Below are 122253 nucleotides of genomic sequence, written 5' to 3'. Positions count from 1 at the left end.
TGTGTTCAATACTGTTAGTCCTTTCAAAAATAAAAGATGTATAAAAGACAACACTTAACACAAAATTTGAATTAACTTTATTTTCCCTACAGTCAACAACTTCTCTGCATTGAATTTTAAAGCAACAAAGTAAAATAAAATCCTCCAAATGACAAGGTATCAGAAATCCAGATTTAGTTACACTTTGTGAAAAGGTTCAACCATTTTATTGGTATGTAAAAGAACCATCATCTGGGTCAAAAATGTATTCTATAAATCAAAGAATAGTCTACACTTTGGAAAAGAAAATCAGCAGTAACATTCTCAATGAATATTGTAAATTACACTTTTCTTCATAAAAGTTACATACTATTCTGCACTTTTCCACCAAAAGCAGTGGTGTAAATTATGCTTGTTTATATAAAAAAAAGATATCCTGTGGCAGGAAAAACCCTTTCTCTTTCACTTTTACTAAACAGGAGAAAATTTTCAAGTCTATATAAAGTTGCCTATGAGACGGCAAGTGAACATGTTCAATCTCCATTTATATTTTAGTGCATTTTTTTGGACAATTGTCACATTTTTAATAAAAGTAAGAAAATGCATATAGCATTAAAGAGTGTTTCATCAAATGCTTAAGGGATTAACAAAATATGGAGCAGAGGACAAAATCACTGTGATGGATGAAACTGTTATAAAAATGAGAGAAATCCAGGCGAACTTTACAAATCCTTTGTCATTTTGAAGAATCACACAAAATGAACTCTGGCTGCCTGTCTACTTTAAGGGTTTCTTCCTTAATCTTCTGCATGTAAACAAAGTGCTAACCTCAGGACTAAGATACCAAACCCCATCCTGGTAATAAGCAACGTTCGGTGCGGTTGCCATGATTTCCAAAGGATATAAATTTAGCCCTTGAATGAACAATGTATGAGATCTGCTCTGTAAGTACCTGGTGAAAACAACTGCTAACAGCAGCAATAATGTTTCAACATAAAAAAAAACTATTTGAATCGATTAGTTAGAGGTCCATCTTTGAAACAGCAGCTTCTTCTCAGAGCAAACAGTAAGCAATAGAAAACGTACATTTGATGAAACATTCTTTGCACTGGAGAAACATGAAAATAAATATAGTTCAAGGAAGTATCATTATTTTTCTAATACCTCTTTCTCAGACCGTACTAGTTTACTGGTTCAAGAAGCTTGCATCACATTTTGTCATTCATATTTTACATATTGCTATCTGGGTAATTCAAATAAAATGCAGGTCTTGTAAAAGAATAAAAACATTGACAAGTATGCATGTGCCAGGGACCAAATTAGAGGGTTCTTTGGTGCGATTAGTCCAAATTCTCAGATTTGAAGGATAACATGTACCAGTAAAAAAAAAAAGTCTGCTGTTAGACATTTACAGCAGTGCTCTGTCTTGCTTCACATTACAAATCAAAAACAGCTGTTCTCAGTAAGCCAATTTTATTTTTTAAATCAGGCAGTGCCAGAAAGTTCTGTACATTAACCTGGACCAGTGATGGTTCCAGTGATGGTTCTGTATACCCTCCGTCGCTGTGAAACATGACATGAGCTGAAGGCAAAGACCGGTTCTCACAAGGACATCTGCTTCAAGTTAGGAACCAGAACAGTATATTTAAACAGTCTTCTTAGATATTTTCTTGCCTTTCTTAAAAACTAGTTTATTTTTAATGTAGCCACGCTTCCTTTTCGCAGTCTAAAAAGAAAACAGAACACATGGTGTTAGTGCAGGTTTCCTACGGATTAAAACTACAGATACACACATGGTTTACTGCAGAGTGATGAAGACTGTCTTAATAATCCCTCAGATCTTCCTAGGGCTGGACTCTGAAACAGCACCACGAACTGCTCTATGCCAAGGATGCCGAGATCCAAGATGAACTGGACTAGGTCCTCACCTTTAAGATGAAGGACAACCACAGCAGTCCTCAAACGCCTGTCATACATTCCTCACCATCAAGTGAATGGATTCCCACCTCCCCTCTCAACCACTGAACGCTTAGGTGTAATAATTACTCACATTTCCAGGCATGATAGAATATATAACTAGACTAAGGATTCAGAAAATGTTAATGGTGCTCCTAGTTTAGTTTCCAAGAATTAGCTGTGTCAGAAATACAAATTAACTTAGTAACTTTTGGAGCCCCTATTTTCTTATCTGTAAAAAATGAGGATGATTATACCTATCTACAAAAATAAAGAGAAATAAAGTTACTTGGCACATTCTCCAATTTAGGTAGGAAAATAAGCACTTAAATATTAAAACAAAACCCAAACACCAAGAAAAAAACCCGTAACATTTCTTGAGCATCACAGATCTTTAAAAAACTAAGACATTTTTCATTTTTCTTAACACTTCAGGATTCCACTTAAAATACTGTCAACTGATGTCTGTGGTATAAGAAATAAATTACTACAAATGTGGTCGTAGAAATTACTGCAAAAATGTTTGCTATTTTAGAGTCCCACAAAGATAAATCAATATAGGACATGGGTCTGACAATCTGACATATTCATAGATCCTGAAAAAAAGCAAATTTCTTGGAAATTAGTTCTTTAAGGCATCAGTCAAAGCACTGGGTTAGCAGCAGGTGAGGACTCAAGAGATTGACCCCTCAATTCAATTCTCACATTTAAATACAACTTTTGGAGGAGGTTTCAGAAACTCTGGCAAATGCTATGTCGTGTACATATATATTATGATGTTCAGTTTAAAACAATTTATAATTTTTTTCTAACAGCGACAAAAATACAAGGCAGAATGCAATCCTTCTTAAGGTCACAAAAATTAGCTACTGCTAACTTGCCCACAATATATGTTACCTTATTATTAACTTATTTTATTAGGGCAAAAAGTAAAGAATTTCAGAGGGCACAATTTGTAAAAATTCAAACCAGGCCAAGGAGTTGGTTTCTTTATCATCACCACCTACATTATTTCTAACTTGAAACCTTTTCTATGAGATCCTGTAAAATGCCCCAGGTCTCTGCACGTATGTATCTAGGTCCTCAGGGTGTTTCTCTCTAGGAGCAGGTGAGCCATGCAGCCCTGGACTACAATTCCCAGTGCCTCAGCCATGTCAGCTTGGCAGTGGCAGGAAGTGGCTGCTGTACTCACTCACACCCCCTTCAACCCCCGAAATAAAAACCAGGTTGGAGAGAGGAAAGCAAAACAAATAAAAAGTATTCCTGCTAGTACAAAACTGAGTATAAAGCCATGGAAACCAGAAATACTAGATCCATGTTGTTGGCTAATAGAATATGTTTTTGGCATACAAGACAGATGGATTTTTATTTATCCATTCACTTATTTGGGGGAAATGATGAGAAGACAAAGAGGTCAGATTAAGAGACTTCACTATCAACAGTTATACAGCAAGTTCAATGCCTTGTTTTTCAAAACTGGGCTGAGATGTCTTAGGAGTGACTGCCTTCAGACTGGCAGCATTTGTTCTGACTTCTGCACCGATGTGACTCGCCAGTTTCTTCTACCACGTGCCTATGAGACACCAGATCACTTGATATGACTGACACAGTGAGTGCCAACTCTTTGTGACTTATTTAAATACGTTAGTCTAGATATGGTAACCTATTCCTGGCACAGAAAGTATTCAGTTAAAGTTTCTATTTACATACCATACAGTTAATATTCAGCACTTTATAGTACAAATTGAAATAATCTGTATCCTGAATATATTTGAAGTATATTTTAAGTAATACAAAGGGATAAGACAATTCCTTCAATGATTTAAAATAACTGATCTGAGCAATGTAAACCTAAGTATCTTTCAAGACTTAAGACTGAGATCAGTCTAATAACAATTAGTATTATATGGGTAGTACCTTAAAATACAATCTTAATATTTCTTCTGACTGCTCATTATTTTCCATCTCCCACAGAGGGCAAACCATATAAATACTCATTTTTCAGTAGCTTTTATAGCAAAGATTAGATCTATTTGGCTTAACTGAGCCATAATGACCTCCAACAGAAGACTTCATATCTTATTAAATATTTATTACAAAAGGACTACAATAGTCTCATCATCATAATTCTACCTACAAGCTTTGTCATGACAATTACATTTAAAAATAATTATCTTAAGATAAATGATTTTTTTAAATTCAAGACTCAAACCAACTCAAGTTTATTTTTTATTCAATGAATAATACAGTAACATCGTACTGAGAACGGAACATGAAAATGCTACATAAATTTGCTTTGACCAAAAGATGATGAACGAATCACAACTGTTATTACTTGTTTGGCATTTTTACTTTCACAAAGGTTCAGAAGCCACAGACACATCTCACTTTACAAACAAGTCTTAATAATGGGAGTGGCACAAGCTAAAGCCAGAACGCCTCTGGAAAATCTCAGCTTGGTTCACTGATAACCACTCTTCCCTATTGAGAACTATCCAGAACAGTTGCTGCTTGGGGTACCTGAAGTGCTCAGTTTGCAAGGATTGCCCTCAGCAGGCTGGCTTTATATCTCCTTTGTATATAAGCCTTCGTCTTTATTCATCTGGCAAATGAAAATTTATTCGCAATTTTCAGTAATTATTTATCAGTCAAACCAACCAATCTTTGAGTTACCCTTTTTTTTCTCTTCTTTTTAAATTTTATTTATTTTTTATACAGCAGGTTCTTATTAGTTATCCCTTTTATACATACTAGTGTATATATGGAGTTACCCTTTCATAAACATGACTTCATGTGGCACCCACCTTCTTTGACAAATACTTCTGTTTTGGGAAAATGTTGGTTACTCGAGGTTTGTGGTCTAGTGTCACCCTGTTATCGGGTGCTTTCACTTTATATATCCTTACAAGCCAGTGCTCTGATGTAAAGGCCTCCTCCAAATGCTTGAATTTAATGTCCTTGTTTCCAATCTCAGCATTACGTGTTCGATCAAAACCTGGGGGTGTACGGAAATCCAGCTGCAAAAGTGACATTAGTATTGGATGTTAACCATATTGGAAAGCTTGCAATATTAGAAGGTAGTAAATGTTAGCAGCAGAGTAAAACTTTCTCCTTTTAAACTAGGAAAACACAATCAGAGCAATATATTGTAACAGTTCTTGTATGTTGCTAACCAGATAGGAAGAAATCTGCAAGAGAGAAACTAAATACATCAGAATTAGAGTTTCACTGAACCCTTAAAGTGGATGAACAGCCCGCAGGCATAAAAAAACCAAAATAGCAAAATGAAATCCATTAAAGCCCTTCTTATAGGTATTCAGAAAAAACACACAGAAGGCCTTGCTTTTCTGCCCCAGGGCCTTGCACTATACCATCTACTCTTTCAACCTCAAAGTTCTTCATTCAGTGATTTTGCATGGCTGGTCCCTTTCTATCCTTTGGTCTCAGCCCAAATACCATCCCTTCAGGAAAATATTTTCTTGAGATTGATGGTTGAGAAGTCTCCTCCATTGATTCCTTATTCTTTTACTCTATAGTGTTTGTTGCTAAAGGTTTTATTTATTTTTAAAATTACTTATATCCTCCAACAGGATGTAAGCTGCATGATGACTTTACCTTATTCAGTGTGGCTCTATCTCACCAGTATTACTTGTTAAATCAATGCACAAGTAAAGCAGTGATGCTAACAATCCTGAAATTGGGAACTACAAAGGAAGTCAGACAAGCCAAACCATGGGAAGATTAACCAAGAATGAAAGGAGGAAAAAATGGGGGGACGCAAGAAGATTTTAAGAAATTCTCAGACTAAGTTTATGTTGCCACACAGAACTTAAATGAATTCAACTTAAAAATAAAACCCAAAACCAAATCTCCTCCAGTGCGAGAATAACTTGTTATTGCACATCTATACAAGAGCAAAGTTATATACTTCACGTCTTAAACATATTATTCTTGAGTAGGGAAAGGCATCAAAATGAATGCATGCTAGACGCACAGCTTAGAGCTCTTGATAAACGTGACAGAAAAAAAAAGTCCTTCAATGCTCTCATTAGTGAACAGAGAAACTAATCTTTCAACCATTTTCTGAGGTAGCTAATTATTATGGCGTAAGTTGCTTCTTCTTAGCATGAGTTTAGAGACCAGGCAGTGGCCTTCAAAGAAAACACAAACAAAAACCTAAATCTGGTAGTAAAATTTTTGTCTGTTTTTTCAGAGCCACCTGTAGAGTAATTCCAAGCGAATAATGCTGAAACATTATCTTGACCCCTGGTATTTGTATAAAATTAAACAAGCAATTTTTCCTCTGCCACTGATGTAACCTTAGTATGAAGGTGTAACTTGGTGTGACAGTCATGCAATCTGAGAGCTATGAAGAACCACAGAAGCCATCAGTCCAACCCCATTATATACAGACAAGGAAAAAAACAAGTCCAGAGAGAATGTGACTTGTCCAAGGGTTACGTGACCTGACAGAGCCAGATCTGGAACCCAGGTGTTGTGACAGTCCGTTATCTGTTCTTTTTGCCACGATGCCTCTTTGCCTATTCACTCATTTTTGTCGACTCTTAATCTTTTGTACCATATCATTCCAATTTTCTGGGAAAACTCTGACCCAGAGAGTCCTAGCTCTCTGTGGTAATGGAGAACAGGGAAACAGTGAATATGTGAAGTGACTAAATAATTCATCTCTTTAATTTCAGGCTTTCCCCCACCAGGCAGTGAAGTTAAACTACTTAAGATCACACTGTTTCCCAGCTGGAAGACCTCTCCCCGGTCTTCCAAAAGCATGAAGTCAAAAAGTGAGATGGCAAGCAAAGAATGGATTTGAGCCTATGTTAATTAACAATTTTGGAAAGAAATCTTCGATCTAAAAAATCTTTCCTCATTTTTTACATACAAGTTTCAGAAATTAAATTTAATAGAGAAAAGAATCTTTAGATGAGCACATTTTTCTTTACAGCACAACCAAAACATCATTATCCTGTTTTTTAGAGTCAAACAAGGCTACTTAATATTCCTTTGAATAAAGATTATAGAAAAATTGATGTAACTAACCTGCATTTCTCCAAATCTGTAGTATGACATTTTATACATAAGGCAATTCAACAAAGTAGGGGATCCTGCTTTGTCTACACGGAATTCTCCTTGTGGGGTGAAATAGTCACTTTCCTACAGGAAAGAATGCAGAAGTTTGTGTCAGTTTAATATAACCAATTCAAAGCTACAGGTTCCCCTTTTCATTTCCCCATAAGAACTAACTTTTGAGGTATCTTCATAAAGCCATATTTAGTTACATCTCAAAAAAACATAGTATCAGAAGATGAATTTATAAATTTAATGTCATCTCTTAAAAAACCCACAAAACTATCATGGGTGTTTTTTAAAGCTCAGTATAGAAATCATTTATAGAAAATAAACAAGAGCATCCAAGAAAACATAGAGAAAAAGAACAATAGTCTGTTAGAGTGAGGGAGGGCAATTATTAATTAATTCTACCAGATTTTAAACCATGTTATAATAAAACCTCAATAATTTAAGAAAAAAAAAAAGGTACCAATACCATGATTTAGTATCAGGTAGGCCAACTAAATTTGTTCTTTATTTTTCCATATGAACTTTTAAAATCAGTTCTTTAGTTGAGAGGGGAATGTTTAGAAAACTTCTGTAGGAATTTTTCTTGGGAGCTCATCAAATTTATGAATTAACCTCTAAGAGGGCTAATCTGACACTATCGATAGAAATTCCTCATCTAGGAATTTATCCTACAGAGATACTTATATGTGGGCAAAATGATGAGTGTAGAAAGTTATTTATCGCACCACTGTTTATGAGATTAAAAAACTGGAATCAACCTAAATGTCCATTAACAGGGCAGGTTAAATAAATCATGGTGCACACACACAATGGAAGACACTATGCAGATATAAAAAAAAAAGGAACGAAGGATCCCCATAAGATCTCCACAATATATTGTGAAGTAAAAAAAGCAAGAACAAGGTGTATATTTTGCTACTAGTTATCTGCTTCAATAAGAATCATAAGAAAATAGTAAGAGACTACCATGGACTTTTTTCTTTTCCTTTTCTTGGGGTGGGGGTGTAAACTTTTACTGTATATCTCTTTATATTTTATTTTTTGAACCATGTGAATGTGTAAATTACCTATTCACAAAGCATAGGAATTTAGGATTTTCCTCTATATAAATGGTTCAAAGCATATATCTGGATCTACCACGTCACAGTTTTAACACTGCTAAAGCAAATGCACAAATGAAAATTACATACTAGGAGGATTAAATTAAGACCAATTTAACACAAGGTAATACTGTTTATTAATTGTAGTTAAGGGGAAATGTCACAGCATTTACATTTAAACAGGAAATCTGGGGCTTTACTCGACTTCATCCCTGTCACATAAAACACATTCATACATTTTCCCAAAAGGTTCTTTTATTCTGGATCAGCAGTGAATCTTACTCTCATCTTTTGTGCCTTCACCACGTAAACCACAACACTGGGTGCCCAACCTCTCTGAGCTCACAGCTGAGTGGGAGAGATACAACAGAATCTACCTACAAACCAGGCTGGATGTGATCTGATGATGCACCAGAGAAGGGCTTCTGGAGAGGGGACAAATCTGTGGTAGGGAATGTACTCCAAGGAGAAAAGAGTATAAACACGTGTGTCAGATGAGCCAAGGAAAGAAACCACGAGGCAAGTTTCATGGGCTAGAGTAGATCGACAGAGTGGAAAAAGGTGACAGAAGGACAAGAGGCCAGCAAAGGAAAGTGAAGTATTAAGGGGTTGCATTCTGAGCTAAAGCGTTTGGACTTCATACCACTGCTTCCTTATTTCAATCATCATTATGATTATTTCAAACCAGCCACTAGGCTGAGGCTTCATCTATGTTACTATAAATTCTCATAACAGCACTACAAATGAATTATTCCTGGCATCTGTTAGTGATCAACTGAAACAGCCGTAATCACCATGATAACACTAGAACCTAGAACAAGACCTAGTGCTCGAAGCATATAATGCTGACTGGCTGAAAAACAACTTGCCCATAGCACCAAGTTGACAGTGGCAGGGTTTAGTTCCAACTCATGCCTGTCTGGTTTCAAGGCCCCTTTCCTTAAACTAATGAAGGCTTTAAAAAAAAAAAAAAAGCTGGAAAGTTACATGATCAATGTCATGTTAGATTGGGAGAGGGAACAAGAATAAGGCAAAGATAGCAATTTCAAGGCTACTGTCCTATTTCAGGTTTATGAGCATAGGGGTCAATGCCAGAGTGGAAGCAATGAAAATGGAAGGAAAGGGCAGAAGTGACAGGCTGTAAGGAGTAAAAGCAAGAATTTTGACACGGGATTGCTTTGTAGGGGAGAACGGAAGTACCAGGTATGAGTTTCCAAAGTTTTAAACCTGGGAAAATGCTTATGGTATCTTTAATAAACAGTAAAGTCAGACTGAAGAACTAATTTGGGGGATAGGATAATGAAAACAAACACAATGCAATTAGCGAGGTAAGAGGGCTACTGGGAGCTGTCTTTCACACACCGAGAACGACCTAGTTTCTTACCCGAATGTCTTTTGGATGTTCCCCTTCAGCTATCCTAACCATCCAGAGAAATTTGTTGATATCATCACCAGAATAGCCAATAACCCCTCCAAAAATAACCAAAACATAATCTACATCCAGACTCCTCATGATTTTATAGGCTGCTGTTTCATTTGAAGACATGGCTTTTCCCACCTACAGAATAAAAAAGGAGAATGTGTGTACTTAGTCCCAAAATACACTAAAAATAAAAATGAACGCACATTTTTACTTTAAGATGGAATGCATCTCAAGAGTTTGATTTACATGGAATTCCTTTTATAGAAATGATTTGCTATGAATTCAACAGATTTACTGAGATTTATAAGCACCTCACTTGCTACAACCAATTATAGCAGAAATGTCAAAATCAGAAATACATGCTCTAATATTCTGCTAATAATTAGGTCTCATGAAATTAACATTTTAATATGAAAGCAGGCAAGCTTAAAAGAAATAGAACTTCTCATAACCTCAGGCCAAGGATGACCATCCATCTAGCTAGCACAAATATATTCTTTTCTTCAGTTAACTAAACATCTAATGATTAGCTACAACACTAATACAAAGAGAACTCATTTGGCTAACGCCCAGTTATCTATTTAAAATCTTTAAAGAACAGAGAGGTGATAACTTTAATTAACGTAAATTAGTTATTTAATAGCTAGAGCAAACATAATTTGCATGCCCATAAAACACAGTGCATTTGTTTTACATATTTGCAAATACTTTTCTTAACTTATGAAATGGAAAATACAAGACAAATATAATATTTTAAGTTTCAGATTTTGCCTAATTCTCCAGCAAACAGCCTAGAATTCTGAATGATACTTAAATTCTATTCTTAAAAACAAAATAAGTAAGCATACCTTGAACTCACTTTATTGAATAAATATGTAGAGAAGTATGTTCAAAATTCAGCAAGCAAAGAGTACTTTCACCCACATTTTTCCTACTTAATCACAAGTGAAGTCTGATTGCTAAGTAGTGAATAAAGGTTTGTAACTTTTGATCTTTTGTTGATCAAATTCTTACCAGTGCTATGTGGCTGTTATTCCAGGTGTTATTATCCACCAAAGTAGTTCTATTAGCCATCCCAGCTATTTGATAGCCATAATCCCACCAAGACATCACTCGGGCATGTTCATCTGTATTTTGCCTCAGCCAAAAGTAAGCTTCTCTAAAATCATCTAAGATATTCCTGGTGCTGAAAACAATCACAATATTCTTTTAAATGATCTCTTAGAAGTGTGAAGATGGTAACTTAAAACGTTGAGGTGCCAGGCCACTAAGTAATTTCACATTTTAAGGATGGTAGTTAAAAGCCTCCATGGTAGGGAGAAAAAAAAAAAAAAAAAAATCAGTGAAGAGCTAGACTAGTGCTTCTTAGACTTTAATATGCATACAAACCACCAGGCCATCTTGTAAAAAAGCAAATTCTGGTTTAGTAGTTCTGGGGTGGAGCCTGATACTGGGCAAGTCTAATGAGCACCCAAGTGAAGCAGAAGCTGGGGTGGGAATGTGGGGTTGCAGTACATAAACCAGCTGTTCTTAAACTGTAGCTGCATCAGAATCACCAGGGGGGCTTATTAAACCACGATCGCTGAGTCTCACCCCCAGGTTTCTCATTCTACACACTGAGGTGGGGTCAAGAATTCAGATTTCTAAAGGATTTCCTGGTAATGATGATGCTCTGTGTCCAAGCACGACCCTTTGAGAAAGACTAATGTGTATGTTATATATGCAAAGATATTTTGGAAAAGAGCAGGAAATACAATGATTATTACCTACTTCTACCAAAGGGGACGGGCAGGGGAAAGGTCACAGGAAAAGCACAGCAGATTCAAATGCAGAGCCTCACAAACATCTTTGAATTCTCTCTTTTGAGGCAGAAAAAAAGGGTAGGCATCAAATCCTTTTGCAGTCAAGCTGTCTTCTTACCCGTCATGATTGTAAGAGGCCAGGACCACACTTGGGCTGGAGTAGGCGTTGCTTGTGACCCAGGTACAGTGGACTGCAAACATCATCAACAGCATCAGCATCAACATGGTAACAATGCTTTTTATATTGGGACCTAATCCCTCTTCAGTTTTTTCTTGTTCAGTTACATGCTTCCTCACTTTACCTGCCTGAAAATGCAAAAAAACTGATGAGACAAATTCATCATTTGACTTGCTTTCATTAAGACACTCAAAAGGGAGAAGCTGGGAGAATGTTATCTATCATTTTAATTCTTTCAGAAGGAAAATGTATAACCATCAGGAATTCTCGTGTGGGTCATATAACATTTTCTAAAAATTATCAAGGTGGATTCTAAAGTCAAATGTGAATAAGAAGGCTTCCTGGAACTAAACCCAATCCAGGAGCAGGTTGCAGAGCAAAAAAACCTCCAGTAAGAAGCTGCTTTCAAACTCAACTGTCCTTATGTTTTATGTAAATACAAAGGGGATAACCAAATGGTCTCATGCTGGCCACCTTTTCTTATAAAAAATCTGAATTCCTCACCCTGAAAACAGCAATGTTCAGCTATAATCCAGAATTATCAGAATCAGTTTTCTAATTTCCAAACCCCAAACCAACAGACTTGTTAAAATCAAGATTACATTTTTGAAAACAAAACAAAAACCTCACCGAACAGAGAACAGAACAGAGTCAGAGGTTCTAAATTGCAAGGCTAGTTATTAAGAAACCACAAAACAAAACATAACAAACACAAAAGCAGGTATGTGCCTTATTAGCACTAATCTGTATGAATAATATTGGACCTATCATAGTAAAGAAAGAAAATTTCAAAATTAATACGTATACTGCGAAGCTTCATTGCTTATTGCTACTTAAAAATCTAGTTAATAAAGTTTACTATGTCATCCAAGACAAGTGCTCTGATTCTAAGTCTTTTCCACACTTGCACCAAATATAATCCTGCTCTGTTAGCTGAGAAGTTAAAAGTGAATTACATTATTATATGGGCCAGCCACCTAGTGCTAACGAACTGGAGACTTTTTTTTTAAGGCACTTATTCCCCTCGTGAATCACTATTCAGTCAACCAAATATTTTAAAAGTTTACAGTGAATATGGACCTCAAGGATAAGCACTTTGCACATGGTTTCAGAAGGATTTATAGCGCTAAATTTTATGTAATTTAGTAGAGCACCAGCTTTCTGAGTGAAAAGACCAACCAGGATTCAAAATTTGAGGCAAGCAGTAAAGACCAACTAGAAATGTCATAGTTTGCCTAAATTCTTATTTAATCACACTTCATAATATATATATAAGTTCTTACTGTGGTGGAAAAATAAAACACATAAAATTTTTAAAGGCCTTACTTTAGATTTCCCACCTTATCATACAAATTTCCTGGGTTTCTCTTGTCATCCTCATCACTGCTGTCCTCCACAGGTGGGTTTTCCCTTTTCATGTCATCCCCCAAATAATGCTCAAAAACATTTGAGAATGCAATTGCAGACAGCATACAGACGACTGGAGTCAAGGTCAACATCAGCCGCACCATCACGCCAGCAAAGTAGACAGCACTGATGGCATACAGAGCAACTGCAAAGACAAGTTCTCTTGTAACACTTCAGAAGAGAAAAGGGTTCCAGGAGACTCCACTGACTATTTAAAACTATTTAAAACAAAATCTAAAAACAGACAAACATCTCATAAAAGGGCTAATTGTATGTATGTATGTATGTATGTATGTATGTATGTATTTATTTATTTAAAAGAGGAACGTCTTAAAAAAAATAAATTTATTTATTTTGTTTTTGGCTGTGTTGGGTCTTTGTTGTTGCACGCAGGCTTTCTCTAGTTGTGGCGAACCGGGGCTACTCTTTGTTGCAGTGCACGGGCTTCTCACTGCGGTGGCTTCTCTTGCTGCGGAGCACAGGCTCTAGGTGCGTGGGCTTCAGTAGTTGTGGCTCACGGGCTCTAGAGTACAGGCTCAGTAGTTGTGGAGCATGGGCTTAGTTGCTCCGTGGCATGTGGGATCTTCCTGGACCATGGCTCAAACCCGTGTCCCCTGCATTGGCAGGCGGATTCTTAACCACTGCGCCATCAGGGAAGCCCTAATTGTTTTTAAATTGATAATGCTAACCAATTTAAAAGTCATATTTAGAAATTATAACTAGTGTTGACCAAATGAACACTGCATATCAACAGTTTAGAGACGCATATCATGATTCAAGTTTAATTATAGCTACTATGGGGAATGAGACAATTCATTATTTGTCAGCAGCATCACATATTAGAAAAATATGTAACTGACAGATGAAAACATGTTTGGTGAATTGTATTATTAGGCACAGTAAGTTTATAGAATCAAAGTCTATGAAAAGTCTGTGCCAGTATCTGGCATAAAGCCTGCTTTAAAGTAAGAATGGGATGAGAAGAATACAATTTATTACCAAAGGAGGAACTTATAAAGTTATTGCCAAGAAACTTAAAAAAAAAAAAAAAAAATTGGAAGCAATTTCCAGTAGTCAAAGCTTTCCAGGTAATGTGCTCCCCACAAGGAAAGGCTCTATCATTTCTGTCTAGAAGCTATATGACTTTACAAAGTTATTGAGTCATTTGAGTGCCTATCTCATTTGAAGCTAATTCACATTTTTTTTCTTTACTAAAAAATACATTTATTATACCATATTGTTTATCTCAATGGATTTTTATATATGCACACACCTATGTAATTACCACCCATATCGAAATACAGAACATTTGTATACCTCCTCAGGAGAATCCCTCATGCCTCTTCCCAGTCAATAACTGCTCCCCTCACCACCCCCCCCCAAAAAGGTAATCACTATTTGGACTTCTAAAGCAATAATTTAGTTTTCCTTATTCTTAAACTTCATAGTGATGAAATTATATAAAAATGTTCTCTTTTGTACTGGTTTCTTTTAATTACCCATGCTATTCTTTTATTAATTGTTGTGTTGTATTCTACTGTACAAATACATAAAAATCTCTTTATCCTACTGCTGATAACCTTTGGAATGTTTCTAATTCGGGGCTATTATGGATAAAGTTGCTATGTATACTCTTAAACATGTCCTTTATGGGACACATGCACTCCCTTCTCTTGGGTATATACCTAGGATTGGGACTGCTAAGTCATGAGTGGGCAATATGTCTAAGCTAAAATCTTTTTGAATGATGCAATATTAACATGGCCTTATCCAGAGTCCACTGACCTACAGAAACCAGAAAAGAAGGAGTGTCATCCTTTGGTTAGAACCTATGCAGATGCTATTTTATCTCTCCTGACTTCACTCTGGAACAGTAACTTCTGAGTGTCTCTCATGGTCCAGGACCCATACTTGCACAAACTATTTGCTTGTGTGACCCTGTGCATATTATAAAGCTTTTTCAGTTTCAGGTTTTATCAAATGCAAAACAGCCATGGCATACTTCTTGTGATGACTGAATTACATAAAAGTGTTTGGTATCTGTTTATTTTGTCCATTTATATTTTGAATGTCAGATCCTAAACACTGGCTTTAAAATAGTTTGTATATCTAAGTCTTGTAAGTTGGAAATTATACAAATCTATCAGTCAAGAGGGTGTTTACTTAAAGGTGATTCTTATTCCATTACAAAATGTACTTTTGCACTGAAATTTGGATCATGGATGCCCCTGCAAACTTCTTTCTACTTAATTGGATTTAACTGAGAAAATAAAGTCAAGTCTATTCTGTCAACAGTTATAATTTCCAATTTTCAGCCACAGACTATAATTGCACTAACCTCTCAGAAAACAATAAATTGAATGAAAAATTTATACACTAGTCCAAAATGAAAAGTTAATAATTAGAGTATATATAATGCAAATTCACTGAATTTTTCTTGGTTAAGCACTTATGCAAAGTAAGAGAGGAAAGTTTATTTTAAATATGCATAGAGTCAAGCAAGGAAAAACAAAACTTTAAAGTGCAGTGATAATCTCAACAAAAATAAAGTATTTATTAAAAATCTCTTACCAAATACTCTTTCATCGTTGATATTTTTAATGCAGAACCATAGGCCTGCTGGGAAGGTACACACAAGAATATGTAGATCAAAGAAGAAAGATACCCAAGTTGTAGGTTGATGCTCAGACACTGATGCAATAATTGGAATGTGTATTTTTGCATACCTGGTATTAAAAAAAGTTAACATTATTTAAAAGTAAATGATAAAACAGGAGTTCCTTTTAGATGAATAAACTTTCTCTGATTGTAGATATGGTTCCTATCCCTACCTCTTCTTGCTTAAAACTATATTCCAATGTAACCAGCTAGAGTGGAAATAAATCTGATACACACTGGTAAAACCAAAACCAGTATGCCCCTCCTAAAATCAGAATTATCTAAGACCAGTTATAAAAGTGTTGGCTCTGACTTCTAACACAAAAATCTTTGCTCAAATAGGAATTTGTTTTGCAGTTTTAACTTAGTACTTTTCTAAGTTTGCATCAACGAGTTTCACTATCTTCTGGACTTATTACTAGCAGAAATACCTTATCCAATAAGATATCATATTGCCACAAAACCTTTCTTAACAAGGAGATGGCACAGAGGCTGGTGAGGGAAATGGAAAAGACAGGACAAATTTTCCCTGTAATTCCAAAGTGGTCAGTTAAAGTCTGAAAGCAAGAATAAGTATGACTAACAAAAATTTAACCTAGGATTTTAACCTAATCAGAATAACTAACTTCTACAACTGGGGTTTTCCCTCAAACTCTGGTGATGCAAAAGCTGATCTCTGGAAGTTTGTGTCTGTTAGCTTCAGCCATTCATACATAATTTGCTTATGCCCTTTAATTAGTCATGGGCAGGAGCCCTTTTGGTATCACACCAAAGGGCAGGCCTGTTCAATAAATTGTGGTAGGTTTTTTATTGGGCCACATGGGGAGTAACAAAAAAGACGGCATAGCAGAATCAAGGGAGAGAAGTAAATTATCACCAAGAGATATTTTCTTATCCTTAGGAAAACATTTCTTGAGATAAAAAATTATTCAGCTAATTTAAAACAAACTTTTTTACTAACTCTTTTTATAATAGCACTCTTAAAAAGCACAACAAATATTCTCTAGTATATTTGATAGGTTAAAAAATATCAAGAAACTTAGATAATGTGGTATTAAAAAGAAAGTTAAATTTTTCTTCATATCTACGGCATATAGATGCTATAACATAGCATCTATCCTTAATGATTAAAAATTAAATATTACTAACAGATGGAAACTTTGAATACATTGGTAAAAACAAAAATCAATTACTAAAATGGCACACATTACCTGAAATGTATTAACAAATAAAACTAAAATAAGGAGTTGCCCATGAACAGAAATGTGACTTACATATCACACTAAAGGTGAATTCCAAACAGGTATTATAACAGACAAAATACAACATTTACTAAACTAGTACATGCTAGATACTTTAGAAATGTTGCCCAGGTATTGACAGAGATACTAACAATAAAGAACAGATGACAAAAGGGAAATAACATGAGGGCAAATAACTTATATGCACTTACCCAGTATCCCACAATGAGTAAAACCTGCCACTCCATGGTGCAATGTAACCTTGGAAGGAAAAATGTAGAGGAAATTAATCTGCCTTTTCACTGTTTTTATGTTTATTGATTATTATGGATTAATTTAAGCTAATATGAAAAGAATTCTTGTTTTTAAAAAAATAGGTGACAATGTATTTCACACAGCTGGCAGTCAGATAAAATAAGGTTAGGGATCAAATAAAAAAAATATCCACGGACATTACATTTCCAGAGAAATACAACAAGTTGATAGATAAAATTGTAGAATGTTTTCCAATTCTCTCTTAAACCTCTAGTTGACTAGTAAAATAAAGCTAAGATATTAAGATAGCATTGGATAATTTTAAAAAGTGAGAGGTGTCCAGTATGCCAAATTTAGATAAATTACAAAGATGATTTTAATTTTTAAAAAAATTTCTTTCTTTTAAATTTATTTTTGGCTGCGTTGGATCTTCATTGCTGCGCATGGGCTTTCTCTAGTTGCATTGAGCGGGGGCTACTCCTCGTTGCGGTACACAGGCTTCTCATTGCGGTGGCTTCTCTTGTTGCGGAGCATGGGCTCTAGGCGCAAGGGCTTCAGTAGTTGTGCCTCACAGGCTCCAGAGTGCAGGCTCAGTAGTTGTGGCACACGGGCTTAGTTGCTCCGCGGCATGTGGGATCTTCGTGGACCAGGGCTCGAACTCGTGGCCCCTGCATTGGCAGGTGTACTCCCAACCACTGTGCCACCAGGGAAGTCCACAAAGATGATTTTAAACATTCGTGCCTTTTATTCCTGTCAATTAATTCTTCATGATTTTATGACGTAGGCTGGTACATTAATTTGGCATACCTTCAGAAAGAATTTGACCTGTTTCTAGGGACTAGTAAAGTCAGGATTAGAAAGTAACTCGGAATCCAGAAGCAGACTGAAACTGATTTGGTTGACTGTTTAAAAGCAGGAGATAGAGTATATGTACACAAGGGAGGGTAAACCTGCACTGTTAACACCGGAAGCTTTGAATTTTATACATTTTGGGCCTATTCATCCATCAAGAGAAGGATGCTTGAAAGTGGATTTATCAGAACCTGAAGCAGCAAAATTAAGATACTGTTAAAAAAAAAAAAATCAAAATTTGTAGTGCTATTCATATTTAAACCTCTGACTATTATTTTCATACAGTTTGTAAAGAAACCACAATATTTAACCTACTAGGATAAATGGAACATGTACAAAATTTGAAAAAGAATTACCTTTTGCAATAACCTAGAGACAAGATTCATATCCTACAGGGGATGACACCTACCTGTATAAGTCAAATAGATGACACTAAGGAACACAGCACCTGCAGCTAGTGATACACCCAAAAAGAACAGGGTCTGGAACTCTTGTTTTGTTAATCGGTCTCTCAGATACTGCAAGAAAGCATAAGCTTGCAGCAATGCAAAGACACCTAATTAAAGAAAAGGTTCATATAAGTAATCAACAAAGCATTTTTACCAAGGACATTTACAAACGTTAATTTGGAAGACCTTCTTACAATACCTTGTACCATTCATATCAAAGACTAGTCATTTGATCTGACATTACTTTTGTCAAATGACAGTTAACCAATTAATACATCCAAAAAATTCTGTTACATATTTTTTTCAAAATGATCAGACTCCCCATACACGGACCAGGCAAGAAAAATCTCATTTCAATAACTGAAGCCTATCCAGCACATTAAATTCCACCCTTTGTCCCATATTTTAGCAACATGTTTTCTAGGAAAAAAAGAAAAAAAATAAAGAAACGTCATTAAAACAATAATTCTCAGATTTACTGAAGGATACAAATGACCTGGATCAGGAGAATCCTGATATATGGTTACTGTTTATAGTTGGGTGGGAGGTAGAGATGGTTCAAGATTCTTACTGAGAATCTGATGATAAAAGCTATGGAACATCGTCTCAGAAAGTTAAATATACTGATATTTAGAAAATGCTACAAACAAAATAACTACCCACAGACTTCCTATGGATCATGCACCTTGTGATAAAGTTTTATTCACAGATCTCCCATTGTATATTGTTATTTGTGACCGAGATTAATGGTGGCAAAATGCTCTGCTTTAGGGAGAGGAATTATATTACCTTATAATCAATATGAAAGCCATTAATTCCAGTTAGTAGATACGGATAAAATATTTTAGTGAGATGTACGGAACATAAAAATGAAATGTTCCATCTAAATTTGGTAAAATGAAAACTCAGTGATACAGTAACTCAGTGTACAGATACCCTATTTAATTTATACAAAGCAAATGTTATTTAGTGTTTGCAAAAAAGGATGTTTTGCTTTTTCAAAACAGTCACAGCTGGCAAGATAGGCACTTTCAGGCACACAATATCAGAAAGTCTCCATAAACTCTATGATATTCATATTTTATAGCAGTGATGTTTTAGAACCAATATGATGAAAATTAAAAACAACTACAAAACCCCAAAAGAACCCTTCATTCCACTGAAGATCGGCCAGTCATACCTTCACAGATTCTTTAGAAGAAAGAAAAATATTTTTCATACCTGCAGCTGCCATGTGTTCACTTGTTCTGATTGGCTGGAATCCCACAAAGGGTATCTGCATGGATAATATTAAGCCCACAATATAGAAAGTGCTATATGCTATAAAGACAAAATAGGAAACAAGGATAATTTACTACTACCAATAGTACTTCAAACATAAATATATACAGAACTCATACATTTTTAACAAAGTTTTAACTGAACTTATTTTAAGAATAGAATACTGAAGTGACTATTCTATTTGATACATATTTGATGCTTAATCATACATTATAAATCGTGAAATTCTTTCTGCCATTTTAAAAAATATTATTTTAAGGAGACTGGTGCTGTTTTACTCTCCTGAAAATGGAATCAAGTTTTTTTTCAATCTATCATTAATAATCAATGACATAACCCAAGAAGCTATGTAATATATAAGTAAACACTATTCCTATTGGCATTAACCCAAAGTATGCATGACCAAATGAATACTTATCATCATCATATATGAATAGCTGCTATTGTCTCAAAAGGTTTTAAGTATTCACACCCTACTTATAGTCTCCTAATACTTTTGTACAGTACTTAACCAGTTTAAAAAAAAAAATCTTACGTCCATCCGCTAAGTTTTCTGTGATTAAAGAACAAAAGAACTAAGTACACAGAAGTCAAGCCATAAAACAGACTAGTTACTGAATTTATTAGGATCTAATAAAGGAAACTTATTTGCTCTTGGCACTGAATATACTATGTAGTATTCTTGGCTTATATCAACCTAAGTGTATAGGTAAATTGGGGAGGGGCTACAATTTGTATTACAGACTTATTTTTGCATTTCGGTGTTCACAGATCACTACCAGACAAGCTGATTACAGCGAAAGTATTTGGAATCACTGTAATTAAAAATTATTTAGAAATGAAGTTAAAACTCATGTAAAATAAGTTAATGTGAAGATTATTCCATTTATAAAGCTTATTCACATACTTTATGAAGTATAGTCAATATTTAGTTGTTGGCAAATAAAGTACTCTATTAGAAAAAAAAGACTGCAAGAGAACTGTTACAGCAGGCATATCTGTATGCTACACATTGTACAGCACAGCATATGCTTCCCTTCACTCAACTCAGCTAAGAAAGAATGCTTATTTGGGGCTTCCCTGGTGGCGCAGTAGTGGAGAGTCTGCCTGCCAATGCAGGGGACACGGGTTCGAGACCTGGTCTGGGAAGATCCCACATGCCGTGGAGCAACTGGGCCTGTGAGCCATAACTACTGAGCCTACGCACCGTGATGAAGAGTGGCCCCCGCTTGCCACAACTAGAGAAAGCCCTCGCACAGAAACGAAGACGCAACACCAACAAAAAAATAAATTAAATAAATAAATAAATAAATAAATAAAAATACCCTACAACTAACTTAAAGAACTATTTAAAAAAAATGCTTATTTGCTTTTAAAAGAAACCCATTTATAGAAGGTAAATTATGTGTTAATGGTTCAAATGTTAAGTTGTCTTCCAAGCTGTCTGATGAGAGATGACTAGTGTTAGAAAAAGGATAAGAAGCTTAAGTAAATGTAATAGGAAGGACCAATGTATAAAGTTTCTGATGACCTCAAGCTAATAGAGAACCAGCTGTCTAGAGGACGCTGCAGAAGTAACCCATCCAACAATGTACTTTCCAGACATATTAGTGTTAGAATACAATTACCCTCAATAAGACAGTGGAACACAAATGCAATGAGTTAAGTAAATATAAATAAGAATTTCTATGTCACATATATTTGAACTGTCAACCAATTTGGTTGATGGGTTATCTAATAACAGTATGTTTCTTTAACAAATCAGTCTGTGTAGACACCCAGACGAAGAGTCACAGAGGCAGAATTAGAAAAAAAAATGGGAACAAGGTCATTGTGTGACCTTGAACAACTACTTAAAAACAAAAGTTTGTTTCCTCGCAACAGAATGAGGAGTTTGGACAAGATTTGTAGATCCCTCCCCTCTTCCGCCCCAATAATAATAAGCTAAGATTCTATGATCAACAGGCCTTTTAGACACCTAGAGCTGAGAAATTAAACCCTGGAGAAATATTGAACACACAAAGCACAATTAGAGGGACTTCCCTGGTGGCGCAGTGGTTGAGAATCTGCCTGCCAATGCAGGGGATACGGGTTCAAGCCCTGGTCTGGGAAGATCCCACATGCCATGGATCAACTAAGGCCGTGAGCTACAACTACTGAACCTGTGCTCTAGAGCCCGCGAGCCACAACTACTGAGCCAGTGTGCCACAACTACTGAAGCCCACGCGCCTAGAGCCCGTGCTCCACGACAAGATAAGCCACCACAATCAGAAGCCTGCGCACCACAACAAAGAGTAGCCCCCGCTCACCTCAACTAGAGAAAGCTCGCGCGCAGCAATGAAGACCCAACGCAGCCAAAAATTAAAAAAAAAAAAAAAGGCACAATTAGAAAGGCCAAGCCTGAGAAAACCTTATGTCATTTATGTGTATTAATTATAGTTAAGTCTACTTACATTCTCTGAGGCTGGATTTCTCTTTCTTATAAACACAAATGAACACTGAATATTATATAACACTGCCACAGAATTTGGATTAGATATGACAAATGGTATACACTGAACAAAAAAGTAAAGTCTTTTAAAAAAAAACTGAGGTCAAATTCACATATAATCATTTTGAAGTGAACAATTCAGGGGCATTTAGTATATTCTCAATGTTGTACAACCACCAAACCTCTCTAGTCTCAAAACATTTTCATCATCCCAAAAGAAAACCTCATACTCACCCCATCCCCTCTATCCCAGGGCAAGGCAAACACAAATCTGCATCTGTTTCCATGGATTACTGGTTTGTTCTTTTTTGTTTGTTTCGTTTGTTCTTAATTGTAAAGGTAATGTATTGTTTAGAAAAAAAAAAAAAAAAAACAGTAAAAAGTGAAAGTCTCTAGCCCATTTACTTCCCTTTAAGCCACATTTTCCAGAAATAATCACTAGAAGGCATGGTCGGCACACATATACATGATGGGTACACACATCATACTGTCTCTTCAAATGGGACTATACTGTGCTTGGTAATATAAAAATTTCAGTGATCACTTGCCTGGAAACTATCAATGAAGTTTTCTCTCAGGGATTTGCTCAAGTTCATTTCCAGGCATATCCAAAAAGAGAAGACTAAACCTGGTAATATTCTCATTTCAGCAGTTTTATGCAACTTCACAGAGGCAATTATTGTCATTAGTGAAGAAGAAAACATTTTATAAAAAAGTAGGTGCACTAGGGCTTCCTTGGTGGCACAGTGGTTAAGAATCCGCCTGCCAGTGCAGGAGATACGGGTTCGAGCCCTGGTCCAGGAAGATCCCACATGCCGCGGAGCAACTAAGCCCGTGCGCCGCAACTACTGAGCCTGTACTCTAGAGTCCGTGAGCCACAACTACTGAAGCCCACACGCCTAGAGCCCATGCTCTGCAACAAGAGAAGCCACCGCAATGAGAAGCCCGCACACTGCCACAAAGAGTAGCCCCCGCTCGCCGCAACAAAAGAAAGCCCACGCACAGCAACAAAGACCCAACGCAGCCAAAAATAAATAAATAAAATAAATTAAAAAAAAAAAAAAAGTAGGTGCACTGGAGTTCAAGTTAATAAAAAGATGGAGATGAGTTCAAGAAAAAGAAATTCAATCTCGGCAAACATAAAAAAGGCGAGGTGGGACTTTAATTTGTAAACATTACTTTGTAAATATAGGTTAATGTCAAATAAATCTGAACTAACAGAAACAGACAAGTTCTAAACAATATTTTTCCTATAAATATTCCTCTATCCAAATTAACCTCATTTATACCTACTTACATGCACCAATGATACAAAGCTGATAAATGTGCTATATGCAATAATCCAAAGATAACCATTTCCTTTTCAGAGAACTGGATTCATGTCTTCCCTATTTTTATCTTTTTTGGATCATTGATACTGAGATGTTTACATAGGGGGATATATGTTCTACTTCACAGCACTCTTTAACACACCAATATTTCCATTGTTAAAGAAATGACAGGCCCCAAGTCACCTGGGCTAAAATCAAAACTTAATTCATAACCTTAATTGCAGTCACAACCCTCCCCAGGAATGCAATCCTAACTGGTCAGTGTGGAATTTTCTGGTCAGCACCAATGAGGTAATTCTTTCTAAACCGCCCTCACCAAAGAAAGATGAGGTAATTTGACACACAGACCCTTCCCTCCCCAATAGGTAGGTTACCTAAGCCTGAAAGGCATTTCTGTTTGTGAATTTCCTTGTCTTGCCTATAAAAATCTTTCCCTTTCTGAGGCTCTTTGGAGCTCCTTTCTACTTGGCTAGATGTGATGCCGCTCAACTTATGAATCATTCATAAAGCCAATTAAATACTTAAAATTTACTCAGTTGAATTTTGTTTTTTTAACACTATTAAATTCAGGATTGCCTGCCAAGTAATATAAAATGTCACAAGCTCATCTTGCTTTTAATACTGCCCTTCTTCTTGAACCTGTAAAATTAGATATACATCTCCATACCTCAATTTAAATCCCATTTACAAACCCATGTTTTAAAACAAAGAAAATAAGAATTAGATATACTTGAGTATTAAGAAATAGTGAAGTAACTTTCAATTCTTAAAAATAAACACAATCTCCACTGCAAAATGAAAACAAGTTTTTCTCCATTCTTTATACCAGAGCATCAAACAGTGTGTTTAAAACTTATCTCTTTAATTAATTCATTCAAATATTAAGTTTATGTCTATCATGGTCAAGACTTTCTAAAAATACAAAATCTTATTAAGATCAATCCTATCCTCTAAGAGTTAGATATCTAATTGGGGAAATCAGAGATGTACACAAATAACCACAATACAATGAAGCAAGTACATGTGACATTAGTGGAAAAAACCCTGGCTCTATAAAAACTTAGAGGGAGAGAGCTCCTCTTCTTGACATGGGCATTGAAGAGGCAGTTGACAACACCTGTACCATTCTCTAATGTTCTCAAAAGACCTCAACAACACAAACACATGGCAATCATTCTCCACCAATTCTTCCTCCGGACTCTTTATGAAATTTGACCAAACTACTATCTACATCTATCACAACCTTCTATCCATCCATCTTAACCTACTTTTCTTACCCTTTAAACCAGACGAATAAAGCTTTCCATCAAAGTAGTAAGCTCTAAGAAAACGCACAAGACCAATAATGTAGTAAATCATTTATTACATCACGACAATGTTCATCACAGTGCCATCCTGTGGAAGTACAGTTACTGGCCTTCACTACTGCAGACCATAGAGTGTGTCAGAATTCCCCCCAAATTACCATTAGGAAGATACATACGAAGTCTGTTATTCTGTTTGGTTATTTTTAACCAAAGAAAATCTCTTTGGTTTGGGACAAATAGTAATCTTCTGAAACAGAACCTAAACATCTTTTCACTCTTAAAGTACTTTATTTGTTTTGGGACATCCCTGGTGGTGCAGAGGTTAAGAATCCCCCTGCCTATGCAGAGGGCATGGGTTTGAACCCTGGTCCGGAAAGATCCCACATGCGGAGCAACTAAGCCTGTGTGCCACAACTACTGAGCCTGTGCTCTAGAGCCTGCCAGCCACAACTACTGAGCCCGCGCACCACAACTACTGAACACAGCACACCTAGAGCCCGTGCTCCACAAGAGAAGCCACTGCAATGAGAAGCCCACACACCGCAATGAAGAGTAGCCCCCGCTCGACGCAACTACAGAAAGCCTGTGCACAGCAACGAAGACCCAACGCAACCAAAATTAAAAAAATAAATAAATAAATAAATTCTTAAAAAGTACTTTATTTTTTTTTAATCCAAGGGTATGGGGTGGGACCAGATTGATACAGAGAAGAAACAAACCACTGTCCTTGACTTAAGGTGTACAAATGAATTGTTCTATAAAATAAAAGGCACTGAAAGGCCTGATTCGAGTTCCAAAAGAATGTCAAGTTTTCAAGAAGCTCCTGCTGTTCCCCAAACTAACCTTTAAGTACCTGCCTAAACAACTTACATTGACAGTACCCTTCATGCTTTTAAAGTACTGCTATACTTCCTTTTACTTAAATAAAGTTAGAAAAGGTTTTGTGAATATTATATTCCTGTTAACTTTGATCCACCATTAAATCACCTTACCATTTCTGAGTTGTTTTATCTCCTGGGTGATGATGGAAAGGTCTAGCAAAATATTCCTTTGCCATCCCCTGTCTCTCTCAACCAAAATAGTACTAACCAAAAGAAACACAGTGAGGAAATACTTTAAAATTCAACCAATTTTGCTTTATTATTAACAAATATGATTAAAGGCTTGTAAGACTGTTGAAGCTTTTGACTAATAAAGATACTTTATTACTGCTTGATTACTTGACTACTGTGAATGCTGGTAAATAAGCAGGGTGAAAAATGGTAAGAAACATATGAAATTGAAGCTCATAAGATTGCCCCCCCGCCCCCCAAAAACTAAAAATAAAAAAAACCCTCCACGGATTCTTCTCGACCAGCAGAGAGAAATACAATGACTAACTTAACAGATACACATGATGAGAAAAATAATTTTTCTTTTTCCAGGATGCTGTTCATTGCAAACTATGTAGAGAATGAGTCTTGTAAACTATTATTTTATAAGCTCTATTTGTAAAAGCAGCAAGAAGCGACTTGTTCAAAACACCTGAGTGGAGAGACAATCACAACTTTTAAAAATAGCAAATATACTTTGTACTGATACCTAAAATGAAATCAAGGATAGTACAGCAGAAAAAAAAACAAAGAAATATAATTTGAAAGTATAAGATGATGTTCCTTGGGAACTTCTAGAGCTAAATATAAACAAGGAGGGTGGGGTGGAGAATTTGAACACCATGAAATTATCTAAGACTTTGCTAATCTAACTTCATACACATCCATAACATCCCTAACCCATTTTATTTTTGTTCCCTCTGAAAAGCTCTTCTAATATTCTTATACTCTCAAGAGCCAACCAAAGCAGTGTTAACTGTATGCTTTTCTAAAGTGACCAGAGAAATCCTATTCATCAAATACAAGGTCTTTTCTCAACTCTCATCCTACTTGATCTTAGTGCTAACACTTAAGAGGACTTGGTCACTGTTCATGCTTTAAACTTTTAAGTAGAAAATACTCCCATTTGACCTCCTTAACAATGTATTTATCTGGCTACTTCTAACTCTTCCTTTAGTTCTTCCTCTTCCTGATTCAGGGGCATTTCACAAAAGTCTATCCTTCAATCTTCTCCCTAACTCTGTTCTCCTGACCATTACATTTTCAGGACCCCAATTTTTTAAATTAAACAAAGAAATTCTTAGTTCCTCCCCATAACCATTTAACTTAAAATGTTTTTCCTTGTATAGTTCCAAAACAAAAAGCCGAGAGTTATTGTTTAATCTGTCATCTTCTTTTCTGTATTCCAATGATTGTTTACAGTGTTTTCAGGGTAAAGAGATTTATCATAGGTTGATATATTTCCCCAGTAAGGTATTTATTTATATGGCAGGCACACAGTTACAGTGATTTTTTTGCATTACGGGCTATGGAGCCAAAATATCTAAGTTCAGGCTTCAGCGCCATTACTAGCTACATGATTTTGAGCAAATTATGTCTTCTCTTGTTTCCTCATCTGTAAAATGAGGATAGTAATAGTACCTATCCTCACAGTGTGGTTATGAAGACTAAATGAGTTAAATACATGTGAAGAAATTAGGACAGTTTGTGCTATGTAACAAGAACTTGATACATACAGATGTACTATTTCAGTGGTGATTGTTATAAAGTATGCTGAAATGGTAAATATAATTAATATACTCTAACTTTTTAAAATTGATATAATTTGTACTAAAAAAAAAAAACCTATCCTTTTAAAATGCACCATTGAGTGGTTTTTATTATATTCACAAAGCTGTGTAACTATCACCACTGTCTAATTCCAGAACATTTGCTCACCCCCAAAAGAAACCCCCTACCCATTAGCAGTCACTCCTCTACTCCCCAGACCCCTGGCAACCACTAAATCAACTTCCTGTCTCTAATCTGCTTGCTGTCTTTATGGATTTGCCTGCACTGGACACTTCATACAAAAAGAATCCTACAGTATATGGCCTTTTGTGCCTGGCTTATTTTACTTAGCACAATGTTTTCAAGGCTCATGATGTAGCATGTTATCAGTACTTTATTCCTTTTCATTGCCAAATAATATTCCATTGCATGGATGTACCACACTTTATCCATTCATCAGTTGATGGACATTGGTTTGTCTTCACTTTTTGGCTATCACGAATAATCAATGCTGCTATGAATGTTACAGTACAAGTTTTCGTGTAAATATATATTTTCTTTTTTCTTTTTTTTTTTAGTTGTGGCCCACTGGCTTAGTTGCTCCATGGCACATAGGATCTTCCCGGACCAGGGATCGAACCCATGTCCCCTGCATTGGCAGGCGAATTCTTAACCACTACGTCACCAGGGAAGTCCCAGAATCGTAGTCTCCCTTTTAATATACCTTAATCCCAAAGAATCCACGGAAAATTGTTACAGAAAATAAGACAATAAAATATTGTAAGGACTATAACAGAAGCATATAGTACACAGTTCACAGAGATACATCCTAAGCAGTTACAAAGTAAATATATATTTTCAATTCTCTTAGGTATATACCTAGGAGTAGAATTGTGGGTCACACGGTAACTCTATGATTAAATTTTTGAGAAACTGCCAAACTACTGTTTTTTAATCAAGTAAATAAGATTTATATCTTTTTGTTACTGTTTTCCAACATTATTATAATGGAATTATATTATTTTACTAAGACACTGGTTTCAGATCATAACTTCTCTGTGATTAATTCAACCCAAAGAAGTTCTGTCTCTCTCATAGAAAATGCGCTCTAAGATTTGAGACATCATCTATTACTAAGCATCTTATTCAAAAGATTTGTTTTAAAACCTGTAGAGCAAATTAAAATTGTGTAGAGAAAATACTCAGTCTCTACTAGGGTCCGAATGTTTGTTTCTCCCCAGAATTCAATGCTGAAAACCTAATGCCCATGGAAATGGTATTAGGAGGTAGCCTTTGGGAGGTGATTAGGTAATGAGGGCTCCAAGGGAGCAGTACCCTTTTAAAAGAGGCCCCAGAGAGCTTGCTCATTCCTTCTATCAGGTGGGGACAAAGAAGGTACCAGCTGTGGAACAGGAAAACAGCCCTCACAAGAATGTGAGCATTCTGGTGCCTTGATTTTGGATTTTCTGGCCTCCAAAACTGAGAAATAAATTTCTATTGTTTATAAACTACTCAGTCTCTGGTATTTTGTTATAGCAGCTAGAATGGACTAAGACAGTCCGTTGTATATTATACAGAAAGAGCTTTCAAAAGTTTATTAAACTGTTAAGGATCCTTAATCTCTTACAGTGAGTAAGCTGAATTTGAACAAAGTGTATATGTGAATGATAGAAATGCCCATTCCCCCGAATTAAAAAAAAAGGTTGACAAATATTAAATCTAGACTGATTTCGACAAAAACTCATTAAGGGAAAGTTGATAACAACATACTTAGTAAAAATGCCTGACCCTCCTTATTAATACAAAAAGCAAAATAAATCTAAAATTATTTTTACCTCCTCATGAATACTACTAACCTAACAGAAATGTCTGTTCAATGAAAAGAACGTATATGAAACACCTCTTAGAAGTTGACAGCTATCAGAAGTCAAATCACTTACCTATGTAGACTCTTTTGCTGTATCTCTGCATTAGTAACAACACAAATACATGCAGTGGAATAAGGTTGATAATAAACACATAACCACCCCAAGCAGAGACCTATGAGTAAAGAAATGCTAAGTTAAATAATTTATATACTTGCTTTTAAAAATAGATAAGTTTTGTGACGACATGTCATGACAGTCTAAACATATAATAAGCAAATATAAACACTAGGATTTTTAGCAATTTTGAGATGCTTAAAAATGGATTTGTAACCTACAAATAACCTATATTCTTTATTTTTATTGATAAGTAACAACACAATACCATAAATCCAATACACTTTTATATATTCACTGGAGAAATGGTCAAATTAAATTAAACTTATAAGAACACTGAGAACAATATAATTTGTGAATTGGCAATAAAAAGACTGTCATGGAGATAGACTTTTAGAATATAGATCATAAATTTTTAAAAGAAAAAAAACCCTTTTACTCCCTCCATTTTTGATGATAAATACATTGCAAGAAACTTCACTAAGAATAAGAACAATGGATGTTAGCATTAGTCAACAACTAAAAGGAATACTCAGATGATCTGGATGTGCTTTGTGATCCTCAAGACAAAAGGTGCTACCTTGGGTATAAATTTCTTCCTACCAATGGATACAAATCAAGATCCCAGTTTAATGTTTAGCCTGTAGCACAAAATTAGAATAATTCTATTTACCAGACAATTGAGTATGTTATGTTCTGGTCTAAATCAATAAAGATTCTAAAGATTATGTTTATTCCAAACCAATACAATTTATTAAGTACATTCAGTAATAGGCAATAAGGTCAGTCAAGATCAAAGTTCTTGCATGTTCTCTAATAACTAAAAGCTTAAAAGAACCATTTGTACCAACAGTCACCTTAGGAGACTATATGTTAACATACATGTTCTAACAATGCTGCCCTTGTCTAAAATATATAAAAACAATTTAAAAGAAATGGCCTTCAGTTTACAATTCATATAAGAACACCAGTTTACTGCTACAGTCATATGCTATTTTTCACCAAAGACAACATTACTCTGGTTGAGTTCCAGTTCTAACTGAAGGACTTCTGGTTATTTCCAAAATTTCAGTCTAAACTTGAAAGAGAATGGGTTTGCTATTATTGAGTACAACTGCACAGAATGTGTCCTAACCTTTAACCACTTTAAAACGGGCATGGATAATATGGAAGCACAAATTCCATGACATTTGTTTAAGAAACAAAAAAAAGTTACTTAAGATTATTATTAATTTTCAGCATAAGACTACTATATAGGCTGTGGTGTGGAAAAGAACGGCAGGAGATTAAAGAGGTAATACTGAACCCCAATCTTAAGTAATCTGTTGAAAAAAATTATGTTAAGTAGTTTACAGGTTAACCTAGAGAATGTGACCATTATTTAGGAAAAGTTGTACATTTGAAAGAAAAGTTTTTGTTTCACTTGCTGCAAGTATTACGGTTGAGGGGTTGAGTATTAGCCCTCCCCACTAAAGTAAAAGTCCATACCAGGCCCTGAAGGTGGGAGTAGGAAAGAGAGTGGTAGTAAGGAAAGAGAATACATTAAACAAAAGATCTTAAAGACTGCAGGAGAAACGAAGTGGAGAAGTAGCCCTGGCTGAGAGGGGAATGATGAAGAGGAGGCACTGATCCAGCTGCCAAAGACTTGTTTGCCCTCATGTAGTTTGAAACATGAAATCTTACCATATAGAAATATGACAAGCAGCAGCACATCGTCCAAAAAACTGACCCAGTTTTTACAGATTTTACCTAAAAAACAAACAAGCAACTGATATAATAAAGTTTATAAATGTTCCTGCTGAATGAAAAAAGGTTAAATGTTTAGTAAACCTGTATTACAAAAAGCAAAGATTATTTTTTAAAAAGAGTAATGAGGTTATACAGATACTTGGATCCACTTAATATATATTACATTTATAACACTGGACAGTAGTCATACATTTTAGGAATAGCTTTGATTTTTTTTTTTTTTTTAGTTATATAGTTTTTAGTAAAAAGAATCATCTTAAAAGGAACTTCTATTTTTCCATTTGTTATATTTTCTATCTTAAAATGATTAATATCAACAAATTAAGATTTTTAACTAAAGAATAAATTTGTTCAGTAAGTCTACATTTTTATATGGTAGGTTTGCTTAGACATAACACCTTAATCTGTACTTTTTCTTCATCTGAATGTGATCATCTATATCTCACATATAATTATGAGCATCCATTTTTGAAAACTTATCATTATCTAGAAATTTTCAGATACCACAATCATATCTTCAATAAATTTATATTCTTAAAATTTCTAGAAGGCCTAATGATATGTCAGTAAAATTCTCAATTACTCTGAACTGGAAAGACAATGTGCAATAAATGAAGGTTCAAAAAGTTGACATATCTCTATTGTCTTAAAAAAACTAATCAAAGAGTTTACATGCTCATTTGAAAAATCAAAATATATTAGCACCTTCAGAAAACAGAATTTAAAATTTTAGAAACATAAGCTCTAAATACTTATGCCAAGAGCAAAGGGTCATCTTTAAGATGAATTGAGTAAGAAATGATAGACGTAAGTCCCATTATAAGTAATTCTGTATTAAACATTATAGGTAATTCTGTATTAAAAGAGTTATCTCCATGTTCAAATTTAACAGTATGCTTTCTATAGAGCTTATTTCAAGGAATTCTTCACTTTCAAAATGGGCTTCTATTTCTGTTAGTACATTAAAACAAACTACAAGTGACGTCCAATCTTTGGGGAAATTGTAAAACAAACAAAAACAAAACAAAAAAAAGGAAGGGAGGGAGAGAGGAAGAAAAGAGAAAACACTCTTAGTTTTACAGCACTTAGAGCTGTATGAGACTTCTAACAGACTATGAAACACTGTTTTGAATTCAATGTTACAGTGCACATGTGTGACAAAATACACTCCAATCTCCTCCCCCAAACCATGCCAAATTTGACAAGGTTTACCTTTGGACAGGGTCAAATAACAAGGTGGGTCCTATTCTAAAACGTGAATAGGGGAGGGAGTATATTAAAATATTGAAAAATTTAAAAGTGAGAAAATTACAACCCTGGAATTTGTGTTATAACTTTATTCATAAACTAAAAGCCACTGAATTGTATACTTTAAAAGGGTAAATTTTATGGTATGCAAATATTATTTCTAAAAAAAATCTGTGCAGTGCAGCTAAAACAGCACTTAGAGGGAAACTTATACCTTTAAGTGCTTGTATTAGAAGAGATGATCTCAAATGACTAATTTATAATCTAGAAAAATTAAAGCCAAAACTGAGAAATAAAATAATGAAAAGAGATAACCATGTACATGCATCAGAAGACTTCATATTAAGATAACAATTCTCCCCAAACTATCTATAGATTTAATGTACTCCCAATAAAAGCAGAAATCTCAACTCATTTGGGTAGATGTTGATAAGCCAATTTAAAATTTATATGAAGCAAAGGACTAGGAACAGCCAAAATAATTATGAAAAAGAGGAACAAAGTTAAATCACTCACGCTACCTGATTTCAAGACAACACGGTGTAGGATAGATATATAGAGATCTCAATAAAACAGAAGAATCCCAAAATAGACTGACGTGTATACAGTCAACCTATTCTGACAAGGCTATCAAAGTAAGTAATTCAGTGGAGAAAGGAGAGTCTTTTCAACAATGATGTTCGAATGATGGGTATCAATATCCTCCCCAAAGAGAACCTCAGCCCTTTTCTTGCACCACAGACCATAATCAACTTGAAACAGATAACAGATCTTAATGTAAAACCTAAAACTATTGAGTTTCTAGAAGTAAAAACATGAGAAAATGTTTGTAACTTTGGGGTAGGCTAAGATTTCTTAGATGACACACCAAAAGCAAGATCCATAAAAAAGAAAATGATAAAGTGGACTTGATCAAAATTAAAAATTTCTACTTAGAAAGATATGTTAAAAAAATAAAGACAAGCCACATACTGGGAAAAAATGTTTGCAAAACACACATCTATCTGATAAAGGACTTATTTCCAGAATACATAAAGAACTCTTACAACTCAGTAATAAAAAGTCAAACAGCCCAACCAAAACATAGGCAAAAGATATGAACAGACATTTCACCAAAGAAGAAAAGGAATGGGAAATAAGTACATGAAAAGATAATATTAGTCATTGGGGAAAAGCAAGTTAAAACCATGGGATACCACTACAAAACTGTTAAATCTGAACAAACTATGTACTGGTGATGCAAACAAAATAAATGCAACTCTTCATACTCTGATGAAGGGAATGCAAAATGATAGTCACTTGCAAAAACCACTTGGCAGCTTTTTATAAAATTAAACATGTAGTTATTTTACAAACCAGCAATCCCACACCTAGGCATTTATTCAAGAGAAATACTAATTTATTCCATATGAAGACCTGTATGCAAATATTTATAGCCTCTTTATTCATAATTACTAAAAGCTGGAAAACAAAATAAATTATAGCACATCCATACAACAGAATACTACTCAGCAATAAAATGTAACAAACTACTAAAACATGCAACAACATAGATGACTCTCAGAAGTATTATGCTACATGAAGTAAGTCAGACACAAAGGACCACCCCATACTATCTGCTTCTATAACATGGCATTCTGGAAAAGAAACTCCCAGAGACATACAGACAGAAATCAGATCTGTGGTTGCAAGTAATACGGGTTAAGGAGAGGATTGATTACAAAGGCACAGGAGGAAACTTAAAAAAAAACCCAAAACCCCACAACTATAGGAGGCAATATGGTAATAAGTATTATTCTAAGTACTATTCTATCGCACTAGCTCTGTTTTTGGTGACAGTAACAACAGAAGTAATAACAAACATGTACTCATCACTTTCTGTGTTCCTACAATGTTCTATACCTTTACATGCATTAACTTATTTAAACCATATGAGGTAGGTACTATTATTACTTCCATTTTATAGTTGATGAAATAGATATTCGGGAGGTTTAAACAACCCCAAGTGATAGAACTGGAATTCAAACAAACAGGAAGATGATCCAAGAAAAACAAAACAGTGAAACAAACAAATATTTGAAACTATAATCAAAGACAACTTTCCAGAAATAAAAATTATCAATATACATGTTGAAAGGGGTCATCATTACCAGAAGTGTCAACTTTGGGACATATACTAGGAAATTTATTAGACTTCAATGCTATAGAGAAAAAACTAATTATTACTTCAGGAAAAAAAGATCATGTTTGTTATGAAACACATAAAATTAGGTTCTTGACAATAACAAAGCAAAATGATAATAGTACAACAATTCCAAGAAATTCAAGTAAAGAACAAATGACCTAGACCTTTCCATCTAGCCAAACTCTCATATATGACACAATAAAAAAAGAGATTTAAACATGCTAGGACTTGAGGAATATGATACTCATGGGCCTTCCCTGAGGAGTCCAATTAGAGGAATACCTTCATCCAACTGAAAGATATCATGTATAAAAAATGTATAAATAACATTAATATACAAAATACTATGTACTAGTATATAGTATAAAATATATTACATACTTAATAACATGTATTACATGTTAATATATAACAAAAGCCATACATGAAAAACCCACAGCAAACATATTCAATGGTGAAAGACTGAAGTTTTTCCTCTATGATCAGGAACAAGACAAGGATGCCTACTTTCACCACCTCTATTCAACATAGTACTTGAAGCTCTAGCCAGAGCAATTAGGCAAGAAAAACAAATAAAAGGCATCCAAATTGGAAAGGAAGACATAACATCACCCCTGTTCACAGATATGATCTCATAGGGAGAAAGCTCTAGATTCCACATACACAAAAAACTGTTAGAGCTAATAAATGAACTCAGCAAAATAGCAAGATAGAAAATCAACACACAGAAATCAGTTGCATTTCTATACTCTAACAATGAACAATGCAAAAAGGAAATTACAAAAAAATTTCCAATAGCATCAAAAAGAATAAAATACAAGTTAACTAATGAAGTAAAAGACTTGTATGATGAAAACTATAAAACACTGTTTAAAGAAAACATAAATAAATGGAAACATCCCATGGTCATTCATAGACTGGAGGATGACAATACTACCCAAAGTGATCTACAGAGTCAATGCAATCCATATCAAAATCCAATGATTTTTTTTCTTTGCAGAAGTAAAAAACCCACCCTAAAATTCATATGGAATCTCAAGGGACCCCTAATAGCCAAAAGAATCCCGAAAAGAACAATGAAGACAGAGGACAAACATTTCTTGATTTTAAAACTTACTACAAAGCTAAAGTAATCAAACAGTGTGGTGCTGGCATAAAGACATACATATAATACATACAGACCAATGGAACAAAATAAAGAACCCAGAAATAAACCTTTGCATATATGGTCAAATGATTTTCAATAAGGGTGCCAAGTCCTCTCAATGGGGAAAGGACAGTCCCTTCAGCAAACAGTGCTGGGGAAACTAGATATCAATGTGCAAAATAATGAAGTTGGACCCTTACCTAACAGCATATACAAAAACTAACTCAAATACACCTAAATGTTAGACCTAAAACTATAAAACTCTTAGAAGAAAACACAGGGCAAAAGCTTCATGCCATTAGATTTGGCAATGATCTCTTGGATATGACACCAAAGGCACAGCAATAAAAGAAAAAATAGACAAATTGGACTTCATGAAAAATTAAAAATTTTGTGACTCAAAGACAATATTAACAGAGTGAAAAAGGCAATCCATAGAATGGGAGAAAACATTTGCAAATCATGTATCTTATAAAGGATTACTATTGAGAATATATTGAGAACTCCTAAAACTCATCAACCAAAAACCAAAATATCCAATTCAAAACTGGGCAAGGGACTTGAGTAAACATTTCTCCAAAGATATACAAATGGCCATTAACCACATGAAAAGATGCTCAACCTCACTGATCACTAGAGAAATGCAAATCAAAACTACAATGAGCTATCACCTCAAACCTGTTAAGACGGCTTACTATCCAAAACAAACAAACAAACAAAAAAGTGTTGATGTGGATGTGAAGAAATTAGAACCCTTGTGTACTGCTAATAGGAATGTAAAATAGTACAGCTGCTACAGAAAACAATATGGTGGTTCCTCAAAAAATTGAAAATAGAATTACCACATGATCTGGCAATTTCACTTCTGGGTATATACCCCAAAGAATTGAAAGCAAGGTCTTTAAGAGATATCTGTATACCTATGTTCATAGCAACATACTCATAATAGCTAAAGCATGGAAGCAACCAAAGTGTCCATCAACAAATGAATGGGTAAACAAAAGGTGGTATATAAATACAATGGAACATTATTTCAGCCTTAAAAAAGGAAGGAAATTCTGACATATGCCACAGCATGGATGAACCTTGAGGACATTACTCTAAGTGAAATAAGCCAGTCACAAAAAGACAAAAACTGTATGATTCCACTTACATGAAATACTTAGGAGAGCTGTCAAAATCACAGAGACAGAAAGTAGAATGGTGGTTGTCAGGGGCTGGGGAAAGTTAAAATGGGGGATTATTGTTTAATGGATATAGTTTCAAGTTTTACAAGATGAAAAACTATGGTGATGGATGGTGGTGGTGATTGCACAACATTATGATCTATTTAACACCACTGGACTCTACACTTAACAAATAGTTAAGATGGTAAATTTTATGTTACATGTATTTTATCACAATTAAAAAAACACAAAAAAAAACAAAAGCAACAACCATGAGATACCACTTCATACCAACAGGCAAATAAAACAAAAAAACTAGAAAAAAAACAAGTATTGGCGAGGATTAGGAGAAATTAAAACCCTCATACATTGCCAGTGGAAATGTAAAATGGGGAAACCACTGTGGGAAACAGTCTGGCAGTTCCTCAAAAAGTTAATCACAAAGTTATCATGTCAACCAATAATTCCACTCTTAGGTATATATGGAAGAGAAATGAAAATACATGTCCCCATAAAAACTTGTACACAAATGTCATTAGCAGCATTATTCATAATAGTCAATGTCATCAACTAATGGTGGATTTAAAAAATGTGGTATTATCCATACAATGGATTATTCAGCCATAAAAAGGAAGTACTGATACATGTCAAAAATATGAATGATTATGCTAAGGGAATGAAGCCATACATAAAAGGTCACATTTTTTAATGTGGGTTTTATTTACATGAAATGTCCAGAATAGGTAAGTCTTCAAACAGAAATTAAATTAATGGAGGAAAGGCAGAATTGGGAGGTACAAGGTTTCTTTAGGGGGTGATAAAATGTTCTGTAGGTACACAGAGGATACTAAAAACCACTGAACTGTACGTTTTAAAATGGCTGAAATAGTGAATTTATGTTACATGAATTTGGCTCAATTTCTTAAAGTGAAATTTTAAAAAATGTTGAAAGGTAATTAACATGCCAGTTAAGGCACTCCTGCAATGATTCAGACTCATGCTATGTTAAAAGAATATAAAGAATAAAAAAACTATATAAACAATACCACTTTTGCATTTCATAAAAGCATACAAAGTTTAAAAAATATGACAAAATGCAAATGTAGTAACACCTGGGTGATGGCTTCTTTACATTAGTTTTCTGTTTCTAAATTTCCAACATACAGAATATATTATTTTAAAAATTTATTACAAAATGTTTCAAACATATAGAAGAGTAGAGAATAATAGCCATCCAGACTTCCAAATGCAAATACATCATATATTTGCTTTGGATGATTTTATTTAAAAAAATTTTTTTTTTTTTACGACAGAGTTGAACCTCCCTTCATACTTTCTTCCTCAATATCACCCACCCATACTCAGGAGTAACCACTATCATAAAGTTGGTATATATATGGATAAATGCCATATTTTTATACTTTCATTATAAATAGGTATAAACAAACAGTACACAATATGGTTTGTACTATTTAAAATTACTGTATGTATTCTACCTCAACTTATTTTTCCATTTGGCATTATACTGTCAAGCTCCATCCATTCATATGTATTGTCAAGATATATACTTAATATGTAATTTAAATTCTATTAGTTAAAAGACCTCAAAAGGATGTTCCAAATTTTAAGGTTTTTTCTCAGTTGTTTTTAAACATTTTTTGGTGAATACAGCAGCATCAGCAGCACCCTGCTGCTTGTCATCATCTTCATCACCATGGGTGCTTTTCTTTCTTCTCTCTTAAACTCAAGATCAAGCAACTGTCTATGCTGATTGACTGCAACAATTCTCCTCTGAAATTCCTTGCCAAAGCAAAAATATCCACAAGCTAAGGAGCTTTAAAAGATGTAAAATATAAAAGAGAAAAATAATGCTACCATTCACCTAGCTACCTAAAAATATGTAAGAGTATTCATATGTAAAAGTTTGGAGCAATTTCCAACATTGAAAAAGTATGAACATAGGTTAAAATAATAAAGAAGAAAACAATTAAATATATGCAAGGTTTAACTTGAAGCTAGTACTAAGGAGCATCCTTTTCCTTGCAGGAAAAACATTAAGTTTAGATAGCTTAGCAATAAATAGACTTCTGGTTTCTGGTTCTACACGTAAGGAATTGGATGTCACCACTCAGTCCTAACAAGTAAGAAGCTGAACAGACTGAAATATCAACAAGTCTCCTGGATCTGTGAGTGAGGGAAAGACACAGGACAAACTGCTGCTCTCAACAATGGAGAGACACACATGCAGGAATCAATACTGCAAATAACTGGGGGCAGGGAAGTGGGTAGGGAAACCTAAGTCTCAGTGTGGAGACTTAAAAACTCCAGGGTGGACTCAGTCATATGGTGGTCCCCACAATTATGCTGGATTTGCCTTGAGGATCTTAACCAGGTTCTCACAATAAATATATGGAAAAACAAAATCCCCTTGTTGCTTCTGGCACAGGGAGGGGAACAGGAAACATTTTGAAAAATGCAAAGGCATTCTGTTCTTAACAAGGCCTGTCCTCAGAAGAAACTATTAACCAGAGCCTGACTTGCTGGGGTGTTATCAGAGCCTAACTGACCTGGGGAAGGGAAATACATAACTCCAGTCAGCTCTAGCCATCCTTTCCCACCTAAGTGGGGAGAGAAAAAAAAGAAACAATTGTAAAGTTCACAGTCCAACTTACTAAAAGACTTAGACCTAATCATAGGACTATACCTTACCTCCTGATTACTAAAGGCTTATTCACAGCAATTCCTTTTACCAAGTGTATCATGTCTGGCTATGAAGAAAATATTGCAAGGCATACCAAAAGGCAAAAAAACACAATTTAAAGAGACAGAGGAAGCATCAGAACCAGATATGGCAAGGATTCTGAAAGTATCAGACCAGGAATTTAAAACTATGATTAATATGCTAGGAGTTCCAATGGATAAAGGAGATAGCATGCAAGAATAAATGGGCAATGTAAGCAGAGAGCTGGAAATCCTAAGAACCAAAAACAAAACAAAACAAAACACAAAACAAAAAAAAGAGGCTACAGATGAAATGAAGGATGCCTATGCTGAGTTTATGAATAGACTGGCCATGGCTGAGGAAAGCATCTCTGAATTAGAGGCTATATCAATAGAAACCTCCAAAACTGAAAAGAACAAAGACCAGAAAAAAAATAAAACAGAATATCCAAGGACTGTGGAACAACAACAAAAGGTGTAATATACATGTAATAGAAATACCAGAAGGAGAGGAGAAAAAGGAACAGAATATTTGAAATGATAATGACTGATAATTTTCCCAATAAAGTCAGCCATCAAACTACAGATCCAGAAAGCTCAAACACTAAGCAACAAATGCCAAAATAACCAACCACAACCAGGCACACCTTTTTCAAACTACAGAAAACCAAAAATAAAGAAAATCCTGAAAGAAGCCAGAGCAAAAGACACCTTGCCTATAGAAGGACAAGGATAAGGATTACATGACTTCTACTCAGAAATCATACAAGCAAGACAAGAACAGAGTGAAATATTTAAAGTACTGAGAGAAAAAAACCACCAATCTAGAATTTTGTGCCCTGTGAAATTATCCTTCAAAGTTAAAGGAGAAATAAAGACTTTCTCAGACAAACAAAAATTGAGGGAATTTGTTGACAGATTTGCCTTACAATAAATGCTAAAAGTTCTTTAACAAGAAGGAAAATAACATAGATCAGGATCTTAGATCTACATGAAGAAAGGAAGAGCATCAAAGATGAAGTAAAGGTAAATTAAAAACTTTTATTTTTCTTATTCTTAATTGATCTAACAGATAAGTCTGTTGAAAATAATAATACCAACAATGTATTCTATTATGTATGCTCATATAAAAGTGAAGAGTGAGTTATGATACAAGGGAAAAGAGGGAGGAATTAGGATTATTTTGTTATTATAAGGTACTCACTGCCTATAAAGTGATACAGGCAGACCTCAGAGATATTGTGGGTTTGGTTCCAGACCACTACAATAAAGTGAATATTGCAGTAAAGCAAGTCACACGAATTTGTTTCCCAGGGCATATAAAAGCTATGTTTACACTAAATTGTAGTCTATTAAGAGTACATTATGGGGCTTCCCTGGTGGCGCAGTGGTTGAGAATCCACCTGCCAATGCAGGGGACACGGGTTCGAGCCCTGGTCCAGGAAGATCCCACATGCTGCAGAGCAACTAAGCCCGTGTGCCACAACTACTGGAGCCCACGCACCTAGAGCCCATGCTCCGCAACGAGAGAAGCCACCGCAATAAGCCCGCGCACCACAACAAAGAGTAGCCCCCACACGCTGCAACTAGAGGAAGCCCGCATGCAGCAACAAAGATCCAACGCAGCCAAAAGTAAATAAATAAATAAATCAAATAAATTTAAAACAAGAGTACATTATGCTTTAAAAAACCAACACATATACTTTAATTAAAGAGTACTTCATTGCTAAAAAATGCTAACCATCATCTGGGCCTTTAGTGAGTTGTAATCTTTTTGCAATAGTAACATCAAAGATCTCTGATCACAGATCACCGTAACAAATATAATAATGAAAAAGTTTGAAATATTTTGAGAAATACCAAAATGTGACAGAGACACAAAGTGAGAAAATACTGTTGGATAAATGGCACTGACAGACTTGTTTGATGCAGGGTTGCCACAAACCTTCAATTTCTAAAAATGCAGTATCTGTGAAGTGCAATAAAATGAGATATGCCTGTATAGTATTCTTTGAAAGTGAACTTGGATTAGCTGTAAATGTATGTTGCAAACTCTATGGCAACTGCTAAAAACAGTTTTAAAACAAGCATAACTAATAGGCCAGAAAGAGAGAAAATTGAACATATAAAATGCTCAGTTAAAACGACAAAAGGTAGAAAAAGAGTAGAGAACAAAAATAAAACAAAGAACTAAAGAGTTCCAACTAGAAGACAGTAACATACATGGTAAATATTAATCCAACTAATAATAATCATTTGAATGCCAATGGTCTAAATGCACAAATTAAAAGAACAAATTGTCAGGGTGGATCAAAATCCAAGACCCAACTATATGTTGTCTACAAGAAACCCACTTTAAATATAAAGATATATATAGTTCTAAAATAAATAGATGGCAAAAAATATACCATGCTAACACTAATCAAAAGAATGCAAGAGCAGCAATTTAATCTCAGACAGAGCCAACCTCAAAGCAAAGAAGTGATCAGAGATAAACAAGGGCATTACACAGTGACAAAAGGATTAATTCTCAAAGACTACATAATCCTTAAAGTGCATGTGCCTAACAACAAAGTGTCAAACTACATGAGGAAAAACTGACAGAGCCAGGAGGGTAAATGGATGAATCCACTACCATAAATGGAGACTTAAAACCCACCCTCAGATGGATGAATCCAGCAGGTAGAAAATCAGTAAGATTTTCATGATTTAAGAAAATCATGAAACTCAACACCACCACCAATCAACTGGATATTGGATGTAATGGACATCTAAACTCGATTTCATCCAAGGACAGCAGAATACATATTCTTCTCAAGCCTACATGGAACATTCACCAAGGTAAACCACATCTGGGCCATGAAACACATCTTAACAAATTTGAAAGAATAAAAATCATGTAAGGTGTTGCTCTCAGCCCACAATGGAATTAAACTAAAAATCAGTAACAGAAAATTAACTGGAAAATCTCAAAATAAATGGGGATTAAACAACATACCTTTAAACAAATATATGGGTCAAATAAAAAATCTCGAGAAAAATTTTAAAATATTGTTAACTAAATAAAAATGAAAACAACTTACCAAAATTTGTGGGATGTAGAGAAAGCAGTGCTCATAGGGAAATTTACAGCATTGAATGTATATAACAGAAAAGATAGATCTAAGACAATTATCTAAGTTTCCACCTTAGGAAACTAGAAAAAGAAGGGCAATTTAAATCCAAAGGAAGCAGAAGAAAAGAAATAAGAATCAGAGCAGAAATCAATGAAATTGAAAACAGGAAATTTATAGAGAAAAATCAATGAAATCACAACCTGGTTCTTTGAAAGATGAACAAAAATCAACATGCCTCTAAGCCAGGCTAAGAAAAAAGGAAGACACAAATACTAATATTGGAAATAAAAGAAGGACCATCACTACAGATCCCATGGACATGTATTAAAAGGATAATAAAGGAATACAATGAACAACTCTATGTGCACAAACTTGATAACCTAAATGAAATGGACCAATTCTGTGAAAGAAATCTCCCAAAACTCAAACAAGAAGAAATAGACAATCTGAATAGGGCTCTGTCTATTAAAGAAATGGAATCAATCAATAATTAATAACCTTCCAAAACAGAAAGCACCAGGCCAAGGTGGGTTCACTCGTGAATTCTACCAAACATTAAAAAAAAAAAAAGACAGCAATACTCTACAACCTCTTTCAGCAAACAGAAGTAGAGGGAACACTTCCTAACTCATTCTACAAGGCCAGCATTGTCCTAACGCCAAAATCAAAGACATTACAAGAAAAGAAAACTATAGACCACGATCTCTCTCATTAACATGGATGCAAAAATCCTCAACAAGACATTAAGAAATCAAGTCTAACAACGTATTATAAGAATTATATATCAATATCATGACCAAGTGAGATTTATTCCAGGTATGACATAGCGACTCAACATTTGAAAATCAATTAATGTAATTCATGACATCAAAAAGTCAAAAGAAAAAGATCATGTAACTACAGTTGACCCTTGAACAAGGCAGGGGTTGGGGCAGTGACCCCCTCATCCCCACTTGGTATCAAAAATCCACATGTAACTTGACAGTAGGCCCTACATAATCTGTGGTTCCATATCTATGGATTCAACCAACCTTGCATCATGTAGTACTGTAGTATGTATTTACTGAAAAACAAACTTGTGTATAAGTGGACCTGCAGAGTTCAAACCCGTGTTGTTCAAGGGTTAACTGTGTATCAAAAGATAGAGAAAAAGCATTTGACAAAATCCAACATCCATTCATGATAAAATCTCTCAGCAAACTATTGACACAAATAGAGTGGAACTTCTTCAACTTGATAAATATTACCTACAAGGCAAGGATGTCTCCTCTCACTACTCCTTTTCAACATCATACTGGAATTAGTAGCTAATACAGTAACACAAGAAAAGGAAATAGAAGGTATACAGATTGGCAAGGAAGAAATAACTTGGCAACAGTAAAATAATACAAGTTTCACAAACAGAATTCAACATCCTAAGCCACTGAACCACATTTCATTTTCCTAAGTATTTGACTCCTCTCTCCCCTACAAAAGAAACAAAATCAAGAGCTTAATTTTTTGATAGCCTCTTTATTGCAGCTATGACTTACTTGTTACAAACAGTAACAGACTTCTCTGTATACAACTATAATTGATAAAAGACAAATGCTGCACAACAGCATTTCAGCAGAAAGTTCATGGGTATTAACGATAACAAAACATTAAGTGTTACTTACCCACAAGTAATATGTGAACTGAAGTGCAAAAATAGCAATGCCTTCATTATCAAAGGATCCAGCTACTGACCGAGAAATGTAACCTGGTACAATAGCAATAAAACAAGCAGCTAAAAGTCCTGCTCCTTGGTTCCAAAGTTCTCTGGTAAGCAGGAAAGTAGATATAGATGTAAGGCCGCTAAAAGTTGGTGCAAGGAACACACATACATCTCTTATGTGAACTGTTATGTTCAGTGTATTTAAAATCCAATGGATAAGGCCAGCTGTTATCATCAACCCTGGGTAAACCTAGGAAGAAAAAAAAAGGACAATTTAATTACATATAAAATGAGGTAGCTGAAAACACTAACGTAAGCTTCTTTCTTTATTATTATTTATTGTTTATAGTAAGTTTGAGAATAAGCTCTTACAATAGTTTGCCTTCACACATTACAAAATTAAATGTTCTTGTGGATTAGATACAAATAAAAATCTGATATTCAGATACATACTTAAGCAAAAGAAGAAAGATCATACTGAATGAATGATTAAGAGTGAAGAGGCTTAACAATGAAAAACTAGGTAACTTTCTTATTGATCCCACTAACTCTATCTTTTCACTATAAAACAGGGTCCTAATCTAACATATCCTTAAGTTTGGAGTTTTAACGTGCTCCAACATTGCCTATACTTGTGTTCAAGGGACTGAGAAAAGGACGGAAGATGAAAGAAAGTTATGTGCAATATTATTTAAGTGGTATTTATAAATGATTTTTCCCTTCTTTCAAAGTCAAGATTTGGAAAGTAAACAATTTTAGCTAGGAAAAGAAGGACTAGTTAGTTGGTGAATTCAGATATAATATTTTCGGACTCCTGGAAGATTAGACCTTTTTACACTTCTTAAAATATTTAAGGATAGAAAGGAAATAATAAACTAGAATAGGCCAGTTAACAGTTATATTCTTCACCCTCCCTCTAAAAGAGAACATGAAACATTAAGAGGATTCAAAGAACAAGAAATAGGACATTAATTCTGAGCTATTCTTCAGTGATTAAAATGTGTATTTATATTACCATCCTTATCTAAATCCTAAAAGATTTTTCTTTCTCCATCACTGAAACTACAAAGAATGTTATAAATTTCCTTTCCTAGCTATCCTATTTAAACTTGCAAGCTCCCATGGTCTTTAACCCAACTCCCTTGCTTTTTTCTCCATAGCACTTATCACCGTTTCACATACTATTTATTTTACTTATTTATTGTCTGTTAACTAAACACCCTCACAAGAATATAAGCTCCAGAATAGCAAGAAAAATTTCCCCAGCATCCAGAGAACGATGATTGGCACAAAATGAATGCTCGATAGAATGTACAGAAGGAGAATGGGATAATGGAAGGGGGAAAAAGTATGGCAATCAGCACCATTCTTAAAAATCAAAATTTTGTTCCATTTCATATATGATACCAGGCCTCAGTGTATGATTTTGTTAGTAATATTCAAAGAAAATGGAAATGAATTTGAAAATACTCTAAATTTGGCAGACTGAACTGACATAAGAAATACAGCCAAAATACGTAGACGTACTAGATGAAAGGACCAAAAAACTCTAAACAAACAAATAAAACCTCCCAACAACAAAAAAGGCATATTTAAGCTCAAAAGGAAGGGAACCCTCCAGGTTCCAAACATAAAGAAGAAATTCAAAGTAGGTACTGATGCCGAGGGAATCTAAAAAGAGAAAAAACAAAAACAAAGCAGGCTTGATATATAGGTACTCGCGGTTGGGGGGTAGTTACCACTCACCACAGGGATCAAAGAAAAGGCCTAATTCCCAGCACAAAGCCAGGGCCCGTTTATGAAACTAGACTAGACAAATTCTACCCATCCATCAAGGGAAACAGTAAGGAACTCTTGCCTTACTTCCAAAGCTCTGAATAGAAACAAAACAAGAAATAAGAAACTCATTCATCACATGGGTGAATATGGGTTCCACATTTATAACAACATCATATATAAAAAACCTCAAGCTGAGAAATAACCTCTAAAAACTGTCCTAAAAGCAGTAAGACCTCTAAGGGCTCCAACAAAGGCAAGTGAGAAAGATTATTATAAGGATGGTCCCAAATACCAAGACACCAGGAGTCTCAGAAAACAAGCCTTCATTGAGGGTGAATTCAAGATAAAAATTTATAAACACACCAGGAAACAAACTATAGTAATCAAAGACTAGTACAATGAAGTAATGATAGCATTCACCCCACAAGAAGTACAGATACAGCCATCTACCACATCTCTCACCATTCAATACCTTTCTAATTCACCCTAATTCATGACTATTGTCCTGTATCTTTATCTCTGTTTACATCAAAGATAAGAAGATGCCCCAGATTATAAACACAACATCTGACTACCACGGAGAACATATTCCTTCCAAATACAGAGGGAACATTTATAAAAGTTGGCTATATCTTGGGCCACAAATCATGCCTCAATAAATTTCAAAGGATTAAAATTACAGGATTTGTTCTTTAACCATAATATATTGGAAGTATAAAGCAAAAAAAAGATAACTAGGAAATTCTATTATGTTTAAAAGTTAAATACAAGTAACCCATGAATCAGGGCAAATTATAGTGGAAATTAAAATACACTTTGACCTGAACAATAATAAAAATACTACATATCAAAACTTATGCAATGTAGTTAAAAGTGATTATTGGGAAATTTATACCTTCAAAATGAATACATTAATAACAAAGAAATGTTGAAAATTACTGATCAAACTGTATCAGGAAGACAGACAAAAACATCAAAACAAACTCAAGAAAGTGGGAGGAAGGAAATAAATGGAAATTAACACAAGAGAAGGCAAATATTTAATAATCAACAAAGTCAAAGTTTCTTTGGGTTAAGTAATCTACTAAAATTGATAAACCTCTGACAAAACTGATCCAGAAAAAAATACTACACATGTATATTGCCCAAATAGGTGTCTTGTCTTTCATTTTCTCTTCAGCATTCTCCTTACATCCCAAATCCTAAAAATATTTTCTCTTATATCATCTTCTGGACATTATAATTCCCCACGAACTATGATCAATACTCAATTACCTCGAGTAATTGGGACCTGGAAAATTAGAATTATCTGATTCTTCTACATTTCTATTTCCTTCCCCAAATTTTTTTTCAATAAAGTTGTTATAGAACAAAACAAATACATACAAATAACCTGAACTTAAGGGTGTGACAAGAGATCCACTTGTCAGAAATAGTGGCTAGTATGAGGTAACCCAAAAACAGGTTGGGGGGTGAGAGTGGGAAGAAGAGGATCAAGAAAAGAGATTTAGCAAGTTAAGTACTAATCAGCCACAGAAAAATGTGTTAGTTAACTATACAAAGCTTTCAAGAATTGCCACCACCTTAGGGCTTCCCTGGTGGCGCAGTGGTTGAGAATCTGCCTGCCAATGCAGGGAACACGGGTTTGAGCCCTGGTCTGGGAAGATCCCACATGCCGCGGAGCAACTAGGCCCGTGAGCCACAACTGCTGAGCCTGCGCGTCTGGAGCCTGTGCTCCACAACAAGAGAGGCCGTGATAATGAGAGGCCCGCGCACCACGATGAAGAGTGGCCCCGCTTGCCGCAACAGGAGAAAGCCCTCGCACAGAAACGAAGACCCAACACAGCCAAAAATAAATAAATAAATAAATAAATTAATTAATTAAAATAAAATCAACTGTATTTCTATATGTTAGCAATGAACATGTGGAATTTTAAAATACAACACACCTTATTATTGCTCAGAAATATTTAAAATACTTAAAAATACAAAAAAAAAAAAACTGCCACCACCTTAGTGATTAATATTTACTCAAATAACTGTAAAATTTTAAGATTAACATAAATAACTGCAAATATACTTACAGTACCACCGACTATTCTTCCTAGTGGATACCATGCTCTTTCATCAAACCAATTTAAAAATTCATAGAACCCATGAGATGCAAGATGATGTGTTGATCTATAATTAAACCTAGAGAAAGCAGGAAAAAAAGAAACGTTATAAAACTTTACTAGAAAGAAATAGCTCTCTTTCTAATATTATACTTTATATTTAACTCTTTATATATAGCTCTGTGGCTACATAAATACATCTTTTATAACAATTTTCCTTAAACCTAAGTAACACATTATTTTCCTCTAAATATAACTAAAAACAAAGTCCCTCCCTCCCCCCCAAAAAAACAACTCTACCAAACTAGTAATGCTCAAATTAACATTTGGCCATTGCCTGGGGTACAGATGGTAGACAGCTATGCATCTGAATTTTAAAAAAGTGAGGGTACATACAATTTACCAAATGGTCAAAGAAGTCAATGACTCTCAAAAGATTAAAAACCACTGACAGAAAATAGCATCAAAATGAAGGATGCACATTCAACATAATTGCCTCCAATCTATAACCCTAAAAATTATAGAAATAAAGAATAAGTTATAATAGCACTAAAATCATGGGAGATGAACTGTAACAGCACTTTAAAACAAGAACATGACCTTAACGAATGAGAAATTTCATCAATGAAAGACAAAAAACCAAATGAGAAGAAATGTGATGGAAGAAGCCATAGCCCAAACTGCAACCAGAAGTAAACTGCAAACCATGGTATGTGTGTGTGTGTTGGCGGGGTGGGGGAATGGGAGGAGTTTCCAGGATGTTCCATGTTTAGTATAAAGTTGCTATGGGGCAGGGGGGCAAGAGAAAATCCTGCAGCAATCCTCAGGGTAATGAGCATTAGGAACAGCCAGGCAGGTGGATCCCCTTGCCCTACCACTGCCAAGCAAGGAAGTGGGCCTCAAAGGTATCTGCAATACATGTAGACAAGTGATTCAAAAAGTGGAATAGTGCTTGACAGAAAGAAGATGAATAGGAAATCCTCATATCCAAATTCAGCTTGATATATCCTTCCCAATAGCAAGCCATGACTCTCCCTCCCATAATCACCAGATACAAACACTGTAGTATTTGTAGACAGACTTGATCAAATACAAAAATAAGCACACATCCAAAAACCAAACATTTAAGAAAAGTAGACAATATGAAATCTAAGCATCGAAATCAATGAGTGGAAGAACTAATACCATAGAAAACAGAAATAGGAATATCTTCAGAAATAAGACAAGCCACAGCAGCCTGAAAGGAAGCATATCCTAGAGGTTAAGACTACGAGTGTTAGAATCATACTGCCTGGGTTTGAATATCTTAGTTCCATACTTATTTGCTATGTGACCTTGGCTGGGCAAACAACTTATGGTCTCTCTGTGCTCTAGTTTCTTCATCTGTGAAAAAGGGATAACAATAGTACCTATGTCAATAAGGTGGCTATGATAAGTAAACAATATAATGTCTCTAAAGCACTCAGAGGCTACCGCTACTATTACTGTGAAATAAAGATCTATGATAAAAGCACTATTTAAGTTTTTGAATGTCAAATGACTGTTAAGATAAACAAAATAAAGGATGGGTTAAATAGTAAAAAGGTCAAAGATGCAAAGCAAAGTAGTAACAAGACAGAAAGTATTCTGAGGGGTGGCATTAGAAAGATGGCACAATAGGAGATACCAGCCTTCATACCCCCAACAAAAAATAAGAAATAGACAGCTATCCGTGAAGGAAAATATCCCCAGGAGGCTCATGCAGAACTGAGATCCTACAGCAGCACAGTGAAGCAAAAAATGGAGAGCAACCACGCAGAAGGATCACTAGGGAGACAGGCTTAGCTGAGACATCTAGAGACAGCCAGGAACAAAGAAAGGTAGAGGCTATCAGTATCAGCCATGTGGTAGGACCACTGCAGTGCCCAGTGTGGTCTGCTCTGTGGAGGACCTAGGCAGGCTCTTCAACTGAGGACAACAGCACCCATGACAGCTTTCACAAAGGAGGACCCCATAAGTATTCATCAGGACAAACTCCAGTGGCCTGCTCTGCAGAGGACAACAGCAGCTTTCACCAAAAGCCATCACTGCCACAGGGCCCCTGGAGAGGGAGACACTGCTGTGTCCTCAGCAAGAAAGAGCTACTGCTGCGCTGCCCCAGGACCAGGGCTGCCACAACCCCCTAATCCCACAAATGCTCTGGACTCCAGAACCACTGCTGCTCTGTAAGTGCTTACACTTCAGACTCCAGCTCTGCAGCTGCTTTGTGTGTGCCTGAGCTCCAGACCCTAGCTAGCTCCATGGCTACTCCATGGGCACTCATCAGTACTACCATGATTAAGAGGACACCTGTGAGTTGGACCTGGTGCCAAGAGAGATCCCCTTGGCCACAACAACTCCCTGTGGGAGAAAAAGAGACCAGAAGGTCCCCAACAGCCCTTACCAGCCCCATGGACACTTGCTGCCTTGGCCATTGAGCACCCTTGCAATCTTCACTAACACTGACCTCAGCTGTTGGAGCTGCACAAAGACTACACCCCTGGATCTTCCCCAGAGTAAGAACTGCCACAGCCTATTCAGCTGGCACCCTCACACTTACCCACAGGTAAAGGTCTTTCCCGACCAAAACCACTCCATCAAATGGGCAGGCATAAATGCAAGGCTACAACAAAAGTGAAAAAAATCAAGGAAACATGACACCACCAAAGGAACACGATTATTTTCTAGTAACTGACCACAAAGAAACAGATCTCTGAATTGCTTGACAAAGATTTCAAAGTAATTGTTTTAAGGAAGCTCAGTAAGCTACAAGAGAACCCAGAAAGACTACTCAACAAATCAGGAAAACAATACATGATCAAAATAAGAAGTCCAAAAGAGAAACAGAAATTATAAAAAAAAAAAACCAAAGAGAATACTGGAGCTGATAAATACAATGAATAAAATGAAAAAAAAAAATGCAGCAGAGAATATCAACAGCAGACATGAACAAGCAGAAGAAAGAATCTGAGAACTAGAAGAGAGGTTACTTGAAATTATCAGGGCAGAGGGAAAAAAAAAAAGTGAAAAATAGCCTACATTAACTATGCATCAAGGGTAATGATGGCTGCATTATGAGAGTTCTAGAAGGAGAGAAAGGGGTAGAAAGCTTATTTACATAAATAATGGCTAAAAACTTTCCAAATCTGGGGAGAGAAATTGACGGTCATCCAGGCATGTGATGTTCATAGGTACCAATACATATTCAACCCATACAGGACTCCACTGAGAGACATTATAATAAAACTGTCAAAAATCAAAGACAAAGAGAGAATTTTGAAAGCAAGAGTAAAAAACTTACACATGGGACCCACATAAGGCTATCAGCAGATTTCTCAGCAGAAACCTTGCACCAGAATAGTGTATATATAGTCAAAGTGCTTGAAGAAAAAAACTGCCAACCAAGAATATTCAGCAAAGCTGTCCTTCATAAAGACGTTCCCAAACAAACAAAAAACCAAAAAAAAAACAAACACTGAAGGAGTTCATCACTACCACACCTGCCTTATAAGAAATGCTAAAGGGAGTTCTTCAAGCTAGCATGAAAGGGCAATAATTCGTAACATAAAAACATATAACAGTATAAAACTCACTAGTAAGATAAGTATGTAATCAAATTCAGAAGATTCTTACTATTGTAATGGTGTATAAATCACTTAACTAGTATAAAGGTTAAAAGACAAAAATAAAAATATCTATAGCTACAATAATTTGTTAAACACACAACATAAAAAGATTATGACATCTATAACATAATTGAAGGGGGGGTGTAAAAGAATAGAGATTTTGCATGCAACTGAATCAAATTATTAGCTTAAAGTTGACTGTTATAATCATAAAATGTTTTATGTAAACCTCACGGTAGCCACAAAGCAAAAACCTATAGTAGATATAAAAAGATAAAGAGAAAAGAATCAAAGAATACTGCTAAGGAAAACTATCAAATCACAAAGAAAGACAGCACAAGAAGAAAGGAACAAAGGAACTAGAAAACAATTAACAAGATGGCAGTCATTAAGTCTTTATCAGTAATCACTCTGAATGTAAATGGATTAAATTCTCCAATCAAAAGACGTAGAGTGGGTAAATATATTAAAAACACAAGACTCAAACATATGCTAACAGAAACTCACTTCAGCTTTAAGGATACACATAGGCTGAAAGTGGAGAGATGGAAAAAAAATTCTATGCAAACATAAAGCAGAAGAGAGCAAGAATGGCTATACTTTTATCCAACAAAATAAACTCTAAATGAAAAATTGTAACAGAGACAAAAGGTCATTCATTATAGAATGATAAATGGATCAACTGATCAAGAGTATATAACAATTGAAATAGACAGCAATGCAATAATAGTAGCGGGCTTTAATACCCTACTTTCAGTGAATAGATCAGAAAGAGAGAGTATGAATAAGTAAATATTGGACTTGAACTACGCTTTAAACCAAATGGATCTAACAGAGAACATTCCATCTAACAGCAGAGCACACATTCTTCTTAAGTACATACAGAATATTCTCCAGGATAGATCACATATTAGGTCACAAAACAAGTCTTAACAAACTTAAGACAGAAAATTATACCAAATATCTTTTCTGACCATAATGATATAAAATTAGAAATGAGTAAGAAAGCTAGAAAATTCACAAATATGTGGAAATTGAACCGTATTCTCCTGAACAATCAATGGGTCAAAGAAATAAAAAGGAAAAATTTAAAGTATCTTGAGATAAACACAAATGGAAACACAACATACCAAAATGCAGCAAAAGCAATCTAAGACAGAAGTTTACAGCAATAAACACTGGCACTAATAAAAAACAGACCTCAAATAAACAGCCTAACTTTATACCTCAAGGAACTAGAAAAAGAATAAATTATGCCCCAAAAACAGAAAGAAGGAAATAACAAAAATCAGAGCAGAAATAAAGACTAGAAAAAGAGAAGAAAAAAAAAATGAACAGTTTTGTTCAACTTTTTTTTAAAAAAGATAAGCAAAATTGACAAACCTTTAGCTAGACTAAGAAAAAAAAAAGACAAAATCAGAAATGAAAGAGGAAACGTTACAACTAATACCACAGACACAAAAAGGATCATACGAGATTATCATGAACAATTATACACCTACAAATTGGATAACCCAGAAGAAATGGACAGTCTTAGAAACATACAACTTACAACAAAGACTGAACCAGGAAGAAATTTAAAAATCTGAACAGATCAATAACGAGTAAGGTGATTGTTGGGGGGTTTTGATCACTGATTCAAAGAAAAGCCTAGGACCAGATGGCTTCACGGGTGAATTCTACCAAACATTTAAAGAAGAATGAATGCAAATCCTTCTCAAACTCTTCCAAAAAATTAAAGAAGAAACCCTTCCAAAATCATTTTACAAGGCCAGCATTACGCTGATACCCAAGTCAGACAAGGACACAACAAGAAAACGACAGGCCAGGGTCCCTGATGAACAAAGATGCAAAAATCCTCAAGAAAATACCAGCAAATTGAATTCAACAGCACATTAAAAGGATCATACACCATAATTAACTGGAACTTATCCCTGAGTCAAGGATGGTTCACCATACGAAAATTAATAAATGTGATACCAAATTAACAGAATGAAGGATAAAAATCATATGATCATCTCAACAGAGGCAGAAAGGGCCTCTGACAAAATTCAACATCCTTTCATGACAAAAACTAAAATAATTAGGTATAGAAGAAATGTACCTCAAAATAATAAAGGCCGGAGATGACAAGCCCATAGCTAGCATCATACTCAATGGTGAAAAGTTGAAAGCTTTTCCCCTAAGATCAGGAACAAAACAAGAATGCCCACTCTCACTCTTTTTTTCAACACAGTCCTAGCCTAAGCAATTAGACAAGAAAAAGAAATAAAAGGCTTCCAAATTGGGAAGGAAAAATTTAAGTTGTCTGTTTGCAGATAACATGATCTTATATACAGAAAACTCGGAAGGCTTCACCAAGGATACAAGATCAACATTTAAAAAATCAATTGCATTTCTATACACTAACTATGAATTATCTGATAGAGAAATTAAGAAAGCAATCCTGGGTTCTCCCACCGCCCCCACTGCGGGTCCCAGCAGCTAAGGCGGCGGGAGGAGCGGCAGCGGCCAGGCAGCCCAGCTTTGCAAAGGCTCTCGGCGTGCTGCGGCCTGCAGGAACCTGGCACATGCCCGCTCCACCGCCACGATGCCCAAGAGGAAGGTCAGCTCCGCTGAGGGGGTGGTGAAGGAGGAGCCCAAGAGGAGATCGGAAAGGTTGTCAGCTAAACTGGCTCCCGCAAAAGTGGAAATGAAGCCAAAAAAGGCGGCAGGAAAGGATACATCTTCAGACAAAAAGTGCAAACAAAAGGGAAAAAGGGGAGCAAAGGCAAAACAGGCTAAAGTGGCTAACCAAGAGACTAAAGAAGACTTACATGCAGAAAATGGAGAAACCAAAAACGAGAAGAGCCCAGCTTCTGATGAAGCAGGAGAGAAAGAAGCCAAGTCTGATTAATATCACACCCCTGGTCCTATCAGTGGTCCCTGTCTCCCTTCTTGTACAATCCAGAGGAATACTGTTATCAACTATTTTGTAAATGCAAGTTTTTTAGTAGCTCTAGAAACATTTTTAAAAAGGAGGGAATCCCACCTCATGCCATTTTTAAAGTGTAAATGCTTTTTTTTAAGAGGTGAAATCATTTGCTGGTTGTTTATTTTTTGGTAGAACCAGAAAATACTGGGATATTAAATATGTGAGGCTTTGATTGTCTTGGGTGTCAGCTTAACATTCCACAGATGGAGGGTAGCTTTTATATCTTATAATATGAAGCATACTAAATGGCAGTTTGGAGTCAGCTGTGTATTTAATGTCTTAAACACTAAATTACTTCTCCTCCCATGTTGTTTTTGGTATAATTGTTTCCTAAAGCAAACCACTTTACCTTGGTCTTGGCTCTCCTGGGCAGAATTTTGTGCACTATGTAACATCTTTGGTCGTGGTAGTCCAGTTCTTCTAGTAACTGTTAATGTGCTGTGAATGACTGACAATTTGAGTATGTAGTGTATATGATATTAAATTGTGAATTAGTGGGACTTACGATGTAACAGCATATCAATATTTGAAGATATTGGTACTTGATATATTGTGAAGGAAAATTTGCCTCCAAATTTTAAGGTGGAAAGTCACTGGAATAACTGTTCAGAAAAGAATCACAACTACATGATTTTTTAGATTTTTGGTACGTATGTTGAGAATTGTGTACAAATTGAAATGTCTATGTATTGATCCTCAAAACAACCAATAAAATTTCAATTATGAAAGACTTTCTTGAAGCACATAAAAAAAAAAAGCAATCCCACTTACAACAGTATAAAAATCAATAAAATATTTAACAAGAAGATGAAAGACCTGTACACTGAAAACTATAATACACTGATGAAAGAAGACACAAATAAATGGGAAAATATTATGTGCTCACGGATTGGAAGAATTATCAATAGTATTGTTAAAATGTCCATATAACCCAAAGCAATCTACAAATTCAGTGCAATCCCTATAAAAATTCCAATAGCATTTTTCACAGAAATAGAAAAATAACCCAAAATGTGCATGGAACCCCCAAAGACACTGAATAGCCAAAGCAGTCTTGAGAAAGAACAACAAAACTGGAAGTATCACACTCCCTGATTTCAAACTATGTTACAAAGCTATAGTAACAAAACAGTATGGTACTGGCATAAAAAAAGACACACAGACCTTTGGAACAGAACACAGAGCCCAGAAATAAACCCACACTTTCACAGTCAACTAATCTTTGACAAGGGCACCAAGAACAAACAATGAAGAAAGAATAGTATCTTCAAATAAATGGTATTGGAAAACTGGATGTTATTAATATATGCAAAAGAATGAAACTGGACCCTTATCTTACACAATACACAAAAATCAACTTGAAATGGATTACTGACTTCAATGTAAGATCTGAAACCATAAAACCCCTAGAGGAAAACAGAAAAAAATCTCCTTGACATGGGCCTTGGCAATGATTTTTGGGCATACAATGCCAAAAACACAGGCAACAAAAGCAAAAATGAACAACTGGGACTATATCAAGCTAAAAGGCTGTGCATAGCAAAGGAAAGAATAAACAATATGAAAAGGCAACCTATGGAATGAGAGAAAATGTTTGCAAACCATATATCTAATAAGGGGTTAATATCTAAAACACATAAGGAACTCATACCTCTCAATAGCAAAAAAAAAAAAACCCAAAAAAACAAAAACCCACAAAAAATCTGATTAAGAAATGGTCAAAGAAATCAAAGAACCTGAAAAGACATTTTCCCAGAGATATACAAATAGCCAGTTAAGTATATGAAAGGTGCTCAATATCAGAAAATGCAACTGAAAACCACAATGAGAAACACCCTCACATCTGTTAGCGTGGCTACTATCAAAAAGAAAAGAGGTAACAAATGCTGTCAAGGATGTGAAAAAAGGGAACCCTTGGTATACTGTTGGTGGGGATGTAAATTCATACAGCCATTATGGAAAATAGTGTGGAGATTCCTTAAAATTTTTTAAAGTAGAACTATCATGTGATCCAGAAATCCTATTTCTGGGTATAGAGTAGACCCTTGAACAATGTGGGGGTTAGGGGCATCAAGCCTCTGTAGTTGAAAATCTGCATATAACTTACAGTGAGTTCTCCATATACTTGGTTCCTCCACATCTGCAGTTCCTCTGCATCTGCAGATTCAACCAACTGCAGGTTGTATTTATCAGTGACAAACATCCACATATAAGTAGACCCATGTAGTTCAAACCTGCACTGCTCAAGGGTCAACTGTATATGCAAAGGAAACAAAATCAGTATATAGAAGAGATATCAGCACTTCCATGTTCACTGCAGCATTATTCATAATAGCCAAGACAGGGACTTCCCTGGTAGTCCAGTGGTAAAGAATACGCCTTCCAATGCAGGGGACATGGGTTGGATCCCTGGTCGGGGAACTAAGATCCCACATGCTGCGGGGCAACTAAGCCTGCGCGCCACAACTAATGAGCCTGCGCGCCTCAACTAGAGAGCCTGCATGCCACAAACTACAGAGCCCACGCACAACTAGAGAGAAGCCCACGTGCTGCAACAAAGAGCCTGGGCGTGCAACGAAAGATCCTGCATACCGCAACAAAGATCCCGTGTGCCACAACTAAGACCCGACATAGCCAAAAATTAAAATAAATACATACATAGTAGCCAAGATATGTAAACAACCTAAGTGTCTGTTGATAGATGAATGGATAAAAAAAATGTCATTATACATTTATATAATGGAATACTATTCTGCCACAAAAAGGAAGGAAATCTTGCCATTGGCAATTTGTGACAACATGTATGAACCTGGAAGGCATTTATGCTAAGTGAAATAAGCCAGACAGAGAAAGAAAAATACTGTATGGTATCACTTATATGTGAACTCTTTTTTTTAAAAAAAGTTTAACTCAGAAAGAGAATAGAATGGTGACTGCCAGAGGATGGGGGATGGGACAAATGGGGAGAGGTAGGTCAAAGGGTACAAACTTCAGTTATAACATGAATAAGTTCTAAGGCTCTAATGTATGACAAGGTGACTGTAGTTAGTAATACGTACTGTATTGTATACTTGAAATTTGCTAAGAGGAGATGAGATCTTAAGAGCTCTCACCAAAAGAAAAACAAAAAAAAAGAAGGGAAGGAAGAAAGAAAGAAACTATGTGAGGTGACGGATGTGTTATGATTGTAGTAATGATTTCACAATGTCTATGTATATCTCAAATCATCATGCAGTACACATTAAATACACACAACTTTGTCAATTATATCTCAATAAAGCTGAAAAAAAGTATTACGAAAAAATTAAGAAATCTAAAGGTAAATCCAGTTTTTACATTTAATCTTAAAAGAATCATCATTATGCCCCACAGATGATTAGGAAAAAACACAAAAAACTTCATACACCTCTCAATAAATTTCAAAACACTAAGGATAAAGTGCAACTTAAAATCATTCATAGAAAATAAACAGATTTTCTCCAAAGGAATATATCAGTCAATTGGAATCACTGAATGCTATAAAGGCAATGGAATAATATACCCAAAATTCTGACTAAGGAAAAAGGATTTTAAACTCAGAACTTAAAACAACATTTGTTTTCCAGAAACAATTCTGGAAATCTAAGCTAGTGCTAGAAATGCTACACACCCTCTAAAAGAAAGTACCAGAGCTAATTTTAAAAGCGAAACCTCCAAATGCTAGAAACAAAGTATTTATTGTACTTAAAGGTGGGACCATGGGAAGACTATCCCTTCAGAGATGAAAAACAATTTATCCACCAGCATGGAAGTGGCTAAATTTTTCTCCTCCCAAGGGAAGAAAGGCTCCCATAAAAAAGGTAAAGTCTTCACCTTTGTACCACGCATGTTAGTCTAAATTTACAAGGGATCTCCAAATCAAGAAGTTAACACTGAAACCAAGGTCCAAAAACTTGGATGAACAGTAAAAGCAAAAACCAAAAGTAACTTGAGACTCAAATGAGCTCATAAAGGACAGTTACAAACTATAGGAGGTAGAGGAGCACCATTAGGAAGTACACAACAGGAAAAGTAAGTAACATCCCCAAAACCTGTGAAAATAGTTCAATGACAAAAGGCCTAGTATTTTAACAAGAATCAGGATTTTAAATTTTAAACGCAATTTTTCACTTAAAAAAAATGGACTCCAAGAGATTAATATGTTCTTAAAACTAAGAAACATGGGGTTCCAACTTCATAATCAAAATTGTTCTGAGTGGTATTTTTAACTTTCCATTTTGCATAATTCTTGGCCTCTCCCTCTCTGTTCAATCATTCTCTTCCTTGGCTTTTATAACTACAATAGTCTCCTATTTTTTTACCCCACATCTCCAACCCTCTTCTCTGCTTTCTGTACAGGCAGCCTCCTCTACCCAAGATCCTCTCATTAACTGTAACTCTCCCCCAAGAGATGTCAGTCATACCTGGGTCTTCAATTATTATCAGTATTCCCACAATTTGCCAATGTTATCTCCCTGTCTACATTTTTTTTCCCTTGAATGTCACAAAGGCATCTCAAACTCAACATCCAACTAAACTCATGATCGGACACCACCTATCCACCCCCAAAACAAATACATACACTGTGTCTGCTTTTAGTATTTTCTATCTAATTACCACCCAAATTGAAAAAGCCAAAAATCTAGGTGTCATCCTGGAGAGCTCCTTCCCTCTCACATCCTATACACAAATCATAACCAAGTTATTTTACTACTTAAATATCCTTGAAATTTGTCCACTCTTTCCTACTCTGATACTAGCACTGTAATCCAAGCTATCATTTTTTAACCAGACTACTGCAGTAGCCCCTAACTCATCCCCCTACATCCATTTTGCCCATGTCCTAATTCTCCAATCTGTATACTGTTTCTCAACAAAGAACATCTTTTCAAAATGCAAATGTGATCATATTGCAACCCTCTGCTGAACTATTCAAGGGCTTCATCTCTTAAAATTAAAAGGAAGGAAACTTCACTTAACATAATCAAAGCCACACACACTCTAGCTCTTACATAACTCTAGCCTCATCTCACACCTTACTATCTCCCTACTTTCCATATACCCATCCTTCAGTCCTCCAGACTCACCTTATCCCCTCCGACCTCAGGAACTTCAGACTGCCAGTTCCTTCCCCCTGGATCACTGCTATCTCCCCTCTTAGCCTAAATAACTAATTCTTCAAACTTCAGCACATTTCTAAGGGATGCTGTTGACAGGAAAGGTTCAATGTACTTTTTTCTTCTAGCACTTGCCACAGGTGCAATTTCACATTAGTTTACTTGATTAATATTTACTACACGAGATAAATACTCCCACGAGGAAACCACATGTCTCCAACACCTCGCATAGCACCTGGTACATAGCAGTCCTCAAATATTTGTTGAATGAATAACTGATTTCATAAATATGTTTTTAAATGGAGATGAAATACACTCCAGATAGCTTCCCAGATAGCTACCTAACGTCAATTTTAAATGGTATCCCCAAAGTTAAAGACTAAAACCAATTTAACTATACTTCCTGAGATCTAAGCCTGAAGGCAAAATTAAAGTGTTAAAACAAACAAGCAAGCTCATTAAGATTCTACTGAAAACCTAGTCAAAGTATCTAAAAACTAAACATAAATGGATGTAGAATGTGTTTAGTCCTATTTTATCCCCAGAATCAAGTCAATCCTGGTATGCAAGGCTCCCACAACTCCCTTAACTCTTTTTTTTTTTTTTTGGCCGCGCCATGCAGCTTGTGGGATCTGAGTTCCCCGACCAGGGATCGAAGCCGTGCCCCCCTGCACTGGAAGCACGGAGTCTTAACCACTGGACTGCCAGGGAAGTCCCAACTCACTCTTACAAACCCATTTTCTTTGATTTTCAGTTAACTTCTTCCTGTCTGATTTGCCGTTCATTTTTCTATCCTATTTTCTGGCCCAGTTTCCAACCCAGCACTGTGAACAGTTTACTGAATGCCCTTATGGGTTTCCCTTCTTATCGCCTGGAAGTGAAATAACAGGACTTTAGTAAAGGGCAGCACACTCTTATTTCACTGAGCACTCTGAAGGTAGTAGTAGTCACTATCTTCCTCTTAGGCCCGTAACACAGTACCTCCCCCCTATTCTCCCCCCATACAACACACCACTACTACTAAACTAATCAGCCCTGTCTGATAGCTAAATGAACTGACTATAGAGATAAATAAAAGGTGGACACCCTACCCAAGAGTTCTTGTTGCTTAGTAACATTAACAACATTTAGGATTATCAAACAATTTTTGCCAACAATGGTAATTTGCATTTCTATGATGCCTTGTGAGGTTAACACTTTTCATGTATTTAATGGTCATTAAATTTCCTCTGAAGTATGTATTGAAGTACTCTGCACATTTTTTGTAGTTAATTTGACTAAGTTCTTCATATTGTTCTTTTGTCGGTTATGTGAGTTGTAAACTGCTCTCATTCATAGCTCTTCACTCATGATGGTATTTTTTAAAGAACAGAAATTCTTGACATAAAACCTAATTTATCAATTTTTTTTTGCTGTGAGTTAGTGCTTTTTTTCTGGTTAAAAAAGTCTTTTACTGTCCCAAGGTCATAAAGATATTTTCTTTTTCATGATAATTTAGTTTAAACTTCCTTATTTAGGTATTTAATATACCTGGAATCAATTATTTTATATGGTGAGAAATATTTATATATTTTTATTTCCCCTGTATAAATAATTGTTCCCACATCATTTACTGAAAAATTATCTTTTCTCCATTGCTGTACAGTTCTACCTCTATCATACACTAAGAGTTCATTAATGTGCAGATCTGTTTCTGGACTCTATTCTGCTCAAGTGGTCTTTGTGTCTATCCTTGCACCAATAATATGCAAACTTTATAACTAGAGCTTTAAATAAAATCTTGACATCTGGCAGAACATTCTAAAACTGTGCCTTGTATTTTGTCCTTTTGCATCTCCACATGAATTTTAAAATAAGCTGTCAATTCCACCAAAAAATCCATGTGGGGTTTTGACTAAAAGTCCATTAACTCCACATGTTGATTCGGGGAGAATTAATATCTTTACAATACTGACTCATCTAATCCATAAATAGAGTTTATCTCCTTCGTATAGGTCTTCTTTAATGTCTCGTCAGAAAATGAATAATTTCAACCTTAGAGATCTTACACATCTTTGCTTAGATTTATTCTTATTTTTAATAGTATTTTCACTTATTTTTTAAAAATCCTGTTTGACATATTGACAGTTCTCTCTTTTTTAACATCTTTATTGGAGTATAACTGCTTTACAATGTTGTGCTAGTTTCTGCTGTATAACAAAGTGAATCAGCTATATGTATACATATATCCCCATATCCCCTCCCTCTTGCGTCTCCCTCCCACCCTCCCTATCGCACCCCTCTAGGTGGTCACAAAGCACGGAGCTGATCTCCCTGTGTTATGCGGCTGCTTCCCACTAGCTCCTATTTTACATTTGGTAGTGTATATATGTCCATGCCACTCTCTCACTTCTTCCCAGCTTACCCTTCCCACTCCTCGCGTCCTCAAGTCCATTCTCTACATCTGCGTCTTTATTCCTGTCCTGCCCCTAGGTTCTTCAGAACCATTTTTTTCTTTAGATTCCATATATATGTGTTAGCATATTGTATTTGTTTTTCTTTTTCTGACTTACTTCACTCTGTATGACAGACTCTAGGTCCATCCACCTCACTACAACTCAATTTCATTTCTTTTTATGGCTGAGTAATATTCCATTGTATATATGTGCCACATCTTCTTTATCCATTCATCCGTCGATGGACACTTAGGTTGCTTCCATGTCCTGGCTATTGTAAATAGAGCTGCAATGAACATTGTGGTACATGACTCTTTTTGAGTTATGGTTTTCTCAGGGTATATGCCCAGTAGTGGGATTGCCGGGTCATATGGTAGTTCTATTTTTAGTTTTTTAAGGAACCTCCATACTGTTCTCCATAGTGGCTGTATCAATTTACATTCCCACCAACAGTGCAAGAGGGTTCCCTTTTCCCCACACCCTCTCCAGCATTTATTGTTTGCAGATTTTTTGATGCTGGCCATTCTGACCGGTGTGAGGTGATACCTCATTATAGTTTTGATTTGCATTTCTCTAATGATTAGTGATGTTGAGCATGCTTTCCTGTGTTTGTTGGCAATCTTTGACAGGTATCTCTTGATATTTTTACATTGACTTTATAACCAGAAACCTTGCAAATGCTTATTAATTCTAATAATTTACCACTAGATTCCTTCAGACTTTAAATTTGAAAATCAATAAACATCCCTGTGACTATGTTAAAATGAGAGAGATGTCTCAAAGACTACTTGACAAACTTCCAAGTTTTTAAAGCCCTGTTATCAGAGGTTAATGTTTTGTTCCCACATCATTCTATCCCATTACCTATCCCTTATAATTGCCAATCTTTTCAATTATACAGAAAATACAGATAAATATTAACTTCAAAGTAAAGACATTTAACTGAAATACTTAATTAAGATATATAATATGAAATTCCAAAAATGGAATAAGCTACTGCACTTCAAACTTTAAAGGCTTGGAACCTTTATTCAAACAAAATCTTCATAAAAAAATAAAGGAAAAATAAAAGTATTTTTTAAAATAGAAATTTAAGCCTAAATTTATAACATTTATTAATAAATCAATCAGTAAGAACAATTAGGTTCTTTCAGTAAACACAGAATCTTAAACTCGAGGTTATATTTCATAGTTGCAAAGATGCTAAACATCATCTAATTTATTTTGATATTTTGTTTTGGTTCACAAAATTGTAAAATATTTGACTCAGAAGTAACCGTCAAACAGTAATCATTTTTTAAAGTTTTCCTTGCTGTTAAAGATATTATTCAATTAAATGATGCAGAAGTTTGTTTAGAGCCTAATAGAAAATTTTAGTAATGCTTGTATTTCTCATTGTGTGTATATAAACACACATATATAAATTACACCAGAAGCACCCAAATCTAAATTTGTAACACTGTGTTGCAGATTCACTTGTTACTACAAGTATACTATAAGTATAGTCTGGTTATTTACTTTTATGTGAATTCCCAGGAAACCTCAGTTGAAGTATTAAACACCCAATCCAAACTGATTCAGACATTTTCCCAAAGAAAACCAAATACCAACAGGTACATGAAAAGGTGCTCAACATCCTAATCACCAAGGAAATGCAAAGAGGTTATCATCTCACACCTGTCAGAAAGGCTATTACCAAAAAGACAAGTATTGGCAAGGATGTAGAAAAAAGGGAACCCTTGCACACTGTTCGTGGGAATGTAAATTTATGCAGCCACTATGGAAAACAACATGGAGGTTCCTCAAAAAAATTAAAAATAGTATAACCATATGACCCAGCAATTTTACTTCCAGGCATTAATCCAAAGGCATTAATCCAAATCACTATCCTGAATAGGTATCTGTACTTCCATGTTTGTTGCAGCATAGCCAAGACATGGAAACAAACTAAGTGTCCATTGACAAATGAATAGATAAAAGAAAATGTGGGGTGTACACACACACACACACACACACACACACACACTCTCTCTCTCTCTCTCTCTCAGGAATATTATTCAACCATAAAAAAGAAGGAATTCTGCCATTTGTAACAACAAGCATGGACTTTAAGGGCATTATGCTAAGTGAAATAAGTCAGAGAGAAAGACAAATACTAGACGATCTCATTTACGTGGAGTCTAAAAAAACCCCCCAAAACCAAAACAAACCAAAAAACCTAAACAACTCAGATACAGAGAACAGACTGCTGGTTGTCAGAGGTGGGGTTGCAGGGGTGGGGGAAATGGGTGAAGGTGGTCAAAGGGTTCAAACTTCCACTTATAAGATAAGTAAGTCGTAGGGATGCAATATACAACATGGTGACTACAGTTAACGATACTGTATTGTACATTTGAAAGTTGTTTAGATCTTAAAAGTTCTCATCACAAGGGAAAAAAAAGGTGTGGTAATGAATGTTAATTAATTAAACTTATTGTGGTAATCATTTCACAATATATACATATATGAAATCATTATGTTTTACACCTAAAATTAATACATTGGTATATGGTAATCATTTCTCAATTGAAAAAAACAAAAGAACCCGGGGCAGGCGGGGAAGTTAATAACCAGGGGAAAAAACAAAACAAAACAAAAACCAATCCAAAACAAATATAAAAGGCATTTAGATTAATCATACAATTACTCTTTTCCATTACAGTAAATAACCAAAAAAAGAATTGTATCTATTAATCTTTTGTTTCACCTTCTTATTGAGCAATTTTAGCATGGTCTTTCTTAGCTCTTTGTTACATCTACACAGAAACCCACCACAGCCGTGCATTTTATTCTCCTTTCTTCCTGAGATCCCCTCAAACCTGAAATTCATTCTTGAAGCCTTCTCTAATACTCCATCCTCCCCTCCCCAGTCCACTTGAATTTGTGCTTTGAAAACATCACGTTGGAACCTCTATTCTAATTTACCTGACAGTGGAATATTTTTTTCTTAGTGACTTTTGTATCCTTGAAGGTATCATATAGTTCCTGGCACTTCACTTATGAGGGTCAATTAATTCTTTCTGGCATACTAGTAATGAGTAGTAACACTGACTTAAATTTTGGCTTCTATTTCTTTCTTCATTAAATGCAAGCAATTGTGTGCACAAAAGCTGTCTTCAACTTTAGCATGTCCAATTTACATATTTAAAAAATTTAAATAGCTGGGGAGGATGTTATAGATGAAACAAGATGGACCATAAATTGAAAACTGTTGAAGCTGGGTGATGTATACACATTCGGAGATTCATTACAGTATTAACTCTACTTTTGCTTATGTTAGAAATTTTCCACGATACTGCACGTGTGTATGTGTGTGTGTATATAGAGTTTACATATACATGCATACATACCTATATATGCAATTATAATACTTATATATACATAGATAATCTACATAATTATATATATGAGTAATACATATTGTTAAAAATTAATAAACTTCAATTAAATAGAGTTGGGAGACCAGAAAGGGGAGCTCTCATGCCCTGCAAGGACGGCAGAGCCCAACAGGAGGAAGAAAGGTTCCTCTTCTTCCCTGGCAAGGACTCAGCAGCCAATGAAAAGCCATAGACTCAGTTTAGCCCCTCCAACTTCCTTTTCCTCTCTATAAAATGGCATGCTGGGACTTGCACATGGCCTGCTGTGGTTGCAGATTCTGAATTGCAATTCTCTGCTGATCCCAAATAAACCCATTTTTGCTGAAGAAATATCTGGCAGTCTATTTGTTTCAAGTCAATTATATGTAAACTTTATTACGGAAAATTTCACACACACACACACACACACACACACTCATACAATTTACAGTTTTCCTCAAGTAAAACTAGGTGAATTGACTGAGAAATGATGTATTAAAGGTTAGGAGACATCAAAATAAAACTGAAATAAAAGAGAAACACAAGTGGTAAAATAATATCTAACTCAGTCTGAGAAAACTACCAGATTTTACATATACTTTTATTAATATTGTCAGAACAACTTTTGGTATTTTAAATTCAATAAAATGATTTGTTTTGAAACAAGTGTGAAAAAAAGATGCTAATTATTGAATACTCTGTATAGTAGATACATGTGGTTCATTGTGGTCTTCTCTACTTTTGGTTTATTTATTTTTCATAAAAGTTTTAAAAAAAATAAATGAACGCCTTCCCCCAAATTCTCTCAACCCAATTTCTAGAGCCAACCTGAAATTCCAATAGTGTGTGGAAGAATGACTTATTAAGCAGACAAAATAATTCTCACATGAACTTTTTCATTCTAAAAGGGGCATATAAATAATTTTACTGCTTTCCAGTAACAAGCAAACCGCTTCAAGATGTAAGGAGAAACTGGGGATCACAGGAAAATGTGAGTTTTAAATCTGATAAACAGCCATATTACAAATTAAAAGAGGTCTTAGAGACCCACCTTTACAAAGAAGCTAAGATATATAAGTTTAGTTTTCTTCTGCAATGTATATTCCTAAGACCTCCGTGTGCTTTGGCTATTCAAAGACACCGCCATTTTATAATGGCCTTTCCCGATATCTATAAGAGACAAATGAAAAGTAACAAGATAGGAGTAAAACGCTTGCTTCTGAAAGCCACACACTTGTTTGTTTTTAATCCTTATAAATTCCGTAGTATTAATTCTTCTTCATCCCAAGAAACCCTTCAAAAGCTAAGAAAAGTCTATGTGCTTGAAACAACCTCTTAAAGTAGCAAGATGAGATTAAATTATGGAAGCCCATTTATGGAAAAATGGTTATACCTCTTGGGTTCTAGTAGAGATTAGCACAATACTTGAATTCAGAACATTACAGCTTAAATAGAACTTTACAAATTGGTTTACGGCTTATTCAACATATACCATATTGTTTCCTTAGGAAAACAAACACTCAGTACCAACCCATTTGTAAACCAGGCCTGCCCTTCTGAACAAGGAGGGAAAGTGCTGCCTCTGCATTTTCCTTCTACTGATCTTGTTGGAGACCTGACCACTTCATACATTTCGATTTAGGTTTGTTATTTCACCTTATGTTATACTGAAACACTTAATGTACACTCAAAAACAATAACGAAATCTCACGATTATGTACTGAAGCAAAATACCACAATATACCCTTAATCTTAAAGGTTAAAAAAATTTTATACTTCAGCTCTAAAGTTAACGAAAGGCTTTTCTATCTTCAAGAGGAAACTTCTGAGGTGGGAAAGGGTTTTGTATGTTTAATTAACATTTCCAGTTCTCTATAACAATATGGCACTGTATCAGAAAAAATATTAATTGGAAGATGTCTAAGAATAAGTAGAATAGTATACTCTTAGCCTTAAAGCTATGACCAACCTGAAGTCATCTAAGACCCCTGTGACTAGCTTTTGTAACAGAATATATGGTACGTGTAGAATATGAGCTAGAAAAGCTGAGAAATAAAGGTCTCAATTTATAGCTAAGAAGTAAAGATAGAGAAAGTTCCAGCCTAAAGAAATGGGCTAAGGCAGTGCTAAAAGTAAAACACAAGCAAGTCTCCCAAGGGCCAGTTCTGTCCTCCTTTTCCGTAAACCATTACTTCTCTAAAACTATCTACCAAATGCATATAAATATAATTAAACCTTTAACTAAAGTTTGCTAATTGACATTTTCCAGGGCCTATGTCATTGCTTTTTTGTAAGACTGGCATCAAAATGACTGTCTCAAAATAAGTGCTTGCTGTAATAATCCCTATTCTTTTCACTTCTATATTAAATTCTTATACAGATTCAAGATTAACACACTTTTAGATGAACACAGTAGAAACCTCAGAAATTTAGAAACCAGGCTTTACAGAAATAGATTCAAATTAGGAAGTAACCGAGAAACAATAGAAAAAGACTGCTTTTGGCAATGAAAGAGCAAGATAAACACAGAGGGGATGGGAGACAAACATGTCCCACACCCCACAAATGTTCAGTGCACAAATCTAATTTCCATAAGACAACACAAGTCTAGTTTAGCTTAGCCTTTGCAAATAAAATCTATAAAGCAGAAGAATAAATCAGAAACAATGGACGAAACAAACAAAGGAAAGGCAAGCAGCTTTGCTCCATGATGGTGATAAAGAACAGCAAATATAAGTAGCAAAGAAGGGAAGGAGAGGAAAGAGATAGGGCAAAAGGGGAGAGAGGAAGTAGAGCTCTGTATCAAGTACTACCACATCTCAACATTCCCCTTAAGGTCAAAGCCTTGAATCATCCCACTATTTTAATTTGCTTTGTGGTGAAATACCAGGTTAACTGAAGTTTCATGCAAAAATAAGGATATGTGAGGGCTCATAGTTGTCTCCTATGAATAGAGAACCTATGTCAATTTGACAGCACGTCTTTCAAAGCCTCCCCAAAATTCTTGTCTGTCAAGACATTATAATATGTGCCTCTAAGGATAGCTATTCTACATTGAACATTAGTATGGTTTTCATTTTTAAAAGGTAATAATCATTTACCATTTAAAAAAAAAAAATTCTAAGCAACTAATGTGTCCCAGGTTTCCATTCAGCACTAGAAAGAGAGCAGTGAAAAAGACAGGCAAAGTCACTCTCTCATGGAGCTTAAGTACAATAAACACAAACCAGATAATTATAGGTTGAAGCAACAGCTTTGGAAGACACTAAAGGGATGGGATAAAAGAGTGAAATAGGAAGAAGGGGAGGAAGGGGTAAAGATGGCTTTAAGCAAGGTATAAATGAAGTCTTCTAACATTTGTGAGACCTTAAGGATGGGAGCAGCCAACCATTCCAAGAGGTGGGGAGAGCTGTCCCTAGGTAAAGAAACTAGCAGTGCAAAGACCTTGAGATAGGAGAGGTTAGCATGTTTAAGGAGAGAAAGGGGTCCAACAGGGGGAGTAGTAAAGAGATGCATTTTTAGCACTATTTATTTAAATACAATTATTCTTTTTTAAAAACATTTATTTATTTCTTTTCAGCTGCGTTGGGTCTTCGTTGCTGCACGCGGGCTTTCTCTAGTTGCAGCGAGCGGGGGCTACTCTTCGTTGTGGTGCGCAGGCTTCTCATTGCAGTGGCTTCTCTTGTTGTGGAGCACGGGCTCTAGGCGCATGGGCTTCAGTTGTTGTGGCACATGGGCTTAGCTGCTCCGCAGCATATGGGATCTTCCCGGACCAGGGCTCGAACCCGTGTGCCCTGCAATGGCAGGCGGATTCTTAACCACTGCGCCACCAGGGAAGCCCATAAGTACAATTATTCTTTAAAAAAATTGTTAACAGTTGTCAGGTACTGTGATAAGAATAGTTGTTATTTAATCATCACAAAAAAAAGAAACCTTTGAGGTAGGATACTATGCCCAATCTATCAGACTAAAGCACAGAGATGTTAAATACTTATCCAAAGTCATACAGCCATTAAGTAGTCAAGATGGGATTTGAACCAAGCAGCTCTGACTCTAGTGCCCACATTCCTGAGCATGATCACAAGATGATTCCAAACAGCAAGAGAGTAATAAATGCCAGTAATAATTTGCATCACCTTCCGGGCACTGTGAACCTTAAAAGTGGATCTTAAATCATTCCCTGTACCTCAGATTCCAAAGAACTCCTCTCATACTACCTTTCTGACAGGAGTGGGGTATACATTTTGAAGCGAGTAGAGCATATACTTTTGAAGGGAAGAGGATACCATCCCATTTAATCCACACTTACCTGTATATTAGGCTCTTGTGTAAATTCTCATTTGAAGAAAGGGTTCAAGAGCTAAAACAAGTGTTTAAAAAACACTGGCATATGTTTAAAATTATATAAGCAAAACCATTAGCATAGTTCTCTTAAGATGTTTTAAGATGCAACTTTGAACCTTGAAGCTTTTGCTTTCTTAAGTTACTTTGGAAACAAAAGGACAGAGAAGTCCAATATACCTCTGACTATATCATTTCAGATTTCAACTCTGTGGTACAGATATTACCTTTTAAACAACCATAGCCCGAATAGTCACTACCTTGAATGTTGCAATCATTCTGCCAGAGAAGAGAATTTTGGAGGTTTAAGCACAACGAATTTTCAGGTGGAAAGAAATACACATCATTTACACTCTTGATTCATTGGCTAATACTAGTCACGTGGCCCCACCCATGCGCTGAGAAAAGAGGGAAACCAGATACTGGTGAATAGCACTATCAGCTACCATATATGTCATGCTATTTTGTAGATGCAGCAAAATTCATTAGTCTATATAGTATGATCGTATTTATGCCAAAAACCTAAAGGTTATGTGTGCATGTACGCTTACATAAATTTCAAAAACTGTGTATCCTTTGAAGAAATCCTAGCAGAATATATAACAAGCGGTTAATAGATTATGCCTCATTCTTTGATTTTTTAAACAATGAGCAATTTTTAACAAAAAAAGAAGAAAAAGCAAAACCAAAAAGGCTAGGCAAAGAAAAAAAAAATCATACCCAGAAAACTTCATTAAGTACTGCATGACCAAAAATAACAACCATCACTACTACCTTCAAGCTTCACACATAATCTATAAAATGCTTTTTTACCAAATCCTCCAACAACTATTAACTATTACTCTCACAAAGGAAATACAAAGCAAGTGGTCCCCATCTCTGCCTCATATTTCTCCCCTTCTTGGCACCTTTCTCATATTTCATATATTAACCAATTCAACCACCACTGTCAAGCTCCAGATAACCACTCTTACCAGTAAGCTAAAATTTCTAATCTTTACTCCCTCAAAGTTTATTTCTCATCTTATAAAGGTATGTGTAAACCTGGGTAAACTTCCTTTTCAAAAAAGACTTGAAATCCCTCCTTCCACTTCTACCCAGTACAGGTTTGCTTTACCCAAACCAGTCTTCCCATCATAGACAAGCTTGCCACATAAATGTTAAAGAACTATTTTGGGAGAATGTCTCATGATAACATGACATTGATGTCTGTTATCATTTACATATTCAATGTCTCAGAAAGGAGAAAGGATGGGAAAAAAGTTTTTCTCACGCAGAAATTTTCCTTCATGCTTTTAAAACTCTGTTTACAAAGTATAAAGAGGGAACTAGGAATTTCTATTTGATCTTAAAAGGCCAGTTCACTTTTATAGTATACCTGTTATACATGGATCAAAAATATATCTGATAGAAAACAAAGTCTCAGTTCTCATGAAAAGAATGCAAGACAGACTTGTTAATAGGTTGCATCTATTGTCCATTATTGCAGCATCTTTCAAGAGATGTATACAACTTTCAGTATTAATTATCACCACAATCATCTATCAGTATTTTGATTTGAACAAATTACTTATGACACTTAAAGTGTAACAATTTATTTTGAATATCTTCCTCTTTCTCCTGTTATGAAGTATTTTCTAATTCCACAGGACTTTCAAATATAGTTGTTTCTCTTCCTTTAATGAATTTAAAAATCACAATTTACTCTTTATCCCATTTTTTCCTTAAATCTTTAAATAGTCTGGTTACTGACAAGTGAGAAAATTATTCATATAACCATTTCAAAAATGAAGTCTATGAGACTTATTTAGTCTGTCTTAAGAAGTCATTCTCCCTCTCTTCCTGAGGAAAAAATGTCCAAAATGTGTAGGGGTGGGTAATTTTAGCTCCTTTTGACTTTCACTCTTAGATTATTCAAGTAATATATTACACTACCGAAAAGTAGGGTCTCTACCCTAAATGAAACAAGGGAAGCTCACCTTCTCCATTACATACTTCTAATACTTAACTACTTCAATTAGTCTCTTTTCTCTCTTGCATTAGTCTAGGTCGTCTATAAGAGAAAAAGACTTTTCCTGTTTCCTCAAATACAGTAGTAAAAACTGTAATATGAAAACGTAAGAAAAGCACTGTCTTCTAAAAAAGATATTGGCTTTATGGAAAAGATCTATTTTTCTAACTTCAGAGTTCTACATTGCTTCCTAAAGAACCCTGTTTAACTATCATCAGCTTTATTAGAGTAAGAAAATCTATGCTAAGCTATGTAGAAGCTTGATCTGTCCTAAGGGAGACCATCTGTACACCAAAATTCCAAATGAGACACCCCTCACCAAAGGCAAGCATCTCAAGGTTTATACTGTAATTTCTGTCCCTGAAACTGACCTCTGTCCATTTTTTTTTCCCCTTCTCATTTATACTGACTTTTCTGCTCTATTTCATGCTTTAGAATTAGTAGGATAGTGTTAATAAAAATTTTTAGACTTACCCTCACAAATATCTCAGGATATGTATTAGTTCTTTCAAGATAAATTTGCTACATTCAATCTGTTTAGATTATGATCCAACAAATAAATTCCTGAAAACTCAAATTCTCAGAAAGAATCACGGAGTTTCCTCTGTGACATCTCCATGACAGATACCTGATTTGCTCTCTTTGAGAGAAAGGACAGTATCTCCACATGAACATTGTGAATTGTGCTGTGCCTTCATTTGGAAACCTAGAGATTTTTATACCTCAGGGCAACATATAGGGACAGGTGAGTGGTATGCTTTCCTTTTGTAAAATGGGAGATGCATGACTGTGCAATTAGAGATGGGGAAAGAGAGTCAGTATGATGCCTGGACCTCAGTTTTAAGAAAAAGTACATAAAGAAGCTAAGAACCTGACAACTGATTCTCTTCCAAGTGCCCATTTCCCTAAGTCCCTTAGATGAAAAAAATTTTTTGTGTACCATATACATTTGATTTTCTTGGTCACTATGCTCCAAAGATTGATGTCAAGAGTCTGACTGATGCCAGACTCTTTTCACTGCTACCTCTCCTCTTTCCCTCATCCATTCCCTGAACTTTGACTACCATGGATTATTCCTAAGTACACAATTCCTTTTTCTAAATTCTAAATCCTCATATTGAACAGCCCACCAGAATAGCTGCTGAGATGTCTTCATGGGCACATCATACTCAACATACCTAAAACTGAACTCATTTTTACTCTGCTCTCCACTAGTAAAGTTGCTCGCTATCTTAAAAATTTTACCAATATCACAGAGAATCATCTTAGACTACTCACTCCCTAAACCCAGCTCCTAAAATTTCCCAATAAGAAGTCCTTTTCATATTCTATCTAGACTATTTCACTTGTCTCTTTACTGACTTCTTACCACCTCCCAATCCATCCTCCACACAATTCTCTCTTAAATGAACTATTAACCATACTAATCCTTCACTGTTTCCCAAAATCTATAGGACAAAGTCCTGATGTTTTTGAGACTCCCTTCCCTATCCCCACCCTGAAATGTCTCCTCCTTACTTCTTTTTCACCTCATATATTCCAAACTTTTTTTCCTTAAATATATACTATTCATGCTTTTTCATACTTCTATACCTTTGCACAAGCTGTTCTTGTTTCCTGAAGAGCAAATCCTCTTCCATATCCTCCCACACTTACCCTTCAGGACCTAACTCAAAAGACACTTCCTCCTAAGCCTTAACTATCCTTTTCAGCTAAGGGCTGGCACTCCCTCCGTTATGCCTCTACTGGATATTGCACTTTGCATTTTACCTCTCTCCAACCAACATACTAAATAGCATAAATTTACCTATTAGGCTCCATCGTAAGTGAATAGTAACAAAATTAACAAACAGTGAACATTTAATAAGTGCTTATTATGAATTATATACTGTTCTAAGTACTTTTATTTGTATTAGTTCATTTTATCTTTATGGTAACTTATTGAGACAGGTACTATTGTCATCCCCAATTTATAGACGAGAAATCAACTGCAAAGAGGTTAACTTTGCTGAAAGTCACTCAACTAATGAATAGCAAAGCCAGGCGTCACACAATTTGGTCTCTAGGCAAAGATGAATGAATAGATCTTCCTACCCCTACCACCAAGCACCCAGCATATAGTAAGTTCAATAAATGTTAAAGCACCTCTGAACATTTTATATATGATCCAATTTTAAAACATTTTCCCACGAATGTCCCCTGGGTAAGGTGATTTAATGCTAGTGTGAAGTTATGAGTTTTGTAAAATGTTTTAACTCCCACTCCAAGGTAAACTATTCTTTCTATAGAAATATACCATTCAGGTAGAAGGAAATAAAAATACTGTAACTGGTTTAATCAAATTTTCATTGTGTGAACACTCCATAGTCAATGCTATTTCGGTCCCTCTTCATGTTCTGGCCTCTAAAGTCTTTCATCCATCCTTTGTATCACCCACAAAACCATTCAGTATTATATACAGAAATGAAAAACATCTGCTACAGACAAATTAACTTCTGCTCCACTTATTTTTTAAATTCATCTGAATAAGGGTTTAACTCCCACAATTACCAATCTCCATACTTGATCTGGCCCTATCCTATCCCTATTTACATTATATCCTTTCTCATTATATCCTGGCCATAGGGGCCTTATTTTCCTTCAGCATGCCAAATTTGTTCTTGCTTGGAGAGATGGTCTTAATTCAGATCTTCACAGGGCTAGCTAACTCCTTGTCATCCTGGTCTTAGCTCAAATATCACCTCAAAAGGGCCTCATTCACTTCCCTCTCTAAAGTGACAGGCCCACAGCCACATCCCGGACACTAGCTAGCATGTTACTTTATTTTTTCTTTTTATTTGTTTACATTTTGCTTGCCAGAAAATAAGCTCCATTACAACAGAGACCCCATATATATTCCAAACACTTGGTACAGTGCCTGGCACATATTCAATAGTTATCACACAGTAAATATTTGTTAGGTAATTTGAACATTGAAGGTACCATTTAGTACTAAAAGCATTTGCTCCACTATAATTCAGATATGCAATCAAAGCCTATGGGGGGAGGGGGGGAAAATCAATGCTTTCCCAAGTTCTAAGATCTGTAAGACACCTTAACTTATCACCATTTTGTTCCACAAAAATATATAATAAAATAAAAGTAACATAGAAAGATAAAAGACAAGGGAAATATAGATTAAAAAATTCAAGACTAGGTACAAACATACCAAAATGTAAGTCATAAGGGCCTACAAGTTCAACTTTAAATCTGACTTCATTTCCCAGCAGTCAAAGCCAAATAGGATAGACCTAGAGTCTGTCATAGAGTGAAGTAAGTCAGAAAGAGAAAAACAAATACCGTATGCTAACACATATATATGGAATCTAAGAAAAAAAAAAAAAAAGTTCATGAAGAACCTAGGGGTAAGACGGGAATAAAGACACAGACCTACTAGAGAATGGACTTGAGGATATGGGGAGGGGGAAGGGTAAGCTGGGACAAAGTGAGAGAGTGGCATGGACATATATACACTACCAAATGTAAAATAGATAGCTAGTGGGAAGCAGCCACATAGCACAGGGAGATCAGCTCTGTGCTTTGTGACCACTTAGAGGGGTGGGATAGGGAGGGTGGGAGGGAGGGAGACGCAAGAGGGAAGAGATATGGGAACATATGTATAACTGATTCACTTTGTTATAAAGCAGAAACTAACACACCATTGTAAAGCAATTATACTCCAATAAAGATGTTAAAAAATAAATAAATAAAACATCCTAAAAAAAAAGCCAAATAGGAGAGGCATGAGTAACATAACTCTCAACAGAAAGGATAAAAAATGTCATTTCCTCAATCAAATTAAATTTTGATCGAACGTATATCAATATGACAATGTTTTTGAACTAAAATAGAATACAGATATCAAAATGCAGTAACTCTAACATGAATTTTCTTAAAATATGAAGCTTATCCTAATTAATTTTTTGCAAGAATCATGCTATTTTATCTTTTTATAGGTTATTATAGCTAGGTACCACCTCAAGGATAAGAGTAACAAGATTAGAAACAGGAGAGTCAGGACAGAATAAATTAACAAGTGACAGAATATGCATGTAGCCACAGATTTAGATTTTGACATTCCTGAACATCTTGCCAAGAAGTATATATTTTCCTGCAAAAAACTGGTGTTATAATTGAGAACAAGCATTTCTGACCAGAGATTCCCTAACAAAAATCAGGTTTACTAATGGAAGTATTTCTTTTTCATCATTCTTACACCTATATCTGGGATGGTTTAGAATGCAGAAGCAAAGAGGACAGTCTGTGGAACCCAGTAATTATGACTTAGTTGTGCAACCAAAAAGGTAAGAAAAACAGTAAAAACAATGAAGAAATGAAGGGAACCACTAGACATATAAAATATTACATTTTCACAGTGTTCAGTACAGGTGAACACTCAATACAGAGTAATTTCTTGCCAACTTAGAGCTGGTTATGTTTCTGAAAAGTTGGCAAAACCATCAGCTGGCAATGAAAAATAACCTCATAAAAAAAGGAGGGAAAGGCGGGGTTTTTAATCTTTCTGGATGAGAGCCTCTGAGAATCTGATGAAAATATGGATTCTCTCACCAGAAGAATGTGCATAAAAATTCTGCAGAATTTTGAATTTATTTTTAGAAGACCCCCAACATATAAGTCACAATAGAAAGGCATTTCTTTCCAGCACTGAAAAACCTACTCTGAATTATCTTCTTCAAGAGTTCAGAAAAACTACACCTGTGATCTACCAGTTTCGGGAAATCGAGAGTACACTTATTTTTCAAGTTTCTGACTCAGCCATTAAATCGTTTAAAATTTACTGTTATTTTCATCAGGGAAAAAAATAACACCACGACCACAAGGGATAGCACCAGTTAGGCAAAGGGCTATGTAACCACCTGGTTCTTTTTCAAATTACTGTGGTGCTTAAGGGCTTTTTGTATCAAAACAGTAAAACAATAGTGTCTCCATTCTTTGCTTCATCTCAAAAAATTAAAGAGAGGTGGCAGAAAGAGGAGAAAAAAGAATAAATATTTAGTTTTCATTTGTTTAAGAGAAATATAATAAACTTCACATTTACAAAAAAGATCTGATTTTTAAATTTTGGTATATAAATAAAGCACTGTGCTATCTCAAACTGTGGTTGGCAAAGATATAGTTGGAGCGAGATTACTCCACCAACACTTAAAACAGATGTCTTTTGTGCATCCTAGAAAAGAAAAAACTAGAAGCTACATAAAGAAAAAACACTGATTACAAGATTCTGAAATAATACAAACATTTTTCTGGAAAATTGCAACCATGAAACGTGGATACCAACTTATGAATAAACTATAGTTCACAAATAACTTTTCACTCAGAGCCAATAAGCCTGGGCATTATGCATACAAGTACACAATTCTAACTAAGAACCAGAGGCAAATTTGGTCCCTGACCTCAGGAAGCTGACAATCTTTGACAATCTTACAGGAGGGATAGTCAACAAGCAAATACAATCAGAGAAAAGAACACATAGGATACTAAAGGACATCTGACATTTTTTTCATTTTTAAAATCTGAAGTATAATTTAATGCATTAAAATACACTGATGTTATGTTTGATTCAATGAGTTCTGACAATTTTATAATCTCATCAACCATAACTATCACCCAAAACCATCACTGCAGAAAGTTCCCACAGCACCTTTAAAGTCATTTCCCCCTCCCACTTTCTGAGTTCTTTCATCACAGATTAATTTTGCTTGTTCTCAGATTTCATACAAATGGATATTTTATTTTCTATAGGTGTCTGGCTTCTTCCACTCAACATAATGTTTCTTATATTTATTCTTGTAGCAGCAGTTTGTTCCTTTTTTCTTGCTGAGTGGTATTCCATTTTATGAATACTACAACTCATTCTCCTATTGAAGAACACATGGGTTGTTGCCATTTGAGGCAATAATTAATAAGGCTATAACATAGTTTTCATAATGCTAATAGAAAATAAAGCTAGATCAAGTTTTGTGATGGCAAGAATATACTAAAAGGAGAGAGAGAAAAGCAACCTAGGAAGAATATTTTAAAATGCTGAGTAAGACCTAAAGAGATACTTGGTGTTTCATTAAGTCTATTAGATGCTCTTGTGGTATGCACCTTCACAGCATTTGTCATTCTTAACTGTTTCAAATCTGTCTCCCCCACTAGACTAGAATCACGTCTATCTGGGTTCACACCATTGTATCCACAGCACCTGGCAAATAGGTAACATTCAGAGATGGGAAAGGTTCTTATTAAGGGTATTTGTATTCGTTTTCTATGGCTGTGTAACAAATTACAACAAACTCGATGGCTTAAAACAACATATATCATTATCTCATGGTTTCAGGGGTCAAGAGTCCAGGCACAGCTTAACTGGATCCCCTGCTTAGTGTCTCACAAGGCTGCAATCAAGGGGTTACCAGGGTTGGACTCTCATTTGGACTCAATTAGGGAAAGAATTCACTTCCAAGCTCACTTAGATTGCTGGCAGAATTCATTTCCTTGAGGACCCTGGTTTCTTGCTGGCAGTTCTTTGGAGCCTCATAAGGGTCTGTCTGCAGTTCCTTGCCACATGGACTTCTCCAATATGGCTGCTTAGTACTGCATAATGCCAACAAGGAGAGTCTCTGGTGTGAGTCCAGTAGTAAGACAAAAATCTTATATAACGTTAACATAATCATGGAAGCTACATCCCAACCACCCTAGACTCTGTCCACCACTCTATTCTTCAAAGACTATCAATAGATAAGCTCTTTCAAAAATAATTCATTCTGTGAAAAGATTCACAGTCAATTATAATTCTAAGAGTTTTTTTTTTGCAAAGTGTAGCATAAGATTTTACAAAATTGGCTGGGTTAACACGTATTCACCTTGTAAACGAGAAGGCAACCAGTGCCACCAACAGAAATGATCAATTATGGATGCCAAATGTAAGCGTAAGAGAATCGAGAAATAAAGAAAAGGAACAGAATTTCACAGAGATAATAAAAGTGAAAACCAAAGTGTTAGAACACCAATGATTACATCCAGGATTAAAGGTTTTCTGTTCCTTCTCTTTTCCTTTACCTTGTCTAAGAACTTTCAGGCTACACAAGGTACCAGATCTACATAAATCCCACTAGTTAGGAGACTACATATATACCCAAAATTCACACTAAAGGGAATAGAAAACAACCAAGGCAAGGGAAAAGTACAAAGCAGCAGCTCAAGCTGGTATTTCAATCTACCTTTTATTATTCCTGCCATCTAGTGGCAGGATCAAAAACAAAAGCATGCCACAATGACGTGCTAATAAATAAGTACATGAGAGGAAAAAACCCGAATTTATTAACAGTATTAAAATGAACAATCTAAATCCAATCCTACCATGTGATACATATAAACACTGTTTATATAATCATATTAAACACAGCCAATTTTATAACAAACTATGGAAACTCATATGTGAGGATATATTCAAGCCTAATACAATTATAAAGATTCATATCAATATTTAAGCAACAGCACAACAATAAAATTTCAAAGGATTACTAATGATACAGAATAAAGAAGTCATTTTTTACTATTTTATTATTACTAGGTCAATTCTGAAGTTTGAAAAGACCCACAAATGCAGACTGACCACTACCACACCATCAAATCATGACTCATTTATGTAAAAGCAGTTGCTACTGGGTTGTAAGACAACTCTCACTAACCTCCCTGGCTCTTACAGCTGATGGGTGGGTCATTTTGACTCGAGGTCTTCCATAAGCAGAGAGCATGCTGTATGTATCAGATGGACAAACTACCTGCTTCTCTACTCCTGAGCAACACATGGAAAAAAAACAAGGGTTGTTCAAAAGCTGGAAATGTCCTGCAGAACTTCTCTGTACCATCCCACTTAAGGTGAAATGCATTACAAATCAAAAAGATATCAGATCTCACAAGAACACACAGAGCAAAACTACTTTCAAACACATATCTATATTTTAGTTCTCTCTCAACTTCTGCCTTAATTGGCAATGACAGCTATCAGTTTTCTTAAGTATCCATTTGAAAAAGGAGTATGTTGTGCTTTATAAAGGACACTTAAACCAAAAAAAAGGAAACAATGATGAGAAGCTGGCACCAAAAAATTATATCAAAGTAAGTATCTTAATGCTATTTAAAAAATCTAAAAAAAAATTTCCAGGGTCACATATAAAAGAGTGTATTTGATAAATTAAAATTATCCAATGATATTTTTTGCTCAGTTAAATGCAATACAGACTGAAATCTAAAAAACCTACACAAGAGAGGCAGATGCACATGCCTTCGTGTATTCTTTTTCCCTATAAAGCGCACGTGTGCACACACACACACGTGTATGTGTAATACATATTTTAGTCAGGCACACATTCATATATAATTGCAACAAGATCTCCAACAAATGTTATATATATAAACATGTTGATTTACATTTATTTATTGTTATTAGATACTATCTAACATTGCCATTATATAATTATTATGTAATATACTATATAAATAAGATTTCCAGCTAATAAGCATTTGATATATAAATATGTATTATAATACATATATTTAAGTCAAGACACATATTCATATACTATAGAAATAAGATTTCCAACTAACAAGCACTATCTATAGTAATAATATCCCATGACCCATAATTTGCTGTGATTAAAGAACCAAAGTGGTTTTGGTCAACTAATAAATTCAAAAGCTAAGCAAACATTCAGCGGGAAAGCAACACCAAGAGATAAACTAAAATAAAACGGCCACTCAAAATAAGCAATGTATACAGGCCTTCTCCGGACATCTTAATTTTTAAGACCTAAGGGAAGGCATATTCATAAGCCATATTGCAATGTTAAAATCTGACAAATTTCCAAGTACTGAAGAGCTGGGTGTCAAAATACTCAACTTAGTCACCAAGACAAATCGGGGTGATGGTATAAATGAGCAGATACTTGTTTACTTATGAAAAAATATATACGCTCCCATTATAATGTGGATATACTCGATGTTCACAACGCAGTAATTCTTTCAAACCTGCAAGCCTGTCAGTCCTAGTTGTAGCTCTGTGACTTTGAGAAAGTCACTTAGTATCATTAGGCCTCAGGTTCCTCTTCTATCAAATAAAGCAACTAGATCAGTCTTTCCCAAACTGCATTGCACTCAACACTAATTAAAAAAAAAAAAAAGCTACAGTGATTCCTAAATTAAACATGTAAACACTGTATTAAATAAAATTAATATTGTGTTCAAGAACTTCTCAGCTTTTAACATGCTAATGTGTATTGTAAATAAGTGGATGGGGTATTCAGTTTTTTCCAAATTTAAATTATCATAGGCTATTTAGTTTTGAACTACAATTCCTGGGATATGTGTTCTGCAGAATACACTTTGGGTAAGCACTCTAACCAATAATTTCTATGTTCTCTTCTAGGTATGAAGTTCATTCTACATTCCAGAGGGGGGAAAAAGTGATCCAGTTTACCTAGTTTTAGTCACCCCATTTTCAAACAAAGTGTCAGCAAACATACTCAAGCAGTTATGAAAGAATAAAAGGAGAGTGATTCAATTTTCTCCTCCCTTTTGACCCACATTTCAGGCTTGAGGAAGAGGTGTTAGGAAATAGTGAACTATAAGAAAGTTTTAGTATCCTTCACATATCAAAAGTAATTTTATTAATTTCTATAAACTAATAACATGTATTGAACTCCTCAGAGAATAGAATGTTTTTGGTATACTCTTATTTTTAAAATGTGTTTATTCTGAGAATTACAAATGTTACAAATGCATTTATTGAATTTTAAATGAACTTAATTTTTTCCCTCTTTTCTACAAATGGTGTTGTACTATACTCAACGTGGTGGAATCTAGCTTTACACTTTTTGCCAAATTACCTGACACCTATACTTTATCATGGGAACATTGCAGCAAATGTTATACGTCAGTTTACTTCTTGAGGAAGGGTAACTAATTCTCATGCAGGACACTGGAATTGGAAAAATATGGGGCTGGGAAAAATAAAAATGAATGAGAGGCTCAGTCCTGTGATGGCTGGTATCACTGATGGAAAAAAACATTTCTGCCTCAAAGTCCAAAGATGCTCTGAATTCCACTATATGTCAAAAATCACTCCAGTTAAGTACAACTACTATTATCACTTTCATTTCCGCCTTTGAATCTTGGACCCAAGAAACCTGAAGTGACATGAAAATAAGTCATGCTGCCTGAAGCATTGTTTTTACACTTGAGAGCTGTACTGAGGTGTCTGTCTTCAACATATAGAACTGTAATGATCAGAAACTATACTTGTACAAATAACAATTTTCCTAAATTTGAGGGTTGGGAAGAAGTGTCTACAAGTTTATTTCTGTATACTGTGCATTTGCTCTGGCATGAGAGAAAGCTGCCTCATTTTATTCAGTCTTACATTGTAGAATTCAGAATTGCTCTGTGGCATTTTCAGTTTTAAAGCAACTCAGCTGCGCTTGATGCATGCCTACAGTGTTCTTTTTAAAGTACATATGGCAAATATTTGAATATTAGTTGTGAATCTCTAGCTTTATTAGAATTCTTATTAAACATTCTGACCACAACGCTTATGAATCTTAATTTTCATGATAAACTTTGTAAGTAGGGTTAGTCAAGGAAATCTCCAATATCAGCCAATTCCTTTCCGCTGTGTTCTGAGAACTCCAGCAAACCCTCAAAGTGAGAGACTGAGTGCAGAACTAGTTTGGCTATCAACACAAGTGTTTGAAATGTACTGGCAGATCGTGAACGAATGATCCAACTGAATAATTTAGAGGAAGAAAAGTGAGGACTGGGGAAGGCAGCAAGACTTGAGAACTTGGACCTGAATGTACTGGTTCCAGCTCCGTCACTCTGGCATCACCAGGCCTGTTTCCTAACAAAAGCCAAACTTTATCTAAAACATTATAATTGACCATAAATGAATTTTAAAAACTTGTAAATTTTTCCAAGCGTCAATCTTTTTTTTTGGGGGGGGAGGGTGTAACAAGCAGATTGATGCCATTTCATCATGCCATTTCATAATTGTACATGTTTGCATATGCTATTCTTTATACCAAAAATATCCCGAGGCTGGCTGACTTCAAGGCCTACTTTCTTAACATACTAAGCAGTACTGACTCTTCTCATCTGTAAAATGGGGGTAATAAAATATCTATGTCACAGGACTGCTTAAGGACCAATAAGCCACAAAATGCAGTAAGATTTGCAACAACTTTAACCTAGACTTAGTATCACCTCCCCCTCACACACCAAAATACAAAACAACCCAGTAAAAAAACTGACCAAAGACATAACAGATATTTTACAGAAGAGGAGATAAAAATGATAAATACACTGTGGTAGCCAGTCTCCTAAGATGGCCTGAAACAATTGTCCCTACTGGTATATGCATCTTCTCCCTTGACTCAGAGATTGGCCTAGCAACTTCCTCTCTCGGGCCACTCTTTCTTAGCACCCAGCCACCATGCTGTGACGCAGTCCTAGCAGCCCCCCGTGAAGGAGTCAAAAAAGAAAAAACCCAGCTGACCTCCCAATCAAGACTCCAAATGACTCTCAGCCGTCCACAGCCCAGCCATTCTAGCCCCGGCTGACTGCAGCCTGTTGAGCCTCCGATGACTATAATCATCCCAGCACCAAAGCTGAAGCAGAAGAACCTCCCACTCAACATACAGATTGCAAAATAATGAAATGCTGTTTTGTCACTAAGTTTTGGGTGGTGTTTTATATTTTTATAAACAACTGAAACATATTATGACAAAATTCCCAGGTATATACCCTAGCAACATGTACACATATGCATCAGAATATAGTTTTTAATGTTCACAGTAGCATTATTTATTCATAAAAGCAAAAAACAGGAAACCCAAATGTTAATCAACTAGAAAATGTATAAATGCAGGTCAGAGAAGCTTATACGTAGGATACTATTTTTTAAAGCTCCAAACAAAGCAACACTTAGCAATATACTGTCTAGAAATACACACATGAACTGTTTCTTTTTTTTTCTCCAAAGGAAATGTTAAATAGAACTCAGGATGATTGTTTCCTAGTGCGAAGAGGAAAACCAGGAAGATAGGTTAGTCACTAATGAAGTGACTCATTTTTAACAACCTTCAAAAAATATCCTTATATTTAAAAAGATTTTAGTTGCACCTCAAGTTCATTTTTCTACTTTGAACAAATGACTGGACTTTACACAGTTTTCTTTTTTTATTAATAAATTTATTTATTTATTTATTTTTGGCTGCGTTGGGTCTTCGTTGCTGCGCATGGGCTTTCTCTAGTTGCTGTGAGTGGGGGCTGCTCTTCGTTGTGGTGTGCGGGCTTCTCATTGCAGTGACTACTCTTGTTGCGGAGCATGGCCTCTAGGCACGCGGGCTTCACTAGTTGTGGCACGTGGGCTCAGTAGTTGTGGCTTGCGAGCTCCAGAGCGCAGGCTCAGTAGTTGTGGCACATGGGCTTAGTTGCTCCACAGCATGTGGGATCTTCCCGGACCAGGGATCGAACCCGCATCCCCTGCATTGGCAGGCAGATTCTTAACCACTGCGCCACGAGGGAAGTCCCTTTACACAGTTTTAAGATTACAGTTCATCTGCTGCACATTGTTTCATTATCCCGTTCTTTCTAATGTCAGAAAGCTGCTTAGCATATTAAAACAAAAGTCTTCTTTAGCTAACTAGAATAAAAATATTAGGATTGAAATTAAACTTCCATGAAGCAAGTTCATTAAATTTTTAAATTTAACATATTCAATATTTTAATTGCCAATTTATTCAACAAACCCTACTCACTATGACAGATTTTTTTAAAGGCACACTGATGGATGAAGGCTAAAAAAAAAACATTTTTAAGCAAAAACATCTTGTGAGATCATTACAGCACATCAGGTTTAGGACTCACACGAATGCTGCTATTATTTTATGGAATAATAGAACAATTAAAGAGCTGATTAGTCATTTTGTTAGAGCTCAATCCATAGTAAAAGAAGATAAATATATATCTTGGTTTATTTAACTCTTAAGATCTACAATATTCAATGATCCTCCCAATGACTAGACATAGACAAAACTATTTCCACTGCAGACACTTTAATGGAGACAAGCAACTTACTTCATCCCTAGTGAGTAGTTTTATTTAGTATCCTTCAACCTCTTATGGTAAAGTTTAAATGAGATCAGAGCTGGGATGGCTTCCTAAAATGTTGCTTCATTTCCATATAAATTACCCATTATCATAAAGTTAAGAGCCAAGAAACTAAATGGATCATTAATCTAATCCCACCCAAACTCATCATTTGTATGATTTAGTATATTCCAACTAGTGCCTGTGTATACAATGATCATTTCTATTCTTCCACATCAAGATATTATTTCTCATGTTCAAACAAAATGCCAGCTTGTGAATTTTACTTCTGTTGCTGATATCTTTTTTCATTTATCATCTCAAAAGTTAACAACACTGGAACTTTGATCATTCATATGGTTATTGGATATTAACTTGTCTGTCTTTTCTTATTCAATGTTCCTTAACTAGTGAGTTGAAACTTGAGGCAGAACTTTTACTCAAGAGTTGTTTGTATTTGGAAGAAATACTTCTGTAACTAAAATCTCCCTCCCTTAAAGTTCTTCCTAAGGTATCCATCTATCCAACTAGCCATCTCTCAATTGCTAATGGCAATCACTGATGCTCACATAAACTACTTCTATAAGCATTATCACCTCCTTTCTTCAACTCTTTCCTTCTCAAGATTAAAATGACACTTTTATTGAGAGCAAGATTTTGATGTTCACTATAAGAGGTTCACCATAGCAATTCTAGTGTGTGTGTAGGGGCTGGGGGTGGGTGGTGTTTTTCAACACCACCAAGCAATTCTCTGACACCATCTGCGTGTTCTACAATTCAACTGACACTATCTACCTGGAGAGAGCATCAGATCCCAAAGGTTAAGGGCTCAGTCCTGCAAGACTGTGCACCCCATCAACTTCAGATGCCAATCACAAGTCCAGGTTGTCACCTGTGCGTCTAACCAACTGGCTACAGATGGGAGGTCCAAGAACCCCTTGGGTTGGATTAATATGCTAGCTCACAAAATTCAAAGAAATATTTCGTTAAGTAGATCACCGGTTTATTATAAAAGGGTAGAACTCAGGAACAGCCAGATGGAAGAGGTGGTATGTGGGAAGGGGTGCGGAGCTTCCATGTCCTCTCCGAACCCACCACTCTTTCTCTCAATCTCCACGTGTTCACCAACCTAGAAGCTCTCCAAACTCTGATCCTTTTGGTTTTTATGGAGACTCCATTACATAGTCATGATTGATTAAATTATTAGCCACTGGTGATTCCAGTGATTAAATCACCTCCAGCTCCTCTCCCCTCCCAGAGGTCAGGGGGTGGGACTGAAAGCTCCAACCCTCTAATAACCAGGGTTGGCTACACTGGCAACCATCTCCCATCCTTAGGTGACCCAGGGACTTTCCAAAAGTCACTCATTAACATAACAAAAGACACCTTTAAAGCTCTCAACATTTAGGAAACTCCAAGGGGATTTAGACCAAATATGTACTTCCTATTATAAATCACAACATCCCAACTACACATATGATTTTCCCGACAGCACAGTCAAGTCCAAGGTTTATCAAGGTATTACACAATAAGCACTTCCTGTACTATTACTATCATCACCAAAACATAAAATGTGGTTATCATTAAGGATAAAGGATCCATGTTAATATAAATTGAACACTCACTAAGTTCCCAGTATAATGTAGATATTCTGGGAAGAAAATTTTCTTAAGGATCTTCCGTTTATCTTTCTATAGTAACAGTAACAATAAATTGTTGTTATTATTATTCATTAGAGGGGGAAATGAGCACCATATCACCACAACAGTATCTCGCCAATTTAGGCAAAGAACGAATAATAACTTCGTCTCCTTGAGTATTTTTACATTACACGTGTTAAAATCTTCTTCAAAATGGCTCTGGCCTATTTAGTTAAATGAACAGTCATAAAATTTAACTGAAGTAAGTCTATTTTATACTGGGATTAATAAAACTTGTACCTATACCTCACGTAAAGCAGATAAGCTATACTGGATTGTTATTTCTGAAAGAAGTATGCTGGGCATGTTTCCTAATAGTTAATACATTTCAGAAAAATATCCCTACTTCCCTGAAGAAGTCACACAAGAGGAATACTAGGGGTGTTAAAATAGCTTAAATCATTAAGTTGGACCATTATCCAAACAGAGCCTAATTCAAAGTTTCTCTCTGGCATGTATTACATGGGATTTGGGGGAGAAAGGGTAATAAGTATATCTTCCTTATGATACTTGATTTAAATTTTAAGTTTGAATTCTTTAGAAATATTGATTGACTACATTGGAAGTTTGAAGAAAGACAGTCCTAGATTTAAATTCTTCTTCAACTAATAATGAATTAACCATACAGTCTTTTATTCGTTCACAAACGAAATCAACTGTTATCCATTCAAGTAGCATGGGTTCCATACTAATGCACAGCAGAAAAATACCACCGAATTTGATCAAAATCATTCTGACCAACAGATAGAAATGCATTAGAAGCATTCATGTTTATTTCACTTAAGAACTGCTTTCTAATTAAAAGCTCATAAGCTGGAATCACGTTTCCAATAGTATCTTTAAATCACTTGCTAATATATAATGACAAATTCTCATATCCTAATAGATTCTAAGTTCCTACCTAAAGATCAATGACCTATTACCATTCTCTGAATACAACTTTTTATCCCCTCAAGACAGTTTCTGAAAGGATCCTACTACTATCATACCTCTCCCATTCTTCCTGAAGACTAAGACAACTACTAAATCAATAGAGATAAAGATATTGAGACGGGCTGGGACCTGGGACCCTTTACTGCAGTGCTTGCACCTGGACAAACATCTCCTGGAGCAACAGAATACAAAGAAACTGTAAGGGACTAAAAATAACCGTGTGCATGCTCAGTTGGGGCAAATTATGAACATGATACAAAACAGCCAAAACCCAACTGCCATTTCTGAGGTGCCAGGACCAAAAGCAGGTACTGAGAATGATCCCTGCACACAGCATCACCAAGGGGGTAGGAAGACCCCCTAAGCCACCCCTCTGGCCCGACCCACCAATCGCCCCTACCGTCACCCCTAAGGGACCAGCTCGCCCCCGCTCAGGGAGCAACCAAGGGATCCCGTTACTTATTTTTGCTCCCTCCTGCTGCAGCACAAGTCCCAATAAAGTCTTGCCTGAATTCCTCGTCTGGCCTTGTATCCGTATCTACTGATTAAAGAGGCCTCGTATCAATTTCTACTGATTGAAGAACCCAGGTCGCTAACAATATGGGAAAAGAACAGAAGTGGTGGCCAAGGAAGACTGGAAGAAAGCAACAGGAAAAACAACATTCAGAGAAAAGAAAGCTATTCAAGAGCCCATGATATCAACACAAACAAAATCACACACAACCCAGGGTCAACAGTCCTCTACAAAAATACCAATACATTAAACAGTCCAGTCTTAGGGTTTTCCTAAATTCCTATAGTTCAGATCCCCTTTCAACACTCTCTTTCCTTCTTTCTTTCAAGAACTAACTACAGCAACTCTTTTCCTTACATAAATTTTAATATACATTCTTTAAAACGAACAATAGTTGGTAAAAGCTACAGTTTAAAATCCAGTAATTTTGCATTTATGATTATTTGATTATCATTTGGCTCCTGAAAGTGATGTCTCCTCCCCCCCCATCCTCAACCCTCTTCTTTGCAGTCTCAATGTCTGTTGAAAGATTAAATCTCTCTGGTCAGTTAGTACCTTTAAAAAACTTGTCAAGGTTATCTAGAGACAAGGTTGACTAGAGCTCAGTGTTCAACCATGAGACAATCTTTTTACCTCAAGTGAAGAGAAGGATGCCTTCTCTTTCTAACAGATACTTCCTTCCTGCTGCAAAAGAGCAGGCAACCTCCTCGGTGGGTGAGAAGCCTGGTTAATCAAATTATTGCTAAACCTTATTATCCACATACACTCAACAACCCTTTGATCAGTGAAGATGAATCTTAAAAACAATGATGAGCAAAAAAAGCAAGACACAAAAGCCACAAGTGCATTTTTCTAAAGTTTTTAAATAGGCAAAACTAAATTATATTATTTAGGAATGCACTCAGAATTATACCACCTAGGGGAAAAAGCAAGAATGTAATTATTGTAAAGTGTGTGGCGTGGAAGGGGATGGATTGAGAAAGTACACACCAAGAATTCTGAGGCCGTGGCAATTTTCTTGATGATGTGAGTGATGGTCACATGGGTGTTTATTTTATAATTAGTCATTACACTGTATATTAGGTTTAAATACTTTTCAGAATGTTTTATATTTCACCATAAGTGAAAAATTTTTTTAAAGGCTGAAACTGAACATCTTCTCACTGATAATAAAAAGCCTCTGTAAAATACATTTCTTTTCCCGTTTATGTAAATATTTAAGACATTTTCAAAGAATAACTCAAAAACTACAAGAGTGCTACCTTCCAATAACTCTGTACTCCATTATTTTTCCTGTGGATTACACAAGTAAGATCATATAATAATTTAGTTTAACAATAAAAACTTCTTAAATAGGGTGTATTTTTCTTTACAGGAGTTACTGGTGTTATAAGAATAAGCATGAACTGCTAAGAGAGTAGATCTAAAAAGTTCTCATCACAAGAAAAAAAAATTGGGGGTAACTATGTTAAGGTGATAGATGTTAACTAGACTTACCCCGGTGATCATTTCAAAATGTATACAAATATGAAGTCATTATGTTGTATATCTGAAACTAATGTTATATGTCGACTCTACCTCAATTAAAAAAAAAAAAGCATTATGGTCACAAGTGACTTTCCAGGCATGATTCTTTTCACCAACTCCACTCATCTGGCCAGCAACAAACAATAATTTAAGCTGTGCATATACTGGCACTTTAGAAATTAATTATGAATTACTATATTTTAATTTTTAAAATAGTATAGAAAACAGTATGTGCTATAATATTATCTATCCATCTATCTATAGAAAGAGAGAGGAGTCCAATAATTTAGGTTTAAAAACCAAATTCACTTGAAGTCATTTGCAGGTTGGAGAGTTTGCTAGATAACATTAAAGAAAAGAACACCCATAGTATGAAGAAAAATCTTTACCTGAGAATAGCTAATAAACATTCAAGGCATGAAAAAGAAATTAAAAGGAAGCCCCAAAAGAAACATTACCAACTTGGTCATCAGCAAATCGCTAATACTTTACTAAGAGAAACAAAATTTCTTTATGTTTTTATGCATTAATATTTCCCTTGGGATAAGAATGAAGAAAAAATTAAGAATGAAGGAAAAAAGTCAAAAAATAAAAGTTTGAAAAGTTAAACTATGGAAACTATTAACTCATGGAAATTACAGATAACTGATGCAGTTTTTAAAATCACTAGTTCTAAAGAAGTCAAACTTCACACAAAAGCTGTTTCCATGACTAAACTTGAATTGCCAACATCTCCCACACTGTCAATTTAAAGTGAATGGTAGGGACTTCCCTGGTGGTCCAGTGGCTAAGACTCCTTGCTCCCAATGTAGGGTGCCCAGGGTTCGATCCCTGGGCAGGGAACTAGATCCCACATGCCACAACTAAGAGTTTGCATGTCACAACCAAAGATCCCGCATGCCACGGATTTGATGACCTAAGACCTGATGCAGCCAAATAAATAAATAAGTACTTTTTAAAAAAGTTATCTCTAAAAAAATAAATAAAGTGAATGGTAGACACTAACTTCCCCTCATCTTCTGAAGTAACAATTTTCAAACAACTTCTCAAAAACTTCCTCTAATGCAAACACAGGTGCAAAGAAAATAGAAAAGAATCTAGCCAAGCCACAACTGTACCACCTTAGAAAAAGTACTTCACCACTCTGGCAGTCAGCTTCTTCACCCAGAAAACAAGCCAATCCAACCAACATATACTCTAAAAGTACTTTAGACTATAGAATTCTGAGTCTACTCCAAAAGTTTAACTTCCACCCCATAATTCTCTTAACTCAAATGGCTTAATATTTCCAACCTCATTACTCTGAACTTTTTACGGACGAATGTAAATGAAAACAACATTCAGTTGGATTCAATCATCTTTCCCTCTCATTCAGCTATTCCCTTAAAAGCCCCTCTCTGAAAATTCCCTAGTCATTCAGGTATAACAACTTTAAGCCACCATCAACTCTTCTCTCTTCCCTACATCAAAACAAACAAAGTAATTAGCCATCATCCAACTAATGAGTGTGGTTAGCTAGAGCAGGGACCGTGCCCAGGGCATTCTGATAGGTCAATGTGTTAAGACTTAAATCAGGGCCACTGATTAAAAAACATTAAATTAAATGGAGGACACGTTCATTTAAGCCTGCCTTGGAGGCAGAGAATACAATAAAAAGGACAAGATTTTGTAGAACAGGTGGAGACATAGATTTTGGAGAACAGGTGGACCTGTATTATTCAATCCTTGAAAGGAATACTGAATTGAAATATTTTTTATCTACAGAAATAAAAGATGTTACCTGATCTCTTCAATTCTAGGATCTAAAATCAAGTTATAAGACAAGGTAAAAACTAAGCATCTACCACTATTTAGAACATATGTTAAAGTTACCTTGCAATACTAAGTTCCAAAGAAAGTAAAAAAGTCACAGATGATATGGTCAACTTAGTGTACCAGCCACAATTTTCTAGAAATTTGTTTTCCTAAAAATAGTACAAACTTCTCCAACATAAAGACACCAACTTACATACAGGTTATACTCGAAAATATGTTTAAATGTCTTTCATTAAAAACTACAAAAGCACTTTTCCAAAGAAATAAAGCTCCAAATAGTAGTTAGGTTTCCTGGAATGTCTACAAATGCCAGTTAACCTACATTTATCAATACTAAAATATGAGAGCCTCAAGCAGTTGCTCCTATTCTATTTCTTCCAACCCTGACCTAACAAACTTTTTTTTTTTTTATCTTATGGTATTGCCACTTTCTATCAATTTCTAAATCCTTGGAAATTATTCATGTAAGAAAAAGGTAAAGTAAGGACACAGAAACCTTCTCAGAAAAGAGTAAGAGGTTTAAAAACAAAAAATGTCCACCAGAAAAAGGTAAAGCCAATAAAGGGGTGAAGCTGCAGTAGCAGGTTAACCATTTACATTTTTTCCCTTTCAATAGTGCTAATTTGCCCATATAGTATAGTTGTGGGTCCTACATTATTTGAAAATGTTTTCCTGTCTTCCTATTTATTGTAGGGACTGACAGAAGCCACTTTTGCAATCATACATAAAACTCCATTAAGCATTCCATGTGGATAAAACATGGCAAGGAAAGAGCATAAGACTCATCACAGTAAGCAACAGGCTGACCAATAAAAGGCTTCTAATAATTCAAAAGAGTTTAGGAGTTCCACATAAACTAAATCTAATAAAACCAACATCAATATCTTTCTAACAACTTCAGAGTTTCTCCTGAGACACCAGATTCAACAAAGTCATTTAACAGACTTGGGCTAATGCAATGACTTATGATGTAGGTTAGGTAAGTTACTAACCAAAACCTAGGATGATTGAATCTGGTTCTAACCTGCACTCCAATCAAAGACGATATATAAACAGTATTTATACTCATTATATTCAAGTATTATAGAAAATAAATGCTACCCGGAAATAAGAGCTCCTCTTTATCATGGAGTTCAGGAACAAAGATGACATTCTTTACATTACAGTGAACAGTACACTATCGGTATCCTACAAGTAAGATTTAAAAACAGTAATGGACAGATAAAAAGATATGATAAAGCAAATAAAGTAAATACTAACTGTAGAATCTACATGTTCAGTATGAGTGTTCACTGTAAAAATCTTTCAACTTTTCTGTATGCTTGAAAATTTTCATAACAATTAGCATTATACAGGTCTATTGAATTGTAGGGTGCTTTATAATTCAAGTTAACTGCAATATTGTCTTTCTCTAATAGCACTAAGTTTGCAAAGTAAACAAATTGAGGAAAAAAAAATGATTCAGTCACTGGAGAATATTAATCTTTCCGTTATTTCTGAGAGCACATATGTACTGATTAATAAGATATCACGATGAAGAGAACTTTTAACATTTTCTCTCATACCCCAAAGCACCCAAAACTTATTGAGAGCATAAAAATCAGAGACAGATCATAGACAGACTAGTAAGTTTCCTCATATTCATAATAACTGGGTCAGAGCATATAATGCAATTCCTTATTCTAAGTTTCTACGACCAACGTTGTCTTTATGCAAACTACTCATGGCAGTATGTGGTGTGCAGTATTACTCAAGTTAGCCCTCAATGTATGAATACTCTAAAGAAAGAAAAAGTTCCAAAGTGGTTGCTGACAGAGCCTAACTCCCCCAGGACATGCCTCAGGAAACCCAGGATTACTACCTATAGGAGCCACCACACTCACCCAATGGGAGCAGGTCCAATCCCATCATCCAACCCTGCAGCTCAAGGCACTCCTTGCACCTCCTCCCTGAGTGTTCTTATAACATAGAATGATCTCAAGAGCTCAAGGCTAGAAAAGTTTTAAATTACAATGAAATCGGTGACAGTATACAGTAAGTCCCCTACATACAAACCAAGAGCACGTGAGTAAGTCTCATTTGTTCCTAAGTCCAACAAAGTTAGCCTAGGTACCCAGCTAACACAATCAGCTACATAGTACTGTACTGTAATAGGTTTATAATACTTTTCACACAAATAATACATAAAAAACAAACACAAAAAATATAGAAAACATTTTTAATCTTACAGTACAGTACCTTTAAAAGTACAGTAGTACAGTACAACAGCTGGCATACAGGGGCACGTTCCCATCTTTGAAAGTTCCCAACTTGAAGGTTCGTATGTAGGGACTTAACTGTACCTGTTCTGAAGTGCATTTGGACTGCTGTTGCTAATGATTCCATAAAGTGCCTTTTTAAGATTGAGGGATGTTTCTGATCTAAAATTTGTTTTGTTACCCATTTTGTCTTCTTCAGAACTGAGGTCAATAGCCTCTTTTTGTCATCTGCAAAGTGAAGAAAAACATGGAGACCTCAAAGTACAGGAAGTAGTCCCCAACTTACAAACAGCTTATGTTCCAAAGGTTTATCACTCTTTTGAAAACATGTTTGTACTAATTAACCTATTTATACCATAGTTTCTATGAAAAATTGCATCCCAAGTTTCAACTCTAAATAGCAGCTTTCTGCCCTGCAAAAAGGCATCTGCTGCCCTTTTACAGCTAACTGCAGCCAAAACTCAAGGCTCAAAGAATTCTCCTTCTAGGGCTCCAAGGAGAACCCCCTACAACCTGTGCAGGCAGGGAAAAATGCAACTCTTTTATAGGGAGCTTTTCCATTGTCTCTGTGGGAAAAGCTACCACAATTTAACAAGATAATGGTTATGGGAAAAGCACCTGGTTAATATGAAAGTATTAATAGTTACAACAAAAATAAGTAGAAACTACATTCTGCTCCAGATAAAAAGAAGATAAAATTAGGTGCTGTTAAACTAGTTGGTCAACCAAATGTTTGCCAAGTACAAACAACAAATTCTCAACTGTGTCCTCATGTCTGATCAAGTCAACTGATAAGGGAGGAAATTACTAAAGTGAAGTGGTGAAGAGATCATTACCAAAAATGCGGCGAAGTTCTAAAAAAGTGCAGTGTACTTTAAAATTCAATAAATACTATTGAACATCACATACCAAACCTTGTAACAACTGGTAAGATTTATAAAATAACTTGAATGACAAACTTAAAAAACAAGTATAACTTTGTGACAATGAGTCACCTTTGGCAGCTAACTAGAGTCTTACGCAATTTAAGTACTAATGTTAAAATTTACAGAAATAACTCACAATCAAACAGAGAAAGTAAACTTTTCACTAAAAAGATTTCAGAAGTGAAGCCAGTACAGAGACATGGGAAAAAGGGATCAGGAAAGGCCAGAATAAATTGGTTTGTGGATACACAACCTGAGAGGAACATTTAAACATTATTAAAGGTTCATGTTACTACTACATGTTAAAACAGTAATCTGAGAGACTCCCAAGATAGTATAACACTAGAATGTTTGTAGAATCAAAGTGCTGGTACTATTAGTAGCTTTGAAGGAAAATCACTTTAAAATCCAAATTTTTCAACAGGAATGGATTATAAAAATAAGATGCCTAACTGAGATCTTTGAAAGACATGAAAAGAAAAACATAAGTGAGCAAACAAGGGATTTTTTTTTTTTGACTGAAAATTCTCTCATTAAGTCACCTGAATTATACTTAAGACATTAGATTTATACTGGCAAATCTCCATTCACAATAAAGGATAGGGACAATTCCTTTATTATAAAGGACTATTTACTACTAGTCAGAATTACCTAACATTATGAACATAAACGCTTAACCAGGAATATAATAAAACGTATATATTAAAACTACCAGTAAGCTGAAAACCTACATTAAGTAGGTTTTTAACACTGAAGAGGTTTATATACCTTTAGATTAGAGTATATGAATTAAAATTCGAATGTAGAATGTTATTCGTTCTACTAAAGGATGTTTCTGAAGTGTGTTTTATACACAGAAAGACACAAACAAATTTTTGTGTGAGTAAAAAAGGGTTATGCTCTCCAAGCATATTCTTGAAACTAGAGAAGAAATCAACTTTTAATTTTTTGCCATATTGAAAAAAAAAAAACTTATCTGTGAAGCAACCCGATAAGACTTTTCATGATTATAATACTCATTTTAGTAGAAACTCTTTGGCTCACTTGATGCAGATTTCTAATCTTCCTTCAAAATTAGGAAAAATATCCATCATCTCATCATTCAGTTGTGAATTTTTCTGCAATCCTTAATTTAAGCCTCAATGTTAGTACTAAACATTATGCAGCCTTCTGTTTATAAAAATGATACTCTCCAGAAATATTATTCACAATTTTTGTTACCCGTAATGTTTGGGCAACCATGCACTTCTGCTCTTGTAAACTGAAAAAACACAACTTTCTCTTTTTACACGTTCAGCAAAACATTAGCAGTTTTCATTTTCTGGTTTCAATGTCATTTTTATCTAATTTGCTTATGTGTTTCAAAGCTAAGACTAAGAAAACTCTGTCTAGTTCATAAGCATCACAATAATTTATTTTCTTCTGTGATTCCAAGTAACACAGAAGTTGTTTTTTAAAAAAAATCAAACCTCTAAAATGGAATGGAAACGTTTCATGGAAGCATGTCACAGCTGTTAACTGTCTACCTAAATTAGATTCTCCAGAAGTGGACCCCTCTGGTGTTCAACAGATGATGCACTACCAATTTTTCTATCTGTAACAGAACTTCAATTGGTATTTTAATATATGGGTAACTCACTCCCCCAAATATTTGTTATCCATATATTTAGTAACTCTCAAGAAGATTCTCTCTCTGTACTTCCAATGACAAATACCCTCAAGGTTAGTTGGGCCTAATTATAAGGAAGTAAGATGAACTCAAGGGTGATGGGTCAAGAAGATGAATTAAGTCAGTTTAAAAGGCATAGACTAGGGCTAAAACAAAAAACAAAGAAAACTTAACCCAGGTTGGTCAAGTTGGAAAGAAAAAATTAAAGCACTCTTCCTATCTAAATAATTCACAGACCAGTGAATTAAGTTAGCTAAATTAGCTAGTGCTCTTTATGCGGTAATTTCCTAAAACATTCAGGTCAGTCCCTGATACCATGCGAAACTTCAGTATTACAATCTAGAGCTCCCCATCACTATGGAACTGTTTGTTCTCTAATCCACAAACCTTCCTGCACAGACCAATAAAGGAACTAATGCAACGCTTTCGGATACTGTGCATAACATACTGAGGGTGACAGTTTGGCTCACAGAGTAATGAGCCTGCTCTAAAAAGTAGCCCAAGATAATTGTGGACCGGTGAGGTGCAGAGTGCACTTAAAGGCTTGAAAAAAAGCCACTCTTGAAAATATCTAACGTTAAATAAGCGTCCCTAGCTTTCCGATCACTTTTAGGGATCTTATTTCCTTTCCTCCAACACCTCACTCCCTCGCTTTTTCCCTTCCCGTCTGAGAGCCAAGAGAGACACGGTAAAAGCGTGCAACTGCGAGGCTGCGCCGACGAGGCTCCTGCACATCTGGACTCACCTCCAACTGCAACAGGGCACCCCCTGGGCGAGCCCATCCCAACCGGCCGAAAACGCGCGCGAGAAACTGAGAGCAGGCGAGAGCCGCGGGCGGGGAGGCGGGTCGGGCTCCGCGGGCCGAGGCGGCTGCGAAGAGAAGCGTTCGCCCTCCTGGGAGTCTGCAGACTCGCCCGACCCGGGTCAAGGTCCCGCTCGGGCCCCGACGCCCCGCCTCGAGCGGCGCAGGGGAAACTTCGCTTGCAGGCGGGGGCGCGCCCGAGCTCGGGACCAGTGGCGGGTCCGGGCAGAGCGCGGGGGGGTGGTTGGTGGGAGGGAGGCGCCGGTCCCGGTCCCGGGCCCGCGGCGGGGGAGGGGCGGCGGGCACTTACCACGGGTCGAACTCGTGGATGATGCTTTCGAAGCGGATGACGGCGAAGAGGCGCGAGCTGAAGCCGGCGAGCCAGGCCAGGAAGAGGATGGTGAAAGAGAGCAGCGACTGCCAGCCGGCCGGCTGCGACAGCCCCCCGGACAGCCCCGCGGGGGCCGGCTTCGGCGCCGCGCCGCCCGCCGCCTTGTGCGCGCACTGGGCCCCGGGCCCATGGTGGCCGTGCCGGCTGTTCCCCAGGGCCATAAGGCCGCTCCACGGGGATGAGTTGAGGGACGACTTGTGCTTGCTCTCCGGGGCCGAGGGCTCCGCCATGTTGTGCCCCGGCGGCGGGTCTCGCTCCGCGCCGCCGCCGCCGCCTGGTCCGAGGGGTGCTGGGCGGGGACCCGGAGAAGGAGGAGGAGGAGGAGGAGGAAGAAAGAGGAGGAGGAGGGAAGAGAGCCGCGCGCGCCCGCCCTTAGCGCCGCGAGGCCGGGGGACAGGGGGTGGAGGCGGCGGCGGGGAGTCTCCGCCTCAGCAGCAGCCGCGACCGCCGCTCTCTCAACTCGGAAGGCCCCTGCGCCCCTCTAGCCATCCGTCTTCCCAGTGCAGTTGCGGCAGCGGCGAAAGCCGACGGGACGAGGGCGCCAGAGAAAGAGCAGGAACAGACGGAGGCGGCACCACGGCTCGGAGCAGCAATGACATTCCCCCCACACCCGCCGCCCGCCCCGCCGTGAGCAGCAGGAGGAGGAGTCCCCCGGAGTCCGGGCGGAGCTCAGGCTACCTCTGACTCCGCCCCTGACCCAACAGGAACTGGCCCCTACGCCTGTCACAATGCGACAGGTCCGTTAGGGGGCGGGCCCAGAACCGCGGTGCCGGCCAATGGGGGCGCGAGCTGGGGCGGGGCTTGGCCCAACCGTTCTCCCCTCCCCCGCCCGGCCTCGCGCCCGTTCGCCCGGAGCGGCCTGGCTGCGCGATTACGGCTTCATTGTCAGTTGAAAGACGCAGTTTCGCGCGCCTGTATTGGCGGCCAGGAGGGGCGCTAGGCGGCTCGGCGCGTTGCTTGGAGCTGAGCCGGGCCAAGGGGGCGGGAGGTGGTCGAGGACAGACGGGCGGCCTCCTTTAGAACCAGTTTAGGGGACGCAGGCAGCGCCGCGCCGACTGGCCTGACGCTCGCGGGCGCTCCGCGGTCGTGACTTTTAACCCGCTTTGCGCGGAGCGCCCGTCACGTGACCGGGCGCGCAGGCGCGCAGTCCTAGTGCCCCCGCGCGTGGGTCTGGCGCGTAGGGATCTGCCGCCTGGGGCTCCCGGCTCCTGGCGCAGCGAATCACCAGCCCGCGGCCGCCCCACGACCAGCCCAGCGAGCTGCGCCTGGCGGCCTGCCGCCGAGGTCCCGGGCGAGGGCACGTTTGCCGGCGCTGGGAACTCATCGGAGCCGGCAAACAAGCCTCTAGCTCGGGAACGACCCCGTGGGACAAGCGAAGTGCGACTCTCTCCGGCTTTTTTCACTTCTTGTGTTTTCCTGATTGCAAAGATGACGTTTGTTCACTGGAAATGTGGGCAAATGTAGGAAATTGTTAACAGTTGCATACATTCCATCAGACGAGTGAAACTTTCTGTGGACTTTAAGCTGTTACCCAATCCTCTCTTCATTAGGTGATAGCGAACTGCAGATCCCTGTACACGAATATTTGCACGTCTAGTTTGTATTTTTACACCTTTCTCCCCCGTTACCTACGCCCCTGCCCCCCAAAAGAAAGTGCTACCCGGTAGACTAAACTCAAAGCAAAATGAGTTTAAATATAAGTGGAGTAATCAACTTTATTTCAATAAAAATATATATATATATATATAATATATGGAGACTAGAAGTGCTCTGATATAGGCCCCAGGAAAGGCACGGAGCTTTCAGTATGATCAACACTCCGTAAATACTTGATTAACTTTTCATGTAAATTAACATTTACGTAAAATTGTCCATTTTATTAGGTAAATAACATCTGAACTTAAAAGCGTGTATTCGCGTAATATTATAAAGGCACTCAATTATTAAGTCATTAAAAAATTTAGTACAGAAAATGTAAACACATTTAGAAGTTGTGTTTAAATAGTAGGTCTTTTCAAAATGTTAGCTAAATGAATAAGTAGCCTTGGTTAGCGGCTGCTCTTTGAAACAACTGGACCCAGCTACGTACTCAACCTGCTAAGTGATTAACTTTTCTCTCATTTCCTTACAAAATTAAATAAATAAATAGTCTCATTAAGGAAAGGATGAAAAGGTTTCCAGAAATAGACTTTCCCACTAATGATTTAATAGCCGACATTTATTGAACATCTAAATTTTAATGAGAATTATGATAGAATATTAACTGAGTCCTGTTGTACCAGAATTCTAGGTGACTTGCTCTATGTCAGAGCCCAAACCTTCTAGGCTAAAATGCCAGCATTTAGAGAACTTGTGCCTGTGTTCCATGAACCAAAGTTCTATCAGCCTAAAATAAATCTTATTTTGTGTTTTTATTTGGATATCTCAATTTTATTGTCTTTTGTGTAGATGCTGCCTATTAAGTTGTATGTTATCTTCTTTTGCTTCCTTTTTGGTTGTTTAATGGCCAGAGCCCTGGTCTGAAAAGTGACAAAGCTTGGTTCTGGTCCCACTTTTTTGCTTACTAGCCATGTAACGTTGGACAAGTCACCTGCATGGGTTATCCTTTCTACTCTTCGAGTCAATTGTTGATATCAAATTAGATCGCTTATCTGGAAATATTTTGAAAATTTGTTAAGGTACATATGCAAATACAGAGTAGCTGTGAGGGTAAAAGCAGCAGGGAAAACTCCTGTTATTCTTTTTTTTTTTTTCCCCATTTAACATCTTTATTGGAGTATAATTGCTTTACAATGGTGTGTTAGTTTCTGCTTTATAACAAAGTGAATCAGTTATACATATACATATATCCCCATATCTCTTCCCTCTTGCATCTCCCTCCCTCCCACCCTCCCTATCCCACCCCTCTAGGTGGTCACAAAGCACGGAGCTGATCTCCCTGTGCTATGCGGCTGCTTCCCACTAGCTCCTATTTTACATTTGGTAGTGTATATATATCCATGCCACTCTCTCACTTCTTCCCAGCTTACCCTTCCCACTCCTCGCGTCCTCAAGTCCATTCTCTACGTCTGCGTCTTTATTCCTGTCCTGCCCCTAGGTTCTTCAGAACCATTTGTTTCATTAGATTCCATATATATGTGTTAGCATATTGTATTTGTTTTTCTCTTTCTGACTTACTTCACTCTGTATGACAGACCCTTAAGTCCATCCACCTCACTACACATAACTCAATTTCATTTCTTTTTATGAATGAGTAATATTCCATTGTATATATGTGCCAAATCTTCTTTATCCATTCGTCTGTTGATGGACACTTAGGTTGCTTCCATGTCCTGGCTATTGTAAATAGAGCTGCAATGAACATTGTGATACATGACTCTTTTTGAGTTATGGTTTTCTCAGGGTATATGCCCAGTAGTGGGATTGCCGGGTCGTATGGTAGTTCTATTTTTAGTTTTTTAAGGAACCTCCATACTGTTTTCCATAGCGGCTGTATCAATTTACATTCCCACCAACAGTGCAAGAGGGTTTCCTTTTCTCCACACCCTCTCCAGCATTTATTGTTTGTAGATTTTTTGATGATGGCCATTCTGACCGGTGTGAGGTGATACCTCATTGTAGTTTTGATTTGCATTTCTCTAAAGATTAATGATGTTGAGCATTCTTTCATGTGTTTGTTGGCAATCTGTATATCTTCTTCGGAGAAATGTCTATTTAGGTCTTCTGCCCATTTTTGGATTGGGTTGTTTGTATTTTTGAAACTGAGCTGCATGAGCTGCTTGTAAATTTTGGAGATTAATCCTTTGTCAGTTGCTTCATTTGCAAATATTTTCTCCTATTCTGAGGGTTGTCTTTTCATCTTGTTTATGGTTTCCTTTGCTGTGCAAAAGCTTTTAAGTTTCATTAGGTCCCATTTGTTTATTTTTGTTTTTATTTCCATTTCTCTAGAAGGTGGGTCAAAAAGGATCTTGCTGTGATGCACATATGGTCACCTTATCTTTGATAAAGGAGGCAAGAATATACAGTGAAGAAAAGACAGCCTCTTCAATAAGTGGTGCTAGGAAAACTGGACAGCTACATGTAAAAGAATGAAATTAGAACACTCCCTAACACCATGCACAAAAATAAACTCAAAATGGATTAAAGACCTAAATGTAAGGCCAGACACTATTAAACTCTTAGAGGAAAACATAGGCAGAACACACCATGACATAAATCCTGTTATTCTTGATCTTCACTCACTCACTCACTCGTGGATTCATTCAAGTATTCATTGAGCTCCTCCTTTATGCCAGGCTCTATGTGGATCATGGGATGCAGGAGGGAACATGAGGGATGTGGTTCCAGCCCTAGGGAGGTGGACATTGAACCATCACATTACTAAGTACCAAAAACGGAATGTGGCAAATACAATGGAAGGGAGATACACAGGGGATTTGATCTTCAGAAGATGAGAACATTACCCTTAGGAAGCAGCACTAGGGGTGAGGACTGGGGGTGAGAATGAATGGACCAGGGGAAGAAGAATGGAAAGAATTATCCAGACAGAGAAGCACATGCAAAGGCCCTGCCGTGGGGCTGGGGAGGCAAGTACAAGGAACCCAGAAAAGGGCCAGTATGGCTGCAACACTGATAGCGGAACAATGTGGGATAGGAGTTGAAGAAATGGCCAGATAGTGTGGATCATGTTAAGAGGTGATTTTGTTTTGTTGTAACTGCAGAGTAATAGGGAACCATGAAGGGCTTTAAGCAGGATGTGGTGTGTGTGATATGGCGTGAGAGATGATCATTGTGCGGTTTGAAAAGATTACTGGTGTGCAATGTGGGAAGCACATTGGAGAGGGGACCAGTGAGAGATCTCATCAGTCTATGAGGGCCAATATCTGAGATTTCCGAGGTTACTTCCATGAGGAATGCGTTACTGAAGAACTATTAAGGAACCCATAGACATAAATTGCAACACGGTTCATTCTCAGTTTCCAGCTCACCAACATAGAAAAAATGGTTTCCAGTTTGTGCATGAAGATTGGGTGTACTGTTTTGCCTCTCTGCACTTAACTTCTTGATCCTGCTAGGTGCTTATAATGTCCTCACTGAGTTCAAATCTCCGAGGGGTTAGACAGTCAAACGTAAGTGGTACAGTGTGATGAGTGGAGTGGTGAAATATCAGGATCAAAGCAGAAATTCACCAAGACACACCAGGCAGAGGGATGCGGGGATTCCAAGCAGAAACAAGGAAGTCCTTGGAAGTCATACTCGAAATGCAGTATTAATGAAGGTGCGTTGGAAGATGAGGCTGAAAGGGAGATAAGAACCACATTATCAAGGATTTGTCTGCCTGGTTAAGGAGTTGAGATATTAACCTTTAAGCAGCTGGGAGTCACTGAAGCATTTAGAACAACAATAAAACCATCAGACTTGGTTAATGGAAAAAAATGTTTGACAGCAGCATGAAGAGTATACTGGAAAGGGTGAGAGTAGAAGGGTGGGGTCCAGAGAGGAAGTGCTAGATTGGAGAGGTATCAAGGGAGCAGAATCCAAAAATTGATGGTGGAAGTCAGGGTTAGGATGAGTCTGGGGTGGGAGGTGGTGTCACAGAAATGGGGAGCACAGGACAAGGCACAGGTTTGGAGGGAAGATGATCAGATCAGCTTTGGACATGTCATGTTTTAAGTCTCTTTAGGATATGCAAGAGGAGGTGTCTAACATAGAGGCACATAGATAAAGAGATCTGATGCTCAAGAGGGAAACGTTTTTCTGGGGATAAAGGTTGAGGACTTCTTGGCCATGGATGAAATTTTGGTGGAACTTAATTTAGAGAGAATGATAGAAGGGCTGAAGACAGAACCCTAAGGAACTCCCAAATTAAGAAGATCGAAAATGAGCCTATAAGGGAGGCAAGACAGGAGCCAAAGAGATGGAAGAACCAGCAGAGAGGGTGATGTTCCAGCAGCTAAGTGGAGAAAGGGGAAAGAAACGAGGCTAGCAGTGGCACAGAGTGGAGAGAAGTGCAGTGTGACACTGCTGGAAAGTGTGCCGTGTTTGGCAACCAGGAGTTGGCCAGTTCCTTTCGCAAGGCCAGTGTAGGGAAGCAGTAAGGAGCAGAAACCAGATGGCAGCGGGTGAGGGGGGATCGGAAGCAAAGGATGCAGTGACAGGGAGTGTAAACCACCCTTTTTAGAAGTCTGGCTTAGAAAGCACACAGAGGATCAAGTCAGGTCAAGAAAAGACAAAATGACTGATCCTCAGTGCCTGGCATTTCCACTGTGGTCAAGAAAGACCTAAGTGATGATTCCGTGTCTCGGGAGTGGCACAGGTCTTAGAGGAGTTTTCATCCTTCCTAGAGGAACCGAAAGGGCATGACACACATTCTTGTACTAAACACACCACAGGAGGGGGTGGCCAGAGCCTGGCATTTAATTGGCAACTATAAATATTTGGTGACTGAGGGACTTCACTCTTACATCATCCCCTTCTGATAAGCATCAGTCGGAGTACCTGTCTGGTGACCCGCAGCCCCAGAGGGGAGAGGGAAGCAGAGAGGGAGAAATGTGGGAGAAAAGTGATGAGGTTGTGAGCTCCTAGCTGGGCTGCCTAGAAGCAGTTTTACGTGGTGGTTTAGAGCACAAGCTCTGGAGACATCCTGCCAAAGATCAAATCCCGGCTCGACTTCTGAGTCATGTGGCCTATGGCAAGTTTCTTCACCCTTCTGTGCCTTGGTCTCCTCATCTCTAAAGCGTGGATAAGGACTGCACCTTCCTTTTAGGGTCCTAATGAGGAATAAAGGAAACAATCCAGGAGAACTTGAACCAACACCTAGCACAAAGGAAGCACGCAATCCATGTTGGTTTTTGACACTGTTACTGGGACTACTTCTATATCTAGAACAATGACAGATGGGCTGTGAGACTTACCTCTGTGGATCTCCTTAAAATAATCCCCCATGACCTGAGCCCATCTCAACACTTCTCTGTTTCTTTAAACTAGGAAGTACCTGCCTCAAATCAACCACCACCTAGGAATGCTGTTTCACTGAAATATCTGCTAGATAAACTAGTGGGAAGCTAAGGTGGCAAGAAAACCTCAGAGGGCAGGTGTGGTAGGCAGCTTCTAGTGATCCTTGATTGCTGGTGTTCATACCCTGTGAATCTCCTCCATCGGGTGTGGGCTGGATGGAGTGACTTACTTCTAAGCAACAGAATATAGCAAAAGCGATGGGCTGTTGCTTCCGAAATTAGGTTATTAAAAACTAGTCTCTTCTTCTCCTCCCCCTCCTCCTCCCCTCTCCTCGTCCTCCCCCCCTTCCTTCCCCTCTCCCCCCTCCCCCTCCCCTTTTCTCCTCCTTCTTTCCCCTCTCAGGAAAGCAAACAATAGTACTGTGAGTAGTCTCCTAAAGGGGCCCCACGTAGCATGGAACTATTGTCTCTGGCCAGCAGCCTGCAAGTACCTGAGGCTGCGAACAGCCACAAGAGTTTGCTTAGCAGCAGATACTTCCACAGCCCAGCCTTGAGATGACTGCACCCCCAGATGACACCTTGACTGCAGCCTAATGAGACACCCTGAGCCAGAAGACTCAGCTAAGCTGCACCCAGATTCCTGGCCCACAGGAACTGTGAGAAAATACATGTTTATTATTTTAAGCCTTGTGTAATTTGTTACACAGCTATGGATAACTAATACAGGGGAATGATAAGGTTATCAGCAATCTTTTGCATAATTTTCCTAAGAATGTACCTAAATAACCTGCAAAGATGAAAAGAAACAACCCTACTGTCACCACTTAATCACCCAAAGAATATTCTAAGGCACACTCATCCCATAACATACTTTGGGAGAAAAAAAAAGTTTTCCCAGTCAAAAAACCCAACATGCTTTATTTCCCCCTTGGAAATTTATGATAAACTTTGTCATAGTCAATGCTCTGGAAAGTTCTGCAGTAACTCAATTTTACCTCTGCACTGCCCAAGCCTATTTGACCTGTTTCCTCATAACACCTTTTAACAGGCTATGAAACATCCAGTCCTCAGACATAGTTTGGAAAACACTGCATCAGATTAAAGTTGACACTTCAACCTCAGCTCTAGAACTGCAAGCACCTTTCGTATGGAAGAGCCCTAGACGGGCAGCTGAGAGTTGCATTCTGGGTCAGGTCTTGCCAGTAAGTCAAGTGACCTTAGGCAGGTCACTGAAGCTGCCCACAGGCACCTGTCAAATAACTAGAGCATCAGCATCTTTAACTCACCACAGCCCTGCAGGGTTGGTTTTCATTCTCTTGACTGCTGTCTCACTATCTTAAGATAGCTGCTGAAGCTCCAAACATCACATCAGCATTTGAGGCAGAATGTCAGGGGAAGAGGAAGTGTCAATCACGTATGTCTCCCTTTTTTAAGGGAAACAAAAATTTCCCAGAAATTACCTTAACTTACCTTCTCTTAGGTCATTGGCAAGAACACACTACCCCCCCCCCCCCACCCCGTGATCACATTGAGTTTCTATCGCCCCAGGGCTCCAGCGTCACTTCTTCAGGCATGTCTGGCTGTGCTGATAGCTCAAACAAAAATCCTGAAATTGGGTTTCAGTGGGTCTGATTGGCCTGACTTGGATCGTGTCAATTCCTGACCAAATGCCTTGGCTAAGAGGATGAGAAACACTCACTGATATAAACCAATGAGGTGGCTGTGTTTCAATAAAACTTGATTTATCAAAACAGGTGTCAGGTCAGATTTGGTCTGCAGGTTGTAGTTTGCCAACTCCTGAACTAGAGTATTCCTTATCCCTGAAATGATGCAAACTGGAGAGCTTGATTTATTATTATTATTATTACTACTACTACTATTACTGAATGCTTTACAGAGGTAATACAGTTATGTGAAGACTCTGCCTCCCTCCCTTTGTCCTGAAGCCAAATTCCTTCCCTTTTCTCCCTATAGGTAATCATTTTTATTATTTCCTTTTGTATCCTTTCAACATTCTTTATGAAAAGGCAAGCACATACGAACATGTTTTCTTATTTTTCCCATTCTTTTTACATGCTCTACACACTTCTCTCTGTCTTGATTATTTTTTCTAAATATTTATCTTCAAGATCTTTCCACATCAGCTCATAGAGAAAATTTTTATTCCTTTTTATGGCTGCCTGATATTCCATAGGATGGATGTATCATATTAATTTAATCAATAACCCATTGGTGGGTGTTTGAGCTGTTTCCAATCTTGTGCTACTACAAACAAAGATACAATGAATAGACTTATAAGGAAGCAATTTTTCCCAAGTACAAGTGTATGGGTTGGAGAAATTACCATACGTGAAATTTGGTACGAGTATATTTGTAATTTCAATAGATAAATTGTCCTTATATGGGCTTTTACCTACTGCCTTACCACAGTGTGTGAGAGACCCATTTCACAGGGTTCACCAACAATGTACGTTAAGAAACGGTTGGCTTTTTGCCAACAAGTGAGATGCAAACTCATAGTTTTAATTTGCATTTCCCTTATGAGTAAGGCTGAGGGTACTTGATTTTATATTTAAGGCAATCTTTTCACATCCTCAATGAGGCAGAATTGCCATCACTGATTGTGTATCTTTAAGCATACTTATTGGGGTAGTAGCTCCAATATTATGGAAACCATTAACATGTATAGTTTTATTTGCTGGTTGCTCAGAAAATGAGGCCATCTACAGTGAATTCATGCAAATCTGTTCCTAAACCACACCCCCCCCCAAACTCTTCTACTGTTCAATTTAGCATATCCTCTAAAATATCTATTCTACATCACGTACTTCATGAAAGTACCTCTGAGGTAATGACAGGATTTTTTACGGTGCATTAAGAAATTCAGATAGAATTTTTCTAAAGATCATGTAACTGTTTGCAAATGCCTCCCCTGAAAGAAAGATGGTTGTTTCATTTTGTTTTAATGTCAGGAAGTTTTGTGCCTTCCTGATATTTAGCTGAACTGTCCACCTCTTCCTGAGAGTCTTATAGGAGCAGATGAGTAAATAGCTTACTTTAGTAAAAAATATTTTCTTTTAATGTATTTCAGGTACAATCACAGTGATCTGATGCAGTGTCATCACCAATCCTTATACACTGGGGTTTTTTTTTTTTTTACATATTGTAAAATGATCACAGAATCAATAACCACATTATATTTGTAAGACAATGTATTATATTCTTATATAAAGTAAGTCAGAGTGAAGTTCAAAGAAGCTTATAAAATATGAAGATGCTGTTATTTCACCCTACAGGTGTCTGGAAAACAGGAAAAATTGACATAAGGACTTTTTCTTGCTTAACCAGAGAATTTAATATATATTGAACTTCAGAGTTTATGTATTCATTTTTTTTAATCTCCCCACTTCTTTCTATTGTAAATTGTTCATATCTCAAACATTTAATTTTAAAATTAGGTACAATAAATATTATGCTGAAGAAATGTCTTCCACTTAATAACTACACAAAACAAACTCATTTACCAAGGAATTAGAGATTTTGTTGGTTATTAAATTAGTGACATAATGAAATGGAAGGCACATTAGCTGGAAGTTATAAAATTGAAAACTACATTATAATTTGTATAATAAAAACAAAATTAAAAGGAGCTGAAGGGATATATTAATTGTAAAAATATTCTGAACATCTAAAGCATTATAAATGCATTTACGATTGGGATGTTCATTTCATTTCTGATAACGTGGGTTTCTTAGGCTCTTTCAAGTTTTCAAAGAACAGAGATGTATTTGGGTTCTGGGTAATGGAATTTATTGAAAGGATGCACAGAGGAGTAAAAGAGAGACAGGAAGACCTCTCTGCAGATGCACAGCCAGACTGCAGAGAAAACAATAAGTTATTTTGGGATGCACAGCAATTCTAGTGTCTCAACAAAACTCTGCTAGGCCAGTCGTATGACCTGTCATCTTCCTTGCACCATGTCCATATGCTGACGCCACTATTCTGTCTTGGTTCCTATTGTGACTGCCTTTCCTGTCTTTACCCTCTAACACACTCACTATTCTTGTTCTCAAAGACACTTACTCATGCTTCCTTATGGCTCATATTGCTCTGGGGCTTACTGCCCTCTCTTGAACATCTTTCCTTTTTTATTTTTGAATTTTATTTTATTTATTCTTTTATACAGCAGGTTCTTATAAGTTATCCATTTTATATATATTAGTGTATATATGTCAATCCCAATCTCCCAATTTGTCACAGCACCACCACCTCCACGCCCCACTGCTTTCCCCCCTTGGTGTCCATACGTTTGTTTTCTACATCTGTGTCTCAATTTCTGCCCTGCAAACCGGTTCATCTGTACCATTTTTCTAGGTTCCACATATATGTGTTAACATACGATATTTGTTTTTCTCTTTCTGACTTACTTCACTCTGTATGACAGTCTCTAGATCGATCCATGTCTCTACAAATGACCCAATTTCGTTCCTTTGTATGGCTGAGTAATATTCCACTGTATATATGTACCACATCTTCTTTATCCATTCGTCTGTCGATGGGCATTTAGGTTGCTTCCATGACCTGGCTGTTGTAAATAGTGCTGCAATGAACATTGGGGTGCATGTGTCTTTTTGAATTATGGTTTTCTCTGGGTATATGCCCAGTAGTGAGATTGCTGAGTCATATGGTAATTCTATTTTTAGTTTTTTAAGGAACCTCCATACTGTTCTCCATAGTGGCTGTATCAATTTACATTCCCACCAACAGTGCAAGAGGGTTCCCTTTTCTCCACACCCTCTCCAGCATTTGTTCTTTTCTGATGATGCCCATTCTAATTGGTGTGAGGTGATACCTCATTGCACTTTTGATTTGCATTTCTCTAATAATTAGTGATGTTGAGCAGCTTTACATGTGCTTCTTGGCCATCTGTATGTCTTTGGAGAAATGTCTATTTAGGTCTTCTGCCCATTTTTGGATTGGGTTGTTTGTTTTCTAGATATTGAGCTGCATGAGCTGTTTATATATTTTGGAGATTAATACTTTGTCTGTTGATTCGTTTGCAAATATTTTCTCCCATGCTGAGGGTTGTCTTTTTGTCTTGTTTGTAGTTTCCTTTGCTTTGCAAAAGCTTTTAAGTTTCATTAGGTCCCATTGGTTTATTTTTGTTTTTATTTCCATTACTCTAGGCAGTGGATCAAAAAAGATCTTGCTGTGATTTATGTCAAACAGTGTTCTTCTTATGTTTTCCTGTAAGAGTTTTATAGTATTTGGTCTTACATTCAGGTCTCGAATCCATTTTGAGTTTATTTTTGTGTATGGTGTTAGGGAGTGTTCTAATTGCATTCTTTTACATGTAGCTGTCCAGTTTTCCCAGCACCACTTATTGAAGAGAATGTCTTTTCTCCATTGTATATCCTTGCCTCCTTTGTCATAGATTAGTTGATGATAGGTGCGTGGGTTTACCTCTCGGCTTTCTACCCTGTTCCATTGATATATACCTCTGTTTCTGTGTCAGTACCACATTGTCTTGATTACTGTAGCTTTGTAGTATAGTCTGAAGTCAGGGAGTCTGATTCCTCCAGCTCCGTTTTTTTCCCTCAAGACTGCTTTGGCTATTCGGGGTCTTTTGTGTCTCCATACAAATTTTAAGATTTTTTCTACTAGTTCTGTAAAAAATGCCATTGGTAATTTGAAAGGGATTGCATTGAATCTGTAGATTGCTTTGGGTAGTATAGTCATTTTCACAATGTTGATTCTTCCAATCCAATAACATGGTATATCTCTCCATCTGTTGGTATCATCTTTAATTTCTTTCCTCAGTGTCTTATAGTTTTCTGCATACAGGTCTTTTGTCTCCCTAGCTAGGTTTATTCCTAGGTATTTTATTCTTTTGGTTGCAATGGTAAATGGGAGTGTTTCCTTAATTTCTCTTTCAGATTTTTCATCATTAGTGTATAGGAATGCAAGAGAGTTCTGTGCATTAATTTTGCATCCTGCAACTTTACCAAATTCATCGATTAGCTCTAGTAGTTTTCTGGTGGCATCATTAGGATTCTCTATGTATAGTGTCATGTCATCTGCAAACAGTGACAGTTTTACTTCTTCTTCTCCAATTTGTATTCCTTTTATTTCTTTTTCTTCTCTGATTGCTGTGGCTAGGATTTCCAAAACTATGTTGAATAATAGTGGTGAGAGTGGACATCCTTGTCTTGTTCCTGATCTTAGAGGAAATGGTTTCAGTTTTTCACCATTGAGAATGAGGTTTGCTGTGGGTTCGTCGCATATGGCCTTTATTATGTTGAGGTAGGTTCCCTCTCTGCCCACTTTCTGGAGAGTTTTTTTTATCATAAATGGGTGTTGAATTTTGTCAAAAGCTTTTTCTGCATATATTGAGATGATCATATGGTTTTTCTTCTTCAAGTTGTTAATATGGTGTATCACATTGATTTATTTGCGTATATTGAAGAATCCTTGCATCCCTGGGATAAATCCCACTTGATCATGGTGTATGATCCTTTTAATGTGTTGTTGGATTCTGTTTGCTAGTATTTTGTTGAGGATTTTTGCATCTATGTTCATCAGTAATATTGGTCTGTAATTTTCTTTTTTTGTACTATCTTTGTCTGGTTTTGGTATCAGGGTGATGGTGGCCTCATAGAATGAGTTTGGGAGTGTTCCTTCCTCTGCTATATTTTGGAAGAGTTTGAGAAGGATAGGTGTTAGCTCTTCTCTAAATGTTTGATAGAATTCACCCGTGAAGCCATCTGGTCCTGGACTTTTGTTTGTTGGAAGATTTTTAATCACAGTTTCAATTTCATTACTTGTGATTGGTCTGTTCATATTTTCTATTTCTTCCTGGTTCAGTCTCGGCAGGTTGTGCATTTCTAAGAATTTGTCCATTTCTTCCAGGTTGTCCATTTTATTGGCATAGAGTTGCTTGTAGTAGTCTCTTAGGATGTTTTTTATTTCTGCGGTGTCTGTTGTAACTTCTCCTTTTTCATTTCTAATTTTATTGATTTGAGTCCTCTCGCTCTTTTTCTTGATGAGTCTGGCTAATGGTTTATCAATTTTGTTTATCTTCTCAAAGAACCAGTTTTTAGTTTTATTGATCTTTGCTATTGTTTTCTTTGTTTCTCTTTCATTTATTTCTGCTCTGATCTTTATGATTTCTTTCCTTCTACTAACTTTGGGTTTTGTTTGTTCTTCTTTCTCTAGTTCCTTTAGGTGTAAGGTTAGATTGTTTACTTGAGGTTTTTCTTTTTTCTTGAGGTAGGCTTGTATTGCTATAAACTTCCCTCTTAGAACTGCTTTTGCTGCATCCCATAGGTTTTGGATTGTCGTGCTTTTATTGTCGTTTGTCTCTAGGTATTTTCTGATTTCCTCTTTGATTTCTTCAGTGATCTCTTGGTTATTTAGTAACGTATTGTTTAGCCTCCATGTGTTTGTGTTTTTTCCATTTTTCTCCATGTAATTGATTTCTAACCTCATAGCGTTGTGGTCAGAAAAGATGCTTGATACGATTTCAATTTTCTTAAGTTTACTGAGGCTTGATTTGTGACCCAAGATGTGCTCTATCCTGGAGAATGTTCCATGTGCACTTGAGAAGAAAGTGTAATCTGCTGTTTTTGGATGGAATGTCCTATGAATGTCAATTAAATCTATCTGGTCTATTGTGTCATTTAAAGCTCGTGTTTCCTTCCTTAGTGATTTTCTGTTTGGATGATCTGTCCATTGGTGTAAGTGAGGTGTTGAAGTCCCCCACTATTACTGTGTTACTGTCGATTTCCTCTTTTATAGCTGTTAGCATTTGCCTTACGTATTGAGGTGCTCCTATATTGGGAGCATATATATTTATAATTGTTATATCTTCTTCTTGGATTGATCCCTTGATCATTATGTAGTGTCCTTCCTTGTCTCTTGTAACATTCTTTATTTTAAAGTCTATTTTATCTGATATGAGTATTGTTGCTCCAGCTTTCTTTTGATTTCCATTTGCATGGAATACCTTTTTCCATCCCCTCACTTTCAGTCTGTATGTGTCCCTAGGTCTGAAGTGGGTCTCTTGTAGACAGCATATATATGGGTCTCGTTTTTGTATCCATTCAGCAAACCTGTGTCTTTTGGTTGGAGCATTTAGTCCATTCACGTTTAAGGTAATTATCGATATGTATGTTCCTATTACCATTTTTTAAATTGTTTTGGGTTTGTTTTCATAGGCCCTTTGCTTCTCTTGTGTTTCCCACTTAGAGAAGTTCCTTTAGCATTTGTTGTAAAGCTTGTTTTGTGGTTCTGAGTTCCTTAGCTTTTGCTTGTCTGTAAAGCTTTTGATTTCTCCATCGAATCTGAATGAGATCCTTGCCGGGTAGAGTAATCTTGGTTGTAGGTTCTTCCCTTTCATCACTTTAAATATGTCATGTCACTCCCTTCTGGCTTGGAGAGTTTCTGCTGAAAAATCAGCTGTTAACCTTATGGGAGTTCCCTTGTATGTTATTTGTCATTTTTCCCTTTCTGCTTTCAATAATTTTTCTTTGTCTTTAATTTTTGCCAATTTGATTACTATGTGTCTTGGTGTGTTTCTCCTTGGGTTTATCCTGTATGGGACTTGCTGCACTTCCTGGACTTGGGTGGCTATTTCCTTTCCCATGTTAGGGAAGTTTTCGAGTATAATCTCTTCAAATATTTTCTCGGCTCCTTTCTCTCTCTCTTCTCCTTCTGGGACCCCTATAATGCGAATGTTGTTACGTTTAATGTTGTCCCAGAGGTCTCTTAGGCTGTCTTCATTTCTTTTCATTCTTTATTCTTTATTCCATTCCGCAGCAGTGAATTCCACCATTCTGTCTTCCAGGTCACTTATCCATTCTTCTGCCTCAGTTATTCTGCTATTGATTCCTTCTAGTATATTTTTCCTTTCAGTTATTGTATTGTTCATCTCTGTTTGTTTGTTCTTTAATTCTTCTAGGTCTTTGTTAAACATTTCTTGCATCTTCTCTATCTTTGCCTCCATTCTTTTTCTGAGGTCCTGGATCATCTTCACTATCATTATTCTGAATTCTTTTTCTGGAAGGTTGCCTACCTCCACTTCATTTAGTTGTTTTTCTGGGGTTTTATCTTGTTTCTTCATCTGGTACATAGCCCTCTGCCTTTTCATTTTGTCTATCTTTCTGTGAATGTGGTTTTTGTTCCACAGCTGCAGGATTGTAGTTCTTCTTGCTTCTGCTGTCTGCCCTCTGGTGGATGAGGCTATCTAAGAGGCTTCAGCAAGTTTCCTGAGGGAGGGACTGTTGGTGGGTAGAGCTGGCTGTTGCTCTGGTGGGCAGAGCTCAGTAAAACTTTAATCCACTTGTCTGCTGATGGGTGGGGTTGGGTTCCCTCCCTGTTGGTTGTTTGGCCTGAGGCGACCCAACACTGGAGCCTACCCGGGCTCTTTGGTGGGGCTAATGGCAGACTCTGGGAGGGCTCACGCCAAGGAGTACTGCCCAGAATTTCTGCTGCCAGTGTCCTTGTCCTCACCGTGAGACACAGCCACCCCCCGCCTCTGCAGGAGACCCTCCAACACTAGCAGGTAGGTCTGGTTCAGTCTCCTACGGGGTCACTGCTCCTTCCCCTGGGTCCCGATGTGCACACTACTTTGTGTGTGCCCTCCAAGAGTGGAGTCTCTTTTTCCCCGAGTCCTGTCGAAGTCCTGCAATCAAACCCCGCTAGCCTTCAAAGTCTGATATTCTAGGAATTCCTCCTCTCGTTGCTGGACCCCCCTGGTTGGGAAGCCTGAGGTGGGGCTCATAACCTTCACTCCTTTGGGTGGACTTCCGTGGTATAAGTGTTCTCCAGTTTGTGAGTCACCCACCCAGCAGTTATGGGATTTGATTTTATTGTGATTGCGCCCCTTGTACTGTCTCATTGTGGCTTCTCCTTTGTCTTTGGATGTGGGGGTATCTTTTTTGGTGAGTTCCAGTGTCTTCCTGTCAAAGATTGTTCAGCAGTTAGTTTTGATTCTGGTGCTCTTGCAAGAGAGAGTGAGAGCACGTCCTTCTACTCTGCCATCTTGAACCAATCTCTTGAACATCTTTCTGCTTCTCATAAAATCTTTGTACATCCGTTTTAGATCCGTTTCCCGGGAAGAAGTCCCTGAGATGGGCTTGTGTGTGATTTACTAAGGAAGTGCCCTCAGGAGAAATTGGCAAGGGAGGGAAAGGTCAAGGAAAGGGAAGAAGCCCAGCAAGGATGCAGCTAGAAAAAAAAAGACCTGAGTGCAAAGGCAGCAGCCAAGCTAAGCTGTGAAGCTAAAGGTGAAGGATTGGTAGAAGAACGTCATCAAGAGACTGACGGTCTGCAACTGTGTTCCAGACACAGTGCGAGTGTGTGTTTGGTGAAATGGTGACCAGTTCAGCACTTCATACTTGGGCCATGTGGTACGGCCAGGAATGTTGTCCTTGATGTAGGATAATCTGAGCATATCCATGGAATTCTGAAGTATTGCTTTTGACCCAAGTGAGAATGCAGGAATCGGATGGGACTGAAGTGCTGTCATATCCAAACTGTAGTGCAGACCTCGCTTGTCAGGACTTGGAACCAGATTTCCTGTGTTTGTATCCCGGCTCTTTTTACGTGCTGTGTGCCCTCGAGTGAATTAGTCAACCTCTCTGTGTATCAGTTTTGTCCATCTGTTAAAGACAATAATAATGATATTAATAATAGGATCTACATAAGAGGGTTGTCAAGATTAAATGAGTTCGTTGAAGTAAAGCATGAGGACAGTACTTAATATGGTGAGCGCTCAATAAATCTTGTCATTATTATTACCGAATCACTTTGCTTTTCACTGAGAAAAACTGTTTCCCAGCTGCAACATCTAACTTCAGCCAGAAATTTTGGACACATGTGCACTGGGTCACAAAGGCAAACCACATGAGAGGGAATAACAATGCAAACCTCAAACCACTCTTGGAAAAACAACTCAAAGGTCATGTTCAGTTGAAAGTGGTCGGGCAGTGTGGTCTTTAGTGCCAAAAGTGAGGGTGTGTGCATGCAAAGTATAAAATGTCAAACAGTGAGACGTTTGACAAACCACACATGAAATTAAATCTTGAGAGTCCCTCCTCAAGTATCCTGTACATAATATAATGTGTTTAGACAGGGTCTCGTTTTTTTTTAATTTATTGAAGTATAGTTCAATTACAATATCGTGTTAATTTCTGCTGTACAGCAAAGTTGACTCAGTTATACATATATATACATTCTTTTTCATATCTTTTCCATTATGGTTTATCACAGGATATTGAATATAGTTCCCTGTGATATACAATAGGACTTTGCTGTTTATCCATTCTATATATCATAGTTTGCATCTGTTCATCCCAAACTCCCAATCCATCCCTCTCCCACCCCAGCTCCTTGGCGATCGCAAGTCTGTCTTCTATGTCTTTGAGTCTGTTTCTGTTTCATACAGAAGTTCATTTGTGTCATATTTTAGATTCCACATATAAATGATATCATATGGTATTTGTCTTTCTCTTTCTGACTTACTTCACTTAGTATGGTAATCTCTAGCTCCATCCATGTTGCTGCAAATGGCATTATTTCATTCTTTTTTATGGCTGAGTAGTATTCCATTGTCTATATGTACCACATCTTCTTTATCCATTCATCTGTCAATGGACATTTAGGTTGTTTCCATGTCTTGGCTATTGTGAATAGTGCTAATAGTGCTGCTATGCACATAGGGATGCATGTATCTTTTTGAATTATAGTTTTAGACAGTCTTGTATATTCATGAATCAAGAATTAAAACTAGACTAAAACTGTAGATTTTACTTAACTGACTCTCATCTCACACACACACACATGAAATGTATTCGATCTCTCCTTGGCTACTGAGACTGGAGAACATTCTAGAAAACCCCAGTACTTCTTGAACATTTATTCCTTCTTTTCTAGACCATCTCTGTGGGGAATGTGATTTCTCAGTGACTCTGTGAAGGATTCACGAGCATGATTACATCTTCACTTTCTCTGCAGGGATGTGAGACTGAAAACAAGCTACCAAGAGTTTGCCCACCCTGCCAGGGCAAACTTCTCCCACCTGCCAGCATCTCCTGGATGCACTCAACTCCCTTTCATTTCAACACTGAGAACCCAAACATTTGTGAGAATGAAATCTTATTCAGGTATACCAACAAAACTGGAGCATTAACTTTAAAACTAAATTCATTTCTGCTTGAATTCACGTTTTTTTTCTCTACGTCGATAGTACTCATTAAGTGTCTGCAAGCTTACTATGTCACAGAGATAAGAAAAACACTCAAGAGTCTGAGTACACTTCAAAATTAACTTTAAAAAAGTAAGTAATTTTGAAAGAAGACATTCAAGTCTCCTTCTCTGTACATTATTTAACAAAAATCATGAACGGTTAATGGTAACTTCTATGAGTATAATGAGAGCTTAATTTAGTTCTCTCCTATTTTCCCCTATTCATCTTTGTGCCCTTTAAATAAAAGAGATTTATTTTGTACTCTACACATAATTATGGTTTTGTGCCCTGTATTAGTAGTAGGGAATGCCTTGTTCCATCTCTACTTCAAAAGAAGGTTTTATAATTTTAGAGAAATAAATAAGCATCTTAAAGGCAGAGCATGTGAGCACAGATTATAAAGTAGACACTGACCCAATACTGTTGATATTAAGATGTAGGCAGAAATTCATAACGCTCAGGGTAATTAGCAAGAAACAGCCCTGAGAAGTCTCAATAAGTTTAAGAGGTTTTAAACTCTGCAGACCAGGATAAATGTAAGGAATATATTCAAAGAATATTTATGCTCCTCTCTACCAGGTACAGGGCATTTCCACCAAGTCAATGGCACATTTATTATTCTAGTTTTGTTTGGGTTCGGGTTGAACTATTCATTTTCCAAACAATAGCCTATAAGAATGAACTCTGTTCTCTCTTTCTTCTGTTTTTTAGTAACTGTTTCTGGTTCTCCACATCAATTTCCTTTGCCATGTTGTGTACCTGATCTATATTTTAAAAAGTGACTTCCTCTCCAAAAAACACCAATTTGAAAAGATACATGCATCTCCATGTTCATAGCAGCACCATTTACAATAGCCAAGATACGGAAGCAACCTAAGTGTCCATCAACAGATGAATGGATAAAGAAGATGTGGTACATATATACAATGGAATATTAGCCTTAAAAAAGAATGAAATTTTGCCATTTGCAGCAACATGGATGGACTTGGAGGGCATTATGCTTAGTGAATTAAGTCAGACAAATACTGTATGATAACACTTGTATGTGGAATCTAAAAAATACAACAAACTAATGAATATAATAAAACAGAAGCATACTCATAGATTTAGAGAATGAACTAGTGGTTACCAGTGGGAAGGGGGAGAGGCAATATAGGAGTGCGGGAGTGGGAGGTACAAACTATTGGGTGTAAGACAGGCTCAAGGATATATTGTACAACACAGAGAATGTAGCCAATATTTTGTAATAACTGTAAATGGAAAGTAACCTTTAAAAATTGTATACAAAATTAAAAAAAATTTTAAATGACTTCCTCTGAAGTTATAAAACCTGCTTGAGGTCAAGAAGGCACAACACCTTGGGCACACTTTACCCTGGGCTGAGATGTCATTGTACAGATTTAAGTAGAGGGATGAATTCTGGGTGGAGTCTTAGCACCACACACCTAAAATTTTGAAGGAGTGGGGGTGGGTTTTGTGTTTAAAATACAGTAACACACCAGGCCCCCCTGTTTCTCTTACCCTAGTAGTTCCTGTTCAACCTTTCTTAGAAATTCCAAACCATGTGAGGAAGAGATGTGAAGGGAGAGAAAAGAGGAATGGAAGAGAAAGAAAGAAGTGATGTAGTTATGGGAGCAGCTGTTGGAGAGACAGAAGAGAAACTTCTAGGGAGTAGGGAACATGGCGGGGGGGAAGATCTCATATAAATGCTGTTTTCAAATAATCATAGTAACTAAGAATAAAACCACAGCTAACTCTACCTGTGAGATGTCAAATGACTGAAAATAAGAAATTTGTGTGCCAAGGGAAGCAAGACAGCCCAGGTGCTGACACAGCAGACAAGCTTGGGCAGCAGGGGAAGCTGGGCATCGGACAGGGAACCATAGTGTCACATCATCCATAGCTTTCTTTTCTACCTTGATCAACATTTTGTTATTTTTCCACTATTGCTAATGGATAGAATCAAAGCTTATTTTTCACAAGAGGTGATTAATGTACTTTAAAATTTATTTGTATTTATTTATTTATTTTAACTGAAGTATAGTTGATTTAACTGAAGTATAGTTGATGTTAGTTTCAGGTGTACAGCAAAGTGATTTAGTTATACGCACACACAAACACACACACACCCATCTCTATTCTTCAGACTCTTCTCCCTTATTGGTTATTACAAAATATTGAATACAGTTCCCTATGTATTTGTATTTATTCTTTAATTTTTTATTTGGAGATTCCAGAAGTGTACCACAACAGAGTTCCCACATGCTCTTTACTCAGCTTCCCCTGATACTAGCATCTTACATAATCATAGTACAATGATTAAATGAATTCATTTGTACCATTTTTTAATTCTACATATAAGCGATATCATATATTTGTTTTTCTCCATCTGACTTACTTCACTCAGTATGACAATACCTAGGTCCATCCATGTTGCTGCAAATGACATTATTTCGTTCTTTTTTATGGCTGAGTAATATTCCATTGTATATATGTACCTACTGTATAGCACAGGGAACTCTGCTCAATACTTTGGAATGAACTATATGAGAAAAGAATTTTAAAAAAGAGTGGATATGTGTATATGTATAACTGATTCACTTTGCTGTACAGCAGAAACTAGCACAACATTTAAAATCAACTATACTCCAATAAAAATTTAGAAAAAAATAAAAATAAAAAACAAAGGAATGAACGTTGGTGCCTGATTATTACTAAACTAGAGACTTTCTTTGGATTTCACCAGTTTTTCTATTAATGTCCTGCTAAGCCTATCAGAGCCCTGGGTCACAGTAATCAGCTCAGGGATTGGCCTGTGACCCGATCGGAGCCACCGAGATGCTCAGATGCATCTTTGGGCTTTTGAGGAAGAGGAAGGCGTAGTATCCTATGGGGCTTTACCTCACGGGATATAAGCCTGGAACTGTGGTAAGCATTCTGCTATGTGTGTTAATCAATATTAGGTTTTGCTAAGAGACAGAAATCTCACATTTGCAATAATGTAAACAAGATAGAGATGTATTTTTTTTCTTACATGAATGAAGTCTGAGGTAAGCAATTCAGGGTGGCTCAAGGTCCAGCAGGGAGTGGTTTCTTTCTTGCTCTGTCATCCTTGATAACATGGATGGTCCCAGATGGATGCTTGAGCTTCTAGGCTGCAGGGAGGAGGAAAGGGTGAAGAGGGATCCTTCAAAGATACTTGCTGGAAATTGCCCATGATGATTCTTCTGCTTGTATCCCATTGGCCACTCTACTATGCATAACTGCAACAGAGGTGTGGAAAATGTGGTCTTTACCTGAGGAGACTGTGCGCCCAGCCACAGGTGAGAGGTTTTATGATAAAGGAAGTAAAGGGAAAATAGCTGTGGGTGGACAATGAACTTTTTCTGCTGTTCTCTCCACCAACCAAGAGCCTGACTGAGAATAGAGCCTGTCCTGAAGGAGCAAAGTTGAAAGATGAAAATAAATCAGTCTTGCCCTAGTGGTATCTTTGAACCTCTGGATCAAACTGCACCTGAAGACAGACTACCCCTGCTACTTAAGCTAATAACTCTCCTTCCCTCCTCTCCCTCCCCACTTCCTTCCTCCCTTCCTCCCTTCCTTCCTTCCTTCTCATTCTTCTTTTTTTTTTTTTTAACCTGAAAAAATCTCGACGGGTACAGAAAGGAGGATTCTCCCAAAGAGTATTTAAAGTCATTTTTATTTCTTTGTCCTCTCAAGCTCTCCATTCCCCTCACAGTTGCTCAGAAAGACAAGTGAATTTTCCCTTATATCTCCTAAGGGCCAAATTATGCGTCTCCATGCTCTATTTCCTTTCAGCCTAAAAGAGAGGGAACTGCTGGTGTTTCTTAGAACTTGCCTTTTTGGATTTGATTAAAAATTTAAAAATATGTTGGCTTGTAAATCTCTACTAAGACTCGTAAACTGGAATTCTCAGCTCGACCTATTCTAGGTATATTTACTTATCTTTAGCAAATGCTTCTTGGAATTCTTTCCCTATTCAGTAAAAACTCCTCTGTCCAATAGCTTGGCTACATACCACCTCCTCTTTCTCAGTTCTGACTTTTACTAACATTAATAGCATCTGTGAGAATTAGAGCTTAATGGATTTCTTTCTGTTGATCCGAGAATCCTGCCATAATAGATCTCATTTTAAAGGACTCCAAACAATTGGTCAGCAGTCCAGCTTTTTTTTTTTTAAGTAACTTTGCTAGTAGAATCAATTTGCCCAGACTGTTCCCTTGGTATCTTTTTTTCTGGGTCTTTCCTCTGAAGCAGAACATCCAAAATATTAGGTTTGGAAGTTTTCCTTTCAGATTCTGAAAGCATGGTTTTCACTTAAATTATTATGCTTCTCTGTCCCTACTTGTATCAGTAAAGTGATTAGGAGTGTCTACCAACTGCAATTCTCAGGCTCTGAAATTTGGCCTTTGGAATTTAAATTATACCGCAGCACCATATGGCAGAGGAGAAAGGAGTGCTCAGTTTCTTGTCTAACAGAGAGCTCCTCTCAAGCAAGTGGTATTGCGGTCACAGCCCAAGATTCCCCGGTCCTCTGAGGCTTAGCGTCTCCTGCTGCCTCTCAAGGCACATGTACACAGGATTTTCTAAAGCAGCTGCGAGAAAAGTTGCTACAAACCAGAGAGATGAGTAAGAGCCCACCTGAGTCCACCATCACCCATCTTCCCACCACTGATACTGACACAGCCACGAAGCCAAGCCCTGGAAATGGGAGAACTCTAGGTGTCCTTCACTTCTATGCATTAAAAAAAAATGTATTTAACTTGAGGCATATTCAGAACATCATTCCTTTCCCCGAGGGCATGGTAAGCAGTGGCTACCAGCCTAGTGCAATTTTGCTTGGGAGCACCACGGAGACCCCTAAAGCTTCTGAAGCCCAAGGTCAAATGCTACAAAAGTCCAGGTGTGTGGGGCGGGGAGGGTGCTGCTAATTTATGATTATGGGGACTCTTCTCTCTGAATCTGTCACAAATAAATGGGACCCAAGGAGCTACACATCCTCTTTAGGATTATAAATGGGAT

General features: G+C 36.8%; 2 protein-coding genes across 2 annotated transcripts; one reads left to right on the top strand and one right to left on the bottom strand.

Annotated features, from left to right (window-relative positions):
• Positions 1-1435: 1435 nt before the first annotated feature.
• On the bottom strand, positions 1436-98856 carry STT3B (STT3 oligosaccharyltransferase complex catalytic subunit B). The gene is made up of 16 exons (XM_061196453.1): positions 97927-98856; positions 48320-48428; positions 44419-44706; positions 31112-31177; positions 29387-29486; positions 19616-19714; positions 18355-18501; positions 17051-17099; positions 15511-15665; positions 12873-13084; positions 11473-11660; positions 10567-10738; positions 9514-9687; positions 6991-7104; positions 4740-4952; positions 1436-1705 (listed from the first exon to the last, which is right to left on the bottom strand). The coding sequence occupies exons 1-16, from the start codon at positions 98235-98237 to the stop codon at positions 1625-1627; spliced, it is 2478 nt and encodes an 825-aa protein (XP_061052436.1). The 5' UTR covers positions 98238-98856; the 3' UTR covers positions 1436-1624.
• Positions 54584-54889, top strand: LOC133094591 (non-histone chromosomal protein HMG-14-like). Its single transcript, XM_061195224.1, has one exon. It carries the CDS (start codon positions 54584-54586, stop codon positions 54887-54889), a length of 306 nt encoding a protein of 101 aa, XP_061051207.1.
• Positions 98857-122253: the final 23397 nt, after the last annotated feature.

The sequence above is a fragment of the Eubalaena glacialis genome, chromosome 7 (assembly GCF_028564815.1).
Source record: "Eubalaena glacialis isolate mEubGla1 chromosome 7, mEubGla1.1.hap2.+ XY, whole genome shotgun sequence".
In the NCBI taxonomy this organism is placed as follows: domain Eukaryota; kingdom Metazoa; phylum Chordata; class Mammalia; order Artiodactyla; family Balaenidae; genus Eubalaena; species Eubalaena glacialis.
The sequence above is the reverse complement of the archived record's forward strand: the minus strand, read 5'-3'. Positions and strand labels throughout refer to the sequence as shown.

What these genes read in the sequence shown, in the direction of transcription:
- STT3B (XM_061196453.1), bottom strand. Translation starts at nt 98,237, where the DNA reads ATGGCGGAGCCCTCGGCCCCGGAGAGCAAGCACAAGTCGTCCCTCAAC. An exon ending in TACTCATTGTGGGATACTGG is followed by an intron (nt 15,666 to 17,050) that starts GTAAGTGCATAT and finishes TTTTAATACCAG; the next exon opens with GTATGCAAAAATACACATTC. An exon ending in CAGGAAATTTGTATGATAAG is followed by an intron (nt 11,661 to 12,872) that starts GTGGGAAATCTA and finishes TTGCATTTTCAG; the next exon opens with GCAGGTAAAGTGAGGAAGCA.
- LOC133094591 (XM_061195224.1), top strand. Translation starts at nt 54,584, where the DNA reads ATGCCCAAGAGGAAGGTCAGCTCCGCTGAGGGGGTGGTGAAGGAGGAG.